The sequence below is a fragment of the Serinus canaria genome, chromosome 5 (genome assembly GCF_022539315.1).
Source record: "Serinus canaria isolate serCan28SL12 chromosome 5, serCan2020, whole genome shotgun sequence".
NCBI lineage: Eukaryota > Metazoa > Chordata > Aves > Passeriformes > Fringillidae > Serinus > Serinus canaria.
The window spans coordinates 59491840-59613735 of NC_066319.1; the positions used below are offsets into that span (position 1 = coordinate 59491840).

General features: G+C 47.2%; 1 protein-coding gene across 3 annotated transcripts; it reads left to right on the forward strand.

Moving 5' to 3' along the window:
* The first annotated feature begins 44343 nt into the window (after positions 1-44343).
* Positions 44344-108156, forward strand: DDHD1 (DDHD domain containing 1). 3 transcript variants are annotated; one of them, XM_050974991.1, is made up of 13 exons: positions 44344-45040; positions 56793-56966; positions 61844-61945; positions 68978-69106; positions 71020-71167; positions 82048-82154; positions 82436-82542; positions 93892-94154; positions 95488-95563; positions 99745-99894; positions 101581-101833; positions 104810-104989; positions 107087-108156. In XM_050974991.1, the coding sequence occupies exons 1-13, from the start codon at positions 44359-44361 to the stop codon at positions 107266-107268; spliced, it is 2553 nt and encodes an 850-aa protein (XP_050830948.1). In that variant the 5' UTR covers positions 44344-44358; the 3' UTR covers positions 107269-108156. The 3 variants fall into 3 exon arrangements, with proteins under 3 accessions (XP_050830948.1, XP_018762607.3, XP_050830949.1); XM_018907062.3 differs by lacking the exon at positions 61844-61945; XM_050974992.1 differs by lacking the exons at positions 61844-61945; positions 68978-69106.
* The last annotated feature ends 13740 nt before the right edge of the window (positions 108157-121896 follow it).

Below are 121896 nucleotides of genomic sequence, written 5' to 3' on the forward strand. Positions count from 1 at the left end.
TGTGATCCATCCTGTGCTCTGCGGGTTGCCGAATGCTAGAAAACCAGGAGTGCCACCACTCAGTCTGTCACTTAGGTCCCTGCAGAGCTCAGAAGCCACCATGGCTGTGCAGGGTGTGGAACGCTGCAGCAGGCCATGACTACAGGGACAGCAGGGACAGCAGGCACAGGAGGACACAGGACAGGAATCACAGCCCAGCTGCCCTTGGTCAGGCCCAACAGGCAGTAAGGACACAGGGCAGGTGGGAATCCCCATCCTCTCTGTGCCCTCCTGGACACAGGGACATAAGGGACAGGGGCAATGTGGACACAGCTGGCCCCTCTCCTCTAGGAATATCCCACCTGCCCAGGGGCCCTGACCGAACGCAGGGGCTGAGGCTCTGCAAGGGAAACCAATGATGAGGAGGATGATGCTGAGCTAGTATCAGCCCACACTCTGCATGCAACCTGCTCCATGGAGGAGAAAACCAAACCAGAGGGGTCCTTGCCACAGCAGATCCCTACTGAGGGAAGTTGTCCTGTATTCCTGCACATGGGTGTCCTGTGCAACATGGAGCACATGAATGCACTTTGACACCAGATTCTCAGCCATGCTCGAGTGTTCTGGCAAAACAGGATTAGGAATTCCATCATAACACACAAGTGGAACTCTTGCGCAAAGATTGTCTGCCAAAACCTTGCCTAAAATTCGTAATCTCTTTTGTCCAATGAAGAGAAAATTTTTAAGTGACCTTGGAGGGGCTGGATCCAGCAATCGTGAAGTCAGAAAAAAAAAGGTCAAACCACACTGAATATCGCTCAGAGATGCAACATGAGAAAAGCAATTCTGGCGCTTTCATAGTTGATATATATGGAACATAATGTTATTTGTGTTGTTTTTCTCTTGGACAAGAGGCCACCAGGGGCTTCTGCCTGCTTTGTGAAGGGAGCCCCTGGGGCCCCTTCCCTCCAGAGGGGCTGCACTTACAGGGTGCCGAGAATTCATTGCTGGGCCAACTCAGAGCTGGAGTGGGAACAAGGGCGGGGCTGGCCTGGCTGTGATGCCTCTGGCCCGTGTGACATCAGGGGGACAGTGTCACAATGGGGGCAGCTAGAAAAGGCCCCCGCAGGTGTCGCTGGCCCAGCACAGCCTGGGTGAGCGGTGAGTGCACACCTGGCGGAGAGGGGCTGGGCCAGGGCCGGGGCAAAAGCGCCACAGACGGGCACAAGCGCCAAAGACAGGCCTGCATTGTCCCCCTGCATCCAGGGCCAGCCCCTCGGGCCGGCGCTTTGACCAGGGCACGGGGCTGCTGCTGGTCCATTGGGACAGGCCCTGCTGCCTGCCAGCTGCCTGGGGCCCTCTGCTTCCTGCCCTTCCATCCCTGAGCCTCTGAGGTTCACTTCAGCCCCCACCAGCTCCCTTGGTAGCCCCAGTGAAACGCTTGTCTCTCTCCTCCTGCAGACCATGGCAGACAGATTGCTCCTGGCTATGCTTGTGCTGCTCGTCTTCCCATTCCCACAATGTGTGGTGAACAGATTTCGTGGGGATGGGCAGCACTCAGAGGAGGAGGTGACACCGGCCCGCCGAGAGCCACCTGAGCCCCCCCAGAGTAGCCCTGGCTGGGGAACCTGGCTCCTGGCTGCCTTGCGGCAACTGCACCAGTTCTGGGGAATTGCTCAGCCACTGTTCCTGTTTTTGGGGTGGTGGCTGAGGCGCAGAAGTGCAGCCAGGAGGCAGAGAGCAGCAGCCCTGAGAGCTAAAGAAGAGGCCAGAAGGAGGAAGATGGTCATCGAGCGGAGAAGGCGGCTCCTTAGAAAGAGATACCAAGAAATGGAGCAAATGCGCCGGACCATCATAGAATTGAACGAGCAAATGGCCAGGCTGATTCGAATGAACAGGGATACAAACAGGGTGCTGAAGGTAGGCTGGGCAGGCTTTTGGAGGAGCACAGGCAGTGGCCTGGGTGAAGAAAAGCTTCCTGCTGGAGATGCTGCTTGGGCTGGCCAAGGCGAGCCGCACATCTTTGTGAGCAGCCAGCGCAGAGAGCTGCGCTTGCTGCCCAGCACAGCCCATCGCCGGGACAGGGAAGAGGCTCCTGCTGCGCCCAGCCCCTCTTCCCTCTACCTCTAAACTGCATCTATATTAACTGTATCATTTAAAAACCTTTTCCCTGCAGAGGGCTTGCATTTGCTCCAGGGCAGAGCCGTTCGAAGAAAGATTGGGCCGAATTATTGGAAATTGATATACTTTATCAAACACTTTAGAAATGTTTTCAGTACTTTAAATATTTTGCTTTAAAAAACCTATATTTAGCTATTATTTACTAATTTTAAGAATTTTAATAAAGAAGCATACTCAAGTAAAATATCATTATACTTTTAATCAAGTAATTGTTAAGTAACAGAAGTAATTATTCTCTTTTTAGATTATCTATTAATAAACAAAACTATAGAAATTATACTAATTAAGCATAATTGAGGTATGCTAAATCCTTGCCTTAACACTATATTTGACATCGTCTTCATGATAAATCAATTTTTTAATAAAATAATAATATAAAACGGTATATAGATTTCAATTAAAGTAAGATTGACGATATTCACTATTTGTTAATTTCAGTGTTTAAAATACGATCTTGAATTTGAAAATGACACTGACTGCCCTCCTGCCTTGGGAGAGTGTCTTCCCTCTGGGAGCAGCAGTCAGTGCAAAGATCCAATAAAGGCGGTGCCTGAACAAACGCTGTGTCTGTGAGTGTCCAGAGTCACCTCCAAGGCCATCCAGTTCTACCCCTCTGCCATGGGCTGGGACACCTCTGGCTAGGCCATGTTGCTCCAAGGCCAATCCAGCCAGGACTGAAACACTTGCAGGGACGGAGAAGCCACATCAACTCTAAGCACCCTGTGCCAGGGCCTCAGAGCCCTCACAGCCAAGGCTTCCCTCCCCACAGCCCAGCTCAGCCTGCCCTGAGGCAGTGGGAAGCCATTGGCCCTGGCCCTGGCCCTCCAGGCCCTGGCCAACAGCCCCTCTGCAGGTCTCTGCTGGGCCTCATGCAGGGACTGAAAGGCCGCAGGGAGGTGCCCCTGGAGAAGCCCTTGGAGAGCGCTGGGGCCAGGAGTGCCACCGTGAGGGCAGCAAGCAGGGCCTGGCCTGGCCGTCCGTCCGTCCGTGCGGGAGGGCACACAGGGCAGGCGCTGAGGCCCTGCCAGCTGGAGCACATGGATGGGCTGTGACATAAGATTCCTGCACCTTGCTCAGCTGTCCTGGTACTGCACGAGTGGTCCATTTGTGCCACTTTTCTATAAAACAGATGAAATTCTCTGCCAGAAGCATCATTCTGCTGCTTCGTGATTTACAAGATCCTGGTGGTAGTCTGGCTACTGTTCCTTCTTAGGGATGCCCGATAATGGGAACATTGCACAGAGCTCTTGGAGGGGCAGGGGTATGGGAAGACTCAAGGAGGTCTACCTGAGCCACCCTCTCCTACTCCACTCAGAGAAACACAAGTGCCATCACAAAAGCAACTCAGGTCATCTCATTGTGCATTTTATGTATCATATTCAACATTTCCAGTGATATTCTTTTTCCTTCCACAGAAAAAGTCACGGGTCCTTCTGCCTGCTTTGTGAAGGGAGCCCCTGGGGCCCATTCCCTCCCAGAGGGGCTGCACTTGCTGGGTGTCGGGGCTTTCATTGCTGGGCCCACTCAGAGCCCCTAAGCTGGGGTGGGGACCAAGGGCGGGGCTGGCCTGGCTGTGATGCCTCTGGCCCGTGTGACATCAGGGGGAGCGTGTCACAATGGGGGCAGCTAGAAAAGGCCCCCGCAGGTGACGGAGGCAGAGCACAGCCTGGGCAAGCGGTGAGTGCACACGTGGCGGGGCCGGGCTGGGCTAGGGCCGGGGCACAAGCGCCACAGACGGGCCTGCATTGTCCCCCTGCATCCAGGGCCAGCCCCTCGGGCCGGCACCTTGGCCAGGGCACGGGGTTGCTGCTGGCCCACTGGGACAGGCCCTGCTGCCTGCCAGCTGCCTGGGGCCCTCTGCTTCCTGCCCTCCCATACCTGCACCTCTAAGGATCTACTTCAGCCCCCACAAGCTCCCTGGGTAGCCCCACTGAAACCCTTGTCTCTCTCCTCCTGCAGACCATGGCAGACAGATTGCTGCTGGCTGTGCTTGTGCTGCTCATCTTCCCATTCCCACAATGTGTGGTGAACAGATTTCGTGGGGATGTGCAGCACCCTGAGAAGGAGGTGACACCGGCCTGCCGAGAGCCACCTGAGCCACCCCAGAGTAGCCCTGGCTGGGGACCATGGCTCCTGGCTGCCTTGCAGCAGCTGAAGATATTCTGGGAAATTGCTCAGCCACTGTTCCTGGCTTTGGGCTGGTGGCTGAGACGCAGAAGGGCAGCCAGGAGGCAAAGAGCAGCAGCCCTGAGAGCTGAAGAAAAGGCCAGAAGGAGGATGACGGTTATTGCGCGGAGAAGGCGGCTCCTTATAAAGAGATTCAAAGACATGGAGCAAATGCGCCGGACCATCCTAGAATTGAACAAGCAAATGGCCTGGCTGATTCGAATGAACAGGGATACAAACAGGGTGCTGAAGGTAGGCTGGGCAGGCTTTTGGAGGAGCACAGGCAGTGGCCTGGGTGAAGAAAAGCTTCCTGCTGGAGATGCTGCTTGGGATGGCCAAGGCGAGCCGCACATCTTTGTGCGCTTGCTGCCCAGCACAGCCCTGCACTGGGGCAGAGGCTCAGGGCTCCTGCCACACCCTGCCCCTCTTCCCTATGTCTCTAAACTCTATCTATATTAACTGTATCTTTTTAAACACTTTTCCCTGCAGAGGGCTTGCATTTACTCCAGGGCAGATCCGTTTGAAGAAAGATTGGGTCGAATGATTGGAAATTGATATACTTTTTCAAAGAGTTTAGAAATATTTTCAGTACTCTAAATCTTTTCCTTTAAAAACCTATATTTAGCTATTATTTACTAATTTAATAATTTTAGTAGAGAAGCATACTCAAGTGAAATATCATTATAATTGTAATCAACTAAGTGTTAAGTAACAGAAGTAATTATTCTCTTTTTAGATTAACTAGTATTAAGCAAAACTGTAGGAATTATACTAATTAAGCATATTTGTTGTATGCTAAATCCTTGCCTGAGCACAATTTTTTACATAGTCTTAATGAAAAAATAATTTTTTGTTCTAATATTAATATATAAGGGTATATAGATTGCAGTTAAAGTAAGATTGACGATAATCACTATTTGTTCATTTGATGTTTAACATCCGTTCTTGCGATTGTAAAATGACACTGACTGCCCTCCTGTCTTGGGAGAGTGTCTTCCCTCTGGGAGATGCAGTCAGCGCAAAGATCCAATAAAGGCGGTGCCTGAACAAACGCTGTGTCTGTGAGTGTCCAGAGACACCTCCAAGGCCATCCAGTTCTACCGCTCTGCCATGGGCTGGGACACCTCTGGCTAGGCCACGTTGCTCCAAGGCCCATCCAGCCAGGACTGAAACACTTGCAGGGACGGAGAAGCCACAGCAGCTCTGAGCACCCCGCGCCAGGGCCTCAGAGCCCTCACAGCCAAGGCTTTCCTCCCCACAGCCCAGCTCAGCCTGCCCTGAGGCAGTGGGAAGCCATTGGCCCTGGCCCTGGCCCTCCAGGCCCTGGCCAACAGCCCCTCTGCAGGTCTCTGCTGGGCCTCATGCAGGGACTGAAAGGCTGCAGGGAGGTGCCCCTGGAGAAGCCCTTGGAGAGCGCAGGGGCCAGAAGTGCCACCGTGAGGGCAGCAAGCAGGGCCTGGCCTGGCCGTCCGCCTGTCCGTGCGGGAGGGCACAGGGCGGGCGATGAGGCCCTGCCAGCTGGAGCACATGGATGGGCTGTGACATGAGATTCCTGCACCTTGTTCTGGTACTGCACAAGTGGCGCATTTGTGCCACTCTTGAACAAAACTGAGGAAATTCTCTGCCAGAAGCAGCAGTCTGCTGCTTCTTGATCTAAAGAACCCTGGTGGTAGTCTGGCTACTGTTCCTTCATAGGGACGCCCGATAATGGGTACGTTTCCCCGACCTCTTGGAGGGGCACGGATATGAGAAGACTCAAGGAGGAAAGCATGAGCCACCCTCTCCTACTCAACGCAAAAAAACAAAAGGACGTCACAAAAGCAACCCAGGTCCTCTCACTGTGGATATTATGTATCATAATCAACATCAGTTATAGTCCGGTTCCTTCTGCCTGCTTTGTGAAGGGAGCCCCTGGGGCCCATTCCCTCCCAGAGGGGCTGCACTTGCTGGGTGTCGGGGCTTTCACTGCTGGGCCCACTCAGAGCCACTGAGCTGGGGTGAGGAACAAGGGCCGGGCTGGCCCGGCTGTGATGCCTCTGGCCCGTGTGACATCAGGGGGACAGTGTCACAATGGGGGCAGCTAGAAAAGGCCCCCGCAGGTGACGCTGGCCCAGCACAGCCTGGGCAAGCGGTGAGTGCGCACGTGGCGGGGCTGAGCTGGGCCAGGGCCAGGGCACAAGCGCCGCAGACGGGCCTGCATTGTCCCCCTGCATCCAGGGCCAGCCCCTCGGGCCGGCGCCTTGGCCAGGGCACAGGGCTGCTGCTGGCCCACTGGGACAGGCCCTGCTGCCTGCCAGCTGCCTGTGGCCCTCTGCTTCCTGCCCTTCCATCCCTGAGCCTCTGAGGCTCACTTCAGCCCCCACAAGCTCCCTTGGTAGCCCCACTGAAACCCTTGTCTCTCTCCTCCTGCAGACCATGGCGGGCAGATTGCTCCTGGCTGTGCTTGTGCTGCTCATCTTCCCATTCCCACATTGCGCTGTGAATCGATTTCATGGGGATGTGCAGCACCATGTGGAGGAGGTGACACCGGCCCCCCCAGAGCCACCTGAGCCACCCCAGAGTAGCCATGGCTGGGGACCCTGGCTCCTGGCTGCCTTGCTGCACCTGAAGACATTCTGGGGCATTGCTCAGCCGCTGTTCCTGCTTTTGGGGTGGTGGCTGAGGCGCAGAAGGGCAGCCACGAGGAAGAGAGCAGCAGCCATGAGAGCCGAGGAAAAGGCCAGACAGGAGGAAGATGGTCAATCCAGCGAAGAAGGCGGCTCCTTTTAAAGAGATACCAGGAAATGGAGCAAATGCGCCGGACCATGAAAGAACTGGAAAAGCAAATGGCCTGGCTGGTTCGAATGAACAGGGATACAAACAGGGTGCTGAAGGTAGGCTGGGCAGGCTTTTGGAGGAGCACAGGCAGTGGCCTGGGTGAAGAAAAGCTTCCTGCTTGAGATGCTCCTTGGGCTGGCCAAGGCGAGCCGCACATCTTTGTGAGCAGCCAGCGCACAGAGCTGCGCTTGCTGCCCAGCACAGCCCTGCACCGGGGCAGAGGCTCAGGGCTCCTGCCACACCCTGCCCCTCTTCCCTCTGTCTCTAAACTGTATTTATATTAACAATATCTATATTAATGTCTCTCTTTCCACTTTTCCATACAGAAACAGCTTGGCATTTGATCAAGGACCAGAGCCATTCGAAGGATGATCAAGCCAAACTTGAGATTTATTCTAACCTATCAATAGTTGAGAAGCATTTTTAATATCTTCAGAATTTTTTAAAAATATTTTTCAAGAAATTATTATAGTTATTTTAGAATAATAATATATTTCGATATTTAAATTATAATATTAGGTATTAATTATATATTGACATTTAAAATTAATATTATATAATTCTTATCATTCATCCAAATTTGTATTATTATATTATTAAAAATATTGAAGTATGCCATATTTTTATCTTAAGCAGTGAATTTTACATTATTTCATGATTAAAATGCATAATTATTTATTTTTATTAATAAATACCATTATATCAGATAGTTGCTTAGATGACATTGACTATAATCACAATTTTTAATTTAAATTACACTGACTGCCCTCCTGTCTTGAGAGAGTGACTTCCCTCTGGGAGCTGCAGTCAGTGCAAAGATCCAATAAAGGCAATGCCTAAACAAACACTGTGTCTGTGAGTGTCCACGTTGGACTCAGGTGTCAGCTGTGGGGAATTCCTGACTGAGGGGCACCACAGCACCCCTTGGCCATGCAGAGGCTCCTTTCCTCCCCTTCGGCAGCTCTTCCTTTGCTGCTGTGATCCATCCTGTGCTCTGAGGGTTGCTGAATGCTAGAAAACCATGAGTGCCACCACTCAGTCTGTCACTTAGGTCCCTGCAGAGCTCAGGAGCCACCATGGCTGTGCAGGCTGTGGAGCGCTGCAGTAGGTCATGACAACAGGGACAGCAGTGACAGCAGGGACAGGGGGACACAGGACAGGAATCACAGCCCAGCTGCCCTTGGTCAGGCCCAACAGGCAGTAAGGACACAGGGCAGGTGGGAATCCCCATCCTCTCTGTGCCCTCCTGGACACAGGGACATAAGGGACAGGGGCAATGGGGACACAGCTGGCCCCTCTCCTCTGGGAATATCCCACCTGCCCAGGGGCCCTGACCGAACACAGGGGCTGAGGCTCTGCAAGGGGAAACCAATGTTGAGGAGGATGATGCTGAGCTAGTATCAGCCCACACTCTGCATGCAAACTGCTCCATGGAGGAGAAAACCAAACCAGAGGGGTCCTTGCCACAGCAGATCCCTACTGAGGGAAGTTGTTCTGTATTCCTGCACACAAGTGTCCCATGCAACATGGAGCACATGAATGCACTTTGACACCAGATTCTCAGCCATGCTCTACCATTCTGGCAAAACAGGAGCAGGAATTCCATCACAACACACAAGTGGAACTCTTGTGCAAAAATTGTCTGCCAGAACCTTGCCTAAAGTTCCTTATCTCTTTTGTCCAATGATGAGAAAATTTCTAAGAGACCTTGGAGGGGCTGGATCCAACAATCGTGAAGCCAGAAAAAAAAAGGTCAAACCACACTGGATATCTCTCAGAGAAGCAACATGAGAAAAGCAATTCTGGCGCTTTCATAGTTGATATATATGGAACATAATCAATGTTGTGGGATTTGTTTTTCTCTTGGACAAGAGGTCACCAGGGGCTTATGCCTGCTTTGTGAAAGGAGCCCCTGGGGCCCATTCCCTCCCAGAGGGGCTGCACTTGCTGGGTGCCGAGAATTCATTGCTGGGCCCACTCAGAGCCCCTGAGCTGGGGTGGGACCAAGGGCGGGGCTGGCCTGGCTGTGATGCCTCTGGCCCCTGTGACATCAGGGGGAGCGTGTCACAATGGGGGCAGCTAGAAAAGGCCCCCGCAGGTGTCGCTGGCCCAGCACAGCCTGGGCAAGCGGTGAGTGCACACGTGGTGGGGCCGGGCTGGGCCAGGGCCGGGGCACAAGCGCCAAAGACGGGCCTGCATTGTCCCCCTGCATCCAGGGCCAGCCCCTCGGGCCGGCACCTTGGCCAGGGCACGGGGCTGCTGCTGGTCCACTGGGACAGGCCCTGCTGCCTGCCAGCTGCCTGGGGCCCTCTGCTTCCTGCCCTGCTATCCCTGCGCCTCTGGGCCTCACTTCAGATCCCCAAAATTTCCCTGGGTAGCCCCACTGAAACCCTTGTCTCTCGCCTCCTGTAGACCATGGCAGACAGATTGCTCCTGGCTGTGCTTGTGCTGCTCATCTTCCCATTCCCACAATGCGTGGTGAACAGATTTCGTGGGGATGAGCAGCACCATGTGGGGGAGGTGACGCCGGTCCCCCCAGAGCCACCTGAGCCTCCCCAGAGTACCCCTGGCTGGGGACCCTGGCTCCTGGCTGCCTTGCTGCAGCTGAAGATATTCTGGGAAATTGCTCAGCCTCTGTTCCTGGCTTTGGGGTGGTGGCAGAGGCGCAGAAGGGCAGCCACGAGGAAGAGAGCAGCAGCCCTGAGAGCCGAGGAAAAGGCCAGACAGAGAAAGATTCAAACCCAGCGAAGAAGGCGGCTCATTTTAAAGAGATACCAGGAAATGGAGCAAATGCGCCGGACCATCAAAGAAATGGAAAAGCAAATGGCCTGGCTGGTTCGAATGAACAGGGATACAAACAGGGTGCTGAAGGTAGGCTGGGCAGGCTTTTGGAGGAGCACAGGCAGTGGCCTGGGAGAAGAAAAGCTTCCTGCTGGAGATGCTCCTTGGGCTGGCCAAGGCGAGCTGCACATCTTTGTGAGCAGCCAGCGCACAGAGCTGCGCTTGCTGCCCAGCACAGCCCTGCGCTGTGGCAGAGGCTCAGGGCTCCTGCCACACCCTGCCCCTCTTCCCTCTGTCTCCTCACTGTGTCTATATTAACAATATCTATATTAATGTCTCTCTTTCCACTTTTCCATACAGAAACAGCTTTGCATTTGACCAAGGAAAGAGCCATTGAAAGGAGGATCAAGCCAACCTTTACATTTATTCAAACTTATCACTAGTTTAGAAGCATTTTTAATATCTTAGAATTTTTTAAAAAATATTTTTCAAGAAATTATTATAGTTATTTTAGAATAATAATATATTTTGATATCAAAATTATAATAATAGGTATTAATTTATATTGACATTTAATCTTTATATAATATAATTCTTATCATTCATCCAAATTTGTAATTCTATATTATTAGATAATATTGAATATGCCATATTTTTTTCTTAAGGAGTGAATTTTACATTATTTCATTATTAATATACATCATTATTTATTATTATTAATAAATACCATTATATCAGATAGTTGCTTAGGTGACATTGACTATAATCAGAATTTGTTAATTGAAAATGACACTGACTGCCCTCCTGTCTTGGGAGAGTGACTTCCCTCTGGGAGCTGCAGTCAGTGCAAAGATCCAATAAAGGCAATGCCTGAACAAACGCAGTGTCTGTGAGTGTCCACGCTGGACTCAGGTGTCAGCTGTGGGGAATTCCTGACACCACAGCACCCCTTGGCCATGCAGAGGCTCCTTTCCTCCCCTCCGGCAGCTGTTCCTTTGCTCCTGGGATCCACCCTCTGCTCTGTGGGATGCAAGAAAACCAGGAGTGCCACCACTCAGACTGTCACTTAGGTCCCTGCAGAGCTCAGGAGCCACCATGGCTGTGCAGGGTGTGGAACGCTGCAGTAGGTCATGACAACAAAGACAGCAGTGACAGCAGGGACAGGGGGACACAGGACAGGAATCACAGCCCGGCTGCCCTGGGACAGGCCTGCCAAGCAGACAGGACGCGAGGCAGGCAGGAGTCCCCATCCTCTCTGTGCCCTCCTGAACACAGGGACATAAGGGACAGGGACAATGGAGACAGAGCTGGGAATGGGGACGGGGGAATGAGGATTATCCCACCTGCCCAAGGGCCCTGACAGAATGCAGGGGCTGCAAGGGAACCCAAGGATGGGGAGGTAGATGGTGCTTGATTTTACGTGAAGGTGTCTCTAAGATTACTTCAATGCAGTTTCTGCATGCAAACTGCTCCATGAAGGAGAAAACCAGAGGGGTCCTTGCCATAGCAGATCCCTTCTGCAGGATAGGTTTTCTTTATTCCTGCAACAGGTGGCTCCTGCAACTCGGAGCACATGAATGCACTTTGACAAGAGTTTCTTGCACATTGCTTTGGTGTTCCAGGACAACAGAAGTGGCCAACTTGTGTGACACTTGTGCAAATCTTCTGAAACTCTCTACTAGATCCAATTATGTGTTGCTTCTTCCTCTAGAGGATCCTACAGATGGTTTGGCTCCAGTTCCTTATCTCTGATGTCTGATAATGTACAGGTTCCCCAGAGGTGTGGGAGGGACTTGATCCAGGTGTAGCCAAGAAGGAAAAACTGAACCACGCTCACCTACTCCACTCAGAGAAAAATCAGTGCCATTCACCAAAGTACATCAGGTCCTCTCTTAGCTGATATTATGTATCATATTCAACAAGATCACTTATATTCTTTTCCATTCGAAAAAAATGTCCAGGGGCTTCATCCTGCTTTCTGAAGTGAGCCCCTGGGGCCCATTCCCTCCCAGAGGGGCTGCACTTGCTGGGTCCCGGGCATTTCATTGCTGGGCCCACTCAGAGCCACTGAGCTGGGGTGGGAACAAGGGTGGGGCTGGCCCAGCTGTGATGCCTCTGGCCTGTGTGACATCAGGGCGAATGTGTCACAATGGGGGCAGCTGGAAAAGGCCCCCGCAGGTGACGCTGGCCCAGCACAGCTTGGGCAAGCGGTGAGTGCGCACATGGCGGGGCCAGGCTGGGCCAGGGCCGGGGAACAAGCGCTGCAAACGGGCCTGCATTGTCCCCCTGCATCCAAGGCCAACCCCTCAGACTGGCGCCTTGGCCAGGGAACGGGGCTGCTGCTGGTCCACTGGGACAGGCCCTGCTGCCTGCCATCTGCTTGGAGACTTCTGCTTCCTGCCCTCCTATCCCTGCGCCTTTACGGCTCTACTTCAGCCCCCACAAGCTCCCTTGGTAGCCCCAGTGAAACCCTTGTCTCTCTCCTCCTGCAGAACACGGCGGGCAAATTGCTCCTGGCTGTGCTTGTGCTGCTCATCTTCCCATTCCCACAATGTGTGGTGAACAGGTTTCGTGGGGATGTGCAGCACCATGTGGAGGAGGTGACACCGGCCCCCCCAGAGCCACCTGAGCCCCCCCAGAGTACCCCTGGCTGGGGAACCTGGCTCCTGGCTGCCTTGCAGCACCTGAAGACATTCTGCGGAATTGCTCAGCCACTGTTCCTGGCTTTGGGGTGGTGGCTGAGGCGCAGAAGGGCAGCCAGGAGGCAGAGAGCAGCAGCCCTGAGAGCTAAAGAAGAGGCCAGAAGGAGGAAGATGGTCATCGAGCGGAGAAGGCGGCTCCTTATAAAGAGATTCAAAGACATGGAGCAAATGCGCCGGACCATCCTAGAATTGAACAAGCAAATGGCCAGGCTGATTCGAATGAACAGGGATACAAACAGGGTGCTGAAGGTAGGCTGGGCAGGCTTTTGGAGGAGCACAGGCAGTGGCCTGGGTGAAGAAAAGCTTCCTGCTGGAGATGCTGCTTGGGCTGGCCAAGGCGAGCCGCACATCTTTGTGAGCAGCCAGCGCACAGAGCTGCGCTTGCTGCCCAGCACAGCCCTGCACTGGGGCAGAGGCTCAGGGCTCCTGCCACACCCTGCCCCTCTTCCCTCTACCTCTAAACTGTATCTATATTAACTGTATCTTTTAAAACCCTTTTCCTTACAGAGGGCTTGCATTTGCTTCAGGGCAGAGCCGTTTGAAGGGAGATCAGGCCACATAACTGGAGATTGATATACTTTTTCAAATAGTTTAGAAATATTTTCAGTATTTTAAATCTTTTTCTTCAAAAAGTTATATTTACAATATTTCCCTGATTTTAATAGTTTTAATAGAGAATTATACTCCGGGACCATATCATTTTAACGGTAATCATAAGTAATACTTCAGTAATAGAAGTAATTCTTCTCTATATACTTTTACTAATATTATTCCCAATGTATGAATTTCACTAATTAAGCATAATTGATGTATGCTAAAATCTTGCCTTAACAGTGATTTCTATAAAGCCTTCATAAAATAAAAATATTTTATTGTTTTATTTCTATGTAGGAGTATATAGTTTGCAGTTAAGGTAAGATTGACGATAATCACTATTTGTTAATTTCGATGTTTAAAATACGTTCTTGCGATTGTAAAATGACACTGACTGCCCTCCTGTCTTGAAAGAATGTCTTCCCTCTGGGAGATGCAGTCAGTGCAAAGATCCAATAAAGGCGGTGCCTGAACAAACACTGTGTCTGTCAGTGTCCAGAGTCACCTCCAAGGCCATCCAGTTCTACCCCTCTGCCATGGGCTGGGACACCTCTGGCTAGGCCACGTTGCTCCAAGGCCCATCCAGCCAGGACTGAAACACTTGCAGGGACGGGGCAGGCACAGCAGCTCTGAGCACCCCGCGCCAGGGCCTCAGAGCCCTCACAGCCAAGGCTTCCCTCCCCACAGCCCAGCTCAGCCTGCCCTGAGGCAGTGGGAAGCCATTGGCCCTGGCCCTGGCCCTCCAGGCCCTGGCCAACAGCCCCTCTGCAGGTCTCTGCTGGGCCTCATGCAGGGACTGAAAGGCCGCAGGGAGGTGCCCCTGGAGAAGCCCTTGGAGAGCGCTGGGGCCAGGAGTGCCACCGTGAGGGCAGCAAGCAGGGCCTGGCCTGGCCGTCCGTCCGTCTGTGCGGGAGGGCACAGGGCAGGCGCTGAGGCCCTGCCAGCTGGAGCACATGGATGGGCTGTGACATGAGATTCCTGCACCTTGTTCTGGTATTGCACAAGTGGCCCATTTGCGCCACTCTTTAACAAAACTGAGGAAATTCTCTGCCAAAACCAGCAGTCTGTTGCTTCTTGATCTAAAGAACCCTGGTGGTAGTCTGGCTTCCATTCCTTCGTAGGGATGCCCGATAATGGGTACGTTTCCCCGACCTCTTGGCAGGGATATGAGAAGACTCAAGAAGGAAAGCAGGAGCCACCCTCTCCTACTCCACCCAGAAAAACAAAAGGGCCATCACAAAAGCAACCCAGGTCCTCTCATTGTGGATATTATGTATCATAATCAACATCAGTTATAGTCCGGTTCCTTCTGCCTGCTCTGTGAAAGGAGCCCCTGGGGCCCATTCCCTCCCAGAGGGTCTGCACTTGCTGGGTGTCGGGGCTTTCATTGCTGGGCCCACTCAGAGCCCCTGAGCTGGGGTGGGGACCAAGGGCAGGGCTGGCCTGGCTGTGATGCCTCTGGCCCGTGTGACATCAGGGGGACAGTGTCACAATGGGGGCAGCTAGAAAAGGCCCCCGCAGGTGACGCTGGCCCAGCACAGCCGGGGCAAGCGGTGAGTGCGCACGTGGCGGGGCCGGGCTGGGCCAGGGCCAGGGCACAAGCGCCGCAGACGGGCCTGCATTGTCCCCCTGCATTCAGGGCCAGCCCCTCGGCCGGCACCTTGGCCAGGGCACGGGGCTGCTGCTGGCCCACTGGGACAGTCCCTGCTGCCTGCCAGCTGCCTGGGGCCCTCTGCTTCCTGCCCTCCTATCCCTGCACCTCTGGGTTTCACTTCAGCCCCCACCAGCTCCCTTGGTAGCCCCACTGAAACCCTTGTCTCTCGCGTCCTGTAGACCATGGCAGACAGATTGCTGCTGGCTGTGCTTGTGCTGCTCATCTTCCCATTCCCACAATGCGTGGTGAACAGATTTCGTGGGGATGTGCAGCACCATGTGGAGGAAGTGACACCGGCCCCCCCAGAGCCACCTGAGCCCCCCCAGAGTAGCCCTGGCTGGGGACCCTGGCTCCTGGCTGCCTTGCAGCAGCTGAAGATATTCTGGGAAATTGCTCAGCCACTGTTCCTGGCTTTGGGATGGTGGCTGAGGCGCAGAAGGGCAGCCAGGAGGCAGAGAGCAGCAGCCCAGGGAGCTAAAGAAGAGGCCAGAAGGAGGAAGATGGTCATCGAGCGGAGAAGGCGGCTTCTTAGAAAGAGATACAAAGACATGGAGCAAATGCGCCGGACCATCCTAGAATTGAACAAGCAAATGGCCCAGCTGATTCGAATGAATAGGGATACAAACAGGGTGCTGAAGGTAGGCTGGGCAGGCTTTTGGAGGAGCACAGGCAGTGGCCTGGGTGAAGAAAAGCTTCCTGCTGGAGATGTTCCTTGGGCTGGCCAAGGCGAGCTGCACATCTTTGTGAGCAGCCAGCGCACAGCGCTGCGCTTGCTGCCCAGCACAGCCCTGCACCGGGGCAGAGGCTCAGGGCTCCTGCCACACCCTGCCCCTCTTCCCTCTACCACTAAACTGTATCTATATTAACTGTATCTATATTAATGGCTCTGTTTCCTCTTTTCCATGCAGAAACAACTTTGCATTTGATCGAGGACACAGCCATTTGAAGGAGGATCAAGACAACCTTGAGATTTATTCAAACCTATTAATAGTTTAGAAGCATTTTTAATATCTAGAATTTTTTTTAAAAATATTTTTCAAGAAATTATTATAGTTTTTTAGAATAATAATTATATCTTTGATATCAAAATTATAATAATAGGCATTAATTATACATTGACATTTAATCTTTATATACTATAATTCTTATCATTCATCCAACTTTGTATTATTATATTATTAGATAATATTGAAGTATGCTATATTTTTGCGTTAAGCAGTGAATTTTACATTATTTCATTATTAAAATACATAATTATTTATTTTATTAATAAATACCATTATATCAGATAGTTGCTTAGGTGACATTGACTATAATCACAGTTTTTAATTTAAATGACACTGACTGCCCTCCTGTCTTGGGAGAGTGACTTCCCTCTGGGAGCTGCAGTCAGTGCAAAGATCCAATAAAGGCAATGCCTGAACAAACACAGTGTCTGTCAGTGTCCACGCTGGACTCAGGTGTCAGCTGTGGGGAATTCCTGACAGAGGGGCACCACAGCACCCCTTGGCCATGCAGAGGCTCCTTTCCTCCCCTTCGGCAGCTCTTCCTTTGCTCCTGGGATCCACCCTCTGCTCTGCGAGATGCCAAATCAAGAAAACCAGGAGTGCCACCACTCAGACTGTCACTTAGGTCCCTGCAGAGCTCAGGAGCCACCATGGCAGTGTAGGGTGTGGAACGCTGCAGCAAGGCATGGCAGCAGGGACAGCGGGGACAGGGGGACACAGGACAGGAATCACAGCCCGGCTGCCCTTGGTCAGGCCCAACAGGCAGTAAGGACACAGGGCAGGTGGGAATCCCCATCCTCTCTGTGCCCTCCTGAACACAGGGACATAAGGGACAGGGGCAATGGGGACACAGCCGGCCCCTCTCCTCTGGGAATATCCCACCTGCCCAGGGGCCCTGATAGAACGCAGGGGCTGAGGCTCTGCAAGGGCAACCCAAGGATGAGGAGGGCTTTGCCAAGGTTACATCTGCCCCTACTCTGCACACAGACAGGTCCATTGCAGCAAAAATTAGAGGAGTCCTTGCCACAGCAGATCTCTTCTCAGCGAAAGGTGTTTTTAATTTATGCACAGAGTTGTCCCTTCTGGACTTCTGCTGAAGTGCTGCTCCTGCTCTCAGTGCTGTGGTGCATCTACACATCAGATGCAATTAGGCAGAGAGCAGAATCCAGGAGAGCTGAAGCAGAGGACATGAGACCTCAAGCAGAGGCTTACAGTCAGAAGTATGAAAGAGAAGTGAGAGGAATTTTGCTAAATAATAACTAACTACATAGGGTGTAAATGTTTACGTATAGGCCAGAAATTGAGCAGAAGGCCTAATTTCTAAATCAAACTTTAGGCAAGTGATCAAGAAAAAGACTACAAAAAAGAAGAAAACCATCTTTCCTTGTCGGTTTCTAAAATGTGCTCTTCCAGAATCTAGATTGTGCAAGTTCTTCCTGAAATCAACCACACCTTCAGTGCTGAATTGCTTCTGATCTAAAGTTAATCCAATTTGCACCCAGCCCTTCTGCTCCCTGAAGAGCAGAAAAGCAATTGGGCAAAGGAAGTTGGAAGTGGGACCATGCTGCCACTCTTCTGAAAACTAGGAGAAGGTTTTTCTGGAGGAATCCCTGAGGTGAGCACACTCGGTCTGTGCTCTCTAGTGACAGCAAACCAGCAACAAGCAAGTGTAACCTGAGCAAAGCACCTTATCTCTGTGACACCTGGAAGGCGATTTTCGAGACATTATCACTGAGCAATACTTTGATCTACCAGGTGGGAGCAAAATGAAGTGATGCCACTTGTTTTTCAAGAGACCTTCATTCCACGCTCTCCTGGCCCACCCGAGCCCACCTGCAACATCCAGCTCTGTCTCAGATTCCCTTCCCAGCCAAGCAGCTGTGGAGCTGAAACCTACCTTGAAAAACAGCTGAAATAAACGCAAGCTGAAGAAGAAACTTTGTGGCAGACAGAGAGGTTTGGCCAGACAGCAGAGCCCTCTTCAGTCCAGTGATGGGTAGTGAAGAGCTGGGTGAACCAACGTGACCTTACAGGCACTGGCAAGTTCCCAGCTGGGCCAAACTGGGGTTTATCTGGTATAGATTGGGTACAGCAGGCACCAGACAAATGCACCCATCATTGCAGCTCTCACTGTAGGTAGAAGAAAAGGATCAGTGAAGACCAGAGGGTGGGGAATGCATCATATAATTACAGATAGCAATTCTTGGAAGAAGGATTTTTGCACAGTGAAATTTGGGGTGGAGAAGGAAAAAGAGGGAGGGAAGGGAGGGAGCTCACACTCTAAAGCTAATAAATAAAAAAAAATTTTAAGTGATTTGGCAAAACACGTCATCATGTGACAATGTAGTTTCTCTTGCAAACAGGTGCACCACAGTTTTAGAAATATTAAATCTTAAGAGGTTTGCATTGCACAATAGATGGCAGCCAGAAAGCATGTTGATGTTTTTTGGCAGTGTTTCAGATGTCATGGTATTTTTTTTTTCTTTAAAGCTTCCATCAGCAGGAGGCAAAGCCGTGCCAAGGAAAAGGAATCAAATCTGGATGCAGCAAGTCTCACATTCAGACAGAGGCTCCCTGCCAGATGCTACGGGGCCAAATCGGAAACAACCACACTGAGTTCATTATGAAAACTGCATAATCAAAAGCCTGCAAAAAGGCAAAAGAAAAAAATTAATCTATTTAATACTTAGCTAAATTCTCAACTGTTGAAACAGATTTGAAGAAAAATTCATCACAATCCCCTCTTCCTTTTGAGGAATTCCTCCCAGTTCATGAAATGTCCATGAGATGGCAGGAGTGCACTGTCCTCTGGAGGTCGAAGGAACATCGCAATGGTGACATTTCCACACCTAGAATTTCACTCTGCCTGTGGGCACTGCAGACAAAACACTGATTTATCTTTCTATTTATTGCTTATGGAAAGAGATAAGGAAGTGGCATCAATGGGCACACCTTCATAGAAGAAATCGACTGGCCTGATTTCCTGAGGGTGAGAATGACTGTTTCACAGAAAGATTTGAATATTGGAAGGGACCTTGAATATTGGAAGGGACCTTAAAGCTTATCTCATTCCGAGTGAAAGGGGCATCTTCCACTAGCCCAGGTTGCTCCAAGCCCCATCCAGCCTGGCCTTTCCCTCCTCTTGCTTTCAGCAGCCTCCTGCTTTGGTTGACAGACCCCTGCTCACTGCAGATCCTGGGTCTACAAACTCATCCCTTGCTGTGCACAGGAATTTGTGACCAGGTGATGCAAAAAGTGCACTGAGAGAGTGCAATGAGAAAAGAACCCAGACATCTGCCAGAAAGAAATCTGGGATGGGATTTAGAAATCACAGCCCTCACATTTATGGCTGGGGATGACTGTGGAAACAAACCCTCAGGGGTGTCCCAGTTTTCAGCTCTTTTTATGATCCTGAGTTCTCCACACAACTGGGGCACAGCTGTGAGCCTGCCCCTGGTCAGACAGGATCCATGGCAGTCCCAGTTCTGTGAGCTGGCCCAAGGGATGGGCTGGCAGGTTGTGCAAGTGCTTCCCTGAGCCAGGCTGCAGAATCAACATCCCAACAAGAGATGGATGCTTGTGTCTGAAGAGACCTCAGCTGCCTCAGCTGCTTCAGGAGAGCAGGTTACATGCTAGAGCTACTCTTTGCATGCTCCTGGTCTTAAGCCAGGACATCTTCCAAGTCTTTGTCCACACTGCCCAGACAGGAAAGCAAAAATAATCAGAATGGTTTGGGTCAGAAGAGATGTTAAAGATCACCTAGTTCTGACCCCACTTCCATGAAGCACTCCATCAGTCTCACACTGGATCCTCTCTAGCAGAGGGTCAAATTGGGATGTTACAGCCCACAGCTCTTCCCACTGATCCTCTCACTCCATCTGCCCTGGAGGAGCAGAACTGGAGCAGTTTTGCTGTGCTGGGAGCTCCCTGTGCACCTGTGAGCTCTCACCTACAGGCACTGCTGTGATGGAACAGGTCTGCCTCATGCTGAGTAGGGGGAGGGGGGCTTAGGAGCTGCTGAGGGACACCCCAAAAGTGTCACTTGGTCTGTTTGTTTTAGCACAGCAAAGGCTTGTTCCCTTTCCAGTGTCCCATCCCACAGCAAGCCAGGCATTCCCAGTGACATCCCTGGAGCCTGCAAACAGCTCTGCTGCAGGGAGACACTGCCCTCTGCAATGACCCAGGCATGATGTTGGTTAACTTTTCTCAGTGCATCCTTTCAATTTCTTGTAGATGTGGCACTTGGGGACATGGGTTAGTGGTGGCCTTGGCAGTACTGGGGGAACTGTGGGACTAAACAATCTTAGAGGGATTTTCAAACTTAAATGATTCTATGATTTGTTACTTTCAAATTTTCAAAGCTTTCCTGGCTTTCAGATTCTGCAGTTCACAATCCCTGATATTATCTATAAGGTTGCTTTCCTGGTTTTTAATTCCCTCCTTCTCGTGCATGGGACATCAAGTGGTATCCCAGCTCCTGGCTGCAAAAGCACTTTCACATCAAGACACACAGACCCAATGCATTCCATTGCAGAGGTGAACCATCTCCAGAAGCTGAGGTTTGTCTGCATCCATGGGCAGCTGATGGTTATGGACAATGCTCTGAAAGCAGTGGGACAGGAACAGTATGAATCCATCAGTGTGAGACCTGATTAGGAAGAAATTCTTCCCTGTGAGGGTGGTGAGGCCCTGCCAGAGGGTGCCCATTGAAGCTGTGGCTGCCCCATCCCTGGAAGTGTTCAATGCCAAGCTGGAGCAACCTGGGATAGTGGGAGGTGTCCCTGACTATGGCAGAGGGTTGGAATGAGATGGTCTTTAAAGTCCCTTCCAACTCAAACCATCCCATGATTCTATGATCTGTCTCCTGAGAGCCCACAGAGCCCCAGGGACAGCAAGAGGATGTCACTGGGATACAGAAGCTTTGAAGATGAGGGGAGAATGGGATGGGATTTGTCCCTTCCTCCTGAGGACTGTACCATTCTCAAGGTAAGTGCCCCATTTCCAAACTACATGCAAATCCACAGGTCTTGGCATTCTTCTTGAGTGCTAATCTTAAACCCTCAGCCTGACTTGAATCACTGCTGCTCTCTCCAGTGTTTAAATAAATTATTAGAAAACCTCTCCCAAATGCATAAATCCCATCCTAATGCCCTCTGATGTCGGAGGGAAGGTGCCTAGTAACAAAGCTGGTCCTTGGATCAGGCCTCAGAAAAGCAGCTGCAAAATATAAACCCACAGGCTCCTAAATTCATCTTTGCTTTAAATTGGTCTAAACCTTTGTAAATTATTCACAATGGGTTAGGGAAAAGAGAATTGAACAGCTCTGATCTGGCTGTGTTTCCCTGTCCCATAAAATCAGCTTACACCCTTTGGAAGGAGGAAAGCTTACTAAAATTCACCCACAGCAGTGGCAGCTCCCATCCCACAAACCAAACTGTTTGAGAAGTGCAGAAATCATTGTGATGTTTCTCCACCTTTTTCCAGGGCCCATAACAATTTCTTCCTTGTTCTGCTCAGCATTCCCCCTGCAACTCCTTCCTACCACCTGCCAAGTGCCAAGAAATCCCTTCTGCTGTTGTGAGAAACCTGAGAGATCCTAGGAAATATCTCCCTGTGGCATGTGAAAGCAAGGGGGAAGAGGAGCAAGGATGTTTTCTTCTAGCAAGAGATATAATGGGCAATGTGGTCAACTTGGGGGGTACCAGGCTTTAGGGGTTGGGTCTGTCCTAGCTTGGGATGTGGGTAATTCATTCCATCTTCCTCTAGCTCCAGTTGTGCCAACCAGCACAGTAACAGGAATTGCAAACTGAATACCATTCTCCTTTGTTCTTTAAGGTGGTTCTGAAGTGGCAGGTGCTGTTACCTGGCTCAGCTGAGAAATTGCCCAGCTTTTGTCATGATTATCTACTCCCCAGCTGGGAGAACAACAGCTCAGCAGGGAATTACAGAGCTGGAAAGGAATAAAGATGGGCAGTGATGGCTGAACAGCATATGAAGATTTCCCACAGGCAGAAATATGGAAATTTTATCATGTTTTCCATTATGCAAAGGGCAGAATTCCTATGCAGCATTGGCATATGCAGAACAGCTGGGGAAGGTGGGGATGGAGTGTCCCAAGCTGTCACTTCTGGGGAAAGCAGCCAAGTGCATTGACACTCCTCATGTAGGCTGACTCCAAACCAAATGGCTTCACAGCAGGATTTCCAAATTACTACCCTGACCACTCCATGTGCTTCTTCCTCAGTCTTAAAATCCACCTATGGAAGTGATCATTCCTTCCTTCTTCCAGGATAATTCATTTCTGCCCTAAAGCACCACTTTCCAGTTCACATTTCTCTGGTCTCTGTGAGGACTTTAACAAGGCTGAGAAACCTCAGGCCTCACACTGCCTTCATCCAGGTGTTGTTCAACTGCTTGTGAATCCTCTCTCAAATCTTGGTGGGACATCTCCACCAGAGCTTTGCAGAGCCCAGTCCCAAGCAAATTGCAGGGATGAAGGACATCCAAGGGCCTGCTTAAACTGCTGCTGAAATGTGGCTACACATAATCAGCCATGTAAAGTCAGCTCCAGAAGAAATTGCAGGCAGGAGTGGTGGTGGCACGAGGTGGGCAGAGCACTGGGCTCCAGGTCTCTGCTGAATTAGGTGTCAGAGCAGGCTGGAACCTAACAGCAGTGTTAGACCAGATGTGCTGCTGTTTTCATATCAGCAGGGATTACTTTGCTTAAAACCATTTATTTGATACTGACTAATGGAGGAAGGCTCAGAGGAGTAGGGAAATGAAAGGGGTAATCAGATATTCCAGAGCTCGGAGCACACATGCAAAATGTTCAAAGCCAGCACGGTGCAGGTGCATATTCCCAAATGTGGGCTGGGTTGGCAAATGACTTGGTTTTCCAGAGGAGCTACTGTGTCTGCAAAGGACTTCCCAGGCTCCGGCTGCCATCTCGTGGTCATACAAGACATCTGCCTGATTTTTTTTCCTCCAATTGCCACCATTCATGGCTCAAGAAATATTTTTCCAAGATTGGGAATGTCAAAAATTTCAGGGAAATATTTTCCCCAGGAAAGCCCTGGTCGGAAGTATTATATTCCCAAATTGCAGTGGGTTTGACCTTTTCACCACGCATTAGAGAGGATACTTTATTTTCCATTGTGAGGAAAATAGTGATGTTTGGAAAAGGCAGACTTCAGGATGTCTGACATCCCTTCTCATCCTCGAAATCTCCAGGGAATTTCAAGCAGTGTTCAGCAACACTCTCAAGTTTGAATGTTGCTTCTGTCTTCCTCTGCTTCCTGATGGATCCCCTCTTGCCCACCCCCCAGGCAGGAGGGCTCTGGAGGGATTTAGGATCTGCAAAGCCAGTGGGCAGCCACAGCAGCCCCTCTGAGCTGCACTGGTAGTTTGTTGGCTCCTTCCTCTGATCACTTGCTCCAGCCCTGCTCCAGCAGCAGATCCCAGAACCATCTGCAGCCCCAGGAAAACCAGAGGAGCTTTGAAGAAGATCAGAGGTACATCTGCATGGAACAGCTTGCAGTGTGGAGAGTCCCAGGGTGACATCCTGGCTTTGGGGAAGATGATGGGAGCTTGGCTGTGTTTGCAGCAGGACCAAGATTTTTTTTTTTCCCAGCCTTGTTGAGTGTGACTCAGAGTGTCAGCAGGACCTACAGCTGCTCTGGGCATAAAGCAAGGCACGTTCCAAAAGCTGCTCTGGTCCAGAAATTACCTAGTGTGAGTAAACACCACGTGGTGCTCTGCTCTCTTGTCATGGAGTCACAGAATGGCTTGGATTGCAAGGAACCTTTAAAATCCATCCCATTCAACCCCTGCCATGGCAGGGACACCTTCCACTATCCCAGGCTGCTCCAATCCCTGTCCAACCTGGCCTGGAACAATTCCAGGGATCCAGGGACAGCCACAGCTTCTCTGGGCAATCTGTGCCAGGGCCTCACCACCCTCAGAGCCAAGAATTCCTTCTCAAAAGCCAAGCCAGGATCATGTCCTGGCAGGACCCCTGGAGCAGCTGTTGTTACAAAATGTTCATGGATTGTTGTGCAAGGTCCTCGGATCAGAAAAGGCCACTTTCTTTTTTTACAGTGTTCTTGTTCAGAGTAGATTTTGGGTCAAACCTTCACAGCATATGATAACAACAAAATCCAAATATTTTCCCCTGTAAAACTGGGATCTGAAAACAATAAAATTTATGGGACCTACTGGTTGAAATGAGGAAGTAAATGTGTAAGGAGAGAAGAGGTCACTTAAACTGACTTCTAATGCCCCAGAGAGCTGGACTGGGTTGGATGTCTTCAGAACTGGGTCAAATTTCTTCACACAGAGGGTGGTTGGGCACTAAACAGGCTCCCCACGGAAGTGGCCATGGCCCCAAAACTGCCAGAGCTCCAGGAGCATTTGGACAACACTCTCAGGCACATGATGTGGCACTTGGGGTGCCCTGTGCAGGGCCAGGAGTTGGACTTGATGATCCCTGAGTGTCCCTTCCAAGTCAGGACATTCTGTGGTTCTAGGAAATTCCATTGTCCAGCTCATGGGGGCTGGAACAGGGCAAATAATGGGGTATTTTTGTTGGGTTTATTTTGTTATTTTGTGTATAACCAAAACATACACCAAAAAATGAAATTAAAAAAAAAAAAGAAAGAAAAGACAGAGACTTGGTCCCATCAAAATTCACATCAGGTGCACCAGATATTCTGAGGTGAGCCCTGATCATTGTTTCTCACAGGCTTCATCAGCCACCTTGTTTGTGCAGGAGTGATGCAAAGTTCCTGTAATCTCCTTTGCATCTCACTGGCCAGCCAGTTCCTTCTTATCTCTTCTTATCCTTCTTACCTGCTTCCCAAGCAGATGAAATCATATTTCATGTGCTTTGCTCAACACAGAGATAAGAATCACCAGTAAGAAAGGAGGTCAGATGCCAGGTAAGCAAGGTTTGCTGCAGGAATGGCTGAAAAAGCCCTCATGACACCACCAGTGAATTTGGCTTCAGGAAAATACCTTCAGGGGTGAGCTTCAAAACACAAAATATCAGCAAAAATAGTTTGCAGGGCATTTCTGCCCTGTGGGTTTTTTGTTCTGCCATTGGTCTTGACCATGAGACCTCATCCTCTCCTGATTTCCAACCACTACAAAAGCTCCAACAATTTCTGAGCTGCCCTCCTGCAGAGCTGAGGGGCTGGTGAGTTGTGAGGAACCTCTTGGAAAGCAGAATCAACTCATTGGGGTTGGAAAAGCCCTCTAATATCATGGAGTCCAACCATTCCCCCAGCACTGCCAAGGCCACCATTGACTCATGTCCCCAAGTGCCACATCCATACAGCTTTTAAATCCCTCCAGGGATGGGGACTCCACCACTGCCCTGCACATCCCCTTCCAATGCCTGACCACCCTTCCCATGAGGAAATTTTCCCTAATATCCAATCTAAACCTCCCCTGGTGCAATTTGGGGTCTTTCCTCCTGTCCCTGTTCCCTGGTAGCACAGCCCTACCCCCCGGCTGTCCCCTCCTGGCAGGAGCTGTGCAGAGCCACAAGGTCCCCCCTGAGCCTCCTTTGCTCCAGGCTGAGCCCCTTCCCAGCTCCCTCAGCCTCTCCTGGGGCTCCAGACCCTTCCCCAGCTCTATTCCCTGTCCTGGACACGCTCCAGCCCCTCAATGTCTCATCATGAGGGACCCAAAACTGCCCCAGGGCTGGGGGTGCCTCAGCAGTGCCAGCACAGTGGGAATATGTGGGTGCACATCCCATCAGCATGTTTGGCTTTGTGCATTTTGACTTTGGAGCTTGGACAGGTGGCAGAGGGAAAATCTGCCTTTTTCCATTCTCTGCCTGGACTTGGTGTGAAGGTTTAACCAAGCTCAACTCTCTTGCAGAGCTCTCCAGGTCAATGCCAAGGCTGGGCATTGCTGGGAACCTCTGCCCATCTCCCAGCAGGGTTGGGCAAAGACACTCATGTTTTCCAACACCAAAAATTGGTGGGGAATCTCCTCCTTTCTCTGGGCAAAATAGACTTTGCTGAGACACTGTAGTATCCAGCATGACCCCCATGGCAGGGAGAAGTGATGAGGAGGACTCCATTGATATCAGAAGTTTAATTAATTACTTTATTATACTATATTATTCTATATTACATTACATCTAAACTGAATCTGCACAAGCACTCAACTGCCCAGAATCTTGTGACTGTCAGCTGACAGTTCTCACACACACACACACACACACCCACACCTGGATTCAGTTGGTCACTGAATCAAAACACTCACACCACAATCCAATTACCAATTCCCTTCAGGTAAACAATCTTCCACCACACATTCCACTTGTGAACAACACAGGGGCACCAAATGAGATAAGAATTGTTTTGATCATTCTTTTCTCTCCTTCTCTCAGGTTCAGAGACTGTGAATCCCACAAGACACAACCCAAGGTTTGATTGTAAAACCACGAGTTTTACCATTTTATTGTAAACCCATGTGATGGGGGCTGTATGAATGAAATTCCAGCCTGGAAAAGCTCAGGCTGCACATTCCCCATGCTGATTAATGAGTTCCCCCCACCATGATCCCAGTGCTGGCTCCTGCTGGCCAAGGCCACAGCCAGTTCACTGCACCAGCCCCTGGTAGGCAATTCCCTTCCTTTCCAAAGAGGTTTTTACAGCAAGCTTCATCTTGCCAGGTGCCCCACACTCCCAGTTCCCAGGAATTTCAGAGGCAGCTCTTGGCAGCCTGCAGGGCTTGGCTCATGCCTTATGAAGGAATGTTTCAGCATCTCTGGCACTTGGATTAACGGGCTCTGTGCTGCCAAAGCTGACTCCTCACACCTTTGATTAGACCAGCCTCAGTCTGATTAGTGTTGCCTAATAACATAATTTCTATCTGTGGTCATTGACCTTCAAGAAATTCCAATTTTTGCACTGAAATACGTCTACATGCCCTTTGCAGAGCAAGGATTCAGCAATTCCAATTCCTCAGGACTACATTTTCAATGTATTTTATTCTCAGTGTATTTTATTTTACATTTTCAATGTATTTCATGCTGTACACGATGTCTTTAGGATGGATTACTTTTGGAAAAAACCTCCACAAAAAGAAGGTTCTAATTGCTTGTATATTTATTTTCTTTCACTAAAGACTCAGACTCCTGCAGAGACAAAAGGCACATCTAAAAAGCCCAGATTTGTATGTGAGGCCCAGAAAAGTGACCATTTTTTCTAATTAGCCCTACTAGTACAATTTCTATATGGATTTCTAAAGGCTGTAATATTTCCTGTTTCACTGAAGCTTCATGGCATGAAAAAAATCAGCATTTTACCAACAGGACTGTCTTTCCATGAGCACTTCTTTCTGCCAAAGGGCAGATGTGGAAATGAAAATGTGGAGATTGGATGGGGGAAAAAGCAGTGTCTCATCATCAGAGGATAAGTTTGAAAAGCCTGCTTTTAATGACTCTTGTAAGGAGCCACAGGGGATAGGAAGTTTAAATCTCTGATCCCTCCATCACATCCTTTTAGACAATGTTGGATGTGCAGTGGCTGCAGATGTGTTCCAAATGCTTGGGATGGTCTTGCTGCAGAAAAACTAGCAAAGTCCAATACAAAAAAAAAAAAAAAAGAAATTAAATAAAACAAAATAAATATAGACTCCCATGGCAGTCATTTAAACAGCTGGCAGCTTTTAATCAATCATTATTTATCTAGCATGGAAGTGCAGCCAGCTCAGCTGTACTGACACAGGTCTGAGCTTGCTTTTCATAGGGCAAGGACACAGTTCCAACCCAAACCAACCAAAGCTCCAGCCTGAGCTGGTTGGAAGGTCTGTGCATGCATCTCCTGCCTCCCCAGCATTAATGTTCTCCTCCTGCCTTTTCCTCAGCCCTTTCCTGCAGTGGTGTTTTCACCATGGTGATTTTTCCCTAATCCTTCTCTAAGAGGGGCCCTGAAGACAGATGTGAATGAGAGAGCAGCTATTTCTTGGCTTGGGGATCCTTTCTGATCTGGGTTTACATCCACACTCTGTCAGAGCCCCATGTGCCCTCCCACAGACCATTTGATCATTCAGTGTTTTGCTTTGCTCTCTGCCAATGTGTTTAAATATTTCCTTTTTCTTGATTTTTTTCAGTTTCTCCTTGGAGTTTGCACACTTTGGGGAGCAAACATGGTTGCACTTCTTTGTTTGGCCAGAGATTCTCTGTCTTGGTTAAGGCCTTTAAGTCATACATAATTATATTTATTAAGAGCTATTAAAGCCTTCTGAACATTCTAGATATGTTATCATTTGAGCAGGTATATCTGGATCACCAGCTATGCTGTTGCCAAAAAAGGGATGAAAGAAGGATGTGAAACAAATAAAGATCACCTGACAAATCAGATTTGACACAAAAGCTATTTTAGATATTAAAGAAGAGTTAATCCAGGCTGAAATCAAACCAGAAGGAAGCTGAATTTCCAAAATTTACTGCCTCGAGCCATCCTTGCGGTTGTGGTGGGTTGCTGTGGGGTTTAGGAGGAGTGGGCTGTGTGGGGATGGTTTGGGTGATCTGTTCTGCTCTGCAGCATCAAGGGGCTTGTTTTCAGGGTGGCTGTGCTTGCTCTTTGCACTTTCCTGTCCTTCTGGCCCCTGGCTCCAAGGATGGTCCCTGCCAGCTCCCAGGGGAGCTTTCCTTCCTCCAGGAGAGGGGGTGGGAGAGGGCTGGGTGCCTGTGGGGCAATCCTTCCTCCAGCAGGGGAGAGGGCTGGGTGCCTGTGGGGCAATCCTTCCTCCAGCAGGGGAGAGGGCTGGGTGCCTGTGGGGCAATCCTTCCTCCAGCAGGGGAGAGGGCTGGGTGCTTGTGGGGCAATCCTTCCTCCAGCAGGGGAGAGGGCTGGGTGCTTGTGGGGCAATCCTTCCTCCAGCAGTTTCGTGCCTCCAGGGCACTGGATGGGGAATGGCTGCAAAGGGCCAGCTCTGACTTTTGCAGTGGGTGTGGATGGAAACCCACAGCAAGCTTGGATGAAGGCAAAAGAAAAGACCCTCATGTCACCTTCCTATCTCTGGAAGTGTTCCAGGCCAGGCTGGACAGGGCTTGGAGCAGCCTGGGATAGTGCAAGGTGTCCCTGCCCATGGCAGGGGTTGGAATGAGATGGTTTTTAAGGTCCCTTCCAGCCCAAACCATTCTGTGGTTGTTTGATTCTGTATTGCTAGGATTCTGTGATTCTCTCTTCAGGGTGCCTTAGGTACCAACAGCTGAGTAAAATAAAATAAAGCAAGAGCACACAGAAGCTCCTGGAGGGGCTCCTGCTTCCCTGACTGAATCAAACCCTCAGAGAAGCTCACTGATGGATCCACCTCAAGCCAAAGCATCTTTCCACTCAAGCTCTATCAGGCACAGTGGTGACAATGAGATTCTCTTGTCTGCTGTGAGCAAAATGTTTCAAACTGAGCCAATGGAGTGGCCCCAGAGGGGATGAGCTTCTGGTCAGAGGATGAGGCCACCCCCAAAAGCAGGAGCAGCAGAGCTGTGGGGAGCATTTTGTTGATGATGAGCAGGCACAGAGATGGTTTTTGTTCTCCAATACATCCATGAGCTGAGCAATCCACAGGCCACAGAGAGAGGAAAAGCTGGATGTGAGGGAAAGGGAGGCAACATGGCCCTTGGGGAAAGTCACAAGGCAGAGGGATGTTTTCCCTAAGCATAATATTTAGTTTGGATGACAATAAATGAGCAGACCAAGAAAATGAGGAAAAAATAATTGTCAAAGGCCTTTTGCACCTGTGCTTGCCATGAAGTGACCAATAAAGGAGGAGAGAATAAATAAAGTTTCCTTGTGTAACTGAGAGAGGATCCATGGAAAAAAGCCCAGATCCCTGCCTTTCCCCAGAGAGTCCTTGCAATAGGCTCTTCCTTTCTTTCTACAAAAAGAGTTGGTGAAAGCAAGGTAAAGATGAATAAAAATAGAAATCAATTCTTGATTTCAACTGTCATTTATTATTTGGCTGCTGGGGAAACAGAACCTTTCCCCATCTTATCAGCAGCCCTGAAACCTGACATATTTTTGCTAGCTTTGGCCTCTTTCCTGGGGTATTGCTTTTCCAGCATCCAAAACAGTTACAAGAGCTACAACAGTTGCAAAATGTGGATTCTTGGCTGGCTTTGCCTGGGCCTTCAGAAAGGAGAGAAGGGAAGCATATGGAATTGATGGAGAATTTAAAAAAAATCATAAGACTAGTAGAAATCCCAGAATTTAACAATGGTGGAGCTTAAAGCCCATCTTGTTCCAAACCCCACCATGGGCAGGGACACCTTTCACTGTCCCAGGTGGCTCTAATCCCTGTCCAGCCTGGTCTTGGACACTTCCAGGGATACAGGGGCAGCCACAGCTGCTCTGGGCACCCTGTGCCAGACCCTCCCCACCCTCACAGCCAAGAATTTCTTCCCAATCTCCCATCCATTCCTGCCCTCTGGCAGTGGGAGCCATTCCCTGTGTCCTGTCACTCCATCCCTTGGCCCCAGTCCCTCTCCAGCACTCCTGGAGCCACTGGAAGAGGCTCTAAGATCTCCCTGGAGCCTTTTTCTCTCCAGGATGAACAATCCCAGTTCTCCCAGCCTTTCCTTTATGGGAGAGGTGCTCCATCCTATTGTGTTTGGGTTGCCCCCAGATGAAGGAAGGAATGATGAATCTGATTCCATGTTCTCAGATGGGTGATCTATTTATTATTTTATGATACTATGTTATATTAAAGAATACTAAACTATACTAAAGAATACAGAAAGGATACAGACAGAAGTCTACAAAGATAATAATGAAAACTCTTTCCAGAGTCCCAGCCCTGATTGGCCATTGAGTCAAAACAATTCACAGAAAACCAATGGAACAGTCACCTGTTGGATAACCTCCAAACACATTCCACATGTGAGCACAACACAGGAGAAGCAAATGACATAAGAATTGTTCTCCTTTTCTCTGAGGCTTCTCAGCTTCCCAGGAGAAAAATCCTGGGTGAAGGGATTTTTCAGAAAATCTGAATGTGACCTCATCCCTTTGGTCCTCCTTGGTGGACTCACTCCAAGATCTCTGTGTCCTTCCTGTGCTGGGGACCCCAGAGCTGGACACAGCACTGCCCAGGAGGGGGGGAAGGGCTCTCCTTGAGCAAGAGAAGTTGTGCCTCTCACTTTGAGCCACGTTCAGGTCACAGAAAAGCAGCAGAAAGGGCAGAACCTTGTGCTGGGTGACTCTTACTGGGCTCTGGCTCAGGCCCAAGGCAGTGAAAGGTCAAATCTTCTCTCCATTTTCTTGAGGACCTGAGCAGAAAGTGATGGCAAACAGACCCTCTGCTCTGGGTTTTCTCTGCCCACAGAGCTCTACCTGCCCCAGATCCACCTTGTCTGACTCTGCTTTTCCTTCCCAAGCCACAGCCTGTCACCCTGGCTGCTCACTCAGGCCAGGAGAGCTGGGAATACACAATGTAATTTTGGTTTTATCCTCTCCCCATGCAGAACTGCTGATTTAAAATCAGTATGAAAAGAGAGCAAGGCACAGGACACCATGGCCTGATGTCCATTTTTAGTTTTTTCTTATAGAGAATAATCTTCTCTCCCTAAGTAAACTAAAAACGAAATTATTTTAAAAGTAATAAACAGACTAGAAATTTTAAGTTTTGTTTCTTTACATTGTCAGTAAGAATAAAAACTTATAGAGAGAAGAAAAAGTGTTCTAAAGAGCTTGTTTTAATTCCTATTACTTCTTTCTTGTAGTTATTGTTAATAAAAGTTTCTTTATACCCTTTTAAAATTTTAAACCTACTTTACCTTTCTCCTAATCTTATCTCACAACAAGAAGTGAGTACACTAATAATTAACCAGCACTAAACTCACCCCACTAATTAGTGCATTAGCTAGAAAATTAAAAAAAAAATAATAATTAAATCTCTAATTAACAGACCAAAACTACTGAACGTGGATAAGGATGTTCACGTCACTAAACCTGTCATTGCTGGTGCTGCTCATCAGGCTGATGGCAGTGCTGACACCAGCTCTGGATGTGACACTGTGTCACCAGAACCTCCCTCCTGAAACACAAATCCCAGGTAACCACCCAGGGATAAAAGTCCCGTGGCACAAACAAAGCCTCAGATCAGGGTGTGATATCAGGTGCAGTGAGAGTGACACCAAACACGTGCTCCTCCCTCACCCACCTGAAATTCCACACCTGCTCTGAGCCAATCTGAGAGGGCAGGTGCCTGTTTTCCTGAGCAAGCAGCTCTTTGGGGAGCAGGGCAATGATCATGGTTTGCAGACCCACCCTGCTGAACAAACATGATTATTGCCCTGCAGGGAGAGGGCTACGGTGACCTGGGACTTAAATAAACAACCAGCCTTTCCTTGGGAACCTTTGGGATACTTTGGGGTGTGATTCAACCCACTGAAGAAGGGAAAATACTCTGAAAGGTTTTGGTTACTGCATTTGTGCCAGCCCAGGGCCAGATCCACGGGCCAGAAGCAGGAGGAACTCAGGCCTCTGAGTGGCCACATGTCCCCAACCCTGGCACTCAGACAGGAGGTGTTGGAAATACTCTTGTATGTCACTGTTAATTATATAAATGAGAAATTCTGGGACTGTACATGGATGGAAGTGAATGCAAGTTGATGGGAAGCAAAAGGTTTGTTTCATGGTGAGATGATTGTCTGCCTTTCCAAAGAAACAGGGAGGAAATCTCCTCAAGTGGCCTTTTCCACAATCCAGGTCCTTGGAAGTTTTCCACCACAGTCAGGTTTCCTACCAGAGTCATATTTTCTACCCAGGAGGATTTTCCACATCAGATGTTTGTTCTTTCTCTCTCTCTTTTTTTTTTTTTTTTTCCTTTTTGATCCCTCTGTACCATATGAGCACAGACTGCCCCAATTCAGCCCATAGGATCTTGGAAAATGTGAAAGTTAAATACATTTAACTGGAAGGAGCTTGCCTCTCCTGACTTTTCTTGGCAGGTTCTTCACTACTTGCTAAAATAGAACTTCCACTATAAATAGAAAGGAGATCTCCTGCCTGCCCCACTGGCCTGGCTGAAGGAGCACTTGGCCTTTAGTCCCTCTCAAAACTACAGCTCAATCCACCTTCCAGCTATGACATAAAAGAGGGAACCTCTTAACAGGGGAGGAGAATTAATAAATTGGCACTGGAAGCAGAACAAAGAAGCTGGAATATTCATCAAAGAGCAAGACTGGAGTGTCCTGTAGGAGTTGGAGGCTTCTGTAGGAGCTGGAGGCTTTTGATGGAAGCATTTCCATGTAACAAGTGAAATATTTATAGCTGGAATGTGGTCCCAGCCACCACCTGACAGTCCAGCAGCTCAGGACAGATGACAGCACGGTGGCTTTGGCTGCAGAACCCTCCTGCACAGTGGCACACAGGCAGGAAAAGTCCCCCTCTAAGCAGGAGTCACGAGGCCATTCCCTGGGGGAGTGTGACAGTGTCAGATGATCCAGGGTCACTCACCTGCTGTCAGGTGACACCTCCCAGAGACTGCAACCTCTTCATCTCTGCAGATCCGGGCAGGCTTCTCAATCAGGGGCTATTTCAGTCAGAATTTAAGTGATACCTGGCTGTGTGTGAGGATTTCCAGTGCTGGTCTCATGCTGGGGGATATTTCCCTCAGTGCCTCCATGGAGGATGAGATGATGAGCATTTCTACCATGCTTTCCTGGAACAGAGTGCCACGAGGGCTGGGTAATACATTTAATATCTCTCATGATTCATTGTGCATAACAGTCATGGCAGGTTTGAGCCAGAAATACTTCCAGTGCATTTGGAATGACAATAATAAACCTTTGGGGAGGGAAAGGATGAACCCCAGAGAGCAGGTGAATTTTTAACCCTGCTGAAATCAGTGGAAAGTCTCACACCAGGGGCAGCAAAGCCAGGATTTCACACATGATCACGCTGACAGTGACCTCAAAGTCACTTCTAGTGCCAAGTGTTCCCAGGGTCCTGCAACTGCAGCACCACTTTGGGGTGTTACTGTGAGACAAACCATTCGTGTGTGACCTTCGAGGCCTTGTGACTCTGGCCCTGAGGGCATTGAAATGTCATTTTCCCTCATCTGGCTCTCAAGATCCTCAGCTGTGAACTCTGGCACAGCCCCACACCCCTACAAAACCCTCCTCACCCTGTGCCCGTGTATTCCAACCCTGTTCCAAGGGAATAAGGGAGGAAATTTCCTTTGTTCCTTTTTAAATCTCTGTGTGCAGGAGCTTTTCACAACTTGTAACCATGTCTTGTTCTTGGCTTCTCAGCCACTCATCAGACAGAGGGTTTTGTGCAGAATAAAAGGGGTTCTATTTTCCCTTGTGGTGCTTCCAGCTCTTGCTCTGTGAGTTGTGTCCTTTCAGATGCCCAACAAGCAACGTGTATGGGAGAGACAGTGACCTCTTTTTACTTCAGCATCTTCAGGAAGGAGCTAGCTTCCCATTTTCCCAAAGCTCTGGGATGGTTTCTTCTGGAGGATCTCAGTGCTTTGTCTCCTGGCTTAGTGGTTGGCACTGTGAAAATGCAGAGTCTTTGATTCCAGCCTTGATCCCTTCAAGTCCACAGGCAACACTGCCTGGAACACAGCACCTCTCCCTTTGTCCCTAAAAAGCATCTGTGTCACCTTCATTTATTGTTCTTGGACCTACAAAATTAATTATTGTCCTCTTTGTGCCCAAACTCTCAGTCTCTCCTCTGAAAACAAAAATAGCAAAAATAAAGACAAAATGCAAAGAAATAAATTTACTCTCAGATTCTATTTTAAGGGCTTTGGCTAAAAGAAAGGCCTGAAGGAAGTGAAGCTTTGAGGAATTTTTGCATCCTGTTTCAATGGGTTGAAAACACCAGAACCACCTTTTCTTCATTATTTTCATCCATCTATTCACCATCTCTTGCAAGGAAAATGAATCAATGATAACAACTCCTCTAACACTGACAACTGCCCCAATCCCAGGGCCAAGAATGGGTGACAAAGCTCTCCTGGAAGAGCAGTTTGCAAAGAAGGGACATAGCTTGGGAGTGAGATGGCATCACCTAATCCTGCTCACAGAACTGCTGTTGGCATCCTTGGACATGGGACACCTCAATGCTCTGTGAGCAGAAGTGGTGAGGTGCCTGGGTTTGAAGGGTTTGAAGAACCTGAAGGAGGGGACCAGAGATGGACCAGGCTGTTCTCAGTGGTGCTGAACAGCAGGACAAGAGGCAACACCCAGAGAATGGAACACAACATTCCAGCTCAATATGAGGAAGAATTTTATTGTGCAGTGGCCCAGCACAGAACAGGCTGCCCAGAAAGGCTCTGGAGTCTCCCTCACTGGAGATATCCAGGAGTCACCTGGACACAATCCTAAGAGGCTCTGGGGGCTCTGCTTGAGTAAGGGGCTTGGACCAGCTGATTTCCAGTGGTCCCTTCCAACCTGAACCAGTCTGGGATTCTGTGACCCCAGACATGCATCTGTCACTGTCATATTTTCTGGAAAAATCCCTTCTTGAGGATTTCTTCTCCTGGAAAGCTGAGAAGCCTCAGAGAAAAATGAAAACAATAATTATCTCATTTGCTTCTCCTGTGTTTTGCTGCTTTGGAATGTGGTTGGAGACTGTTTATCCAACACGTGAATTATTTTTAATGACCAATCCCTGTCCAGCTGTATCTGGACTCTGGAAAGGTCATGAGTTTTTCATGAGTATCCTGTTAAGCCTCCTGTCTGTATCCTCTCTATTCCTTAGTACAGTGTAGTATAGCATTCTTTAATACAACAGAAGTACATAAAATAATAAATTAGCCTTCCAAGAACATGGAGTCAGATTCATCATTTCCTTCCTGCCATGGGGGACCCTGGAAATACCACATGCATCTGGATTGCAATCCCATTTATGGGGAGGGTATTTTAACCACCTCTGTGAGCCTGCCTGGCAACCAACTGTTCTGTAGCAATCCCCAGAAAAATCCTCAAGGAGTCTTGATTAGAAGATTGAGCCCCACATTTGGAGCTTTTCTACCTTTCACATCTTTGTCCCCTTCTTTCCAGGGGGACAATGCAGGGCATTTTTTTTTTAGAAAAAGAGGGAGCAATAATTCATGTCCCACATCTCTCTCACATTATTTTCCAGGCTCATGGTCAGAAACTCTTCCTTTATCCCAACAACTTTGTCATGTTGGCCAGGTTACCTTACTCCAAGGAAAAATCCACACCCCTGGAGATCCAGGATGAGGTGAGGAGGAGCCTGGAGTGGTGGCTGAGCCTACAATAGCAGCACATCTCCAGGTCCCTTGCCAGGAATCTCTCTGTGCCTGGCTTTCCATGAGCCTCACCTGCACAAAAGTGGACTCTTAACACCAGGAATTCTCCAGATCAAAGCCTGAAAGGGTAAATATTTCTGTCAGGGATCTTTGCTTTCTTCCTTTGTTTGCCCTGGAAAAATGGAGGGGGAAAAAGAAGGAAAAAAAAGGCTGCACAGTTGAACAAAGCTGCATTGAGAGAGACAGGATTTGATATCCCAGGAATGAGCTCTCCCTGCCTGCTAATCCTTGTCTTTTGGAGCAAGGGGCATATTCTGCTGCTGCTTGGAGCAGGAGTAAGGGAATGTGGATCTGTGGCTTTGGAAGAACATTTCAGATCCAGCAAAAGGCACTTTGACCTTGGCACAAGAGCAGGGCCAATAGTGCTGGTGTTCAAGGAAAAAAAAATGTAAACAGGCAAGCCTCACATGTCTGGCAGCAGAGAAAACACTCACAAAGGGGATTTTTAAACCAGTTGACCAACATCCCTTCTAAACCAGCCTCACAGTTAATGCTCCCTGTGCAGAAATTATCACACTGTTCATAAAGATTTCTTGGAACTCTGCTTAATTTGATGAACAATATTTTAGCAGAGTCCTGTTACCAATGCTCTCTGTTTATCCAAATATATTTGGATAGCTGTGAAACAAAAACAAAACAAAAGCAGAAGTGTTTGATAAATATTTCCTGCCTGTATTTGGGACAAAGATGAATGCCATTTCCCTGTTATATAATGATGATGAAATGCTTCCTACCCAAGCAACTTTAAAAAAAACATCAAAAGCACAACTAACATTTTGAGTCTAGAGGACATGTGTGTCATCATTTGCTGAGCTGCCTCTTCAGATGGCTGTTCTCACACCAGGTGGGAATGTGAGAGTTCATGAGCAGCCCAGGAGAGCTTTTCTGAGAAGAAAAACAGCACTGAGTCAATATTTGAAGAGCGTGACTCAGGTAAGTCCACAAAGTTTCAGGCTGGCTCGTCCAGCATCGCTCCTGGGGTGATGAAGTGGTTTGGAGCAGCTGAGAAGGAGATGGAGAGGGGGGATGTGATGGGACAGCAATCAGCAGTTTTCATGGCAAATGGTTCTTGTCACAGAACAAACTTCATCTTGTTCTTTAATCAAATCACAAGCACAGATGTTATCAGGAGTGGTGTTGGCTCAGTGCTGTGCAATACCCTGATTTGAGGGGGAAAAATATGGACAAAATCAATGTGAGTGCATAAGAAATGGTTTAAAAATAGCTAATGGAAAGATGTTAAAGTGGCTTGGAAAGAAAGGATTCATCAATGAATAAAGGCTGTTTTTAATGGACCTCGTGCAAGCACTTTTATTTGTGCCATTCATTGTGCTCTATGTAGGAACTGCAGGAAAATAAAAGATGTTCCCATTATGAGAGAGTTTCCAAACTGTAAATATTTCACTACTTAAAATTGCACTGGTCAGAGTAGTTTATTTGTAAATAAAATGCTGCAATTAGGAAAATTAGAAGAATGTGGTAAAATGAGTTCAGAGTCATGGAATCATTAAGTTTGGAAAAGCCCTCTGGGATTACAGAGTCCAACCATTCCCCCAGCACTGCCAAGGCCACCACCCCTGTCCCCAAGTGCCACATCCAGATGGATTTTAAATCCCTCCTGGGAGGAGTCCATTTCTTGTACAAACTTTTTTTTTCAAAAGTAACATTAAAAAATTGGTGGATATTCAGAGATGATTTGCAGTGCATTACTCTTTCAGTTTTTCTCACTACATTTCCTTTTCCTCTTGGACAAAGGGAGAGCCTAAGGAGCTTCTCATGAACCTCCTTACCTCTTTCCCAGGAAATTCCCAACTGTATTAACTCTGCAGAGAGAAAACACTGATAAATAAAAATAAAAATAAAAATAAAAATATAAATACATAAATACATGCATCTAGATATACATATAAATATGTGAATTATAAATATATAGAGATGTAAATATATAAATATGGGTTGAAGTCTTCTATGAGGGTCTCATTAGAATAGGATTCCAGGATCCACCACTCTTTATCTTAGGATAGAATATCCTGAGTTAGAAGGGACCTCTATGGAAATTCACAGTGCTCTATAAATGACTTTTCAAAATAAAGGTAACTTGGCTTTAAGACTCCCTGATTTATTCCACTCAAAGGAAAATTTCCCCTTCTGATGGTAAATGAAATTTATACTTCTGGTTTTATTTTTCATTTAATGTAACTGTGCTGATGGAACCCGAGTCCCATGTCATGCCAGAAAGTTTCAAGCTCTTCCACATCTGTGAGCTCAGAGCTGCCAGAGGTAAAAATGGGGAAATAATACATTTTTGACCTCAAATGAGAGAAGTCTGGGATTCCAACATCATTCATACCAGTCCAACCCAGCCAAGACCTCCCAAAATCAAAGTGAAATCCATCAGAAATATTGTATTTGCAGGGAGTGTCCCAACGAAGGCCAGGAATGATGAATGTGACTCCATGTTCTCAGAAGGCTAATTTATTACTTTATAATAATATATTATATTAAAGGATACTAAACTATACTAAAGAAAGGATACTTACAGAAGGCTAAAAAGATAATAATGAAAACTCCTGACTCTTTCCAGAGTCCTGACACAGCTTGGCCCTGACTGGCCAAAGAGTGAAAACAACTCCCAGCAGAATCCAATGGAACAATCACCCGTGGGTGAACAATCTCCAAACACATTCCACATGTGAGCACAACACAGGAGAAGCAAAGAGATGAGATAAAAATTGTTTTCCTTTTTCTCTGAGGCTTCTCAGCTTCCCAGGAGAAAATCCTGGGTGAAGGGATTTTTCCAGAGAATTGTGAATGGCACAAGAAATCCTTCAGGAGGGGCTCCAGGCTCTGGAGTTCCCTTAATTCTGCCTTTGATAAACTGGTTTTGAGGTCATGTGTCCCCAAAGGTCTGCAAGGAAGAAAAGTCACATCAGAACTCTCCGTGCTGTGGTTGAGCTTGATGATGATGATGATGATGAGGATTGTGAGGAACCTCTGGTGCTCAATTAAGTCTATGATTCTTCATCCTGGAGAGAAGAAGGCTCCAGGAAGAGCTCAGAGCCCCTGGCAGGGCCTGAAGGGGCTCCAGGAGAGCTGGAGAGGGACTGGGAACAAGGGATGGAGGGACAGGACACAGGGAATGGCTCCCAGTGCCAGAGGGCAGGGATGGATGGGAGATTGGGAATTGGGAATTCCTGGCTGGGAGGGTGGGGAGGCCCTGGCACAGGGTGCCCAGAGCAGCTGTGGCTGCCCCTGCATCCCTGGAAGTGCCCAAGGCCAGCTTGGACAGGGTTTGGAGCAGCCTGGGATGGTGGAAGTTGTCCCTGCCCATGGCAGGGGATGGAACAAAATGATCTTGTATTTCTCTCCCAACCCAAACCATTCCATGATCTGAAAGAATACATAAGACAGGTAAAGAACATTTGGAGAGCCCCTTGTTCATTTGGAAAATCTTCCCCTGATCTCAGACAAGGAGAAAAAGGAAGGAGAATGTGAGTAGGATGACATGGAGGGTGAAAAACTCGTCAGAGGAGAAAATATGTTGAAATCACACTGGCATTGATGGAAATGGGGATAAAAAGTGAGAATCCCACAATCTGTGTCTAAAAATCAATCCACAACGTAATGAAACATTCCCTTCTTCTCCACTGTGGAGAAAAATCTGGGACAAGGCTGCAGGGTGAGGTTACCTCCTGCAGCTCATTAGAAATGCAAAAGATAAGTTAAACAAACAGATCATGTCCCAGTTGCTAAAACAATGGGGCCAAACGCCCTGGCACAGCCTCCTCCCCTGGCTTCTGGCCTGTTCCTTGCTTGTCTCCTCTCTTTTCCCTCTTTCTCCATTTGGAAAGGTAGAAGAGGCATGCTCAGAGCTCCTTCACTTGAATTCTTTGCAATGTTCTTGGAGCTTTTAGGGTTGGAAGGCGCTGCTGATGCATCCAAGGATCCGTGTGCAGCATTTCAGCAGGATTTTAATGACTCAGGGAAACACCACGCCAGCAGTGAACATTTTTAAAAGCTTCACCTCCCCTTCCAGCCTGAACTCAATCTGGCCTCTCTCTGGGTTTTAACACACTCCATTAACAGGATTCCCCAGCTGAAAGAGAGCGTAGGAGGTGGAGCACAAGCCTATTTTGGGACATCCAGCACCATGCAATGCACACAAGTCCCCTTGTCACTGCAGGCTGGAGACAAGCAGGATGTGTGGGAGAAGGGGGAATTAGGGAACACATGCTCTGTACCCTGCTTTTTTCCTTTTTTCCCCCCACAACTGACAGTGGGGCTGTGAGAGGGGTTTTAGTGAAAATTCAGAAGGAGAATCACACACACAGATTTGAGGGGTGGGAGCACAAGGACCTACAGGACACTCACACACACATTTGTTGTCTGGTTTTTTATGTCTTTTCCACCATAAGCCAGCACAGGGTGATTCAAGGCAGAGGTGAATTCCAGCCACCCCCTTTCCCCTGTCCTTGCCCTAGAAAAGGTGTGCAGGTGTGGGAAGGTGGGGCTGGGGGTACAATCAGTGCACAGCTGCAGCCCCTGCCACGCTCTTGGTCACAGCAACCCCATGGACTGCTCCAGGCTGGAGAACTCTCCTCTGGAACAGGATCTGGAGGTGCTGGTGAACATGAGCCAGAGTGTGCCCAGGCAGGCAGGAAAGCCAAGGGCACCTGGCTTGTGCCAGGCACGGAGTGGCCACAGGAGCAGGGCAGTGCCTGTCCCCTGTGCTGGCACTGCTGAGGCACCTCCAGCCTGGGGACAGCTCTGGGCCCCTCATGACAAGAAACACTGAGGGGCTGGAGAGTGTCCAGAGAAGGGAACAGAGCCCCAGGAGAGGCTGAGGGAGCTGGGAAGGGGCTCAGCCTGGGGCAAAGGAGGCTCAGGGGGGACCTTGTGGCTCTGCACAGCTCCTGCCAGGAGGGGACAGTGAGGGGGGTCGGGCTGTGCTCTCAGGGAACAGGGACAAGACAAGGAAAAATGGCCTCAAGTTGTGCCAGAGAAGGTTTAGGTTGGATATGAGGAGGAATTTCTTCACAGAAAGGCTTGTCAGGCATTGGAATGGTCTCTCCAGGGAGATGGTGGAGTTTTCATCCCTGAAGATGTCCAAGAAAGGACTGGATGTGGCTCTGGGCTGGGTGACAAGGCGGGGACTCAAAGGTCTTGGAGGCCTTTTCCATCCTAATAATTCCATTGTTCTGTAGGGTGTGTCTGGCTCATGGGCACAGAGCAGCAGCCTGGCCTGGCTGTGATGTGTGTGTATGGACATGTCACTGTCATATTTTCTGAAAAATCTCTTTGCCCAGGATTTTTCTCCTAAGAAGCCTCAGAGAAAAATGAAAGCAATAATTATCTCATTTGCTTCTCCTGTGTTTTGCTGCTTTGGAATGTGGTTTGGACATTGTTTATCCAACAGGTGGTAAACAATGAATACAATTGTTTACAATTGTAAATGTACAATGTAAACATGTACATGTTTAAATGTACAAATGTTTACAATTGTTCTAAACCAATTGTTTCACTTGTTTCTGCTGTGAATTGTTTTGACTTAATGGCCAACTGGGGCCAAGCTGTGTCAGACTCTGAAGAGAGTCACGAGTTTTCATTGTTATCTTTCTAGCCTTCTGTCTGTATCCTTTCTGTATTCTTTAGTATAGTTTAGTACAGTATTCTTTATAATATAATATAGATTATAAAATAATAAATTATTCTTCTGAGAACATGGAGTCAGATTCACCATTCCTTCCTCGTTGGGGGTCCCTGAAAATACCACAGGGACATTGCACACCCAGAGGGGACACTGCACACCCAGGGCTGACAGAGGTGCAGCTGTCAGCTCCCTGCCCATCCAGATGTCCCCAAGCCAGCAGTTTCACTCTGCCCTCCTCCCTCCTGGGCATGTTGCAAAAAGTGAGGGGTGTCTCATAAACAGGTGTCCCCACCCCAGTAAGCCAGGGTGTGTTTCTGGGAGTCTCTCCTTGCCACACCAGCCCTCAGCCCATGGGAAAGGGTGCTGGGGGGGAGCTGGCACCTGGAGCTGGTCCATGGCTGCCCCTCACCGGCTGTGGGGTGTGTGTTGGGGTGGGGAGCTGTCCCACACAGGTGTAAATCCTGGGAACCCTCCTTCATCCTTTAGGGCTGCCAGGTGTGTTATCACACAGATAAGCATTTCAACACCCCCTCCTGCTGATTACCAGGTGTGGATTGGGGGTGGAAGCAACTTTCTTTCTCTCACACACACAAACAAGCACAGGTGAACCCCACCTTCTTCAGTTTGGGGGGGACATAGCGAGAATTTGGAGGAGTGGGGCTTCTCTCCCACCAGGGTGACTGCAGGTTGTTGACCCTGTGCTCCTGGGCAGGGTGACAGCAGGAGGAGTGCAGGGGTGTCAGGAACCCTACAAGGCAGCAGGATGAGTTTTGGAGGTACCAGGAGCTCCACAAGGCAGCAGGATGAGTTTTTGGAGGTACCAGGAGCCCCACAAGGCAGCAGGATGAGTTTTGGAGGTACCAGGAGCTCCACAAGGCAGCAGGATGAGTTTTGGAGGTACCAGGAACCCCAAAAGGCAGCAGGATGAGTTTTGGAGGTACCAGGAGCCCCACAAGGCAGCAGGATGAGTTTTGGAGGTACCAGGAGCCCCACAAGGCAGCAGGATGAGTTTTGGAGGTACCAGGAGCTCCACAAGGCAGCAGGATGAGTTTCAGGGGTGTTAGGAACCCCACAAGGCAGCGGGATGGGATTTTGGGGTGTCACACACAAAGAGTGGTTTGGGGTCAGTCATGGAGCCACAACCCCATGGGCTGTGTCTGAGGGTGTCACACACACACAGGGACACAGGCTGTGTCTGAGGGTGTCACACACACACAGGGACACAGGCTGTGTCTGAGGGTGTCACACATTTTTACACTCTCTGAGCACATCACAGTGTCACATACAGGGTGTGACGTTCTGTGTCTGAAGATGTCACACACTCAGTGTTACACACTGGTTTGTGGGTGTCACACAGTGTCACACTCTGTGCCACACCGTCACATGCTATGTCACACACTCTCAGTGTCACACACAGTGTCACATGGTGTCTCTGTCACACAATGCCTTACGCAATGTCACATGCTGTCACATTGTTCTGTCACACTCACTGCTACATGCTATGTCACACAGTGTCACTGTCACACTCTCAGTGTCACACACTGTGTCTGAGCGTGTCACAGTGTCACACACTGTCACAGTCACTGTTTTACATGCTATCTCACACACACTCAGTGTCACCTGCTGTGTGTGCAACGCACTCTCAGTGTCACAGTGTCACATGCTGTCTCTGTGACACATTCCATGTCACACTCTCAGTGTCACACGCTATGTCACACACACTGAGGCTGTCACGCTCTCAGTGTCACACACTATGTCCCACTCACATTGTCCCACACTCTCAGTGTCACCCACTCACCCACTGTCCGTGTCACACACTCAGTGTCCCACTCTGTGTCACATGCTCTCAGTGTCCCAAACTCATTGTCACTCTCGGTGTCCCTGCCATGTGTCCATGTCACATACTCTCAGTGTCACACACTGTCCCACTCACATTGTCTCACACTCTTTGTGTCACCCGCTGTCCATGTCACACACACTGTGTCCCACGCTCTCAGTGTCACCCGCTGTCCATGTCACTCTCAGTGTCCCACACTGTGTCCCACACTCTCAGTGTCACCCGCTGTCCGTGTCACACGCTCTCCGTGTCACTCAGTGTCCCACACTGTGTCCCACACTCTCAGTGTCACCCGCTGTCCATGTCACTCTCAGTGTCCTACACTGTGTCCCACACTCTCAGTGTCACCCGCTGTCCGTGTCACACACTCTCAGTGTCACTCTCTCAGTGTCCCACGCTACCCCCCACGCTCAGTGTCGCACACAGTGTCCCCTACTCTCGCTGTCCCCGCCGTGTCCCCGTTCCGTTCCGTTCCGTTCCGTTCCGTGCCCGCCCCGCCGCCGCTCCGCCCCCGCCCGCGTCGCGCCGCGCGTGACGAAGCGGCGCCGCCCCCGCCCGCTCGGAGCCGGCGGCGGCTGCGGCAGCGCGGCCGGGCCGGGGCGCGGAGCGGGAGCGGGGCGGGCGCGGGGCGGGAGCGGGCGGGGCGAGGCCAGGCGGCCCCGCCGGGCAGGGCGCGCTGCGGCATGGATTACCCTGAGCCCGGCTCGCCGCAGGGCGCTCGGCACCTGCCCGGCCAAGCCGGCGGCTTCGGCAGCGGCGGCTACGAGCGGCCGAGCCGCGGCGAGGAGGAGGAAGCGGCGGAGGAGGAGGAGGAGGAGGAGGAGGCGGCTGCCCGCGCCCGCCCGCCCCGCCGCCCGCAGCCGCTCCGCTCCGCGCTCTCCACCTCCTCCTCCGAGGGCGACCCCGAGCCGGCGGCGCCGCGGCGGGAGCGCAGCCTCAGCGACGAGGCCGCCGCCGGAGACTTCGACTCGGCCGAGTCCGGCGCGTCGCTGCGGTACTCGACGGGCACGGGCGGCGAGGGCAGCGAGGGCGAGGGCGCGGGGCTGGGCAGCAGCGACAGCGGCGGCAGCGGCTTCTCGCTGGCGGCCACCGCGCTGCCCGAGAGGCGGCGGCCGGGCAGCGGCCGGCCCCGCTATGAGGTGGTGCGGGAGCTGGGCGCCGAGGAGGTGCGCTGGTTCTACCGCGAGGACCGCAAGACCTGGAAGCCCTTCATCGGCTACGACTCGCTGCGTATCGAGCTGGCCTTCCGCGCCCTGGGCGGCAGCGGCGCGGGGGAGCCGGCGGCCGTGGAGCCGGTGTGCGTGAGGAGCGGGCTCTATGAGGTGGACGTGGCCAGCGCCGAGAGCTACCCCGTCTATTGGAACCGTGAGTGCCTCCGTGCCGGCCGGGGGGAGGCAGAGAGGGGGGGTGCCCGCGGTGCCCCGTGGTGCCCGGAAGGGATTCTGGGCATCCCCGTGAGCACGGAGCCTGCAATGGGTGACCCCGCCGCGGGGACACGGCTGGGACACCGGGTGACACGCCGGGCGGCCTTTGGTGCCCCGGCCGCGCTCGATGCCGGTGTGTTCCTGCATAAGGGATTTAGGGTAAATTATCCAGGGAGAGGAAGACCCGCGCTGCGCATCTCCGGCGGGTCCCTGAGCGAGGAGGAGTGGGAATTCCCCTTCCGAAGCTCAGGGACACTTGTGAGGGAAAAGACTTGGGCACCCCTGAGAGAGGGGACTCTGGGCCATCCCCCTCCCCGAGGATGAGCGGTACCCCCCAGTCAGGGTGTTCTGAGCACATCAGCCACCTCCAGCAGCACAGGGAACCGAGCATCTTTCCCCTTCTCAGCTCCCGCTGCACATAAACATGAAGGACACAATCTGGGGCATGCACAGCTGGCACCAGAGACTTGGAAAAGGGAGGTCTGGGCATCTGCTCGTTTCTTGGCATGTGTGGAAGAAAGTGGGAGGGAAGGTGGCAGACAACCTTCCCATGCTCTGGTTTTCCTAAGCAGAGGGTGTTTGAGGGTGGGTATTTGCCTTCAGCACTCTCCCAGTTCCCTCCCTGCACACTTTTCCTCCAGAAGGAGCAGAGTAGAAACATCAGTTGTTTGTCCACTCCCTCCTCCCCACAGATGTGTCTTTGATGCCTCATCTTCAGTGAGGAATGATGGAAGCAAGGGTTGTCCCTTTGTGACCCTTCTCTCCACTAGGGAAATGATGATCTTGTGCTTTGTATTTCATTTGTCATCACCTGCCCTCTGGGAGGAGGCATGAAGTGGGATTTCTCCTTCCTCTTGGAGGAATTGCAACAGGCATCTCATACCCACATAGTTCTTAATTCCTACCCTTCCAATAAAGGGAAATTTGTTTCACCCCCTCAACTTCAAAATGAGGTGGGAATGCACCCCCTGTGCCACCCTTCCCCCTTGCATTTGTGTGTCCTTTGCTGGAGGACAGGAGATCTTGTGGAGCAGAAGTGAAGGAGGGGCAGAGACCCCAGATCCCTGCACTTTTCCCCTGGTGGGAAGGGCTCAGGGGTCTTGCTGGACAAGTGAACTCCTGTTTTCCTGAGGCTGACAAGCTGTGCTCACCTGCTGGTCCTGAGGATTTGCTTTCCAACTGCATTCCCTCAAGGACAAGGGAGATGTGGTGGAGTAGAGAGAGCTGCAGAGGAGCTGAGGTGTCATGCCAGCCATGTCCTGGCATGGCTTGGCAGAGGGGCAGGGAGGTTTCTCTTATCTTGAGTCTCAGGTGAGGGTCTCAGGGGAGCAGCAGAGCTGTTTCAGAGATGAAAACCAGGGCCTTGTGTTGTCTTCCCTCTTTACTTATCAGCCTCTTTACAGGAGGGAGCTCCATAAATGACAGTACAGTTCACTTGTAGGACAATTTGTCTTTCAAATCATCACCCCAGCAGACAGACAGTGAGCAGAGATCTCAGCCCACACAAGTTCTGAGCTAGAGGAGCCTGGGCACAGCTTCTTGAGCAGAAACTGGAGCTGCTGCTCCCTGTCACCACGCTGAAGCCCCTTGCTGTTGGCACTGGCTGCAGGTGCCACATGGTTCCTGGGAAGAGAAGATGCAGAACAACCAGGGGAGGAGGAATCTGCTGTAAGGGAGAGAGGGGAAGGAGTGAGCAGAGCTGTCAGGTGAGGCAGGATTGCTCCTGATAATGGGAGCAAGAGGCTGCACTCGTCAGCAGCTTAAAGGTTTAATTTCTTGACACTGTGCCTTGTCCATTTTGGAAGCTGATTCAGTCTCATTAATCCTGAGGAGCAGATGTGTCAGATGACAGCATGGGCTGGGCAGAGACGATTTCTGGTGCTGGGAAGGAGAGATTCCTAGAGGTTAGCACCAGAGGCAGGGAGGAATAAACTCCTGGGCCTGAGCAGACTAATGACAAGGGAGGATTTCTAGCCCTCAGAAAGCTGATTAAGGGGAGTGCTCAAGTCTTTTCTTATTAGCAGGTCCAGTCCTTTGCAAGGCTGAGATCAACTTTTGGTCTGTCAAGGGGCTTCTGGTGCCTTCTGGTTTAACTTCCTCACTGCACATTTCCTTGCCTCTGTTCCCTGTGAGTGCCTTTCTCCCATGCTTCCTGACTGCTGCATGCAGATCTGAGGAAACAGCAAGGTCAGATCCCAGGATTCAGTCTTATCTGTGCCTTTGAAGGCCTTGGTGGAGCCATAATTCCCACATTATTCCCCTTTGGTAGCATGTGTGTAATTCTGGATCCAAAGGGTGGCTGCTGCCCTGACGTGGATGTATCAAACCAGCTGTGAGTAGGGCAGGAGAATCCTCCTCTCTGACCACACAAGCATGAGGTATGATGAGTACAACTGCCTTAAAATGTGCTGAGGTGCCTGTTGGAGAGTACAGAAACTACTGGCTGGTTTTGCTGATTCATGGTTCAGCTCAGAGCAAAGGTCAAAAGCTTTTCTCTTTGTTTTTTTGCCCTTTTTCCTGTATGTGCTGGACTCCAGGGGAGGCTGCTCTCGCACAGCCACCACACACAACTGAGCAGTTGCTTCCTCAGCTGCAGTTCCTGGGGCATCACAGTGCCAGGGAAATGTTGGTTATAGCTTGGCATGTGCTGGAATATTTATTTTTCTATCTTCATTTTAAGCTGGCTGCAGGATTCGTTGGTAATATCAGCCTGAGTTACAATTTGAGCAGATTAATTACTGAGAATTTCATCCTTACCTTGTGACCTCTGGGATTTATTTAATTAGTCCTGTAGAACCAGCAAAAATGGTTCAAGAGGATGAAAATTATTCATGTAGGCTTTCAGATAAGTCAGTAATTTGGAGCAGGGCTGTTTCTTGTTTTCTGTGGAGATGACAAGAGTGATATTTTATACAAGGGTCTTCTGTTTAAATCTTAAATTATCCAGCCCTTTTCAGCCCTCCCAGTTGAAGAGGGCTGCTTTACAACCCTTTTGCTCTGGAGTTTGTCAGTGGAGTTTTCAAAGTCCTGTGTGAGTCTGTTACATCTGTGGTCTGTGAATTTTTGAGTGACTCTCCCTTGTTTTCTGGCTTGTGGGTCCCATGCAACCCTTGTCCTGTCAGGTATTTGCTTTTTCTAGGCTTTTTTTCATGGGTACATTGTAAAGTTGCCTGTATTTATTTAAATTATTCCGCTCCAAGACAAAGGTTTGGTAAGGTTGGAAAATTTTTTTGTTTGTTTTTGTAATGTATAATTTTCTACCTAACAGTTGCTGAAGTCTATGAAATAAAAAGCCTATTTTTGTATTTAGAAACAAATTTGTTCACTAGAACCACCCCTGAGTGAAGATGTACTGACACAACAGATATTTTACTGACTTTAATCTGGAAATACCCATGAATACAGAGTGGACCACTGGGTCTTAAAATTAAGATCTCTCTGCTCAGGCTGGAATTGGGCTGCTTTAAAAAACCATTTTAGCTGCCTTCTTGATCAAGATGAAAATTCAGGGAATGAAATCAGCAGTTTATCACTGTTTGTGACTTTCATTTGGCTTAGTTTGGTTTTAGCAGTGCTTTTAGTCATTTTACAGCACACTTAGAACATAGGTTTTGGTGTGTTGAACAGTCTTTGAACTTGGTTGATAACGATTTCCTTTCTATAAAGGGCCTTTTGATTGAAGGCTGAAGGCCTGAATGAAATTTTATGGCTTTTTTTTATCTCTAGGTGTGTAATCCTTTGGCAAATCAAACACTGACAGTTTACTTTGTAAGGGTGAAACATTGCTTTCACTACTCAAAATCTTTCTGGGTTCCTTTTTGTGTCTGTTTTTACTGTGCCATCATTTCCAAAACGTCTTGTAGCTTAAATTTGGGCCAATTCCTTCCTGACCAAAAGGCTTGGAAGTGTTCGAGGCCAGGCTGGACAGGGCTTGGAGCACCCTGGGCCAGTGGAAGGTGTCCCTGCCATGGCAGGGGTGGGATTTAAGGTTCTTTCCAACCCAAAACACTCTGGGATTCTGTGACCTAACACACCTAGATGAAATAACTTTCACATTTGCAGTGTTCCATATAAATCACATTTTTTGTGTGTATTTTCAGGGGTTTTTTGTGGCCTCTCAGCAGAGAGAGCTTTGAGACTTTTGAGATGCTTTCACTAGGCCAGGGTTGAGGTGGCAGCACTTGGAATGTGTCTCTGAGGGCAAGTTTCTTCCCTGAGCTCAGCTTCTATGTTTTATTTAAGCATATTGAATCAAAATCAATCTGTTGTCTTTCTCCTTTAAATGGGACCAGAATAATTCTCCAGTGGAAGGCTCAGCTCCAGCAGAGTAGCCAAGGAAGGACATGGCTTGGGAAGTTGTGCTTGTCCTTTGATGTGGTCCAGCACTTCTCCTGCTGGGTTTGGTCCACAAGGACCAAGGCAGAGGTGTGGGGAATATTTGGATTACAAGTTGTGGGTGAGAGGGATGTTTTCCTCTGTAACTGTGGCAGCAGGAAATGTTTGTGGCATGAGGAGGAGGAGGAAGAGGAGGAGTTCTGTCTGCTCTGACTTCATTCAGGCTTGACCATGGGTTGGACAGTGCTGAGATCAAAGGAATAGGCTGGGATTAAATTTGGAGGTGACAGAGTTGAATTAAGGACCAGTGACAGGTGAATTTTTGTGTGTGTGATGCTCTTTTAAGGAAAAAACAACACTGAAAGCACCAACCAACACCTTGTCCAGAGCTCTTGGAGGAGCACGAGGATGTGTGAGAGCTGTGCCAGGTAGGGAGCAGAAGGCCTAGATGGAAAAAAAATCTGCAAAAGAGCAAGAAATTAAAATAAGAAGCAGGAGGAAGAAATTAAAATAAGAAGCAGAAGCAGTTCTTAGAGAATCTGTAAGGTTGAAAACAGGGTGAGGGAGTGGTTTGAGTGTTGGCCAGAGAAAAGGTCACTGGTGTGATGGGATCTGTGTGAGGAGCTGGGGAGGAGAAACTGCACAGATAATAAATGTTGTGAATAGCAGGATTAGTGAGCACATGAACACGAGGTTGAGGTGGGATCCCAGGCAGTGAAATTTACAGTGAAAGAAACTAAAAGTGTTGCCCAGAGAAGCTGTGGGTGCCCCTGGATCCCTGGAAGTGTCCCAGGCCAGGCTGGACAGGGCTTGGAGCAGCCTGGGACAGTGGAAGATGTCCCTGCCATGGCAGGGGTGGAACAAAATGATTTTGAGTTTCCCTCCCAACCCAAACATTTTGTGATTCTGTGTTTTGGGATGATTTACAGTTGATGACTTGGAGCACATTCATGACTTTTTGTGGGGGTTCCTTCTGTGTTTGACTGGAAGCAGCCTCACAGAGCAGCTTTTCATTCCTCATTGCTGGATTCATAGTGTGGAACAATTAAAAACAGTTCAGGGAAAAACACTTTTAGGCTGTTGCTGGAATACTTCAGGCAGTCTTGGTAAATCAGAGGCAATTCCATGTTTGCAGCAGAGAAGAAACAGCTATTCCTGCCTCTGGGATCCAGCAGTGGAGCCACCACTGAGGCTCACAGGTTGAGCTGCTCTGGAAGGAAAATCCCACCTGTGCCAGTGGGACTGAAACTCAAATGTAATTTACATCTGGAATTTACAAATTGCTCCAATGGAGCAACTGGGATTTATTGGATGAACCAGCAAAATGATGATTTTTACTGCTCAGGGAGTGAAATCTCTGTTCAGCTCAGTCACAGGCTCTGTGTCCCTCTGAAGCTTTGTGAGGCTTCAGCCTTGAACTCCTCTGCTGGACTTTTCCTTCTGGCAGAGCAGGACAGGTCACACCTGGCTGTGCTTGAACAAAGGGAGGTCACCAGGCTGGGATCAAACAAATGGTTCCTTTTATTTAAGAGTCAGTCACCTGCTGTGCTCTGAAATAAAGTGGAGGAGAGCTGGAAAGGTGTGCAATGTTAAGCTTTTTTTTTTAAAAAAAATGAAAAGGTTTAAGTGTGTTATGTTAGGTAGCAAACATGAAATAATGCAATTTTAGTTTGGGGCTGTTTTATTACAACATCACCATCCTCACAGACAAGAATTTCTTCCACATATCTAACCTAAATTCCAGTTCTTTCTGTTTGAACTCATATCTCCTTGTCCTATCCCTAAAGTTCCTGATGAAATATACCCAGAACATGATTTTAGGCTTGATATAATAGGAATGGATAACAAATTTTTAAAAAATTCTCTAGCAGCACCCTTGATGTTATTCTGGAATATATTTTATGTATTTATTTATTTAGATAGGCACTGCCACAGGTTGCTCAGAGAAGTGTGGGTGTCCCATCTCTGGAAGTGTTTCAGGCCAAGTCCTTGGTAAATGTATGAGCCCTTCAATATTTATCTGAATTTCAGTTTTAGATGTCACATTTGCAGCCCCAAAGTTGCCTTCAGCTTGTGCAGATATTATTCTCACATGCTGCAAATTGTTTGCCACTGTAGGAAGAAGGAAATGAAATTTAAGGAAATATTACAGCACCAAAAAAGCAGGAATCTGAAATTACTACACTGAAAAACATCTCAAGCTGCTGGTGTTTTATAAGCTTGGGTTTCTTGCCTCACTTCTTGGTTTTGGGCTTGGAGAGCTGGGAGCTGTCAATTTGAGCAAAGCACCAGCTTTAATTTAAATTTCTGAGCCTCTGAATATTCTATTAACCTTTTAGGTCTCATTTGTGGGTAAATCATCATGAGTGCCTTGGGGCTGATGGCTGCAGAGTGCCAGGAGTGCCTGGGCTGGGCCAGCAGTGAGTTCTTCTCTCTGAATTAGCTCACTTTGGTCACAGTTTTGTGCTCCTGAATCAAGGCAGGTGAAAAAGGCTCCTTTGAGCTGTGCAAAATTGAAATTGAAGGCTGTGCCCTGTCCAGCAATGTGGTGGCAGGAAATGAAGGATGGAATTGATGTGTTAGAAGGGAAATTAAGGCAAATTCTGCTCAGTTATGACTTTATTGTGATGGATCAGCCAGGTTTTTATTCCAATTTCTATTAGATGTGATCACACAGTTGAAACATCTTCATGAAGGAGGAGTAGCTGGGTTATACACATACACCACACACACATGCTGTGGTTCAAATGTTGCCTACAGTTTTTATTTTAACATAATTCTCATTATTCAGAGGATTTTGGTGATTATCATAATGCAAATCACTCATGTTCTTATCACACCATTAATTACAGCACTTGTATTCTTTTATTCTTTGGATTTTCAGGGGGAATAAAAGACCCATTTGTGCAAAAATAAATTAATCCTTTGTTGCAGAGTAAATCTCTTAAACTGATTTCCTCTGAAAGTGGTAAAATAGGTGTGACTAATTAAAATTAAGTGGTTTTCATCTACTTTAAATCTCCACCATTCAGATTTATTTAGAAATTCTTTTATAAATAAACCATGGAAGTGTATAACCAGTCAAATATGTTGATATCTTTCAGTCTGAAGCACTGCCAGCTGCAGATTATATGGTGTAAGACTTAAGGCAGTAAAGAAATCGAGGCAAATCCTTTCCTAGGGATTGAGATTGTAGTGATAAGGATAAATAACAGTTCATGGTATAGATTTGGAATTCTGTATTGACAAAAAATAAATTAAATTACAACGTGATGTAATTCCAGTGTCTTTAACTCTTCCACAAAACAAAACTGAAATAATTTAGTTTAAGCTCTGTGAAATATCTGGGTATGCAAGATATGAATGAATTTATTGAAGGTGGGGATAAGTGAGGGCTAAAAAATTGGTGAAATTGGGTGCTGAAATGGCAATTCTGGTTCATCACTTTTTAATGCTCTTTACTGTCATGAGTTTGCATCAAGTCTTCTGGACTAAACCTGGGAGTTTTTCAGTGACAGCCCCTGTGCAGGATTCAGCAGAGGAGCTGTGGTCAGGAGCCTCTTGCCCAGTGTCACAGATTTCACTGAAAAATCTCTTGTGTGAAATCATTTCCCCACCCACCCAGAGTATTCCATGGAATTACCCCTGATGCACCTCCCTGTCTTCATTGACTGAAGTCTCACTTGCTTTGGGAGCTGGTGGCCTTTAGAAATTTGCTTGTTGGTGGTTTTCTCAGCTTTTACAGAGATGGGGTAACTGAGAGGTGTTTTAAAGATTTTATTCCATTATCAGTCTTGATAAAGAGTGAGGCACAAGAGATGTAAAACTTTACTTTTATCAGAAGGTAACTTATTTCTTGTTCACAATACCTTATAAATGTTTTTCAGCCTATTAGCTTTTGCTACAAAATGCTGCTGTTATTCTAATGCCAATCACCTTTATTTCTATCCCACGTGGTCTTGCTGCAATGTATCTTCCACAGTTCTGATTCTCTGAAATATCTGCTCTTTTTGCATGGCCATTATTCTGGAACTTGTTTTTAGTTCAATCTCTCAACAAATTGTCATAGAATTGGAGGTTGGCAGAGAGTCCTGGGATGGTTTGGGTTGGAAGGGACCTTAAATCCCATCCAGTTCCACCCCTGCCAAGGGCAGGGACACCTTCCATTGTCCCAGGCTGCTCCCAGCCCCATCCAGCCTGGCCTTGGGCACTGCCAGGGATCCAGGGGCAGCCACAGCTTCTCTGGGCACCCTGTGCCCTCATTTCTCCCTAATATTCCCTCCTAATCTCCCCTTTTTTAGTTTAAAGCCATTCCCTGGCTCCTGTCCCTCCCTCTCTTGTCCCCAGTCCCTCTCCTGGAGCCCCTTCAGGCCCTGCCAGGGGCTCTGAGCTCTCCCTGGATTTTCTCCTCCCCAGCTCTCCCAGCCTGGCTCCACTGGGAATGTGGTTTTGTGTGCTGTGATCCCAGATTTGATGCTCTCAGTTCTGCAGGGCTCTGTTCAGGTTTCTGAGAGCCAAACTGTGCTGCTGATGGCAGGAAATGGCATTTTCTGGCTTCCTCCTCCCCTTCCAGGTGGTTTTCTCTTGAGGTTTTCCTGTAGCTCAGGGTTCAAACCTGCCTCCCCAGCTCCTGATGGGAAACAAAAGCAGTTTGTGGTTCAGGCTGGTTTGGCTGCTCTGAGAGTGTGCAGCTGCTTAAAGGAGGGAATGGGGGGAAAAAAAAAAGGTAATTCCTTGTTCCCCCCAAAATCCCACAGAGCTGGAAAACAGAACTGCCCTCACCCAGGTTTTTCAAACCTCCTTAATTGTGTTTGGATCTTAAAATAATTTATATTTGCATATGAACAGCCTTTCCAAAGCCAGATATCATATTTATTCCCAAACTCAAGTGTTCTGCAGAGATTTTATGTGAAACTTTTTCTCATCTCAAACAGCTTTTCCTGGCTGAGCCTTCCTGGGAAGGGCTCAGGTTGTGTTTGAGAGCTGTTGTTGAGTGCTCTGGACTGTTCTTGTAAGGAACCACCCTGGGAAAGTTTCTCTCAGGCAATAAGAGCCTGAAAATATTTATTTTAATACTTGATGGTTAGACTTTTAGAAATCTGTAGGTGGAAATTCCCATGTGAAAAACTTGAAGCCCTTGAAAACTGAAAAAGAGGTGCCTTGTGTTCACTTAGTTTGGAGTACAAAATTGTATTCATATGATTATTATTTCAAAAAAAAATACATTTCTGCCTGTGGATTCAGTGAATGGAGCCTCACCAGACTGCTTAGTCAAGAATTAAGGAATTGCTCACAGATTTTCCCAGTGAGGATTAACATCTGACACAGCCCTGTCACTGCTGCAGCCACAATGGGAGCCTTTCTCTCCCCCCACTTTTCATTTCTTCCTACAGACACAGCTTTGTTTGGCAGGGCAGCCTGACTGGATCTGTGGGCCCTGAAAAATGTGGATTTCTGACAGGTGTAAAATGTCTGGGAATGCAGCAAAAGTTAAGGAAAGAGACTGGTGTGGTTAACTTTCAGTTCATGAAAAATAAATATTCATCTTTCACCCTCCATTGATGGGATGTAGACTCCAAAATTAATCTAAATTTTCACGAAATATTGAATTTCCTGTGCCACTTGAAAGCACTGCTGACTTGTGCATTTTACAGCCACTCACAAGTTTGGTTTTTCTGATATTTTCAAGGATTAATTTCCTTGAAATTAATTTGAAATTTCCTTGTCCCATGGGGAGATTATTTCGAGGTGGTTTTCCTTTGTTTTTGTGGCTTGGTCTGAGGGATGAAAAATTCAGAGGGGTTGAGAGGTCTGAGTGAATTTTGGGGGGTGTTTGCAATTCTCTGTCACCTTCTCACCTGGCAGCAGTTGGTGTGGAAATGACTTAGTGTGTCTGCAGTGGGGGCAGCACAGAACCAGGAGGTTTTGGGACCTGACCTTGTGCTCACAGAGCTTTGGGACCAGACCAAAAACCCCTGCCCGTGGCTGGGTCACCTCCCCCAGCTGTGCTGACAGATCAGAGAGATCCCTCCTGTGCTCAGCCACTCTGAAATCTCTTGTTCCATCTTTAATTTTCACCTAAATTTCATTTACTGTGTGTTTGCATCTATAAATTCTTTTCCAATTTCTCCTTACCAGCTTTTTTTCTACCCTGTTCCAGGTCAGAGCAGATCTTGGAGCAGTGAAGCCTATTTTTTTTTTCCTCTTCATCTCCCTTTTTTTTTTTTGTTTTAAGCCTTTTTTGTGGTTGAGTTCTTATTTGCTTTGTAGAGCTAAATCTTTGTGGTCAGTGTAGCACACACAGGATGTTTGCTTTTGCCTGAGTCAGTCTATGCAAACATATATATATATATATAAAAATATGTGTGTGTGTGTATGTATATAGTGTATATATGGGTGTGTATATATATATATATGTGTATAACTGTGTATCTCTATTATATGTATATGTGTATATATATATATGTGTATAAATGTGTATATATATTATATGTATCTGTGTATATATTACTATATGTGTGTCTGTCTATAATATATTAAAATATATAAAAAAATATATATACATTACATATATATGTCTGTGTATACATATACATGTACACTCCCAGTGTGCACTGGAGGTCACTGGTCCCACTGCTCTGTGCTCTCAGCAGACCCAAATCTGTGCTAATCCCATAAAAACCTGGATTTGGGATCTTTGAGCCTTGTGGGTCACTGAATTTCTCCTTGATTTTCCAGATTTAGGAGGAGGAATTCAGAGCTGAGTTACAATGGATGTCACTGTCCTGGGTATAAGAGGGGAATTTTTGCTCCCTGTAGTAAATGTGGGCAACAATGAAGCACAGTTTGATATAGAATAAGCACCAAATTATATTTTTTTTAAAAGATTTCACTTCTGCCACATGAACAGCAAATGCTGAGCCCCCACTTTCCTCGTTTAGAAACTGAAACTGAAAGGAGAACAGCAGTAACCAAAACCAGCCCTCAGTAAAATATTGATTTTCATTTTAAAAAAACAACTTGCATTTTTAAATACCAGAATTTCTGCTAATTGATGTGCAATTTGGGTTGTTGGAAGTGCCCTGGCAGTGTCCCAGGCCAGGCTGGGCAGGGTTTGGAGCAACCTGGGACAGTGGAAGGTGTCCCTGCCATGACAGGGGTGGCACTGGGTGCATTTTAAAGTCTCTTCCAACCCAAACTATTCTGGAATTCTGTTTTTCTGTCCATCTCTCACACCCTCACACACAGCTGGGAAACCTCATCAGCTCAGGTTTGCAGATTACACTACATTTCCTGCACTCAGTTTGTGATTTGTTGCATTAAAAAACCCTCTTATTTTTGTATTTTTATTTTTTTAGAGACTGAAAAGATCCCTGTCATGCGTGGACAGTGGTTTATTGATGGCACTTGGCAACCTCTGGAAGAGGAGGAAAGTAATTTAATAGAGCAGGAGCATCTCAACCGCTTCAAAGGCCAGCAGCTGCAGGAGAGCTTTGATATGGAAATATCCAAACCTGTTGATGGGAAGGAGGGTAAGATTGTTTAGATCACTATAATACATTTTTTTGGACACTTGAGGTCTGCTTTTCTAAGTAAGAATGTGATCTGCTATGGTTTGTCATCCTGTAAATTGGGGGATTTTGTTTGTTCTCCCATTTTCCAGTGTGGGATTTCCTGCTGCAGCACATTTGGGGAATGCTGTAAAAATTAAAATGATGGAGAAACATCTTGTTCCCACTGTGTTTCATATCTTCTAATTGTCTTTGAAATCTCATTTCAAGTTAAAATCTCTTGATGGGACAAGAGGAGTCAGTGTCCAAAGGCAAACTGGCTGATTGCTCTCTGCAATCCCTGATTCTCTCAGCATCCCTCATTCTGCCCTAAAGGGACTGGGATCATTTTTACAAGTCACATTCCATTTTCCATTTTGATTCAGGCTGGATTTATCAGTTTTCAGCTGCAGTAAATCTTGGGCATTCATTCTGTTGGGGAAGTCCTTACATTTTAATGAGCAGGCTGAGGATGTTCAGGTTGCTGAGAATCTTGGTGTGCTGCATGAAACATTTTCAAAATTACTGAAATTACTGGTCTGTTATTTCATGTACACAGTTGAGATTGCTCAGAGCAGGTGTTGCACAGCAAAAATTCAGTATTTTTGCCCTTCATTCTTTTGGCTGTCTCTTGCTTGAACAATCTACAAACCACAGAGGGGCCCTCAAGATATCTCAGCAGGGATTTGGTTGTGTTATTCTCTACAAAGAAACTTTATTTTTGGAGTGGAGCTTTGTGCAGAGCAGTTACACAGTGTGGGAATGGCTCTGTTTTGGCCATGACTTCTTATGTGTGACCACACAAGTGAAGCCTTGTTCATAAATTGGAAGCCCAGCAATACTCAGGGTAGTTCTGTAATCACTGTAAGGAAAACCAAAGTGTCATTTGTTGATTTAGGGAGTTTTTTCAGCATTACAAAGAGTTTCTAACTCCACTTTAAAACTAGTAAGGACTTTCTGAATTTGTTTTCCTCATTTGTGCTACTTTAAAAGATCTTTTCACGTGGCTGAGGCTGCAGAACAATTTTCTGCTGGAGCAGCTCTGTCCAAAAGGTGCATGAAGTGCTGGGAGCCCTGAGCCACAGCTCTGTGCCTGTACCAACATCCTTCTGGAAGGCACTTCACCTGCAATTCTGATTTATTGGCCCAGAAGCACAAAGCTCAGGGTTGTTAGTGGCAGGGATTTATGGAAAAGCAAATCTTTGTGGTTCCTGAGTGCTCCCAGAGCTTGGTAGTTTAATTTTTGAGGGAAGGCTGCAGTGGTTCTTACAGTGGATTCTCCTTCTAGAGTAAATAAGAGAGATCAGGGTTGGGATTTTATCAGATAAAGTCTGGACTGTGGGACAGAAATTTTCAGATTTGATGTTGGATGGACTGGGGAGAGTGATGAGAAAGATATGATCACTGATATTGATGAAAATGTCAAAGATCAGAAAAAGAAACTCCAAATTCAGGTGCCAGTGCCTTTTCTAAAACCAAAGTTAGAAAAGAAAAAAGGCAAAACCAAAAAGCAAACCCCCCAAAAAAACCAAACAAAACCCCAAGCTGTGTATGGCATCACTGCAGTGGTACATGTGTCAAGTCACCAGCAGGTTTCAGCAGGGTTTTTTGTTAATAATAGAGAATGGCAGGACAATTACAGCTGCCAGTGTGTGAAAAGTGGTTTTGTCATTCTAATTTGCCTCTCAATACCTCTTGGATCCTCTGGCATCCACAAATGCCATCTGCAGTGGCACTGGGAGAAACTCTGCAACTGGTGAAATAAACAAAATTAGCTGAATTCAGTTTATAAATTTCTTAAATGCTCCATAATTTTGTTGTAATTGCATCCTGTATGCAGCAGGTTTTGGTGCCATCAGGGTTTACAGGTACCTGTTGTTGATGATCAGTGAAAGTTGGGATAAATCTGGCAATATCCATTGGGAAGCAGAGTGACAGATCCCAGTGCTGTGATAAAACCTTGTGAGGGATGAAAAACTGACCAGGTCCTCTGATTCCTCAGCAAATTAATACCAGGTGCTGTAACAGCCCCTCTGTACCAAGGATTACTCCAGTGATTACATTGATTAATTGTATTAAATTTATTAATTCTGATTCATTTATGAATCCTGGATTGCAGAGTGTTAACAAGGAAATCACCAAGCTTCATCCAGGGCTTTTGGTGGTGATAGGAGGGACAAATGGCCCATTGTTAAACTGTTAATCCAACAAACCTTCCCATGAAGGTGCAGGATTATTCAGGAGTGGGCTCTCCAACCTGCAGCCTGCCAATAACATAATGCCCATGCTGCCTTTTGTGTTATTCTTGACCAAAAGAAAGTTTGTTGTGTTTTTGGGAGCAGAAGGGATCAGAAAGCACAGATGACAGGGAGTGATTCCCCAGGCTCTGTTTTCCATGGGGCAGCCTGGAGATCACTCCTTTGTCCTTTGCTGAGCAATCTGGAGTTTGCATTTTGATTTTCATCCTTACAAACCATTTAATTTCGTGCCTTGCAAAATGAGCTTGGTTTGTGGTGCCTGGTGCCAGTGACTCCTCTTGGTGCCTGATCCCCTTCATTGCAGCAGATAAATTCTTGTTTTTATGGCAGGGTGCAGAAATGGGGCACTTTTTGATCCAAAGGAGCTTGGCCAGCAGGTCAAGGGAGGGGATTGTCCCCCCCTGCTCTGCTTGGACCCCTCTGGAGTTCTGTGTCCTGCTCTGGAGCCAGGCTGGGAGAGCTGGGGGTGCTCCAGAGAGGAGAGAGCTCCAGGAGAGCTCAGAGCCCCTTCCAGAGCCTAAAGGAACTCCAGGAGAGCTGCAGAGGGACACCTATATGGCAGTAAATTATTTTAAAATTTACAAAGTGACAGAAGATTTAGAAACTGCCTTTTCTTCATGCTGAGACAGACAGGGAGTTCAGCACCTAACTGAAGTAGCCCATCAGAGGAAAAGCATTTTCCAGAGATTTCTGGCATGTCCAGGCTGTTGTCAGATAAAACAAGACCAGTACCATCCATTGCTCCATGACCTTTTTCAGATATATTCACTTAGTGATGATGGAGTGAAGCTGAAAGCTTTATTTATGGGATAGGAAGGTAGGGGAATGTGGGTTTTGTTGAGGGAGTGACAAAACTATTTTTTGTTCCCTTAAAAAGAAAATAAGTCTAGAAGTTTCTCTCCTCAATGAGGTGAAAAGACCTCTCGCAGGACCTGGGGGACTTCACCTCAAACTTAAGGAGAGACAACTGGACAGGAGCCAAAAGGTCCCACCTGAGCAATTTACTAAAAAAGAACAGAACAAAGAAACAAATCACTTTTGTGAGGTGTTTTACCAGGGGCAGGAGGACCTCTTGCACCTGGCTGGGCTTTTCTCTGTAAAGAGTTTTGTTATTTTGCCTTTTATTAAAATCCTTTTGTTTCCAACACTGCCACAGAAGCCATCCTGCTGATTTTATGCCTTCTGAGGTAGCTGAGCTACCTTGGGTATGAAATAGATCTCCGAGAGCTTGTGAGACCTGGCTCAAAAAGACTCATATTTCAGGAAGGTGGGATAGGAGCAGGTACAGCTCTTTGTATTTGCACAGAGAGATGCTCAAAATTCAGCTGGAAATCACCCAAGCAACCTGATTCAAACCTGAAATTGGAGCTGACTTTGAAGTTGATCCTGATCTGTGCAGGGGATTGGAGCAGGTGAACCCCAGCAGTGCCTCTGCCAAAAAATAGTCTGTGATTCCATGACAGACATACAGAAATACAAAATCCTGTCTGTCAGAATAAATATTCCAATGCATTGATTTTGAGAGAGCAGAACTCTGTTGGGTTTTTTTCTTACAGAATTTCAGTTTGTGGTCAAGGCCACAAAACCTCTAAAAATTGTATTTGGAAAAGCTGATTTTTTTTTTTTTTTTTTTTAGGCCTTATCTTTCAAGTAGTATTTTCTGACTGTATAAAAAATTCATACAGATTTTTGGCACAGCTAAGTTAACCTTTAGATGGGAAATTCCTGTTGATAGAATTGGAGACTTGTGCAGGTCAGGAGGGATCTCTGGGGATGCTCAAATCAAACCTCCCTGCTCTGATGAGAGCAGCTTGCTCAGGATGTTTCCTGTGGGATTTTCAGTCTCTCCAAGAACAGACTCCACAGTCTCTCTGAGCAGCCTCTTCAGTATTTTACCACCCTCACCATGAAAAGCAATTTTTCTTCTATTTTCCTTGAGTTTCCTGTGTTGATTCTTCCTGAGGGAAGTAAAAAGCCAGTACAATACTGCAAATTAAATTATTCTCTGGAATCCCCAGTGCTGCAGCTCTGAGAATTTCTTTTGATTTTCCTCCCTCCCAGAGAAGTGATGTGCAGCAATAAATACATTTCATTGCACTGAGAGCTGTGGCGACACCTGGGGCAGGTGACACAAGTGTGGGATGTCACTTTGCTGGATCAGGGAGTGCTGAGACCTTGCAGAACAGGACAAGAGCAGGAGATTTTGTCTAATCTCACTTTTAACCATCCTCCTGCTCTCTTTGGGGGGTAAAAACCCCAGAGCTGGGCTGAAAATGGAGGTTTTTAGTGTGTATTTAGGAAGGGTCAGTGTGTTCTGCCCTGTACCAAGGAGGGTGGCTCTGGTGACACCATGTCCCACTGCCTCTGATGCCTTTAGCTCTGTTGTGATGTCATAACTGGTGTGAAGAGGGAAAAAATTGAGTTTGGGACCTGACACTTCTACAAAATCTGTTGCTTTTTAAAATATATATATACATTTTAGTTCTTTCTAGAAAATGTGACTTCTTTTTCTTTTTTTCCTAAAACTGGTGATACTAATGAAAAAAAAAATGACACCCCTTTTAAAAATTTTACTTTGAAGCTCAGTGTTTTTACTTTTAGTTCTCTACTACCTCCCTCCCTTCTCCCTCCCTTCTTTGTTCAAATGGAGAGGATATAAGGAGAAATCAGATGCTGCATGTCTTAAGAGAAAGCATTCCCAAGGTACAGTAATTGGAGATTTCTTTTTTTTTTTTTTTTTTTTTAATTTTTTTTGTAGTGCTCCTGGCTTAGGAAGCTTTAAATTCTAGTTTGCTTGTCTCAGTTAAATGTTAGATTTACATGCTTCGGGTTTTTTGAGCTGTATCCATGGAATTTCCTTCCAAGGGGAAGGAAAAAGCATCCTAAAGCTTAGAGGAAAAGTAGAAGTGTTGTGAGTCTTAGAGAGAAGTAGATGCTCCTAGTGCCATGCAGTAATTCTTATTAGAATTGTTTGTGGCTGATGAAAACTGTGAACATTTGTTTCTTGCATTTTTTGGTGTGATTTGGCTTTTTCAATAAAATAAAAGGGATTTTTTTAGGATTGCAGCAGGCCTGGGATGAGATGAATTCTGGAACAGAGGCTTCCTTCCAGATAGTGTTTTGTTTGCTGCTTTCTTTTGGATAATAATCTTTAATTTTAAGTTATAATTCATTTTTTCTGCAGCTTTGGGATGAAATGAGTCCCTGGCCATGTGCTGGCAAAGGGGAAGCTGTGTGGATTATAGCTCAAGGCTGCTGAGCTGCAGAAACCAGCCCTGACCTTTGCAGCAGCTTGATGTCCTGCAAATTTATTTCAGAAAGTGGGGGGAGTTCTTACAGGAGCCATTAATGATTGCAGAAAGCTCCAAAGTTCTTGGCACTGGGCTCTCTCTGCCTCCACTAAAGCCAGGAGTGATTAAACTTTCACTGACTTCTAAAACCCTTTAATTTAAAATGTAAATGCACATGGTAGCTCTGGAGTTGTTCTTGTCATACCTTGTATTCCTGTAGCTCCTGGGGATGTTGTGAACTCTGGAGAATTTATTTTGACATGCATAAATGTTTGCCTTTTGACTTCCTTTAATTATTTTTTTTTATGTGATTGGGTCCAAATGGAAAATGCCAGAAATCAAAATGTTTTGCAGTAAACATTTTCCTGCCTCTTCTCACACAAGGAACCCAAGTCTGTTAAAGGTGAATCATTGTAATTCAAGCAATAAGAAAGGACTTCTGCCTTTGCTTTTGTAAATTGAAATTCTCAAATTATGTTGTGCATTTTTTTTCCCTCTCAAATCATGCTCAGTTGTGGTAATGAATGTGCTCAAATTTTTAAAAAAATGGAAATTAGGTGGTTGTGTGACAAACAGTGACAGTGATGAATTGAGAGGTGGTGAAGTGCAATGCAAAAATGACAGCCATGTGAGACATTTTTAATTAAGAGCCTTTTTAATGACTTTTTTAAAAAAAATAAATAAGAAAATGTTTTTAAATCTACAGGTTTATGTAGCAGAACCTGAGATTCATTTCAGAAGGAACAACAGCAGCCAAATTATGTTCTCAGCTCCCTGTACCATGTGTCAGCCTTTTGTGTGGCACCTGCTGCTTGCAAGACAGATTCATTTAAAAATCCTTGGAGTGAAAAAAAAAAGCAGGCAGGAGAGGTTTTGAGACAGTCTGTGTCCCTCCTCTGGTGTCTATCCTGGCTGGAATGACAGTGCCTTTGTCCTTGGAGGCAGTGTCAGCCCTGAGCACTTCAAAGATCTTTTCCCTGGATTGATTTTGACTTGAGCACCATCAGACTCTGGGGAGAAAAGATCCACCCTGTGCTTTGCTCTTGGCAGGTGGATGAAAGCATCAAGTAGAGAAGCAGGGATTTAGGTATTTGTTGAGATAAGGCACGAAATGATGACACAGACACTGCTGCTCTCGAGGGGAACAAAAAAAGAGAACCTTTATTTTCTGACTCCAACATTTATAGTTTTCCAAAGGTGACAGTGGATTGGAGGGTGACAGTGCCACCTCTCCAATGCCACTGGACAGACCAAGGGTCCATCAATTCTCTCCACCTCCATGAAAGAATGCAAAACATAGGTTATTTACAGAATTGTGTGTGAGAAAGTTTGTTGAAAGAATATAAACATCAGAAGGCTTTACAAAGTTTTACAAAATCAGGGCGACAGGTATTGAGCATGTATTTATATTTTCTTTATTAAACACCTTAAAAAGGTGTTTCATTGTGAGCAGGGGGGCCCAGGAGGTGCTCAGCTCCTCAGGCTGGGAGGATGTTTCCATGTGCACATCCCTGCCATGAGCAAAGCCCAGTGCAGGGTTTCTGCTCCTCTGGTATTCTCCATTTCTTTGACTCAAGGTGAGTCAAAAGCCTCCCTGAAATCAGGTTCTACAAGGCTTTAGGAATATCTGGTCTGTGTTTTATGGTTCATTTTTTGTATTTCAACTTTTTAGGGATTTTTTTTCCCCTCAGGGTTCATCTCTCTTGGTGAAACTGGATTTTGTTTGATAGCTACCACTGATTTCTTCAGCTGAAAGAAATCCTTTCCTGATCCCATCTTCCATCTCCAGCAGGGCTGAGCTTTTCACATGCTCACACTGTAGGAGTCTGTCTTGGTGGGTGTTCCTGACAAATGTTTTATTTCTAAGTTCTGGCTAAAAAGAACCCAAAATTTGGCCTCATCTCCAAGGACTTGGCCTTGAATCCCTGACTAAAATCCCAGAAGGGCTTGGGCTGGAAGGGACCTTAAATCCCATCTCATTCCACACCTTCCACTGCCCCAGGCTGCTCCAAACCCCATCCAACCTGGCTTTGGACACTTCCAGGGATCCAGGGACAGCCACAGCTTCTCTGGGCAACCTCAGGGCCTCCCCACCCTGAGTGAGGAATTTCTTCTTTAAATCTAATCTAAATCTCTCTTCCTTTAGTTTAGAATTCTTCTTCTTGTCCTTTCTCTATCTCCCCATGCAAAAAGTTGTTCCCCCTCTTTTAAAATCCCCTCCAAGTTCTTGGAGGCTGCTGCAAGGTCTCCCCAGATCCTTCTCTTCTCCAGAAAAGTGTGCAGGGCTTTTCTGCATCTGGGGAAGATGCACCTGCAGAGGGATGTCTGTGGGAATGCTGTCAGTGCCAGGGAAGTGCCATGTGGGAACAAATCCATGAGAGGTCAGGGCCAGAGGGAGATTTCTGACCCTGTGGATTTATGGACAGTCAGATCTCAGTGAAGCTCAGCACCATCCCAGCCTGGTACCCTGCAGAGACCCCTCAGGTGTGGAATTTGTGCTCCTGGAGGATTCAGAGGGATGAGCAAGAAGAGATTCCCCTGTGCCTGTCCTGCTGCCCCATCTGAATTCTGTACCTGGGCTCCCTCAGGCTGTGACACACCCTGGTGGCTCCCTGACACCTGGGACACCCCAGCTGCCACTCTGAGCCCCTCTGGAGCTTCACAGGACAGTCCTTCTGTCAATCCTGTCCTCTCCTCATCCTCAGGAAGCATCACTTTCCCTTCCTCAGGCTCAGCTTCAAACCAGCAGTGTCAGTCTGGCAAATCCCTTGCCTGCAAAGCACACTTGGAATATTTTTATTTTTTTTAGGATGTTTCTTTTCAGACTGCTGTCAAATCCTCCCCAAAGACACATTTTTGTGTTCCCTGGCTCACTATGAACACCCCCTGGGGCTGTCAGCAGCAGAAGCTCCTCTTGGTTGAGCTCTCAAGGGTTTTAATAATCTTTTCACTGTCAAATAATCACAGAATCAAATCCCAGAAATATTTAGGTTGGAAGGGGCCTTAAAGCCCATCTCATTCCAGCCTCCTGCCATGGATTGGGACATCTCCCACTAGTCCAGGTTGCTCCAAGCCCCGTCCAGCCTGAGGCAAAAGGTTTGTGGATATCACATCCAGGCTTTGAGGATGAAGAGACATCACAGGGTTTATAGAAAATAAAAATGAAGAATATTACCAAAGATTTTTTTTGGGGAAAAAAAAAGGCAAAAAATGCTCCAAAGTAAAACAGGGAATGTGTTGGTAAGCAAAACTTTCTGAGAGAATCAAAATGAATGTAAATATGTCAATTAAAATTGCAAAATGTATTACCTTACTAGCAAATTTGGTAGATTTTCTGGAAAGCTTTGTCCATATCCTTCTTCTGGTTCCTTCCACTTCTAAAAAACTCCTGATATGCTGTGGCTAAAGGAAAATTGGGAAGCAAGGATCAACACATGAATGGTTTGTTTTGTTCTGTTTCTGTGTGGAAAGGAAGAGTTCCAGGAGTTTCCAAGTGCTGTAAGAAATTGATCTGAGCTTGAGCAGGATTGGTCCTGCTGAAGGTCACTGCCACTTCCAGGTGGTGTTTTGTTAACAGTACACCACATTTTTAAGGCTGTCTTTTGAAAGTGCTACTAAATATGGAGAGAAATGGTGCTGAATATTCCCTGGAATCCCAGGATGGTTTGGGTTGGAAGGGACCTTAAAGCTCATCCAGTGCCACCCTGTGCCATGGCAGGGACACCTCCCACTGTCCAGCCTGGCCTTGGGCACTGCCAGGGATCCAGGGGCAGCCACAGCTGCTCTGAGCACCCTGTGCCAGGGCCTCCCCACCCTCACAGGGAAGAATTTCTTCCCAATATCCAACCTAAACCTACTCTTTTCCAGTTAAAAGCCATTCCCTGTGTCCTGTCCCTCCATCCCTTGTCCCCAGTCCCTCTCCAGCTCTCCTGGAGCCCCTTCAGGCACTGGAAGGAGCTTTGTGTCAAGTTTTATCTCCTTTTTTTTTTCTCCAGGATCAGGATTAAATGCTCAAGATGATATTTCTTGTTGGGACTGAGATGTTTATCAGTTCTTATCTCTGTCACAGTCTCACAAACCCTGAGTTCTGCAGCACTCCACTCTAACAAACTAAAAATGGAGCCCCATCTCTCTCTCTGAGGCCTTTTAAGGATAAACTCTCCAATTAAGAAATGACACCTCAATTATTTTCACTTTTAACCCAGTAACCAACAACCATGGCTGCCATGGGGACTTTTTAATCCAATTACACAAAACCACCCAGACCCATGGAGAAGAAGGTGAAGAAGGAGCAGCCTCCACCCTGAAACCTCCATCCTGTTTTATATCTATTGCTATATTCTAAACCCCAAACTCTGAGTTTCCCACCCTGTGGTATCACACACTTCTATCCAAACCCCACACCCACAACCCCAGCTCTGTCATTCCATTCTGGAAGCTTCTCCAGGGCCTCAGGTCAGTGCAGTGTTCTCTTGGGGGTCAGGGCCTGGCAGCACAGAAAGTCTGGAATTCTCAGCATCCAGAGCTCCAACAGCTCTGAGCTCTCCCTGGATCCTTTTCTTCTGCTCTCCCCCTGCTCTCTGCTGGTGACATTTCTCTGGATGCAGCCCTGGGCACATTTGGCCTCCAGACACACATGGCTGGGTCCTGTTGATCTTCTCATCCACCAGCACCCCCAAATCCTCCTCCTTGGGGCTGCTCTCAATCCATTCTCCCTCCAGCCTGGATTTGTGCTTGGGATTGCCCTGACCAGGTGCAGAACCTCACACTTGGCCCTGCTGAACTTCATTTGAAATACTTTGGTGCTTCCACATCTTGTTTATATTGATGTTCCTTCCACATCCATGAACAGCATAAAAGTGAGGAATTTGTTCTTCCCAAGTGGGAAAATTACTGCAGGGTAGGGAAAAGCTATTTGTTCCTTTATGTTCCTTCTAATAGAGAGGTGGGCTCGATTCCAGAAGGAATTTGAGGATCACTCCACCACAATCTGCTGCTTGTCCAGAGATTCAACCATGTCTCTTCCTCTTCTTTTTTTTGGATGTTGAGCACAACACCCTCCAAAGGCATCAAACTTCCACCTCTCCTCTGCCAGCTTCCCCAGGATCATTCTCTCAGAGGGCTTTTGCAGAATGCAGATGGAACAATTCCTGAGCACCTCCTGGCCAGACCATCTCTGCTCTTCAAAGCCAGGCTTATTTCTTTCCTCTTCCTGCTCTGCCAGTGGAAAACAACGATGTAATTCCAGTTATTTTGGTGAATCAGTTGTTTACCACAACACAAGGGTTAATCCTCTCTTAATCCCCGTGTTCCTTACAGATTTTGTTTTTCCTCAGTCTGTGTCAAGTCTGTCTGCTTTGGCAAAGAAAAAAAAAATTGGCAGAGGAAGGTCACAACATCTGGCTGAGCCTGGCTGGTTTGTGCTGTAGTAGAGTTAAAATGGGAGGTTGTGATGGCTCAGGCTTTCTCAGAATGTTTTTAGAAGTGTATAAAAAATTCATTTGGGTGATTCAAGGAGGAGACAGGTTAGAGCTCTTCTTGCTATGGAAAAAACAACCCCAAAATAGCCCCTCTGGGTGTTTTCCATGACTTTGGACTGCCCAGCAAGAGCAGTGACAGATAAATCACCATTTCTTTGGTCTCTGGGCTATTGCTGTTGTCAGCTCTGCAAATGCTCTGCAACCCACATTCAATGAGACCTCAGCAGCAAATTTTGGTGAAATCCAAATTATTGTAACCCAGCTGTGGCACTGCTTGGCTCCTGCAAGCCTCAAGCCTGAGATGATTTTGGTTTGCATCACAACGTGCCTGTTGTTCAAGCCTGACAGTCAGGCTGTGTGTCATGAGGTCGGGCTCAGAGCTCAATCAGTTCCAAATCTGGAAAAACACAATCAGTGCACAGCAAAAACCCAACCACCAGAGCTCTTAGTGGCTTTTCAAAGAGCTGCATTCTCTTCTGTGCCAGAAATTGCCCATTCAGAGGCTCATTGAGCTGCATTTCCAGCTCTGAGATATTTCTGAAAGGGGAGAAATGCAAGGGAGCCTCTGTGTTAGAGCAGAGTGTGGGAGAGGGGGCTGAAATTCCACATTTTAGTGGTGAAAATATCTGGGGCAGCCACCTGCTCATCACACCCACCTCTAGTGCTTCAGGATCCATTACCCTGCCCCCTTTAAGGGAATGTTTTGGGTACTTCCCACCCCAAAATGAGGGTGGGAGGGGAATTTTGTGAAGTGTCCTCGCAGGTGATCTTCAAACTTCTGCTTGTCCTGCTCAGGTTAAACCCAGCTGTAAAAATTCCTCAAGGTAAGAAAGAACACAAATTTAGGCATAATGACCTCTAGATTTTAACCTGAGTGAAAATCACCCTTCTTTTTCTCTTTGTTTTTAGGGTTTTTTCCCCTCTTCTCCACCTAAATTCAATTTATTTATTCCTTTTTGCTGCAGCCATTCATAGTCTAAAGCTGAGCCGTAACCATGTGGACTGGCACAGTGTGGATGAGGTGTATCTGTACAGTGATGCCACAACATCCAAAATTGCAAGGACTGTCACACAAAAGTTGGGGTTTTCCAAAGGTAAATCTCCCCCAGACTTTGTAAAGAATATTTTAAATGCCAGCATTTGATTTTTGTTGCTTTAACTCCAAAAGGATATTTCAGGTATGAGTAGCCCACTTTGGCCATTGCATTTTTTTACTTTATATGAGTATTCTAAGTCCTTAGCTTGTGTAAATAATTGTAATGTGAATATTTTTAAATTTTATTCTATTTGGATGTGAATATTTTTAATTTTTATTTTATTTACATTACAGATTTAATTTATTATATTTCAATTTTATGCCATATTTTGAAGGGTTTGGATGCAGCAGTTAGCACTACATAACAAATACATGAAAATATTACAGTGGCAGAGTCCAGAAGCTAAAATTAGAACTAAATTAGAATTCAATGTAAAATTAAGATTATTCCTGTAATAATATAAGGATTACAATTTCTTTTGCAACCTTAATTTTACTGCTGGGTACTTAGATATTGTAATGCTTTCTTTAAATCCATGACCATACCTTCCCTCTCCCCACCTCCATCCAGCCTTTTTTTCTGTTCATGAACTGACAGGAAAGGGTATTTAGACAGAAATTATTTCCAGCAGAAATTCAGGCTTATTTAAACTCAACACTCCCAGTCAGGCATCAAAGCTGGGAGGGTTGGAAGAGAGGGGGGAAGTGTCTCAAAAAAAAGCAGATTATTGCCAGCCTAGAAAATGGGAATTTGTCCTGTACAGGACACCAGAACAAGAACCTGCACCTCTGGTTTGTTCCTTGAAGAGACCAGGTCACAGGTGTGACTTTATTCTGCATCCTCTGCCCTGTAATTAATGCCCTCTTACCCCCCAGGACTCCTGGGTGAGCACTTAATTAATGTTTCCTTAATGAATAATATCATTCAGTGCTTCAGTTCCAGAAGAAATGAACTAATTTATCCAGAACACCATTGGGATGATGTGTAATAAATAATGAGATCTGTCCCAAACAATTTGTGGGGGAGAAATATCAAAGAGAAGCTCACTTAGTAAACAAAACCTGTCCTGGGTAAAAAATGCCCTCAGTGGGTTTGGGGTGTTTTCCTCCTCTTTAAAACCAAAATAAGCTGTTAGTTCCAGTTTTTGAGGCCAGCACTGGTGCCTGGTGTGGTCCCCTGAGTGTCACTAGAGGGGGGTGGAGGCACATTGTGCCCATGGGTTTGTCAGCACAGCAGGGAGAAAATGCCCACATTTACCCTGGGGAATTGGGTTTGGGTTTGGTCACTGAGCTGAAGAACCAGGGGAGAATTTCAGGTTGGATCAGCTCTAAATAATACAATTATTCCCTATCAAAATGATAAAGTTTAAAGGTTTTCAACCAGCTCTTTCAATTGGGGTGCATCAAGTGACAACACTTAATCACTTATGTGGCCAGGTCATTTCCAAGCTGTGGGAGTAAGATGGAGACAGCAGGAATTTCATTGATTGAGACACCCAGGAAAAGGTTCTGTGCTGTAAAAGTGGGTGCAGTTACACAGCTGTTTTCTGAAGAGCTGTTCTTCAGAAGGTGCCTGAAATTAATTCCCTTTGCAGTGGAAATGGCTATTGATATCACCTGGCTGCTCAGATCTTTCAGGGCTTTAAAAGAGCCTATATTTAAAAATATAGTCACTTTTATTATGGCAGAATATAATTAATTGGAGGGGGTTTCATTTGCCATCAGAATCCTGGAATTCCTTGGTTTGTGATAAGGCAGGGTGTTGGCTTTAAAATAAATCCCTTTGGGATATCTTTGTACTGTACACACTCACATATTTAAAAATAGATGCTAATCCTTGAATTTTATGATTCTCTATTATATAATCTGATTTTCAATGTGTTGGCCTGAGAAAAGCCAAGCTCCTGTCAGCAGAGGAGAGCACTGCACCTGGCAGGATGTCACTGATGTGGGACAATGTTCTTTCTGCAGCTTCAAGCAGTGGGACAAGGCTACACAGGGGTTATGTCGAAGAAGCCACGTTAGAAGACAAGCCACCCCAAACCAGCCACATTGTGTTTGTTGTGCATGGCATTGGGCAGAAAATGGACCAAGGAAGGATCATCAAAAACACAGCCATGTGAGTGCTTTGGAGTGTTTGGAGCAGCCTTAATGTGAGTGACAGCAGAGCCTTTGGTTTGGGGTGAATCTCTGCCTGTTTTCCTTCTCCTCTTCTCCTGAGTCATTAATCTTTGTGCTGTGGGCACACTGGTTTTTATGTTAATTGGGATGTGTGGATTTAGGGAGAGCAGCTGTGAGCCAGAAGAGCAAAGATTTATTCTGATTTTATCACCAACACTTGTGACTTTTGGGGAAATGGTGAAGAGGATGTAGCCTCAAGTTGTACCAGGGGAGGTTCAGCTTGGACCTCAGCAGGAATTTCTCCATGAAATGGTTGTTAAGCATTGGAAGGGGCTGCCCAGGGAGGTTTGTGTTTGCTGGGAATGTCCCCACAAAGGCAGGAATGATGAATGTGACTCCATATTCACAGAAGGCTAACTTATGACTGTAGAATACTATATTATATTAAAGGATACAGAAAGGATATTTACTCAATGCTAAAAAGTTACTAATGATAACTCCTGACTCTTCTCAGAGTCTTGACACAGCTTGGCCCCAGCTGGCCAAAGAGTGAAAACAACTCCCAGCAGAAACCAATGAAACACAATCTCCAAACACATTCCACATGTGAGCACAACACAGGAGAAGCAAATGACATAAGAATTGTTCTCCTTTTCTCTGAGACTTCTCAGCTTCCCAGGAGAAAATTTCTTCACCCAGGATTTATTTCAGAGAACGTGAATGCCACACAGGGAGGTTTGGAGTGCCCATCCCTGGAGGTGTCCAAGGAGGTGGCAGTCAGTGCTCTGGGCTGGTGACAAGGTGGGGATTGGACTTGCTGACCTTGGAGGTCTTTTCCAGCCTGAAGGATTCTGTGTGAAATCCTGGCTGCTGTGGTTGGTGGCTTTGCTGAGCAGGGAGAGGTTCCTCATGTGGGGAATGTTGTTCCTCAGTGGTACTTGGGTGAATTCAGTGTGTAACAACTGGGAAGGAGCTGAGCAGAACATTTTTGATTAAGGGGCATGGGAAAGTTAATTTTGGAGTAGAATCTCTCAGAGCTGGGAGTTGGGATGGTGGGCAAGCAAATTGCATCCTGTAAAAGAGGGGGAATGGGGAGACACAGGAATGTTGTCATTCCTAGCAGGACAGGATGGTTGAAGCTGTTGCTGTGGGACTGCTCATGGAGTTCTGTGCACAGAGCCTGGCTGAAAAGCAAAATGTGACCAAAGAGGCTGTGGAATCTCTTCACTGAATGTCTTTCGGTTTGCAGATGGCTCTTGGGAATGATTTTTCCCAGAGCTGTGGCTGCTCCATTCCTGGGAGTGTTCAAGGCCAAGGTGGGGCTCTGGTTTAGTGGGTGGCATCCTCCTTCATGCCAGGGGTTGGAACTTCATGTTCTTTAAGTCCTCTCCAACCCAAAGCAATCTGTGATTTGATGCACCTGAAAAGATGGTTTTGAATCTTAGAAAAATGATCAAGTCCTGATGGCAGCTGTGTGGGGGACAAGGTGGCCCTGAGGAATCCCTCATTAGCTGGAAGAGGAGGCTGAAAAGGTGTTAATTACAGATCTGGATGGTTCAATAGGTGTGTCCCAAACAGCTCCAGGTTCCCTCAGCACTGACAAACCCAGCTGGGATTTTGTGGTGGGAGTTTTGTCACCCTCCCTTTGTCACTCTGGGTCAGTGCTTGTGTGCTCTGTGCCATTGTGTCATCAGCCTCTTGTGTCCCCACAGCTCTTGGTGCCACTCCAGCCTCCTCTAGGGTGCCAAGGTAAACCTTTTGATGTCACTTGTGTGTCATTTGTCATCTCAGAGCTCCAACCTGCAGCTCCCCAGCCCCTTTCCTGCCACTTCACAGCTCTGTTAGTCAGGTTTGAGAGCCAGCAATCCAAAGCTGAGAGAAAAAGGATCCACAGCCCTTGGCTCAGAGTTAGTCACCAAAATAAATGTAAAATCTTCCATTTCTGTGGGATGGAATTACACAGAATGCAGATAGCCTCAGTATAAGCTGCTGCTTTAACAGTGACCAGAAATAAAGCTTCAGCCTTGGAATCATTGAATTTTTCTGCTTTCTCTTTCTCCCTCCTCCATTTTCCAGATACAGGGGTTATATGGGTGGATTAACTTCAGCTCAGGTCACAGTGCAGAAAGGTTCATTCCATAAGTCCTGCTCTAATTGGCAGCACAGCATGTGAAATACTTTCTCAAAAAGGGACACAAGACTTTATGTGCTTCAGTAAATCTCACTCAAGTCCTCAAGAAATACCAGACAGCATTGCATAGCCTTTTAAAATGCTAATTATTGGCATAAATTGTGCATTCTGCACAAAAATTGCAAATTAAAGCATCATTTTAGATTGAAGTATTTTTATTTTTTCTATTCCTTTTTTTTTTTTTTTTCAAATAACAACTTAAAACTTATCAGTGAGGAACATCCCATATGTTGCAGGGAGAGATTTCAGGAGGAATGTCTGCCAAGCTCTCACAAGCCATACTGGCACTTTCTGTTAGCACCTTCATCCATGAGATTTGTGTTTGGTTTTTGGGGTGGTTTTTTACAAGCTTTTCCATTAGGGACACACTGGTGCCTTTTGAAAAAGATAATTATTAAGGAAAACTATTTTTTGACCATTCACTCTTTCAAATCAAAACTAAGGAGAGAAGATGTCAGTGGGGTTTTTTTTTTTTTTGCCTGTTAAATGCACATTTTTTAGTAGGAAACCTGCAGCTGGACCCCACCAGAGCTCATTTGACTCACTCTGTCCTCAGGTTGCCACCTTGGGAAGAAGCTGGTGCAGCTCCCAGGATGCTGCTGCATCATTAGGCAGATCCTGCTGGTTGCAGAGCTGGAAACAGACCCCTTGTCCAGGGAAATTCCAAATTATCCGTGCTAATTTCATTAAGGACTGGAGCTCAACCTCCTCATTAGCCTGGCTGGATGCTGTGGTTGCAGGGTGTCCTGTGAGTGGGTAAATGGAAAAGATGCATCTTAGGGATGCTTGGATGAGCAGGTCTGTGGTGGATGTGACATAATTCTGTTTTTTCTCTGTGTAGTTAAACACATTTATTATCTAAATGTAGCACAGCAGCTGGTGCAACAAGCTGCTCCTGTCAGCTCTGATATTCCCTGGGAGCTTGTCTGGGAAGAGACAGTCCCTCCTCCAGGATGGAACAGAGATTCAGCTGCCCCAGCACGAGCTCTGAGCTGTGTTGGTACCCCAGGGGTGGTTCTTTAAGGGAGAAGGCTTTATCATCTGTATTTCTGCCTAATACCAAGCAAGGTATTATGGCAGAATGTACTTAATTGGAGGGGGTTTATTTGCCATCAGAATCCTGGAATTCCTTGGTTTGTGATAAGGCAGAGTGTTGGCTTTAAAATAAATCCCTTTGGGATGTCTTTGTACTGTACACACTCACATATTGTTATTTGGAATGGATTTTTTCCCCCATGGAAGTTGATCTGTGGTTTTGTTGAATTTGTGGGTGAATGGGAGGCAGAGATGTTGTTGCACATTTTAAGTGCTGGTTCTGCCACCCAAACCCGTGAAGAGGAAGGTAAAGAAGGACTAGCTTTTGTCTTTAAACTTAAACTTCAAACTTCTGTCTTGTTTTATGTATATTATTGTATTCTAAAACTTTAAACTCTGAGTTTTTGACCTTGTGATATTACACACTTCTATTCAAACTGCACATTCATAATTTTGGTGCTGTTAATTAATTTTGGAAGCTTTTTCTACAGTCTCATGTCAATGCAGTGTTCTCTTGGGGGTCAGAGCCTGGCAGCACAGAAAGTCTGAAATTCTCAGCACCCAGGACTCCAACTCATTGGAGTCCTGGATATATACTCATTATCTGAGTATAATTTAGAATCATGGAATGCTTTGGGTTGGAAGGGAGCTTAAAACTCATCTCATTCCTTTGGCAGGGACACCTCCCACTGTCCCAGGCTGCTCTAAGCCCTGTCCAGCCTGACCTTGGACACTGCCAGGGATCCAGGGGCACCCACAGCTGCTCTGGGAATTTTGCTCCCAACCTCTTCCCACCCTCCCAGCCAGGAATTCCCAATTCCCAATCTCCCATCCATCCCTGCCCTCTGGCACTGGAGCCATTCCCTGGGTCCTGTCCCTCCATCCCTTGTCCCCAGTGCCTCTCCAGCTCTCCCTTCAGTGTCACATTTATGGCACCCCAGAGCCTTCTCTTCTCCAGGGGTACAATCCCAGCTCTCCCAGCCTTTCCTCACAGGAGAGCTCCATCCCTCTGATCATCTTGGTGGCCTCCTCTGCCCGTCTGGGAATGTTCTTCTCCATGTCCCCAAGCTCCTTTGCAAAGCCCCTGTTGTTTCACCTGACCCAGGTGAAGGTCAGACCTTTAGGCTGGACTAAATTTCATCATCTCCTGTGCTTGGGGAATGAGTGAAGGGACCCTGCTGAGCTTTTCCAGAGCAGCTGCAGTGTTGGGTCACTTCTGGGCTGCTCTCAGCCTGAAGCTGGGCTCTGCCTCTGTCTGAATCTCCTGTTTGGACTCCAGAATCACATTTGTCTCTGCTGCTCTTCACAGCCCAAAAATTGCTGTCTGCACAAGCACCAGCATCTTGGCCTAATCACCAACTGCATTTTTATTGCAAGTCCCATTAGAAAGCATTTTAATTGTGGATTATCATTAGGATAATTACTTTGGAATAGCTATTTTGGTACATTTCCATTGCTATGCAAGCCTGGGCAGAGCCTCTCAGAAGCCTTTCACTGCATTAATGTGTGCTGCTGGAATCTCAAATGAAGATTTTCCTGTAAAATCTTTTCTATAATTTTAGCTCTTCAGGTATTTGGTAGCTTTATGTTCCATTTAAATCCTTGCATTGCATTAAATACACATTCAATGCTTATTTTTCATCCTTTGGTGCAGGTTTTAATTCTGAATTAAGCACCCAGCTGGTAAATATTGGTTTACAGGTTTCAACTCGAGCCTGTCTTGCAAGAGAAGTTCAGGCCAAGAGGTAAAAGGTGACACTTAGGGCATGGAATGCTTTAGGAGCAGTTTGTTTTGTGTGTCTTTATTACCTAGCACATGGCTGGCTGTTGGGCAGGAGCTGTAGGAGCCTGCTCAGGATTTGGGTGTATCCCCAGGGCTGTTCCCATTCCCAGCCTCCCTCCATGCCTCATTTCTGCCCTCTCCCTGCCCACTCCATCCCAGCTAGAAGCTGGATCACTCCAGTTGGTGTAAAAAAGTGGGATTGCATCTGTGTCTTGGTTTGGAAAGCCAGGTGCTTGCTAAAGAAGGCAGGAGCCTCCCCTGAAGTGGAGAATGCAAACCCTCCCCACCCCTCCCAATTGCTATGAATTTTAAATTAAGGGGCTCCCAGGCAAAAAATACGGGAGCAGGAATAACAGTTCTTTAATAGGGAAGGGAAAAAAAATAAAAGGATAAAATAAAACATGCAATGCACTAGAACAACCCTGACAGAGTCAGAACTCAACCTGACACCCTGTTGGTCAGGGTGTTGGTAGCAGTCCAGTTGGAAGAGTGGCTGCAGTCCTCCTGGAGTGTCAGGGGTGGTTCTGTTGGAGCAGGAGGTCCTGTAGAAAAGGGTGTATTCTTCCTGTGCAGATCCATGGAAGTAGAAGCAGCTGCTGTTCCTCTGGGGAATCCAGTGGGAACCTGTGCTGGTGTGTCAGAATCTCCAGATTATATCTGGGTAGGAATGCTTGGCTCCTCCCTCTGGGCTCACATCTCACATTGGGATGTTACAGTTCTTATCAGCCATGCAGGGACACTCAATAGCCTGTTATCAGCAGGTGTCCCCTGCCAGGGAGGGGTGATTGTGATCACTCAGGGAGAGAGATAAGGAGAATTGCCCACTTGACACCAGACAGCTGCCATAGAGATGGGTATAGAATACATCCTGCCTTGCAATCTGGAACAGTCTGGAAGATGGGAGTGGGTGGTGTGAGCTGGAGGGGACAGGGAGTGCCTGCAGTGCTCTGTCCCTGCAGGGCAAGGTCCTGCAGGATCTTGTGAGCAACCAACAAAGCAGCTTCAGTGCCTCTGATGGTGCAAAATTCTTTTATTCTTCAAAAGGATGGAGTGTGGATCCCAGCTGTGCTTCCTTTGTTTGCATCCTGGAGTTTCCATCTCTCCTCTGGAGCAGGATGAGTCTGTGTGTGTCACAGAGCAGCAATTTCCACAGCAGTTTTTTGAGAGCAGCAGTGGCAGAACATGACTTGAGTCTTGAGTTGCTCTTTGAAACCTGCCTGTAGGGAGAGTGGGCTTGGCATTTCTGCAGCTGAGCTTTGGGAACAGCCTCTCCCTCCCATTTCCTCATCTCTCAGCACAGCTCCCTTTTCACTGCTCATTTCAGCTTAGCAAACTGAGCCCAGGCCAACGCTGAATTTCCTCAATAAAGTGATATTATTTCCTCAAGGAGGCAGTGAGTGCTGCCCTCCCTTTGAGGGAACTCCAGGGGGGTGAGGGCAGTTGGGGAGTGGTTTAGAGCATCATTCCCCAGTTCTGTGACCAAACTCCAGCAATGGATCCTCATGGCTTTGCAGGGAACAGTCAGAGTAGAATGTTTTTTTTCTGGGAACATCCCATAGCTGTCTCTTGGAATCAGGGTGATGGGATAAAGGGTTGTGACTTTAAACTGCCACAAAGGGAAGGTTTAGATGAAATATCAGGAGGAAATTCCTCCCTGTGAGGATGGTGAGGCCCTGGAACTGAGGAAGAGGCTGTCCCTGGATCCCTGGAGTGTCCAAGGCCAGGCTGGACAGGGTTTGGAGCACCCTGGGATGATGGAAGGTCCCTGCATGGGAGGAGGTGGAGCTGGATGAGCTTTAAGGTCCCTTCCAACCCAAACCATTCTGGAATTCAGTGATTTTATGAAATGAGGAGTTCAGAGTAAGAAGCTGACACATTTAAGGCTTAAAGATCATTCCCTGTTTCTCTCTCATGCATCATCTGACTGAGGAAAGTCTGCAAAGATAACTTGACATTAAAATGAGTCGTTTCTTCAAGCTTTCAGCATTTTGCTCTCTTAACATCAGCATCATTCTGCAAAATCTGGGAAGCAGCTGAAGCTAACTCAGTTTGCAACTCCCCTGTTTTTAATGGAGTATTTGTAAATCCTACAGTAGTAGCATGAGATTAAAAACAACCCCTCAGTAATAATTCTAAATATGTTAACATACCTCTGCAATATCCTCAGTTTAAGCAAGGATGTATATCTGTCAAAACGTGGGTTTGTTATTTATTATTTTAATCAGGAAAAGGCAGCCAGGCACATTTTATTCATGGTTTATTTCAAAGTACCTATTTTCAGGCCATTACTTCTTGCATGGAAAATAGCAATATGTCAGAATATTTCCTAAGGTGTGCATTGCATCTGTGCATGAGTGGGTTTTCCTCTTAGAAAAACCATAAATTAGACTTGTTTCCTTGTGTTTCAATGCATAGCTTCAAGTAATTGTTGCTCTGGGATCACTATTTCAACATGGATTTTATCAGGTGAATTCTCTGCCTGTTTAGATGAGGATTTATGACTTCAGTTGGTGTTAATTTAACCAGTGAGTAGAGGGATTTGCCATCTAATAAAATTTTTTAAAGAAATTTATTTTGAAGAGCCAGAAGAAGAAGAAGAAAAAAAAAATCTTTGTAGCAGAACAGATGAGCAGGGGGTTTGCCTGTGTCTGTAGCTGCACTGCCTGGAAATTACACCAAATTTTCTGCAGGATTTCTGTCAAACTGCTGCTCAGAATCAGTGGGGGATGTGGTGCTGTGCCACTGGATGTGTTGCACTGGGAATTTCAATGATTCCTGGGAGCAGGAGATGGATGCTGGGAGATAATGAGAGGGTGTAAGTGCAGCTCTGACAGCCTGTGACACCCGTGGGGTGACAGGTGACAAAAATGGCTTGGAACAGCTTTTGTGCACTTGGACCATGATGAGGTACAAGGAGGTCTAAGGAAAAAAACCTTTCCTTAGAGATTGGAGTTTGGTTTTCTCATGGAGCTGAGTGCTTCTCTTTGGGCAGGATTATTCCAGCAGGAGAAAAGGCTCCAGGGAGAGCTCAGAGCCCAAAGGGGTTCCAGGAGAGCTGGAGAGGGACTGGGACAAGGGAGGGAGGGACAGGACCCAGGGAATGGCTCCAGTGCCAGAGGGCAGGGATGGATGGGAGATTGGGAATTGGGAATTGTGCCCTGTGAAGGTTTAAGGTTGCCCAGAGCAGCTGTGGCTGCCCCTGGATCCCTGGCAGTGCCAAGGCCAGGCTGGACAGGGCTTGGAGCAGCCTGGGACAGTGGAAGGTGTCCCTGCCATGGCAGGGGTGGCACTGGATGAGTTTTAAAATCCCTTCCAAACCAAACCCTTCTGGGATTTCACAGATTTGGGGCTGCTGGGCTGGACCACAGCTGTAAAATCAGCCTTTACATTTCCAAATTTCTGGATGAGGACACAAAGCCAGCTCAGGTTTTAGAAGGAGAGACCTGAAGCTTTTCCCAAAAGGTTTGCAGAATTGCAAGGCCTCACTATTTTCTCCAGATTCCTGTTTCCTGCTTTGGCTTTTATTTAAAAAACCTCTCTGAGTCAGTTTGTGAGCAGCTTTAATAAGGACTGGACCCTTTCAAACAGCAAAAAGCTCTGTAGTTGTTGTATTTAAAGGTTTAGAGATGTCTAATAGCTGTTCCTCCACAATAGTTCCAGATTCTACTGATAATAATCAATAATGTGGATGTTTTTCCTGCTCTAATAGGAACAGGTTATTTCCCATTTCCTTCACCTCAAGTAGTTGTTGTGGTGTAAAATTTTGTGCTTTGTTCAGACAATATTTCTGTGCTTTTACTGCTTTAAATCTGAGCAGATTTAATTTGCTGCTTGGCTAATTTCCTCCTAAATTTTACTGTCTCTGAATTGCTCTTTGCTGGTGTCAAGCTTTAACCCCAGCCTGCAGCTGCAGTGGGATGGGGAGGAGAGCTGGGAAGAGGTAAAACCCATGGGTTGAGATGAGAACTGTTTAATAATTAACATAATTAACATAATCATTATTATTATTATTAATAATAATAATAATAAATATTTTAATATCCAGAAATAAGTCTGGGTCTGGTCATATTCCCCCCCCAATTTCTTGTGCAGCTCCTTGTTGGCAGAGCATGAGACACTGAAAAAAATCCCTGATTTAGGAGGAGCACAACCAAAACAACCAAAATATCAACATTATCCTCATCCTAAAATCCAAATCAAGCTGTACCAACTACCAGGAAGGAAATTAACTTTATCCCAGCCAAAACCACCTCCTTCATGCAGAGAAAGTGAAGCTGACTTGGCAATGCCAAGGAGCTGTGGGAATTTTCAAAAATCTTCTTTATTTTGCTCACTCAGAGACTCCAGGAATGTTCATCTATTCACTGGAATTTTATCTTCTTCATAACCCAGGATTTCCATGCTGCAGTTGGACTCTCACATGTCCTGTTGTGTGTGGGGGTGACAGGGAGGGTTTTGTGCCTGGCAAGGGTGGCTCAGCTCAGGCCTTAAATCAACCCTGATTCCAGCAGATCCTCCTGCTGATTTTTTTTCCCCCTATCATGGGAAGGATATTCTGCTTTATTTAAACCTTTGCCATCTCTTTGGACAAGAATCCAGGAGATGAGGAGTGCAGTCACACCAGGCTTTAAAAATAGAGATGCTGAGCAGTTGCATTTCTTGGCTGTTTGCACAGGCCTGCAGTGACAGCTTTGGAAAAAAGGATGTACAGGATGCTACTTCCCTTTCCCCCTTTTTTTCCCCCTCCCTTTCCCCCTTTTTTTTTCTCCCTTTCCCCCTTTTTTCCCTCCCTTTCCCCCTTTTTTCCCTCCCTTTTCCCCTTTTTTTCCTCCCTTTCCCCCTTTTTTTTTTCCTTCCCTTTTCCCCCTTTTTTTTTTCTCCCTTCCCCCCCATTTTTTTTCCTTTCCCCTTTTTTTTCTCTCTTCCCCATTTTCCCTCCCTTTCCCCTTTTTTCCCTCCCTTTCCCCTTTTTTCCCTCCCTTTCCCCTTTTTTCCCTCCCTTTCCCCCTTTTTTCCTCCCTTCCCCCTTTTGTTCCTCCCTTCCCTCTTTTTTCCCTCCCTTCCCCCCTTTTTTCCTTCCCCTGCTTCTTTTCCTTTCCCCTTTTTCCTTCCCATGTTTTTCTTCCTTTCCCCCTTTTTACTTTCCCTGCTTTTTTCCCTTTCCCTTTTTTCCTTCCCCCCTTTTCTTCCCCTTTTTTCTCACTTCCCTTTTTTCCTTCCCCCTTTTTTCCTCACTTTCCCCTTTTTCTTCCTCCCCCTTTTTTTCTTCCTCCCCCTTTTCTCCCCTTTTAAGTTTCTCTCATCCCTTGAGAGAGGTGCAGCAATGTTCATGTTCAGATATGCTGTAAAAATGAAAAGTCTTTTAAAAGCCTCTCCATCTGCTCCTGCAAGTTAAAACACTCACAAGTTTTTCACCCTTGGAGCTCTCAAGCCTTCCAATTCAGTATGTAAAATTAAAATAAAAATATGGCTTGAAAGAGCAGAGTTTTAAGAGTTTTCTTTATGTTTAAAAGCACTGAGTTGTTTTCCTTCTCTGCTGATCAGATGGTTGATTTCAGTGGATTCTTGATTTCAAAGCTGAGGTGAAATTCTTAATTTTCTATTTTCTGATTTTCTAATTCTTTTCTAATTTTCTAATCCTTACCTTTCCCATTCAGCCCCAAACCCACCAGAATAAAAAGAAACCTTTGAACTGAATTTAGGTGGATGATGTTAAGCCCATCCTGTAATACATTCAGACTCTTTTGAGCATGCAGTACACAGAATTTTTTTCATTCTATGAGAGTTTAAGCATTTCATAATAAAAGCTTGAAATTGAGGGATTTACAAGAGTAGTCTGTGCAGGAAAACATTCATTTCTTTGTTGTAGGATGCGAGATACAGCAAGAAAAGTGGAAGAAAAGTATTTTTCCAACCTTGCAACCCACGTGGAATTCCTTCCAGTGGAGTGGAGATCAAAGCTGACCCTCGATGGAGGTACAGGACTCAGTTCTTCTGCTGTTCCAGCAGCTGCAGAAATCTCATCTGTGCTCTCTGCTTGTGCTTTTTCTTTGGCTTTGTTTGCACAACTTTGAACATTCCCATCCCTGGCGGTGTCCAAGGCCAGGTTGGACATTGGGGCTTGGAGCAACCTGGGATGGTGGAAGGTGTCCCTGCCCATGAATGATCTTTAAGGTCCCTTCCACCCCAAACCATCTCATGAGTCTGTTGGATCATTCTCCTGGATGTAATTTCATTCCCTTTTTTTGTTTCCCCAGACACTGTGGACTCCATAACTCCGGACAAAGTGCGGGGCTTGCGGGACATGCTCAACAGCAGTGCCATGGACATCATGTACTACACCAGCCCTCTCTACAGGGATGAGGTGAGTGAGGAAAACTGGGCTTTCTGTCAATTCACTACAGCAGGGCATAGAGGATGAAAAAATCTGGATTTGGGAATGGCAGGGAAGTTCCCCTCTAAGGAAAACCTTTGTACAAGGTGTTAACACTTTGTGGGTTTGTCACAAGGGAAAATAAAACGAGAGGAGAAGAGATATTGTAGAATTGTAGAAAATGTTTTGGGGTTTGTTTTTTGTTGTTGTTTTTTCCAAACTATTGACTTTCATACCCTTCCCTGCCTTCTCAGAACAGGGTTTTGTCAGAGTTATCCATATAGGATTTTTGGATAGCTCAGGATTGCCCAGCACATGGAGCAGCTGAAGCAATTCCTGTCCCAGGTGTTGCTAGTGATTCATCCTGACCTGTCTCACTTCTGAAGAATAGAGGAGAAGAAAGACAGCAAAAAGTACAATCCATGTCATTTATTCAGAGCAGAAATGTCTAAAATGGTTCTGTACAAACAGCTGAGAACCAGGAAGGGGTTTAATGTTGTTCTTCCTAATTTCTGTATATCTAGATGTCCATAGAACTGAGATTCTTTACCTCAGACAAAATCCATGGGTATTTGTCACCTCATTTCTGCTGTTCCTGAGGACAGAGGGGATGGCAAACATGCCCAGTCTGAATGCATTTGTGTGCACTTGCCTTGCAGGGACACCAAAATGATCCCCAGTTACTCAGTTTATTAGGAGGCTCTTCCAGCTCTATCCTGGGTGCTCCCATCCCGCCTTGAGCCATCTGTGTTGCTCTTGAGTGACCCCATTAACCAGAGGAGAAACCCAGGAATAGGATCATCAATTATAGTGGTCTGTAAATAATTACAAGCCTTGAATAAATGATAATAATCTGGATAAATGAAGCATCCCATAAAACATGGACAGTGCTTCACCCCAGTAGCACCCCTGGTGTTTCACACTTACTGGAAAAGCTCTGTGGGGCTGTTTTAGGATTAATTTCTGTAGGAATTGCAGCTTTTTTCTGTGTTGGCTGTGTTATCTATGGAGTAGTGTTAATCCTTTTGCAGCCTTGGTGCCCTGAGCATGGTTAGACTGGGGTAAGGTGAGACTTTGAAGTCTTTCCTGGATATTTAATGTCAAATTAGGTGTGTTTAAGTCCTTTAGACTGGCAACACAATTTTCAACCCAAAATCTGTACCTCCCTTCCTGCTCAGCAATGCAGAATTCATTGATCAGGGCTCTCCACTGTCTCTCAGCTTTCCCTGCCTGTTGTGTACCTGAAGCCAACACAAATTTTTGTGGCAAACCATGGAAATTTCTCTGGCAGCTTGAAAACAGATATTTTTTAACTTCAATGGAGGCTTGGCATGTCTGTGGACATCTTATGGGAAATGGATTAAAGTTCAGGTGTACTGGCTAGCAGAGCATGAAAATTTAATTCATTGCTCAGTAGAATTGCAGTTTTACAGGTTTATCACCCTCCCCTGGGTGTGAGAACTAACACAGAAGGACTGTGCTTAGATCTGATTACAAAATACCAAGTTGGTTTTATTCATCAAATCAAATTAATTTCCTTGAAACGCTTGCAGCACCACACTCAAATTACTCTTCCTTATCCCATTTTATTTTCTGTGACCTGACTTTGCAGAGTTGAACACCAACAGTTTCAGGTGGAGCATTCTTCTGGATGGTTTTCCCACCTTCAGTGTGTTTTTCTTGTGGCACTCCTCATTTCCTTCCAGCTCAGAAATGAGCCTTGGCATTGAGGATTCACACATGGCTCAGAATTCATGGCCCTGCTCACTGCTTTATCCCCCCAGCACAATTCTTTGTGTACCCTGGGCACTCCCAGTGCTTTCCACCCAGAAATCCTCAAAGGATCTCTAAAGGGGATTGTTTTATTCACCTTCCCTTTGCCTCTGGGAAATAAACTGAGGAATGTGGTGAAGAGTGAAGCTGCCATTCAGCTGGTGGCTCTCAGAATCCCAGCCTGGTTTGGGTTGGAAGGGATCTGAAAATCATCTCATTGCACCCCCTGCCATGGGCAGGGACACCTCCCACTGTCCCAGGGTGCTCCAAGCCCTGTCCAGCCTGGCCTTGGACACTGCCAGGGATCCAGGGGCAGCCACAGCTGCTCTGGGCAACCTTCCACCCTCACAGGGAACAATTCCCACTCTCCCATCCATCCCTGCCCTCTGGCACTGGGAGCCATTCCCTGGGTCCTCTCCCTCCTTCCCTTGTCCCCAGTCCCTCTCCAGCTCTCCTGGAGCCCCTTCAGGCCCTGCCAGGGGCTCTGAGCTCTCCCTGGAGCCTTCTCTCTCTCCAGGTGAGCACCCTCAGCTCTCCCAGCCTGGCTCCAGCCCTAGGAGCAGCTCCGTGGCTCCTCTGGACCCTTTCCAGCAGCTTCTCCTACTGCTGGGAGCCCCAGAGCTGCCAGAGCATTCCAAGTGACCTCCAGTGACCAGGTCAGGGCAGGGACAGAATCCTCTTCCAGCTCCCCTCAGTGCCAGGGGGGCAGCCCAGGGCCCTGCTGGCATTTTGGGCTGTGAGCACCCAGGGCCACAAGGCTGGGATGGGGCATTTTGGGGTCCCCCATTGTGGGGAGGAAAGATGAATCTGACTCCATGTTCTTAAGAAGGCTGATTTATTATTTTATGGTATTATATTCTACTAAAGAATACTTTACTAAAACTATACTAAAGGACAGAGAAAGGATACAGACAGAAGGCTTAACAAGATACTCATGAAAAACCTGTGACTCTCTCCAGAGTCCCAACAGAGCTGGCTGGGATTGGCCATTAAATAAAAACAATTGACATGTTGGATAAACAATCTCCAACCACATTCCAAAGCAGCAAAACACAGGAGAAGCAAATGAGATAATTATTGTTTTCATTTTTTCTCTGAGGCTTCTCAGCTTCCCATGTAAAAAATCCTGGGCAAAGAGGATTTCTCAGAAAATGTGATGGTGACACTTGGATGGGAATTTTCTTTCCCCTTTCAAGGATTTTCCCCATTTAGAAGTATCACAACTTCTTCTTTAAGGCTCCTGAGCACTCTCTGAGCAGCTCATGAAGGGGTTTGCAAGTGGCAGCCCCTCTCTCCTCCCAGGGGAAGGTGTCACTGTCACTTGGTGTCCCAGGAGAGCACAGAGCTGTCCAGGGCACTGCATTGCTCATTTGAGCCCCCCAGAGTGTGGTGGGTGACCCAATCTCTGATTTCAGGTATTGTTTCCTCTCCAGTGGGGCAGGAGAATATCCAAAAGGTGCCTCTGACTGCTGGCATGTGATGTGACACCAGGCAGGCATTCATAATTCAGCACAGCCCCCTGAACATCCCAGTCAGGTTCAGCTGGGCTGCTTTTGTGGCATGAGAATTCTGCTGTGATTTGTATCAAATGCCTCTTTAAACATTCCCCAGATGTAAGAACAAGCAATAAATTGATATTCTGATGCACACAGGCCTGTTTCTAAATGAGCAGCCATTTCCCATTCTGCCCCTGACCTTGCTGGTCCATCTGTGGTAACATAATCTTGGGTTCTGGTGTCCTCAGTGGGGGACTTGGTTTCACATCTGTGTCACTGTAGCTTCATATTTCTTTAATAATACATGCTTGCAGCAGAGATTAGAAAGACTAATTGTTGCATAGTAAATGCAGAGTTGTCACCTTCATTATACTGCTAAGTGCCTTTTTTTTACTGATCTTCCCTGCACTTACTTGCAGGCTCATTGTAATTTTGTGAATTATTGATAGATGGCTTGGCAGAAAATGCATTTAGTGCAGAATAAATGTAATTTACATCCATCATCCCAAGATTTCTAAGGATTTAGTGCAAATATTGCACTGTTAAAGTGAAGAAACTTCACTGTCCACCTAAGAATCATTGAATAGTTTATGTTGGAAGGGAAATTAGGCATAATCTCATTCCAACTAGAACAGCTTGCTCAGAGTCCTGACCTTGGACTGGCTTCATGGTTTGCCCTTATACACATATTTAAAAGGAGAATTAATGGCTAGGCTCTTGAAATGGGGACAAGTATTAACTTTGACCAGAGCTTTCATCCCTTTGGGTTGTTTTGCAGTGGAAATCCCATTCTCTTGTGCACCCCTTTCAGCAGTAAAAGGCAACTGGTTCAGGTGTGTTTGAAAACAAGATGGGAAGCAGGGAATTTTAAGCTGAGGCTATTTCAGGACTGGTTTTACATATCCTGTTGAACCTAATAGTGAAGGAGCTGCTTGACTGGTTTAATTAATGGCTGGTTTAATTAATTTGATTGCCCTTGAATGTATTGTCAGCTTTATGAAGTCATTGGTTAGTGGCTGTGCCTGAACCTAAACTTCATCTTGAGCACAGTGACTTGTTAGAAATGGGTTGGACTCAGCTTTTCAGCAGCAAGAGGGGTCCTGGGAGGAGGCTCAGGCAGATCCACAGATCCTTTTTTTGTGCCATCCCTGAGACAGAGCCCTTCCCATCTGTTCCCACAGCCACAGCTCATTCTGGCCTCTCATCTGTTGTTGTGACACTCCTCTGGCATCCACCAGTGATTCCATCATGGAATGTGACAACTGTTGTCTCCTTGGGGGTCAGCAGCCTCACCAGCTCTGCTGGCACCTTCTCCTGGGCCACGTGGAGCAAAAACTCCTCATCTTTGCTTTCCCAGCCCTTCCCAATCCCCCTCTTGAGCTGCAGCTCCTCCCTTGGCTCTCAGGGAGCCTCTTCCCCCTCCAGCTGGCTCACGCTCCTGGTGCCTGCTGGCTGAATTTCCAACCAGTTTGCACTTTCTCCTGAAGTTCTCTTGACATTTGGGAAGAGCTGCTTGCAGACTGACTGACTGTTCCTCAGATCTCCTTCACACTCCTTCCCCACAAAGCCTGCAGCAACAGTCCTGCTCTTCAGGCTGGAGAGGGTGCACAGGTCAGGTGTGCTGCACTCCCTTTCCAGAGGTACCTGTCTCTTGGTTTTATTTTTATTTTTTGGATATTGAGACGAAAATATCATTTTCTACACTGGTAATTTTGGTGTGCATTGAAAAGCCCCTTCAATCCCAACAATCTGCCCCTAAAATGGAGCAGGGGATGGAGTTCTGGATCTTCTTGGTGTGGGTCCAGGGGCTGTTTGTCCACACACACTCATCCCAATTTCCTTCTGCTTTGCCAGGAACATGCTATCCATGCTTATTTATGCTGGTGTCTTCAAGGGCTGCTTTTCCTCAGAGGAGGGGGAACAGCTGCTTGGGATGCTGGTGATGGAAATTAGAGGTTGAACAGCTGTTTGGGATGCTGGTGCTGGAATTTAGAGGTTGAACAGCTGTTTGGGATGCTGGTGCTGGAATTTAGAGGTTGAACAGCTGTTTGGGATGCTGGTGATGGAATTTAGAGGTTGAACAGCTGTTTGGGATGCTGGTGCTTTAAATTAGAGGTTTGGATTTTGCCAGCCCAGCACAGGATGCTGTTAATGCTCTGTACAAAAGGGAAGCAGCTCTGGATGTCTCACTCCTTCCACAATTTCTTGTTCCCATCATGATCCAGCAGTTCAGGAGGTGAGAAAAGACAAGATTCTGCTGCCCTTTCTCTCAGTGTTCTTCAGCCTGAGGTGACAGGGACATGTCACCTGACTCCCCATCTGTACAAAATCCAGGCCTGTGCCAATTCAGAATTCCTGAATGGATGGGATAGGCTGTTATTTTTTGATTTCTTGGAAGCCATGTGCCAGCCAGGCACACAACTGGGAAAGCAAAGGGCATTTTTGGCCTCATCAAGTCCAGCCTCCTGCTCCTTGGTCAGCTCTCTGGTTTTTGGCTTCCCCCTGGAATTGCATGGCCCTCAAGCCATCTCCCCATGCATGTGCATTCCTTACTCTGCCTTGAGTTTGGTTTCTGAGCTTCTAACCTCAGTTCATCTGAATGTGAGCTGCTGCCTTCTGAGCAACTTGATCCTGCAGGCTTGAGTTTCCTGCAAGGGGGATTTATTGGCAAAACTTCAGCTGATGGAGAGAGATAATCACAGAATGGATTGGGTTGGAAGGGATCTTAAATCCCATCTCATTCCAAACCCCAAACCATGGGCAGGGACACCTTCCACTAGCCCAGGTTGCTCCAACCTGACCTTGGACACTTCCAGGGATCCAGGGGCAGCCACAGCTTCTCTGGGCACCCTGTGCCAGGGCCTGCCCACCCTCCCAGCCAGGAATGTCTTCCCAATACCCCATCTATATTCCCCTCTCTCAGTAGGAAACCCTTCCCCCTTGTCCTTTCACTCCAGACCCTTTCTTTGAAATATTTCAGTGTCCTCAGGCAGATGCTAAATGAGCCAGCTGGGAGGATGGGATTTGATTCAGCTTTTCTGGAAGAACTGGGAATTGTTCCCTTTGTTACAGTGTTTGATCTGCTCAGAAACAGACAGGTAAAGGTGCTGCTTCTCCCTGCTCCCTCTGGAGGAGCAGAGCAGCTGAGAGGGAAAAACACCAGCTCAATCCACTGCTGCCTCACTGCTTCTTCTGGGAGGTATTTGAGCTTGTTTAGTCTGGGGGAGAAGCCTCAGGAGGTGGGGAAATGGGTTGGGCTGATGCCTCAGGTTTGAGCTTTTCTGTTTTTCACATTCTGTGCTGCTTCATTTTGTGGGTTTGGGCTTCATATTATGGGATGGTGAGCTCTGTGCCCAGAGCAGGAGACAAAACAATTCCTGCTCCAGCTGGGCACCAAGGACAAATGATCCCAATCTCAGCCCAGGAGCACAAACCCCGTGGGCTGGAGAGAGAAAAACAAGCAGGGTGGGAGTGCCTGGGCTAAAGCTGGGCTGGGACAATGAACTGCAAGGTGGGAATGGAGCAGAGCTGATCCCAGGGAGAGACCCCGTGCCCGGCCGGGCATTTTGGGGCCATTTTGGGTCATCTTGGGTGCAGCCCTGGCTGGGCTCTGGTGCTGCCCAAGGTGGATCCATGGAGGAGATCCTTGGAATAAATCCCTGCTTTATTCTGGGACTCCATCCAGCCTCTGCTCTGCCTGCACAAGGCATCAATTTCTGGTGACCCCACTGGGACCAAACCCACAACCCCTGGCTTAGGGAACCCAAAGATCTCCAGGCTTTTTGTAAGGAAAGCTCCATGGAGACCTGGGATGGAAAAACAGCTCCCACTGTCCCCAAAATGAGCTGGGAACTGGGAGGGAGGATGGAAGAGGGGAGCTGCAAATGGAGAGAGGAGTCTGGTCATGCTGCATTCTATTGCTCCCACCATTCCTGGGATTTTTTGGGTGATTCCTGCAGAACCAGCAGGTGCTTCCCAAGCACAATAAATCCCATGGAGCCGCAGGTGCTGAGGTTTGGGGCTGGCAGGGAAAGCAGTGGGGAAAGGGCTGATTTCAGCAGGAATTCCTTGGATGGAGCTGCAGTGGGAGCAGGAGAAGCTTTCAGCAAGCTCAGGATGAGGCACCCAGTACCTGTAACCCAACCATGAGGTGCAGACATGGAGCAGCCACCTGGATGTCCTGGGTTTGGGAGGCTGAGGAGGGAGTTGTTTTGGTTTTTGTTTTTTGGTTTTTTTACTTAACAATAAACCTTTAATTAAGACCTTTTAGAAGGAGTAGAAAGACAAGCTGTGCATAAAAAGAACAGCTCTTAAAAAATGTATTACAGTGATGCCATTTCAGAGAGAAAATTTGATAGGCAGTCATATTTTTCATGTTTAAATCCAGTGATAAAAATTCACTGATTTCAGGCAATGGAAAGCCACTTAGTGGTTTTAGAAGTATTTTTGCATGGATTTTTAGGCCATATCAAGCTGGAACTACCAAAGATTTGAAAGCAGTTCATGTTGCATTTACTGGACTAAAACCCTGTTCAAACTTTTCCTTCACAAGTTGGAATATTTTATGCTTTTTAAGACTAAGAAAGCAAATCAGGATTAAATCATAGACTGGCTTGGATTGGAAGGGACCTTAACCATCACCCTCCAATAAATATTACCTCAACTTCATATACTGCTTAACCAAGCAGGTTTTAAGCTGGGGCTTTAAATGAATATTCTTTTTTTTTTTCAGTTCTTTTTATTTTTCTCCTTTTTTTTTTTCCCTTACTCTGCACCACAAAGGTTCAGTTTCTAATCTTAGGACTGGCACAGGACTGTTGGCAGGACACCAACCTGCATAAGTGCTCACTGCAGGTGGAGGGCTCCTGGTTTTGGCAGAGCAGCAAACCAGACCATTCCCAGTGCCTGGAAATCTGGAGCTTTTCCCAGAGCAGATCCACTCCACAATTACCTGGGGGATCTGGAGTTGAGGAGTGATCTCCATCAGATGATTTGGTTGAATTCAGTGCTTGGATACTGGTCTGCAAAATTGTAAATATGCACCTGTTTGGAAATCCTTTTCTTAGTTATGTCCATGTTTGTGCTGAACTTCCCAGTAACAGAAGTTTTTAAGGAGGAGGAGGATTAAAAACAGAGCTGGACTCAGTTTCCAGCCAGGGTTTTCCAAGAAATACTCTGTTTTATGATTGCAAGATCAGATCTTTATAGTGGAAATGCCACAATGCCAGAAGATTATTTACCTATTCCTGGCAGGAATCCCCAAACACTTTGATTTCAGCTGATTTTTGCTGTTTGTTCTGGGTTTTAATCAAAACCTTTTTAAATGGAGACAATACCAGCCAACCACAGCTCATCCTGATTGACACTTTCAGCTCCAGCTCCTGAAATCTCTGCCTGTTCATGTGTGGAATTTTGTGCTCAGACTCTGTGTAGACCCAAATGGAAGGAGAGGCAGCATCACAGCCAGAAATCCTTGAAAATGGGTGTTCTGCTACTCCTTTCTCCAAACTGCTGCAGGGCTCTGGTAATCACCTCCCAGTGCTCCAGGCACAGGCTTTGTTGTGTGGATTCTCACTCAGTGAAATGTGTATCAAACACTGGCACTTCTGGTGCCATTCATATTTATATTCAGTAATGACTCAGGCTCTTGAAAAATCATGCTGAAATTATATGTTCCATGGCTTTAATTTCCTCTTGCTAACAAGGGAATGATTTGCACTCTCTTGTTTGTCCTCCTCCCTGCCCCAGCCTGGAAGCATTGCTCAGTTTCCATGCTGAGTTTCACAGGCAAATCTGGGGGTTTTTTTTGTTTGTTTTTGTTTGGTTTGGGGGGGTTGGGTTTTGGAGGGTTTTTTGTTTGTTTTTGTTGTTGGTTTTTTTTTTTTTTTTTTTTTTTTTTTGTTTTTTGGGGTTTTTTTTATTTTTTTGTTGTTGTGGGGGGTTTGGCTGTTTTTGTTTGTTTGTTTGGGTGGTTTTGTTGGGTTTTTTGTGTGGGTGTTTTTTGGGGGTTTTGTTCTTGTTGTTTTTTGTTGGCCAGTTCCCAAATCTCATGGTTCCAGTGTCTCTCTCTAAAATACTTTTTGAGAAGCTGTACCTTTTTATCCTGCAGTGTAGGATCTGGAGCAGATAAGCTTCTCAGAGACTCCGTGAACATAGGATCAACATTTATTTATTTGTTTGCTTGTTTGGGGTTTTATTTATTTATTTATTTATTGCTGTAGTACTACAGGATTAGTCTGTGATGTTTAAGAACTGTGTTGCACTTCTGCTTTTCCTCAAAAATCCCTCCTGATAACTTATAACCAGAAAACTGGTATTTTTAAGCATTGTTTATACCAAATGTTCAAATTCTGCCTCTGTTTGTCTCCTTTTTGCCTTTTTTCCCTCTTAATTGAGATGAGGGTTTTCATTTTTTAGCAGCATCCTTTCATTCTGATTCCTTGGGAATCATTTCCAGCAGGTGCAGGTGTAGGAAGGGAAGGAGAGCAGGAAGCTGCCTCTCCTTCCAGCCAGGCCCTGGGGAGGAGAATGAAAGCCTTGATGAGTTCAGGCCTGTTTTACTGAGACCCAGAAGCAATTTGAGGATATTTTCCCAGAGCCCATCCAGGCTGTCACTGCAGTGTCTGAGCACATCCATTTGAGTGGATTCCTCCCTTCCCACAGGGATGAAGGGAGAAGGGGGGATGAGCTGTTTAGTAGGGTGATGCCAAGGTTGTGGCAGAGATGTGAGTTTGATGGTTCAGTTTTTCTATTTTTCAGATTCTGTGCTACTTTAGTGTGAGGCTGGGTTTCATTTTAGGGGATGGTGAGGTCTGTGCACAGAGGCCAGCTGGGAGGATGGGATTTGATTCAGCTTTTCTGGAAGAACTGGGAATTGTTCCCTTTGTTACAGTGTTTGATCTGCTCAGAAACAGACAGGTAAAGGTGCTGCTTCTCCCTGCTCCCTCTGGAGGAGCAGAGCAGCTGAGAGGGAAAAACACCAGCTCAATCCACTGCTGCCTCACTGCTTCTTCTGAGAGGTATTTGAGCTTGTTTAGTCTGTGGGAGAAGCCTCAGGAGGTGGGGAAATGGGTTGGGCTGATGCCTCAGGTTTGAGCTTTTCTATTTTTCACATTCTGTGCTGCTTTAGTGTGGGGGTCTGGGTTCATATTATGGGATGGTGAGTTCTGTGCACAGAGCAGGGAGACAAAACAATTCCTGCTCCAGCTGGGGACCAAGGACAAATGATCCCAATCTCAGCCCAGGAGCACAAACCCCGTGGGCTGGAGAGAGAAAAACAAGCAGGGTGGGAGTGCCTGGGCTAAAGCTGGGCTGGGACAATGAACTGCAAGGTGGGAATGGAGCAGAGCTGATCCCAGGGAGAGACCCCGTGCCCGGCCGGGCATTTTGGGGCCATTTTGGGTCATCTTGGGTGCAGCCCTGGCTGGGCTCTGGTGCTGCCCAAGGTGGATCCATGGAGGAGATCCTTGGAATCAATCCCTGCTTTGTTCTGGGACTCCATCCAGCCTCTGCTCTGCCTGCACAAGGCATCAAGTTGATTCCAGGTTAAGTGTGGCTCAGGCTCCTTCCATCCTCCTTAAATTAAAAAAAGAGCTGAACCTCTTGCTATAAGAGGAATGCTCTTCTGCTCAGTGCTGCAGAAAATAGAATAGAATCCAGCAAGAAGGGAAATACCACTGTGCCAACAATCACTGGTGTGCCAGTGAAAACTGAGGTGTGCTCACCTCAGCGTTCTGTTCAGTGCTTCAAGCACAGCTTGAAGTGGTTGAAGTGTTGAAGTGTGTTATTTATTGAAGTGTTTATTTCAATTTGATGCCTTGGGCAGTGCACTGCAGCAGTTTTAGGGTCACCACGTGTCCTCTGTGGTGGCTGCTGGTGGCTCTGAGGGGAGGGATGAGCTTCTGGAGCCAGTGACCATCAGCCAGGCAGTTGCTGCTGGCCTTGGGATTGAGCTCATCTTCCCAGCCTGGTTTGACAGGAGCAGGTCAGTGTGGGATGGGAACATTCCTGAACATCAACTGGAGCAACAAGATGTGGACACTAAACCCTCTGTGCTCACCCTCTTGCACAGCTGGTGAAGGGGCTGCAGCAGGAGCTGAACCGGCTCTACTCCCTCTTCTGCTCACGGAACCCCGAGTTCGAGGAGAAGGGAGGGAAGGTCTCCATCGTGTCCCACTCCCTGGGCTGTGTCATCACCTACGACATCATGACTGGCTGGAATCCAGTCAGGCTCTATGAGCAGCTGCTGCAGAAGGAGGAGGAGGAGCTGGAGGAGAGTTGGATGAGCTACGAGGAGCGGCGTTTGCTGGAGGAACTTTACATAACCAAACAACGGTAATGCCCCCACTCCCAGGGATCAGGGGAGATAACCACAGCCCTGGGGAGCACCCTCTGGGTGTTTCCAGAACCCTCCAGGGCTGCTATCTTTGGTGTTCTTCTGCTGGGGCTGGGTGATAAATGCTAAACACAGCACTGGGAGCTCTGAATCCACCCAGGCTCATGGAGCGGTTTGGGTTGGAAGTGACCTTCAAGATCATCCAGCTCCACCCCCCTGCCATGAGCAGGGACACCTTCCACCATCCCAGGTTGCTCCCAAGTCTCATCCAACCTGGCCTTGGACACTTCCAGGGCTGGGGGTACTGTGGTGTTGTGAGACACCCATTGGAGAATCTAAAATTAGCATCCTCAGTGGTTCCAGTGGGAGATGACAAATGATGAATCACAGGCTTTTGGTTCCTGCCTGAAACCAATCTGAGTGTTGGTGGTGCTTGGGAATCATTAATTTAGCAGCAGCCCTGCTGTGGTGGCAGTCAGGATGTGTCTCACTAGGGATGGGTGCAGGATGTCTCTGTCAGCTGCAGGGCTGGACTCAGCACAGGATTTCTGAGAAAAGGGAAGTTTAGAAACCTAATGAAGTGTTGCAGTGATAAGATGACCCTTCAGGCATGTCACAAACATATAATCAGGGAGAAATGGCCATTTTCACACTCCAGCTCCTGAGGCATCCCCTGAAGTGCTTCCACAGAATTCTGAGTGTCATTTGACACTGGCACTTCTGCACAGAGTGAGTGGCTGTCCCTTCAGTGTGAAATGATGGAAAATAGACTGCTGACATCCTGTAACCTCTGGAATTCCCTGGGACTGGGAACAGTTTAACCCATCCATATGCGTGCTTTACATTGTAGCTGCTTTTTTAATTCAGGCCAATTAGAAAAGCAGGCGAACAACCTTTTTTTCATGGGAGTTGAAAGGGTGGGACACCATCCAGAAATTCCACCTCCATACAGAACTCCATAATGCCCAGACCATTTCCTGTGGCTTTGTTGTTGTGTGGGGGGTTTAAAACAAAATAAAGCAGGTGATTTGACTGCAGAATCACCAAGGAAACAGGAGGTGAGTCAGCTAACCCTGAGGAAGGAGGGTGGGCAGATGCTTGGGGTGGTGAACAGGGGAATTGTCATGTGTTGATTGATTCCTTCTCTGGCCAGAGAATCAGGATTTGACAGACATTGATTCTTAATCAGCTGAGCTGCTCCAGGAAATACTGACCCCATCCCTCTCTCTTCCCAGCAGACAAAACTGTTGGACCCCACAGGAATGCCTGTTTGGATCAGAGAGGTTAAAGCTGCATTTTTTATTGGATCTCAGAAAGATCTCTATTTTCTAGGTTGAGAGAGATAGAAGAGAGGTTACATGAGTTAAAGGCATGCACCATATCAAAACCACCTGTCTTAAAATTTAAGGTATGTATATTTTAGAGGTTTCTACTGACTTTTTCTGCTTGCTGTAAAAATACACCTGCAGTGTGAGTCATTCTGCTTACTTTGATTTTTTTTCTCATGTCCCTAGACATGATTTTGGCAGAATAATTTGGATGTTGGATGAAGTGTGTGTACATATATGTAAAAATGCTGTTGTATTCATAGATTATTGTTATTTATTGCAATTCTGTGTTTGTAATAAATTTTGAGCAACCTGGTCTAGTGGTCTGAGGTGTCCCTGCCCATGGCAGGGGGTTGGAATGAGCTGAGCTTTAAAAGGTCCCTTCCAACCCAAACCATTCTGGGATTCTGTTATATATGTTTATATGAAATTATACGTAAATATAAAGGTAAATATATTGATTATAAGTACCTTTACTAAATAAACCTAGTTATTATACACACACAGTTCTGTGGGAAGGTAAAAACCATTTGGCAGATTACATCAATCACATATTTTAAAGAGTTTCACTTCTACTCCATTGAATAATCCATCTTCCTTGGGGACTCCTTCTAACATGTCACATCTCTGAGCAAATCTGATTGAATTTCCTCCAGGAGTGGATTTTCCTTCCAAATTATTCTGCTCTGACAGTTAGCACATTTTCAATCTCATGAAGCAGACTGCTTGCTAATCAGCTGTACAAATTGCAAGAATTCCTTATCTTTGGGAAAAGGCATTTTCCAGCTCCTGGGTGGGATGTGCAACACTTTCTAGTTGCTCAACTCCATCCTGAAGTATTAAACCATAAAAATGTGACATGATAGATGAGAATTAAATGGATTATTGTTTCTTAACTTGCCATTTTTCTTTCCTTATGAGTTCAGAAGGGCTCCTGGATGCCAAGGTCAATGTTAAGCCATAAAAAAGAGGAAACCAGCCATAATTCATGTTGTCATAGCCTTCTCCTTTTCATCAGTGCTTGAAAGCCTGTGTCAGGCTATTATCTCTCCCATCAAGGAAGCTGGAGTCAGGCTGGTCCTCCCCCAGCTCTGGGGAGGATTATTCTTCACTCACTTGATTTTAAACTGAAGGGTTTTTGGACAGTTGCTTTTTAGATGGAGAGGGGGAAAGAAAGGGGGAAGAAACTTGAGATAAAGAGGACTTCATCTCCCTAAATTGTTGAGATAGATCTGTAATCTTCCAGCAGCATTTCCACTGCAGTTCACCCTTTGTCTTGCCCTTCCTGACAGGGAGGTGTTTTGTTTCTGTGGGGTCTCACACTGGTGACTCCCATGGCTTGAGGCAGAGCTCCAGAGGGAGAAGCTTTCCATGGAAATGATGGCAAGGGAAGATTTCAGCAGAGTGGCTGGAATGGGATTGCTCATCAGCAGACCAGTGCAGCTCACTGAGGGTGACTGGTTTGTTGAAAGAGAACAGCCTTGTTCAGAAACCAACCACCCATCCCTTGGCTCTTCATGGACTGAAAAAAAATTAGGGTTCCCAGGATGGGACAGAGTCACTGGTGCCACATGAAGGAGAGTTGTGCTTGATGTTGAGCAAGCACAAAGTTGCTTTTGGCAAGATAAATGCAAGAGGAAATACAGCAGTTTGCTTGGTTTGTGCTTAATATTAGAGAAAATGAAATTGTTGTCACCACAGGGAGGAAAAACCCCACAAAACATGAAGAGATGGGGTGTGCTGTACTCTGATAAAATATTGGACAAGCCACCATAATTGGGAACTTGATGGGGAGGGATCTTTGTCCTTACCTCTGCTTCTCCTCAGATGGGATAATGGAATTACCTGCTGGACCAACAGGAGCAATGGGAGTTCAAAGCAGGGCCAACACCCCCTTGTAAATTTAAGATTTAGAATCTCAGCCTTCTCCCCACCAGCCTTGGAAGATGAGTTGGAGTTAAAGGGTGAGGGGCTGAAGAACATGGGACCATGGGGAGTGGTGTGATAGCACCCCCCCCATGCCTCTGGTGTATGAAAATTGGGAATTCTTTATTGTAGGATGAATTTCAGTCATGTTTGGGAAGAGGAGAGCAGGATGTACCTCAGTTGCTCTTTAGGGCTGCCATGGAAATCCATTTATATCTGGCCTTGCAATGTCCTGGCCCAAAAGATTTCAGGGTTCCTCAGCACTTCTCACTCAGCCAGGGCTGCAGAAACTCCTCTGGAGGAAGGTCCAGCCTGCACCTCCTGTGATTTGTGCCCAGCACAAAAGGGCTCTGTTGATTCAGTCAGCTTTTTTTCCTTCACTTAATTATGAAAATACTGCAGTGCTAACTTGAATGGATGACTGCTTGGCTCAGCTCCTGCTTAAAATACAAATAAATTCATTAAGTCTTCTGTTTGTGAATCATAACCAGGAGAGGAGTTCTCTCAAAGGTCATTTCATAAACACATCTCCTGTGTTGTTAACATTTACAGGAAAATGCCTCACTGCTGATTGCAGGAGAAACAACCAAAATTAATAAATATTTTCTAGAAAGATTTTGATCTTCTATTCCCAGTAAGTTTTATAATACAGCAGCCTGATCTTCAGCCACCTTGCAACAGCACTGACAGTCCAAGGACTGCAGTTTAAAGGATTTTGGGGTTAAGAATCATAGAATTAAGGTTGGAAAAGGCCTGTCCACCCCTAAACCATGTCCCCAAGTGCCACATTAAATCCCTACAGGGATGGGGACTCCAGCACTGTTTATCAATTGAAGTGATGGGACAGCAGTGGGACAAAAGCCACACACCTTGTAACCACTGAAACCAGTTACCTTCTGAGGGTTTTCCCAGTCTCTTTGGAGTGTCCTCTGCTGAGTGCAAGCTGGCAGGCACTGTCTGATTCCTCCCTAAAGCAGAAAAACCATAATTGTGCCCTTTAGATGCTTCACACAGGAATATCAGAGGGACAGGGTTAGAGGTTACTTATTCAATTTAAAGGATTGCACTGGGAATGTCTCTTTCTGTTGTGTTTGAAGATGGAAAAGCTTTTTGTCCAAGCTGCCAAAACACAAGATCTGTGTAAAACTTGGGCTGAGGAAAGGAAAAGAAAGGAGCTTTGCACCAAGTGCCAATTTTAATGACAGAGCACTGCTGTGCTGCATGGGACATGGAATAACCATGCTGAAGGTCTAGCTTTTTATTTTCCATCAAGTTGGGACTTCTTTTGGAAGGAAGAGGGGTGGTACCAGTGCCAAGACAGAGGAGGAGGAATGTTTTGTGCAGCACTGGAATCCAAGAGATGAAAGGAAGCATTATTCCTATGCCCTCATTCCATGTGCTGGCATACAGGGAAGGCACGTGGCATTCCAAGGATCCTCCACATGCATTAGCAAGAATTTAGCAATTTATTTTGCTGGCTGAGCATCTGACAATGGTAAAATTAACTTTTCAAGTAAGAAAACAAAGGTTGAAGGGTCATTTTGACTTGGGGAAATGTCTTTTACCATTGAGTTTTCCATTTGATGGTTTTAGGAGGCAATGTCTGAGGGCTGGTAGTGGGGGGTCAGAGTTGAATGCTGACCTCAGGTTGGTTGTAATGCCCCCAAAATGCAGGTTCAGTGACTTCTCAGGTGTGGCAGCTCAAATTTACTCAGTTGGTTTTGGAGGCAGGACTTGAGAGCCAGGTCACAGCAGCTTTGGGTGACATCAGAGTGTCCCAGTGGGCTGTGCCTGCTCTTGGGACATGGTGGCACTGGGGACAAGCACTGTTCTCTTCACTTAGCACCAGCTGTGTGTAGCAAGAAAGTCATGGAGAACTTGGTTAGGATAAGAATGAGGAGGTCTGGCAGGTTTAGGAAGCTCCAGGAGAAATCAGACTCATTTCAGAGAATTCCCAGAATCACTGGGCTGGAAGAGACCTTCAAGATCATCCAATCCAACCCAGCCCCAACAGCTCAACTAAACCTTGGCACCCAGTGCCACATCCAGGCTTTGTTTTCCTTTAGTGTCTCCCAAGCTCATCTTGCTCCATCCTTTCCAGTGCTGGTGGACCACTCTGATTTCAAATATCCAACTTGATTTTTGCTTTTAGCACCCCAACATGCAGCCAGGGGCAGTTTAACCCTCATTTATTGATGTTAGGGTGTTCTTCCCTGTTTGGACCAACCAAGACTTTGAGTCTCTCCGTTGAAACCAAGAAATGGAGACAGAAACCAAATCCAGTGTTAGGAAACATCCTTTCCATCCTTATAACATGGATGAAATCTCTCCCCAGGTTGAGAATTTCTTCTGTATGGGATCCCCCCTGGCCGTGTTCCTGGCCCTGCGTGGGATCCGTCCTGGCACCAGTGGCAGTCAGGACCACATCCTGCCCAGATCCATCTGCAACCGCTTGTTGAACATCTTCCACCCAACTGATCCAGTGGTGAGTCCTTCCCTGACCTCTCAAACCTCTGCCCTGCCTGGGTTTAAGCTCTGGGATAACGTGGGATCTTCCAAGTGTGTGTGAGTCAACATGAGCGTGTTCCAGCACAGGATTATTTGTTCATGGTTATTATACAAAGGCTTGGAATGCAGAATTACATTTCCTATAAATAATTGCTGTAAATAACATATATTTTGCTTCTCTTTTCATGGTAATAAGCATAAGATTTGGGATTATTCTGATTTTTTTTTTTCCCCCAAAGAAATAATCTTTTTTCAGACAAGGATTTGGTGTTTAACTTCCTGGCTTCCATTAAAATATCATCTGTCTGAAGATATTTTTGCTGTTAAAAAAGGCTTCACAAGTAGTTTACAAGATAATATAGAAAAGCAAAGACTGATTTCTTTTTTTCCCAAGGGATCCCACAAGTAAAAGTTTGTTGATAGTATTTGGGAGAGGATTATTGGTGTAGCTTTGCCTTTTCCTTGTTCCACAGCAGCCAGTGTTGGCTGTTACAAATCAGTTACTGGACCTTTGATCTGCATCCCCTTGGTAACTTCTCTGATGCAAATTGGATTTGGAACTTGATCTACAACAGCAATTTGGGGATATTTTCCTATTTAAAGTAGCTGAATTTAAATATATTTAGACTTCAATCCAAACATGGTCACGTTCAGCTCCAGCTACTCCAGAATTTTCCTGGATTATCAGGGACAATTGGTTCCACTCTGCAAATAGTAACTTCACTTGGTTTTAAAATAAAGAAATGCAAGATGCTTTTCTACATCTAAGTGGTCAAAGATAAATAAATAATCAATGGGAAAATATTTTTTAAATAAACATAACTCATGGTTTGCACAGGGATCAACAAAGAGCCATCAAACAAAATGTTTACATAGCCAATTCCTGTTTATTGTGTTAGGATCAGCTTAACTTTACATGAAGTTTGTTCTCTCAGTGAAACCATCTGTCAGTAACCTGTGTGTTGGTAACAACATGTAGTACAAGTGTTGTAGTGCAGGTGTTGCAGAGATGTGCAAATTGAGCTCACAAGCAACTGTGCAGCTGATAAATCTTCCAGGCTGTGAAATTGAGGTAGTTTCTGGGGTCCCCATCGAAGGAAGGAAATTGATGAATCTGACTCCATGTTCTTAGAAGGCTAATTTATTATTTTATTATCCTATATTGTGTTAAAGAATGCTATACTAAACTGTACTGAAGAATAGAGAAAGGATACAGACAGAAGGTTACAAAGAATGATAATGGAAACTCGTGACTCCTTCCAGAGTCACACACAGCTGGCTGTGATTGGCCATTCAGTCAAAACAATTCACATGAAACCAATCAAACATGCACCTGTTGGATAAACAATGTCCAAACACATTCCAAAGCAGCAAAACACAGGAGAAGCAAATGAGATAATTATTGTTTTCATTTTTCTTTGAAGCTTCTCAGCTTCCCAGGAGAGAAGTCCTGGCGAAGGGATTTTTCCAGAAAATACGGCAGTGATTGTGAAGCTAAAAGTGAATTACACTGTAAGCCCACCACTGTGCCAACTCCTAAGCATCGTTTAGGAGAGGTATTCTGGATCTGAGATTGGAGGGAGCTCTGAATGGGAAGGAAAACTGATTTTTTTCCCCAGTGTGGACTCCCAGGATTGACCTTTACTCCGAATTCCCTTTCCAGGCCTACAGATTAGAACCCTTAATCCTGAAACACTACAGCAACATCTCACCTGTGCAGATCCACTGGTACAACACAGCCAACCCCCTCCCCTACGAGCACATGAAGCCAAGTTTCCTCAACCCCAGCAAAGAAGCTACCTCAGCCCCGGAGAGCGAGAGCGCCTCGGCGGCGCCCAGCCCCACCACGTCCCCGGTCATGGTGCGGCGCCACTACGGGGAGTCCATCACCAACATTGGCAAAGCCAGCATTCTGGGTAATGAATGTGCCCTCTGCCCCTGGGCTGGGAGGGGAGAGGCACCATTTTGGGTAGCTGCTGGTTCTCAGCTTCTTTTCCTGCCTCTGTTGAGGTCGGGATGGAAGGGGCTTGGGTTGGAATTTCACCTTCGGGCTTTGATGTTTATTGTTTCTTATCTGTGTTACAAGTGGTGAGTTCTGCAGCATTCTACTGACAAGCTGCAAACTGGCTCACTGTCTTTCTCTATAAGGGCTTTTAAGGCTAAACTATCCAATTAAGAAATGACACCTGAATTATTTTCACTTTTAACCCAATAACTAATCACTCGATCAGTCTGCATTGCGGACTTTTCTGTCCAATTACAAAATACCACCCAAACCCATAGAGAAGAAGGATCAACTCCCACCCTAAAACCTCCATCTTACTTTATATGTATTACTATTCTAAAACCCCAAATGCTAAATTTTCCACCCTGTGATATCACACACTTCTAATCAAACTCCACACCCATAATCCTGGTGCTATCAATCAATTTTGGAAGCTTCTCCACAGCCTCAGGTCAGTGCAGTGTTCTCTTGGGGGTCAGGGCCTGGCAGAAAGTCTGAAATTCTCAGCATCCAGAGCTCCTCCCTGGTTTGGGAGGGGAGAGTCAACATTTTGGGTTGAAGCTAGGTCTCAGCTTCTTTTGCTGCCTCTGTTGAGGTCAGGATGGAAGGGACTTGGGTTGGTATTTTGTGTTCAGGCTTGGATGTTTATTATCTCTTATCTGTGTTACAAGTGGTGACTTCTGCAGCATTCTACTGACAAGCTGTAAAATGGCTAACTTTCTATACAAGGTCTTTTAAGGCTAAACTATCCAATTAAGAAGTGACACCTGAATTATTTTCATTTTTAAACCAATAACCAACAACCATGGCTGCAACGGGGACTTTTTATCCAATGACACAAAACCACCCAAACCCATTAAGAAATTAAAGGACCAACCTCCACCCTAAACCCTCCATCTTGCTTTATATATATTACTATTCTAAAACCCCAAACTCTGAGTTTCCCACCCTGTGATGTCACACATTTCTATTCATACTCCACACCCACAATCCCAGTTCTGTCATTCCATTCTGGAATCTTCTCCACAGCCTCAGGTCAGTGCAGTGTTCTCTTGGGGGTCAGGGCCTGGCAGCACAGAAAGTCTGGAATCCTCCAACAGGTCATGTCCCTTCTGTCCCTGGGTTGGGATGGGACATCCATGGGGATCCCCTGTGCTCCCAGGGGTTGGGGTGCAGTCATAAGGAAACTCAGCTCTGGAGATGGGATGAGAGCTGGGGGTGTTCACTTGAAGAGAAGGATCCAGAGAAACCTTGGAGCTCCTGCCAGTGCTTCAAGGGGCTCCAGGAGAGCTGGAGAGAGACTTAGGATAAAGGATGGAGAGACAGGACACAGGGAATGGCTTCCACTGCCAGAGGGCAGGGGTGGATGGGAGATTGGGAACTGGGAATTCTCTGTGAGGATGGGAAGGCCCTGAGTTTTTCCAGAGAAGCTGTGGCTGCCCCTGGATCTCTGGAAGTGTCCAAGGCCTGGTTGGACAGGGCTTGGAGCACCCTGGGATGGTGGAAGGTGTCCCTGTCATGGCAGGGAATTGAAACTGGATGAGCTTTAAGGTCCCTTCTAACCCAAACCATTCCATGATTCTGTCCCTGTCCCTTGCACAAAATCAGAGAGTGGCTGAGGTTGGAAGTGACCTCTGGAGATCTTCTACTCCAGCCCCCAGAATCCTTGCTGGCAGAGGATGGGTTCAGTGAGTTCTGTAGGTGTCTGGCTTGGTTTAATCCCAGCTGACATGTACTTTGAAATAAAAACCAGTTTATGTGCATTGGAGTCAGAGCCTGGGGGAGATGATTTAGTTCATGCTATTGCTGCCTTATTTTTGTCTGCCTTATTGAAGTAACAATCACAGTGATTTAACAATTTCCACTGTGCTTTATGGGAAAAAAATTAAATTAAAGCAATGTCTTCTGATTCCATTTTCTGGTATTGGCCAGTAGCAGAAAAATCACACCATGTAACCCATCACAGTTACCTTTAACTCATGATTCTGCAATAGGAAATTCAGGCTGGTTTAATATGAAGTCTGTTCCTTTCTGGCTTTCTGAGTCAAAATAAGCCCTGGTTTAAGTGAGCTTAAATTCCCTTTACTGGAGCTTATGCTTGATCATGCCCTTGCAGTTTTTGTTGACTCAAGGCTTTTCTTCAGCTCTCTGTGTGGGATTTGGGAGAAGCCTAGTGCCAGGAGTCTTCCCAATCAAATAAGAATATAAAAGCAGTTTTTCCTCAAGTAGAAATATGTGGTATTTCAGAGCAGAGTGCCTTTTTTGGGGAGTTACTATGGAAACTTTAATGTCCATGAGGTGGCAGCAGAGTCAGGATAAAACAGGACAAAACTGCTCTTAACTTTTATATCCCTCTTCCTCAGCAACCCAAATAGTCCTTTTAAAGGATGATGTAACATTTTTAAAGGTCTGTTAGGGCCATGGACCTGAGAGAATAATAAGAGGAATAATAAGAATATAAGAAATAATTAGAGTATAATTATAATAAGAGAAATGTCTTAAATGTTCTATTGGGATTTTTAGGTGCAGAAGGCACCAACGTTGTTAGAAATCATTTTTTTGTCTTAGTCTTAGAATTTATGAAAGAGGAATCACGGCACATCCTTCAAAGTACCAGATTTCTCTCTGCAGATGTGTTTCATGCAGCTTTTTTCCCCCCCTAAACACAGCTTCCAAATTACAGCTTTTGCTGTAGTGAGATGAGTTTGGGGATAAACAGAGCCCACTCCAGCCAGATGTTCCCACCCTAGGAAAGCACCAGGAGCATTTCCCATCCCTCAGCTCTAATTAAGGGGTGCTGCAGTGGCTTTAATTTGCAGGGGCTTTAATTAATTTGCAGTTTGATTGATGCATCCTGGGTGGTTTTTCCCCTCTGTGCTGGATGCAGGAGCTGCGAGCATCGGGAAGGGCCTCGGTGGGATGCTCTTCTCCAGGTTTGGCAGGTCCAGTGCCACCCCCCAGACCATGGAGACAGGAAAAGATGGATCTGAGGGGGATGAGAAGAAGGCCACGACTGTTGGGACCCCACCTCTGCCACACAGCAGCTCGGGATTCCTCGAACCCACAGGTGAGTGGTGCCCACCCTGTGGATCCAGGGAGACAAGAGTGGGATGGGGCTGAGAATGCCATAACTGCACATGACAGGGTTTGCTCTAGTGGGTTTGCCATAAAGTAATAAATGCTGAATATCAAGGCCAGCTTGGACAGGGCTTGGAGCAGCCTGGGGTAGTGGAAGGTGTCCCTGCCCATGGCAGGGGTGGAATGAAATGATTTTTAAAGTCCCTTCCAACCCAAACCATTCTGGGATTTTGTGAATCTGTTCCTGAGTTGGATTGGAAGGGACCTTAAAGTTCATCCCATCCCACCCCTGCCATGGGCAGGGACACCTTCCACTATCCCAGGGTGCTCCAAGCCCTGCCAGCCTGGCCTTGGACTCTTCCAGGTATCCAGAGGCTTCTCTGGGCACCCTGTGCCAGGGTCTCCCCACCCTCACAGCCAAGAATTTCTCACCAGTACCCAATCTAACCCTGCCCTCTGACAGTTTAAACCCTTTTTCCCACCTAAGCTCCCAATTCCCCCATACATTTCCCATTCTGAAGCAGTCTGGATTTTAGGACACGTAGAAGCTGCCCTTGTCCTGATCTGAACTGCTCAGGACAGAAAGTGCAATTTTAGCAGCTGGGTTTTTGGAAAAGCAAAGATCCTTCCTCTCAGGAAATTCATCCTTGGGTTTATTTCTGAGCTCCCCCTTGGCACTGCTGCAGGACACACAGGGGTTTTTTTTGCAATTGAGGGAGTCACAAGTGTCCTGTGACAGCATTCCCATGATGGATTGCTGTCTGTTCATACTAATTGCAGCAGATAACCTGTCTGAGTTAGTGTTTGAGGGCAGGAAACTTTGGGTTAGACGTGAGGGAAGTGGAGAAGCAGGACAGGGAACGTCACAGAGCTGCCAGGGGGGGTCATTTCAGGGGGGTTGGCACACTGAGAGCTTCCTGCATGGATCCACATCCCTCCCTGCTGGAAACCCAGCCCTGCTCCATAGAAGGAGAGCGTGGAGCAGGGCTGGGAGCTGAATGATGCAATCCCCACCAAAGGCTCTGCTCTCAGAGGGCTCTGCTGGGGTTTGGCTCCCGCCCAAGCTCCCGTAACGGCCTCTCCGAGTGGCCTTCCTGCACAGCCACTGGGGTTTTTTTGGATAAACTCTCCTTCTTGGAAATGATTCTGCTTGTCTGCTGCTGTTCCAAGGCTCTGGCTGCCTGTCCTTGCTGCAGAGTGGGGAGATGCTCCTGGGGCAGCAGGGAGATCTGGGCCTTGTCTGCCGACGCTTGTGCGATGCTCCCCTGTCTGTGCTCCTCCAGCCAGGAATTACAATTCCTCCAAACTGCCTTTGATAAATGGCTGCATTTTTGACTCAGTCTGGGCCTTTGGCTTTTGTAGCTCAGCAAGCTTTTAGGTTTTTTGTCTTTTTGTATTTTATTTCTGACGGCTGAAGTGCCTTAGCAATAGGTTAACGTTGGCCCAGTTCAAATGCAGTGGTAATTGCTTTGAATGTGGCATTAATCAAAGCAGCCATTGAAATAAAAGGGTAACTGCTGAAATATGCTTGGAAAAATCAGGATATTAAAAGGGCAGAGCTGTGGAGGGATGACTTTGCAGGAAGGGCTTGTAGTAATGGGTGTAGTCTCCTTGTAGAGACACTAAAAATGCAAGAAATCAATTTATTTCCAGAAGTTTCCTAGTGGGGCCTCAGCATTTGCTGGATATTTCTCTGTAGTTATCATGACAAGTATAAATAAATATATTTATAGAGTTACTATAAGGAAAACAGCTGCTTGAAAAAAACCTGTCTTTTCCCAAGTTGAGAATCACAGAATCATTCAGAAAAGACCTCTAAGAGCAGGATTAGTTTCCTTTTTTTTTTTTTTTTTTTGCTTTTTTTTCCCTAACTGAACACAGCTTCACTCTTAGGTTTGTGCTAAATGCAGGAGGTGTGCACTAAAATGTATTTCTATATTATTAAATCTTGATTTAGTTGAGTGCCCTGTGAAATGCAAACACGGGGAGATTGATTGTGTTGTTTGTCCAGAATCAGAAGCCAAAACACTCCGGTGTTTTCACAGCTCTGACATGCCTCTTGTTCCCTTTCTTGTTCATTTCCCAGTGGAGCTGGAGCACAGGATCGACTTTGAGCTCAGGGAAGGTCTGGTGGAGAGCAGATACTGGTCTGCAGTCACATCCCACACTGCTTACTGGTCATCTCTGGATATTGCCCTTTTCCTCCTCACCTTCATGTACAAGCAAGACCAAGAAGAGACTGACAAATCCAATTTGGACACTCTTTGAATTCTGGACTGAGGACAGGAGAGGAAACTTTGAAGACCAATGGCACAAAGCAGATGTTTGACTGCAGAGCTGCAGGACCTGTGGCATGGAGGTTTCAGGTTTAAGTGCATGTTTGGGGGGTTTTCCTATTTCTAAAGAGGAGAGGTTATTTGTATTTCAAAGCACTTTATAGTTTCAAACGTTTTGCAGTGCTGAATTAGACCTGAAAGGATTCCAAATTCCTGTCAACATGGACTGTACAAAGAGCCAAGACAGCATTGTAGCATCCCATGAGCAGTTGTGCTTGGGTGACATCCTTGTTAATGACCATAATTGCTGTTTAGTTCATTAAATATTTAAAAAAAATAAATTAGTGTGTTAAAAAAAAACCCAACAACAAACCAAACCTAAATTGATTTTCATTAAAAAAAACCAAATGTTCAGTACAAACCTAAACCTGCCATGTGCTGATGTTTTATGTACCTGTGAATTACAAGCAGTGGTGTCATTTTTCCAGGACTTTGTTCAGCTCCACATCCAATTATCCCCACATTGGAAGCCCATTCTGACTGCTGGCTTCTGAGGTCCTATCCTATGTGACACATTTAGAAACTAATGCTGAACAGAAAAAAAAAAAAGAAAAAAAAACAGCATGAGGCAAATATTTGAAATACTGTAATTATAATTTATTATTCTCTCTAATCGTTTCATTTTATTCCAGTGTATAAAACATTACTTTTTTACTGATTTCTTTTGACATAATTTAAGAACCACATTTATTTTCTACAGTGTTAAGACTTTTTCTCAGAAATGCATATCTTTGTACTACTATTCAAATGAATATATGGACACTGTGGCACACTTTAAGTATTTTTTCATTAAAAATAAATATTTGTGGTTTCACACAAATGCCCTCAGTCACGTTCTTCTCAGAGGTAAGTGTCTTTGCTTTTTCAGGTTCCAAGTGTGTCTCAGGCACATGAGATTGGTTTGCAGAGGACCCAGCTGTCCTTTGTTTACCATAATTAAATCCATACATGTGTGTGTTTGTATGAAAACATATGGATGTGTGTATTTATGTGCAGGGGGAGGGAGGCACCATAAAATAAACGTGGTGAGGCTTGAGAATACCAACATTTAGATTAGGTTTGTATCTGAAACTGATTCAGAAGTCAAGAGGGAAGTGTTGGGATGAGAGGGAATAATCTCCAAATGAAACACCAGAGGGTCATTGCTGAGATTTTAGAGCAACGTGGAAGGCTCTGGAGCAGGAGTGTTGGATGTTTGCCCTCTGAGCTGCCTCTGCCTGAGGTATTTGTGATCTGGATGGCACATGTGGGAGCTGCAGAGCCTAAACTTCAGTTAAAATAGCAAAATATTGTCAAATAGCAAAAAACTCAGGCTGTGCTGTTGGTGAGTGAATTGTTGTGTTCTCAGTGTAAACAGATGTGGCAACATCAGCCCAGAACAGTGGCTGGAGCTGTGGAAAGCCCAGAGTTCCCTGCCTGGGGAGAGAGGGTGGCTCTTCTCCCAAATTCTATTTATTTGGGCTGCTCCTTCCCTGAAAGAATTGGGAGTTTGGATTCTCTGCTGCAGTTAGGGATTTGGGAATAATTCTGAACAAAGAAAAAGGGAAGGGAGGAGTGGAGGGGAATGGGAAAATGACACAAACAGCACTGCAGGGAACCAATATCCAACATTCAGCTGGTAGAAGGGACCTTGCTTCAGTGTGGAGCTGTGAAAAATTCCATCTGGCCTCTGAGAGTTGGAGCTCTCCTGCCTGACCTGTTTACCCTGGTGGATGAGCAATCCCAGGAAAGGAAAATAACCCCTGAGAGGAGGAAGCCTCTGCTCCAGCAAACAGCCTCGTGTTTACAGGACTGGCCTCTCCAGATAAGTTGTTTAATCAACTCCTCCTAATGAGGACAACTTAAACACAAAAAGGAGAATCTCCTTTCATATTTAGGACGTGCAAAACGTTCCCAAATGTTCATGGTTGGTGTTTTCAGGGCTCTGAGCTGGGTTGTGGTGCTGCTGCCTTCTCCCTTTCCACCGCTGGATCCACCCTGGATCCTTTTTTAAGGGCTGTAAACAAAAGGGGTTAATTCCTGCCATTCTTGTGGTCTGTGGAAAGCCTGCTGTAGTCCAGGACATGTTTCAGATTTATGGAATAGCTGTTCCCCTGGCCTCAGGACGTGCTGGGACTTGCTGCCTGCTCTCCATATAAGGGAGGAGATCCGACTTTAGGTGCGTGCCCCTTGGAAAATCAGGGAGAAGGCAGAGCTGAGGAGTAAATCTCTCTGCTGGGAGGAGAAGGAATAGTGAGAGCCAATACCTGGTCACCCCTTTGTGTTTTTCCTCAGTTGATGGATGTGTTTATTTGTGATTCTGCCCTAATTAGCAACTTCCTGGACCACCAACTAATCTCCCAAGCTAAATTCCGAATATGAAACACACCTTGAAAGAATCAGTGGAGACTCATTCTAAATTGTATGCAGAGATGTTAAACAGCCTTTCATCTTTTTAATCCTCCAAAAATCCCCCTCATCCTGCTGCAGAGGTGAAATCCTCTTTGCAGAGCAGATGCTGAAGGTGGTGGAAGGGTTGCCCCATTCCTGTTGCTGGTGCAGCACAAAATTCAAGTAGGGTCACGTCTGCTGCCCCAAACTCTCTGGTCAGATGCTCTGTCTCATCATATGGAGCTGGAATGTCCTGGCTCCCAATTACTGACTTGTTTTCTTCTGCAAGGACAGTGTTGAGCTTTCCAAGCTGTGTTGCCTGGTGGTTTTTCCTGAGAAACCAAGATAAGGGCAGTGTTCCTCACTGCTGTCACTCTTCTGCCTGATACCAACCTGTTTTCCAAACTTGGCCTTGAGGTCTTTGTCCAACTTTGTTGCTTACAATGGTTTTGCTACAAGGTCATTTTTGTAGATAATGAGCATGAATTTTATTTCTTTTTCTTAATTCTGGCCCTTTGCTCCTAATTATTCTGTCCTGGTTCTGCTGCAGCTTCCTCTCCATTTGCATTCACTCCCTCCCTGCTTCAGTGCCAGAGTTTCTGGAGTCAGACACCCTTTGCTTTATTTCACCATGGACAGTCTGGCTGGCCAACTTCAATTATTTTATCTCCTTTCCTAATTAGTATTATCAGGCTGAACTGAAGCATATTTCACGTTCCCATATTGATATTTTGCCTGGTTGCCACCTGTTTTTCCTGGTTTCCTGCTCTCCTGGTGCTCCTTTCCCATGTGCTTGGCTCTTGAGCTGACTGCTGTACCTGAATTGTTGGGAATTGATTTTTATTTCCCCAAGCTGAGTTCATGAATCACTGTGTCAACTGTTTGCCCTGAGTTAGTTAATGTATATTTGTGTGCCCTCTGCCAGGCGAGTTTATTTGGAATTCCTTGTTCCCTGTTTTTCTGTTATTAGCTTGGAGATGAGATCTCTGCTTCCACACATCTTTTTTCTGCTGAATTGGGACTGCAGGTGATGGACCTGTACAGGGTCACCTCCCCAGGCTCTGCCAAACATCTTCAGTCACCATCAGAAAGCTTTTACACACCGAGGCCCAGTTTGAGCTGTATTTAATAATAATTTTCCTCCAAAGAAATCCCCACCATCTCTCTTGGTTTGGCTTTTCCCTCCCTCTTTTTTTTTTTGTGCTTTTGTCTCTTCCCCTCTGCACTCCAACCTGTTCTGCAGTGCTGGGATTTCATTCCTGCTGGATTCCTGCCTGCTGGAATCACCATTTGTTTTGTGCTTGTCTGGGCATCCTCAAGACTTTTAGGGGAAATCTTGGAACCCGTTTGACCCCCAAGAGGCACCTCCTGCTGCTGTGATCCCCAGGAGTTCTGCTGAAAGCTCAGCACCAGCAGATCCCCTCTGGATGTGTTCAGCTCCCAGGATGGCTTTGCAATTCTCTCTCTCTCTGTTGCTCTGGCTGCTGCTCTCAGCTCAGCCCCAGCACTGACAAAGCACTTTCTGTCCTTGTCAATGAATTTTGGCACTCCAGCCAGCACTGGGGCTGGGCTGGGCTCTCCCAAGGCTGACTCCCTGCTCCTCATGTTTCTCCTGCATCCCTGGGGACCCATTTGACCCCCACTTTGCTATAGAAATCCAAAGTTTTGTGTTTCCCTGCGTGCCTTTGCAGAAGCTCCAGAGCTGCCAGCCCAGCTCAGAGCATGTCAACACTTCTCCTCTTCCAAGAGAGCTCCCAAACCAGGGAAGGAAATACCTGGAAGAGTTTCAGGTCACCCTGGGGGTCAGTGCTCTCTGGTGCCACTGGGAAGCAAATTCCAGCATCAGCCTTTTCCCCTCTCTCCCTCTGCAGCTCTCCAGCAAACCTTGGCCACTCCTTCCTCTTTGGGAGTGAGAATCTCCCTGCAAACACGAGCTGGCCCAGGAGCCCTCTCTGGTGGTTTTGAAATCCTTGATGATTTATCCAAAAAGAGAGGGGTTTCATTTGATGGTTCTGGGAGCATCTGCCACGGATTAACTCCTCTCTTTGTTTTCTAAATAAAATACCAGTTCTTGCTGCCCATTCCCTGGGGCCTCACTGATTGTGGGCATGGACACAGAATCCCAGAATGGTCTGGGAAGGGACCTTAAAGATGATTCCAACCCCCAGTGGGGCTGAGATGGGAGAGGGGAAGTCCGAACTTCTCCAGCACACTCGAGCTCCAAGGACCCCACATCCAGTTTGTTGTTCTTGCTCATTTTATGGCTCTTCCAGCATCTCCAGAAAGTCAGGATCTCATCTCAGTCCCAGACTGTGCTCTCAAAGGGCAGCTCTGACTCCCCATTTCACTGCTCCATTCTGGTTTTCTGTTCCTCTTCCTCTGCCTGCAAAGCTCAGACTGGCTGGAAACCAAACCCATGAGAAGAGGAAAAGGAGAGCACATCTGCTGACCTGGGATTTGGGGTCTCTTTCACCTGCTGGTGTCTCTCACACCTTCCCAAAGATAAAAATGAGATTGTGCTGCCACCAGAGAATCCCAGAATGGATTGGGTTAGAAAGAACCTTAAATCCCCTCCCATCCCAACCCCTGCCATGGCAGGGACACCTTCCACCATCCCAGGCTGCTCCAAGCCCTGTCCAGCCTGGCCTTGGGCACTTCCAGGGATCCAGGGGCAGCCACAGCTGCTCTGGGCACCCTGTGCCGGGGCCTCCCCACCCTCACAGCTGAGAATTTCTCCCCAGTATCCAAACCAAACCTCCCCTTGTGGCTTGGAGCAGCCCCAATCCCTGCCCTCTGTCACTGTCAGTCCAGCTGGGCAGGAACAGCCCCCCCTGCTCTCAGGACAGGGGTTTCCTGTTGGAAATGCAAAATGGCAAAAAAACCTCTGAAAGATGAGAGCAGCCAAAACATGCACAGATGTTTTATCTTCCCACCTTTCCATCCCACTCCTGCTGTGCTGAGCTGAAAGTCCAAATGAGGAACATCCATACTTTGAGTCTTATAATGCCAATGTCCTGCTCTGATGACTTTCCAGGATGTTTATGACTGCAGGATCTGTCAGAAATGTTCACATTCCTAATTGCTTTTAAGTGACCAGTACTGAAGTTTAAAAATAACTTTGATGTACTTTCAGCTTTGCTAGAAGCACTTTCAGTATGGAAATTTAAGTTTGAGTAATTTGCAAAGAGGGACAGACCACTTCCAAAACAAACTCCACTTTCTAGGACAAAGGGGAAGGGGTTTAAACTAAAAGAGGAGAGATTTAGATTGGATATTGGGAAGGAATTATTGGCTGTGAGGGTGGTGAGGCCCTGGCACAGGGTGCCCAGAGCAGCTGTGGCTGCCCCTGGATCCCTGGAAATGCCCAAGGCCAGGTTGGACAGGGCTTGGAGCACCCTGGGACAGTGGAAGGTGTTCCTGCCATGGCAGGGGTGGCACTGGATGGTTTTTAGGGTCCCTTCCAACCCAAACCATTCTGCAATTCTATGATTCCATTTTCCAGTTGCTTCCTTACAGCCCTTTGTTCCAGCAATCTCCCCACTACATTCCAGCAGTATTTTCCCAAATAGTTTCACAGCTTCTGGGCTCTGTGCTTTGGACAAGGTGAGATCCTGTTGGAAAAGCAATCCTTAAGGCTCTGGGACGTAGCCCTGAGTGCTCTGCAAGGAGGGCTCACACTGAGACAGCAGCTGAATATTTTGTGTTCCCAAAGCCCCTTCAGATGGGATGGTTCTGTCCCTTGGCAAACTCCTTGGGAATTCTCCTTTTTGCCTTCCAGGCTGCCCCTCCTCGCATGCAAACAGTGTTGGGGGGGGTTTATTTTTGTATAAAACTGAGGTATTAAAAACCAGCAGGAGCTAGGGAGGGAGGTGAGGCTGCTTTGTGGTGGCTGCAGGAAAGGGAAGAGGGCAGAAAGGTTCCTCGCAGCGCTGCGTGTTCCACTCTCACGGATCCACCTTGGAGCCACCACATCTGCCCGGGGAGGGGAGGAGGGGGAGGCAGCCCAGGCAGGAGAGGAGCTGATTAAATCAAGGAGAAGTTTGGCAGCGCTGGGGAACAGCCTGATGTGGATCAGCCAGCACGTGTGCAGCACATGTCAGAGCTTGATGCTCCCAGCCGGAGCCGCGGGTACGAGCGGAGGGCAGGGAGCAGGGGGGGAGCTCAGCTCTGCCCACAGCACCCTCTCACTCACTGAATCCCAGGGTGCTTTGGCTTGGAAGGGACCTTAAAGCCCATCCAGTTCCACCCCCTGCCATGGCAAGGGCACCTTCTGCTGTCCCAGGCTGCTCCAAGCCCTGTCCAGCCTGGCCTTGGGCACTGCCAGGGATCCAGGGGCAGCCCCAGCTGCTCTGGGCACCCTGTGCCAGGGCCTGCCCACCCTCCCAGGGAAGAATCTCTTCTCAATATTTAATCTAAACCACTCTATTGTTGTTCAAAACCATCAACTTTTGTCCCACCAATTATTCTTCTGTTATTCTACTCACCCTGAGCACACCAGAGCAAAGGAACTCACCCAAACCGTGGCTATCCCAAGGCTTGTCCTGGTGGGATTTAACTCCTCCAGTGACCACACTCAGGCCAAGCATGGTTCTGCATGTCCTGCATGCTTGGATGGGATCTCCCTGAGTCCCACAGCACAATCTGTGTCCAGGGAATGCTGGGCTCTGCTCCCAGGGAACAGGGACAGGGCAAGGGGAAACAGCCTCAAGTTGCAGCAGGGGAGGTTTAGGTTGGATATTGGGGAAAATTTCTCCATGGAAAGGTTTGTCCAGCCCTGGCACAGCTGCCCAGGGCAGTGGTGGGGTCACCATCTCTGGAGGGATTTAAAAGCCGTGTGGATGTGACACTTCGGAGCAAGGGACAGTGGTGGTCTTGGCAGTGCTGGGGGAATGGTTGCACTTGACCTTAGAGGGGTTTTCCAACCTAAACAATTCCATGATTCTGAGCCTGTCCCAGCCCTGCTGCAGCATCTCTGGCCCATTTTCAGGAGCAGCTGATTCCTGTCCCAGAGCCACCTAAAGCCAGGCCCTGATGGATGGCTGAGGTCAGGAGGGGCTGATGTGGCAGCTCCCACCCAGCATCCCCAGGCTGCTTTCTAGGGATTATTCACTTCCCTTCCCAAGTCCTGGGGCTCCCTGAGAGTTACAGCTCTGACATCTGCAGCCACAAGGGAAAAAAAAAAAGTTGAGGTTTCACTGCTTCTTCCTGCAGTGAATTTCAGTTCTGAGTGGCCTCAGCCTGGGAATGCCTGGGAAATCTGCAGCCCTGAGCCCTGCAATGCATCCCCAAAGGAAAGCAGAGCCATATGGATTTTGCAGCAAACATTTTGCCAGTTTCTAGTTCTCCTTCATAATCCTGATGGCATTCTTGGCCTCCTTGGGTTCAGGATTGATGGGGACATGTTCCCAGCCTGGTGGGGGAAGCAGGGGCTCTGGCTGCAAGCTGTTCCTGGGTCTGGACCAGGCTGCTCCTGGGTTTGTGCTGTGCCCTCAGGAGAAGCTGTGTGTGGAATCTGAGCAGGGATGGATTTATTTTGTGCATCAGTTACATCTGCAGCACTCACTTGTTACTCCACAGCCAAAGCTGGGTTTAAATCAGGCCTTTTAAAGCCTAAAACCTGCTGCAAAATTCCCCCCCTCCAAACAATTTAGTTAATTAACCAGCTAACTCAGCTCTGGCTGGCTCTCCCTGCAAATACCCCGTCCTCAACAAGATTCTTCCTTAGATTTGGATGAAATGCAATGATTGAGTCATGATTTTTTTCCCTGGCTCAGTTGCTGGAGCAGGGAATGTTGTTCACAATACTGGCTGTTACCATATGCTTTTTTCATCAACTTAAAGGGTGCAACTTTCTTTTTTGCTTCCCCCTCCACTGACTCACTCCCCAAATATGTTTCTGGTTAGGATGCCTCATGACTTCTTCCTGACATAAGGTTTTCTAGTTTGCAGGCAGCTCTGGGAATCGCCTCTGTGAGCTCTGAAACATCCCAGCTCCCAGGAGAAGTGTCCTGGAGAGAAGGAGCAGCGAGAGGCTCACCTGGAGTTTGGGTTCTTGCAGTCTCTGGGAGCTCTCCTGCCCCAGAAATGGTTTTCCAGAAGCCTGGAAGTCTCACTCTGACGCCTTTTGTGTGAGGATTGCTGTGCTGGGAAATGCCTGAGGGAATTTTGAAGAGATCTCTCTCCTGGATGCTGTGCAGAGCCAGGAGCTGGACTGGATGATCCCAATATATGTGTGTTTCCTGAAGGGTAGTTTTCAGTATCTGAGGCAGAATGTACTACAAGTATTTTTTTTTTTCTTTTAATTCAGCAGAGGATTTTTGTATAAAACAATCTCAATCAGTGTTTATGATGTGGTGTGAATGTAGGGTGGTATCTGAGCTGATCTTGGGGTCTATTTTAGAAATTTGAGGCTATTTAAAACAATTCTTGGCATGGCAGTTGCATTTCTAAGCAGCTCAGGATATTCTGTGATTCTGTGATTGGGTGAACTTGGCCCTTTTGTCTTTTTGCTTTCAGGAATGCTCTGAGTGAAGGATTGGAGATGATGCCTGAGAAGGATCTTGGAGGGACAGACAGACAGACAGACTTGTCCCCCCTGGAATTCCTTTAAAGGCCACCTTGTGCTGACCCCTAGACCTTCACCACTGATACCAAATTCCCTTGGAAAAGGTGAGTGAGGAGCCACCCCAGTGCTCCCAACATCCCAGCAGGCAGCTCCCAGCACATGGCCAAGGGAAGGAAAGAGCTCCCCAAAAAAAGCAGGCTAAGATCATTCCAGGGACACTTCCTGCACCTCTGAGCCTGGGAGTGACTGTCTGAGCACCAGAGTCCCCCCACACCCGTGGATTTGCATCCCAAAGTCCTCCCAGCCCAGGAGATGCCAGAAGCTGGGAAGAAAACGCTGCCTCTCCTCCAGCTGCAGGAGCTGAGATGCTGAGAGTTAAGTGGCTGGCCTGAAGCCAGAGTGCCTGGAAAGGAGCCCAAATCTTCCTATCTTAGCTGGGATCTGACCCTGCAGCGTTCCTTGCCCTGCTGGAAATGTCACCCATGATCTCTGGAGCAGCTATCCTGCAAAGAACACCTCCTGCCTTTTTTTTTTCCCCTCTTGAAATTGGCTTTCCTCACGGGACACCCCCATCTGTTTGGTTTTGTGGGATGCAGGAGGGCAGGAACACACCAGCCTCTCTCTTGTAGCACTTCTCATTTCCTACAACCCTGCCTGGAAAGTTGAATCTGGGCTTCTCCACACTGGGAATGTTCCAGAGAAAGTTGTTCCAGCTGAGTGACTCTCCAGCAGCACATCCCTGGTGGTGGGTTGGTGGCAGAAGCCACGTGAGGACACAGCAGGGTGGCCCTGCCTGATCCTGGCACCTCTCCCAGAGAAAAGAAATTGGGATTCTCATTCTCCCTGCACCTCCCCAGTGGAGGTGCAAATTCCCCAAACATGGGTTCTGCTCTTCCCTGTGGCACCTGGGATGTCACCTGCCACGAGCACAGGTTGGGGATGGAAGGTGGCAGCTGTGGTGTCACTGCCAGAGCCACCTGAGATGCCAGTGCTGCTCCCAGGATTTGGCTTCTCCCAAGGAGGGGCTCGTTCTGCTGGACAGCAGGTGCCAACTTTCCACTGGGGTCTCTTCCAGGAAGGACAGGTCACTTGTGAGCAGCCCTGCACATGGGGACCTCTCCTTGGAGATCCAGGAGTGAACCCTGCAGGATTCACTGCCTCATTTCCATTGTGCCCAATTTCCATGTGATTTGATGGAACTTTGGGGGGTTTTGCTGTGGGGTTTTTTTTCCTTATTCTTTCCAGTGCTGCTGTCACAGTTCTTGTCTTGTCCTGGCTCTGTCACCATCCTGTGTCATCACTTGGGAGATGGAGGAGGAGGAAGCAGAGGTGTTTCCTTGCAAGGAACAAATGTTGGAATAACCCATCCTAGTTCAGCTGGCAGCATCTCCAGTGTCCCAAACACACTGGAGAGCTGGAAGCAAAGCCTGGCCACTCCAAAGCCCTGCAAGGAAGAACGGGGCAGCAGAGGCTTGGAAAAAATACCCTGGCAGCACAACCTCATGGATTTTCCCTTCACAAAAAAGAAATCAGGATGTGTCAGGATTCTGGTTGTTGAATGGAGATGGGGTTTCCCTAAAGCAGCCAGTCCTCAGTGCAGAGAGCTTTGGGAGCCAAGCAAGGTGATGAATCCCTGACTGTTCATCTCCTGACTTCCCAAGGTGGGAGAGCAGCAGGGGCCTGGGTTGGGATGCCAAATCTGCCCAGTGCCCCCACCCATCCCTGAGAAGGTGGCACTGAACTTCCCAATTGTTCTTCAGTTCCTGGTCCCCAGGGCTCTCACTTGCAGATCCCAGCTGAAGCCATGGCATCCATCATGGGGAAGAACCACCTTCATTCTGATGGGTTTACACTGCCAGAGGGCAGGGATGGATGGGATACTGGGAAGGAGTTACTCCCTGAGAGGGTGGGCAGGCCCTGGCACAGGGTGCCCAGAGAAGCTGTGGCTGCCCCTGGATTCCTGGAACTGTTCAAGGCCAGGTTGGATGAGGCTTGGACAACCTGGGATGGTGGAAGGTGTCACCCATGACAGGTATGGAACAAGATGGGCTTTAAGGTCCCTTCCAACCCAAACTGTTCCAGGATCCTACAATTCCATGATCTCTGCCATCAGAGGATCCCAGAATGGACTGGGTTGGAAAGAACCTTAAATCCCATCCCATCCCAACCCCTGCCATGGCAGGGACACCTTCCACCATCCCAGGCTGCTCCAAGCCCTGTCCAGCCTGGCCTTGGACACTTCCAGGGATCCAGGGGCAGCCACAGCTGCTCTGGGCACCCTGTGCCAGGGCCTCCCCACCCTCACAGCTGAGAATTTCTCCCCAGTATCCAAACCAAACCTCCCCTTGTGAAACCCCACCGTGGTTTGGAGCGGGGCTGCCCCAATCCCTCAGTGGGATCCCCGGTCCCACGGCGACCTCACCTGAACCAATTCCCCCCTCTGTGCCATTCCCCTTCCCAAGAGCTTCCTGATGGCCTGTTAAGCCACTCCAGAGCATTGACCTGATTTTCTCCTTGTCTCCAGGATGTTTCCTATCCTGCTGCCTTGGGCCTTGGCTTCTCCTCCCACCCTCCCACGGCCGCAGGGCCGCGTCTCGAGGCGCATTCCTGCGCATCGGAATCTCCGCCTTGCTATCTAAGGAGCTGAAGGATATTTCCAACCCAGCCCTGCCAGAAAATATTGGCATCCACCTCCATCTCCTGTCCTCCTGCACACACATCCAGCTCCTCGAGCGCTCTGATTCTCTGCCATGTTTAAACAGCCATCACTGACAGGCAGCTCTCGATCCAGCAGGTTATTTTCTTTCCTGGCTTGGAGGGAATTTTTCCCCCTTTTCCAAGCCCCAGCTGGTTCCTGCAGTTTCCTCTCCTAATGACTGGGTTGGACTCATCCTGCTGAGTGTCCATGCTGAGATTTACCTGCAAGGCTGTGCCTGGCATTAACTCCAACCCACCTTTGCAGAGAATCACAGAATCACAGCATGGTTTAGAAGGGCCCTTAAAGATCACCTGCTTCCAACCCTGCTGCCATGGACAGGGCTGCCACATGAAGCTGGAACGAAGCTGTTGCAGCTCCAGCATCCTCCAGTTCAAGCAACGAGCTGTCAAAAGGTTCTTCTGGCCAGAGAAGGTGGGAGAGCCCTGCTGGCACAGAATGGGCACAGTGACCACCTGGGACTCCTTCTTCTGGCTTTTAGAACCCTCTGATGGTGGGGTGACTCCTTCACTCCCTCCCATCTGAACAGCCTCCCCAAAGAGCCAGTCTGAGTCCTTCTCCATTGCTTTTTGCCCATCCCTTGTGGAAAGGCAGATGAGGGCATTTCCTGCCTCTTCCATCCCTCCCTGCCTAGACAAACCCTCTTTTATCTACCTGAAGATGTTATCATCATTCTTTCTTTCTCTAGGGTAAACAGCCCGAATTCTTTCAGCCTTTCCTCGTTGGTCACTCTCTTGTCCCACCAGATCTCTTCCTCCCCACTCTCCTCCCCTCCACTCTCTTCTTCCTCCTCCTCTCCCTCCTCCTCTTCCTCCTCCTCCAGCCTTGCAGCTCCCGCGGTAGGGGTGGGATTTGTCCCGAGGGTGTGATTTATAGGGCAGATGTGATTTATGGGGCTGCTGCTATACCCAGGGTAGGCTCTGCAGCCTTGGAGAGCTCCCTGCAGCTTGTCTCAAGTCCCTTATTCCCAAGGGTTTGGATGTTTCTGGGATCAGGCAATGGGAACAAGAGGTGGGGTTTCTGCTGCCAGCCTCTCCTTCTCTCTGGCTGGCCTTGGGGGCAGTGAACCCCATCCTTAGGGAGCTCCAGGCCACATGGGTCCTTCTCAGGATGCCACATGAAAGGGAGGTGTGGGATTTTGGGGGATAATTGGTCCACAAGTGTGTCCCAGCTGCTCTCCCCATCTGGGTATTCCCATTCCCCTCCTTGAGGAACTGGGACTGGGGGTCCTCAGTGGGGCCCTCCATGAGCCCACCTGACCCTTGTTTCACAGGGAATGTGGGGCTGCACCACAAGACCCTTGGCTGCAGGTACCATGTGTCTTCCAGGAGCTCCCAAATCACCTCCATTTCATTGGATTTGGGGGATTCCCAACACAACTGCCCATTCCCAGCCAGCTGGGAGCCCACCTCCCTTTCCTGGGGGAGCTGCTGATCTCTTCAGAGCGCTCTGCTCAGAGATGAAGTTCATCCCATCCAGCTGATTCAATAACATTGACTTGATTAAAGCACTCTGCCCTGCTCTGTCTCTATTTTTCCAGCTCTAACTGCATTACCAGCCCGCTCCATCCGATCCTTCCGGTGGAGGCTGGAGCTGGAAAAGCACAAAGCCATGCAGCTGTCTGGGCATCATCCATCTCCCCCTTCCCCCAGAACAACAGGCTCCCAAATGTGCTGCAGCTTCTTGGGGCATCTCAGGTGTCTGAGGGGAAATTAAAAGGTATCATCCCCTTCAATGGATGGATTTTTCTGATTGTGTTCGCCAAATCTCTTTTTTCAGCTTGGAACAGCTCTCTGAGAGCTGCAGCAATCCATGGTGGAGAGATGTGGATGTGACCAGGAAATCTGAGCTTGGTGTCCAGGGTACAACCCCCCTGTTCCCCTGCAGCCTCCCACTGTTAATTTCCCTTCAAAAGGAAGCAATTTGGGGTTATTTTTTAACCAACGCTGCACATTTTTTAACCAATGCTGCTTTTCCACCCCAGCCACCCTGGGCAGAGTGATCCCTGCTCCAGCTGGGATCTGCATCCTCAGGGGTTGTAAGTCACTGCTGTGTGTCCAGCCTGGACTTCTCCATCTGGGAAATGGGGAGAAAATTGCTGTGATTCCCTTGGCTACAGCCATTCATTGTGGGATATGATCAGGGAATTTGGGTGACCTGTGTTCACACACACTCCCAAGACAGCAAAAAGAGCCAGGATATAGAATCCCAAAATCCCAGAATGGTTTGGGCTGGAAGGGATCTTGAAGACCATCTCCCTCCAACCCCCTTGTTATGGGCAGATATCTTTGGTTTTGGTTAAAAACAAGACAGCAAAGATCTTGGGGGCCTGAAAAGATCATAGGGGACGATGCTGAGTTGCTCCCCCTGGACCTGTGACTTGGGGTGTGGGGCAAATTTGGGTGTGTCACACAGGGTGGAAGTGTCCTTCTCCATCAGGGCCATGTCCCCAAACACCCCATGGAGCCCTGTGGAGTCGGTGCTTTGCTCAGGGACCTGTTATCAGCCAGCTCTCACAGAGCTCTGACGTGGGAATCGATAAAAACTCTCCTTCAGTGCTTTTCAGTCTCTGGCAGCACATGAGCAAAGGCAGCCAAAGCCCAGCAGCTCCGTCCTTGGTGCCCTTCTCCTTCTCCTTCTCCTTCTCCTTCTCCTTCTCCTTCTCCTTCTCCTTCTCCTTCTCTTCTCCTCCTTCTCTCCTCCTTCTCCTCCTGCAGCCTCGCAGCTTCCCACAGCAGGGGTGGGATTTGTCCCAACGGTGCAATTTTTAGGACAGGTGTGATTTAGGGGGCTGGAGAGCTCCCTGCAGCTTGTCTCAAGTCCCTTATTCCCAAGGGTTTGGATGTTTCTGGGATCAGGCAATGGGAACAAGAGGTGGGGTTTCTGCTGCCAGCCTCTCCTTCTCTCTG

What these genes read in the sequence shown, in the direction of transcription:
- DDHD1 (XM_050974991.1), top strand. Translation starts at nt 44,359, where the DNA reads ATGGATTACCCTGAGCCCGGCTCGCCGCAGGGCGCTCGGCACCTGCCC. An exon ending in ATCATCAAAAACACAGCCAT is followed by an intron (nt 71,168 to 82,047) that starts GTGAGTGCTTTG and finishes TCTTTGTTGTAG; the next exon opens with GATGCGAGATACAGCAAGAA. An exon ending in TCCACCCAACTGATCCAGTG is followed by an intron (nt 99,895 to 101,580) that starts GTGAGTCCTTCC and finishes TTCCCTTTCCAG; the next exon opens with GCCTACAGATTAGAACCCTT.